Raw genomic sequence first — 144179 nt, forward strand, 5'->3', positions numbered from 1 at the left:
TCATCAAAAGGAATCAAATGGAATCATCATCAAATGGAACCAAATGGAATCAACAAATGGAATTGAATGGAATCATCATCGAATGGATTCGAATGGAATCAACAAGTGGAATCGAATTTAACAATTATCAAATGGAATCATCGAATGGAATCGTATGGAATCATCGAATGGTATCGAATGGTGTCTTCATCGAATGGAATCATCCGATGGAATCAAATGGAATCATCGAATGGAACTGAATGGAATCACTGAATGGATTCGAATGGAATAATCATCAAATGGAATCAAATGGAGTCATCCAATGGAATTGAATTCAGTCATCATCACATGCAATTGAATGGAATTATCAAATGGACTTGAATGGAATCATCATCACATGGAATTGTATGGAATCATCATCACATGGAATCGAATGGAATCATCATTGAATGTTATCAAAAGGAATCATAGAATGGAATTGAAAGGAATAACTCGAATGGAATAGAATGGAATCATATTCGAATGGAATCATATTCGAATGGAATTGAATGGAGTCATCGAATGGAATCATCATTGAATGAAATCAAAAAGAATCATTGAATTGAATTGAATGCAATCATCATAGAATGGAATCGAATGGAATCATCATCAAGAGGAATCGAATGGAAACTTCAAAAGGAATCGAATGGAATAATCATCAAATGAGATCGAATGAAATCCTAGAATGGAATCGAAAGGAATCATCGCACGGAATCGAATGGAATCATCATTGCATGGAATCAAATGGAATAATTGAATGGAATCAAATGGAATCACCATCACATGGAATCGAATGAAATCCTAGAATGGAATAGAAAGGAATCATCGCACGGAATCGAATGGAATCATCATTGCATGGAATCAAATGGAATAATTGAATGGAATCGAATGGAATCATCATCACATGGAATCAAATGGAATCATCATCGAGTGGTATTGAAATGAACCATCGAATGGAATCGAATGGAATAAATCAAATGGAACCAAATGGAATCATCATCGAATGGAATCAAATGGAATCATCAAATGGAATCATCATTGAATGAAATCGAAAAAAATCATCGAATGGAATCGAATGGAATCATCATTGCATGGAATCAAATGGAATCATTGAAAGGAATCTAATTGAAAAAACATCCAATGGAATCGAATGAAATCCTCGAATGGAATCATTGAAAGGAATCAAATGGAATCATCTTCGAATGGAATCAAATAGATTCATGCAATGGAATCAAATGGAAACATCATCACATGGAAGCAAATGGAATCACCATATGGAATAGAATGGAATAATCATTGAATGCAATTATCAAATGGAATAAAATGGAATCACCGAATGGAATCAAATGGTGTCATCATCAAATGGAATCATCCCATGGAATTGAATGGAATCATCAAATGGAATCGAATGGAATCATAGACTGCAATCAAATGAAATCATCGAATGGAATTGAATGGAATCATCATCGAATGGAATTTAATGGAGTCATCCAATGGAATCGAATGGAATCATCATCACATGGAATTGAATGAAATCAACTTCCAATGGAATCGAATGAAATCATCGAATGGAATCAAATGGAATCATCATGGAATGGAATCGAAAGGATTTATTGAATGGAATCGAATGAAATCATCATCGAATGGAATCAAATGGAATCATTGAGTGGAATTGATTGGAATCCTCATCGAATGGAATTGAACGGAATCCTCCAATTTAATCAAATAGATTAATAGAATGGAATCAAATGAATCATCATTGAATGCAATCGACAGGAATCATCGAATGGAATCCACAGGAATCATCATCGAATGGAATTGAATGGAATCATCATCGCATGGAATCAAAAAGAATCATCAAATGGAATTAATGCAATTATCATCGAATGCAATTGAATGGAATCATCGAATGGAATCGAGTAGAATCAACATCACATGGAATCGAATGGAATAAATGAATGGAATCAAATGGAATCATCATCACATGGAATCGAATGGAATCATCATCGAATGGTATTGAAAGGAATCATCGAATGGAATCGAATGGAATAAATCGAATGGAATAGAATGGAATCATCATCGAATGTAATCAAATGGAATCATCGACTGGAATCATCATCGAATGATATCGAAAAAACCATCAAATGGAATCGAATGCAATCATCATCGAATGGAATTGAATGGAATCATCATCGAATGGAATCAAATGGAATCATCAAAAAGAATCGAATGGAATAAACATCAAATGCAATGGAATGAAATCCTCAAATGGAATCGAATGGAGTCATCGAATGGAATCGAATGGAATCATCATCAAATGGAATCAAATGGAATCATTGAATGAAATCGAATGGAATCATCATCAGATGGAATCAAATGGAAGGATCGAATGGAATCGCATGGAATCGTCATTGAATGGAAGTGAATGGAATCATCGAATGGAATCGAATGGAATCATAGAATGGAATCGATTGGAATCATAATCGAATGGAATCGACTGGAATCATCATTGAATGGAATCAAATGGAATCATCATTGAATGGCATCAAATGCAATCATGAAATGGTATCACATGGAATCATATTCGCATGGAATCAAATGGAATCATCATCACATGGAATCTAATGGAATCATCATCGAATGTTATCAAAATGAAACATCAAATGGAATCGAATGGAATAAATCAAATGGAAGTGAATGGAATCATCACGGAATGGAATCGAATGGAATCATTGAATGGAATCATCATCGAATGAAATCGAAAAGAAACATCGAATGGAATCAAATGCAATCATAATCGAATGGAATCGAATGGAATCATCATCGAATGGAATTGAACGGAATCATTGAAAGGAATCGATTGGAGTAATCATCGAATGGAATCGAATGAAATCCTAGAATGGAATCGAATGGAATCATCAAAGGGAATCGAATGGAATCATCATAGAAAGGAATCGAAAGGAATCATGGAATGGAATTGAATGGCATCATAATTGCATGGAATCAAATGGAATCATCGAATGGAATCAAATGGAATCATCGAATGGAATCGAGTGGAATCACTGAATGGAATTGAATGGAATCATCATCGAATGGAATCGAATGGAATCATGGAATGGAATCAAATGGAATCAAATGGAATCGAATGGAATCATAAAATGGAATCAAATGGAATCATAATTGAATGGAATAGACTGGAATCATCATCGAATGGAATCGAATGGAATCATCAAATGGAATCGAATGGAATCATCTAATGGAATCGAATGGAGTCATCAAATGGAATCAAAAGGAGTCATCCGATGGAATCCAATGGAATCATCATCGAATGGAATCGAATGCAATCATGAAATGGTATCAAATGGAATCATCTTCTTATGGAATCGAATGGAATCATCATCACATGGAATCTAATGGAATCATCATCGAATGGTATCAAAACAAAACATCGAATGGAATTGAGTGGAATAAATCAAATGGAACCGAATGGAATCATCATCGCATTGAATCAAATGGAATCATCGAATGGAATCAAATGGAAACATAATCGAATGGAATCGAGTGGAAACATCGAATGGGCTCTAAGGGAATCATCATAGAATGGAATCGAATGGAATCATCATCGAATGGAATCGAATGGAATCATTGAATGGAATCTAATGGAATCATCATCGAATGGAATGGAATAGAATCATCATCGAATGGACACGAATGGAATCATCATTGAATGGAATAGAATGGAAATATCATCGAATGTACTGGAATGGAATCATCATCAAATGGACTCGAAAGGAATAATCACCAAATGTAATCAAATGGAATCATCATTGAAAGGAATCAAATGGAATCATCATCAAATGGAATCTAATGGAATCATCATTGAATGGAATCGAATTGAATCATCATCGAATGGAAACGAAAAGGAAAATCATTGAATGGAATCGAATAGAATCATCGAATGGACTCGAATGGAATCATCATCAAATGGAATCGAATGGAATCATCGAATGGACTCAAATGGAATCATCATCTAATGGAATTGAGTGGAATCATTGAATGGACTCGAGTGTCTGTTCTGATAGGTCTGGGGATATCTAAAGGACTCATGAAAGGCTTTTTTTCTGTGTTGCTAGAATACAGAACAGATAAGGAATGGACATTTGTAAGAAAATGCAAGGAGACCTAACAAACCACAGATGCTTAGGGCAAAAATTAGAGTTTACACATATAGTAGATCACCTTCAGCACAGCAAGAAAAGTTGGAGAAGAGTATTTCAAAAACTAAGACATACAAAATCATTCACATACATGGGAGAGTCTAGAAAGTCACTTGTATTCATAGGTTAAGCCACATGCTGACAAATGTCATAAACAGACCCTACACTTTTACCTTGGCCAATCCCTCCCCTCCGTGCAAGCTCTGTGCATAAGTGAACTTGAACTTTACTCAGTGAAAGAGTGAACACACACTTTGTGCAGCTTTAAAGAACCCAGCACAAAGCCAGTCTGCATGGCCTAGAGACATATTTTGCTGGACAACGATTCCTTGTTTTTCTTTTTGTTTATCTTGTATTTGCCTGTTTGATTGGTTCCTGACATACAAGAAAATCACTGTCAAAACATTAGCTTAACATTTGTTATGGAAACAAAAAGACTTTGGTGACCACACCTTATAAAGCAAACAGTTTTGTAAATCACTTTGGAAAATTTCACTAAAAAAAAATCCTTAACAATATAATAAGTAAAGAAAATTTAAAACCACAAAACATTACTGTGTTTGTAGGGGGGGCCTGATTTACAGAGTAACCACATAGTAATTATAATTATTATAATGTACAGTTTTCAAAAAAAGTTACAAGGCATACAAAGAATGGGAAAGTATGGCTCATTGAAAGGAACAAAACAAATTGACAGAGAATATCTCTAAGGGAATCCAGACATCAAACTTACTAGACAAAGACTTTAAAACAACTCTCTTCATTATACTCAAATGTCAAAAGGAAAACATAAACAAAGAAATCAAGGAATCAGAACAAATATTAAAAAGTAGGAATATCAACAGAGATAGCAGAAATTCTGGAGTGGAAAACTACAACGATAAAAATTTAAAAATCACCAGAGGGATTTAAGAGTATATTTGCACACACAGAAGAAGTCATGAGCTTGAAGATAAGAAAATGGAAAACATTGACTCAGAAACAGATAAAAAATGAGCAGAGACTAAGGAATCTGTGGGACATCATCAAATAGACCAACATTCATATTCTAGAAGGATAAATTATGTTGTTGAAAACTTTAGCATTCCTTCTTTTCACCTTTCTTTCTTCCTCCCTCCCTTTCCTCCTCCTTTTTACTTTTCTTCCTCTTCCTTTCTCTTCTTCTGTCTCTCCTTCATTATCCCTTTCACTCTTTTTCTCTTTCTCCCTTTCTCTTTTTTCTTTTCTTTCAATTATCTCAATTACTAAGAGATGTTTAAATACCCTTGCCATGTGAGTTGATATGGTTATTTCTCCCTTTAGTTCTCTTTTGAGATTTATAGTCACTCTAAGTAAAGAGATAACCCAAACATAAGCCTCACAAACAGGCTTCCATACCATTCTTAATTTGGTCCTGTAATTCTTCATTGCTGTATTAACTTTCTGATGCTTTTAAGGATGTTTTATAACAAATTGTTTAGTTTTTTCCACTGGAATGTTTATACTGAATTATCTAATTCATATTGTAAGTATATAGGGAGTTTAATATAAAATTATTAAACTGATATTTGTGAAAGAATATTTTTCATAAATTTGAAAGTGAGAAGTTTTAAGCTTGTCATTCCCAAGTAACCCTCTTAATGAGAGGCATCAGCATGCTTCAGTGACAGCTGTCATCTTCCAGTGCTGAGAGTCATCTTTGAGTTCTCCATTTCACTCCCTACACTCCAATTTAGCTGCAGTTCTCTTGGCCAGTCCTATGAAATACATCCATGACCTAACGACTTCTCACCACTACTACCACTCATACTGACAGCATTCTCACCTAAGTCACTACCTTTTTTCTCTGGATTACAGTAGCCTCCCAATTTATTTGCTCACATAACCTATTTATTCTACACAGTGCACCAGATACACCCCTTTGAAATGCAAACACAATCATGTTATTCTCTGGTGAAATTATCTCATATATTCCTATCGCATTTAAAATTAATTCAGAATAATCCCATGATTATCAAAACCCTACATGCTCTTCCACAACATGGTTTACTTCCAAGATATCTCTTCAACTTTTTTTTCACTGTACTGAATTTGTGACTAATAGTCATATTTTTGTTTTTGTTTTTGCTCAAAAGAATTTCAGAACGAATGACTTTGGGATCAGAAAGCCACCATTCTAATTGATGGTTCCACGACTACACGGGCTCACACTCCTAAGAGCAAAAGTAAATCATCACAAAGGTGCTTTCTGATAGTTCTAGAGAATGGAGAATTACTGTAACATCTTTCTGATTTTAGGAGAGGTAGCAGTTCCCTTTTTAGTCTAAACGCTATTTTTTTTAAAGCTCAGCCAAGAGAATCCATTATAATTTTCAAATGTGTGTAACTTAAATTCTCATATGAAATACCACTATGCTTAAATTAGTCAAAACATTTTCCCCATCTACAACTCTATCTTGTCATTGCAATCATTTTCACAAAACTGACTGCAGCTCACAGACCCTAAAAGGAGAAAATCCAGGGCAGGTTATCTGATCTAGTTAGTTTCGAAGACAGGATCCAGAGATTATTTAATATGTAATAGGTCACCTGAAATGTTTACTGAAAACAGCTTGGATCAGCCCAGTTTTCTACCACTGAACTATGCATTTGCTTTAAAAAACACAACTCTGGGGAATATTGGCTGCTTCCAACTGTGTTGAAGGTGTTAAAGAAAAGAGCATAAAATTAAAAATGATCATCTGAGGCCTTTATAGTCTCTGCTCAAGAGACTAGAGTCTTCCATTCTTAACAAAACACCCAAATATCTTCATAATTGGGCAAAATTTAAATATCAGAGATAATTTTATCTTGAAGATTGTTAAATTATAATGGTGAGTCACTACCTTGCCACGTCTCTAAGTCAAAAATTAGGTCTTTGTTTAGGAATCAATGGTACTCTGCAACTTGGAAATAGGAAGATTTTAGAGGACTCAAACACTGACTTTCTTGTGTGCAAAAAAAAGACAAGTCTTTCCTTGCAAGGATACCTCTAATGCTCATACACCACCTCCCCTAACGTTAATATAGCTTCCAGGTCACTAACCAGTGTCAGAGAGCAGCCCATGCAACTAGAAATTCAAAAGATGTCGAACACAGGGTCAAGCCTAGAATAAGAAGTCTTAGCTAATTAAGTATGCTTTTTTCCCCAAATTCATATTAACAAAAACTTGGATGTCAGAGAATGCATTCTAAGTTCACTCAATGTAGGAGGGAGAAACATAATTTTAAATTAAGAGCTGAAGCATTCTTGTCCTATCAGAAAGCAAGGAAAACAAAATATCACACCACAGGAGGGATTTCACAAATTAGTGTCAACATCAAAACCTTAAAATAGTCAAGGAGAATGCAGATTCACAATGAACTCTTGTACTTGTTTTGTTCAGAGAAGAGATGGTTCTGAGAGAATGACAGTGAACTAACCCCAGCTGGTTTAGTTGGTGCTTTCAACTGCTGCTTCTGATAAACTCCTTTAGCTAGAATAAATTGACGAGGATTTTGGCATGTGGTATTAGAGATGGTTATTAATTTTTTTCCTCTTATTTGCATTGTTCAATATAGTAAATACTAGCTGTATATGGCTACTTCAATTCAGATTAATTACAATGAAATATACTTAAATATTGAATTTTTTAGTCACTGTTGGTTCATTATTGAATATCTTCAGCTAAGATTTCCCATCTAAATACACTAAGAGGTGGCTTAGTTAACTGGTCGTCCACAAATATTAAAGCTGTTGTTAACTCCTGATATATTCTCTGCAAAGAGAATATTCATGAGCCTCCTCCTGAAATCAGCAGCCTAGAGATAGTTTTATAAATTTGATACAAGTTAGAAATCTATACTCTTTAAGTTTTTGAAATATTAGCTTCCCAGGGAAGAAAATCAAATTCATAAGATATGTTAGGACAATTTAACTCAAGATGTTCAAAACTGAAATGACATATTCTACAATATGTGATAAAACCACCCCCTAACAACTTAAAGCAAAATAGGGATTGACCTTAAAGACCTGCCTTTTCCTCATCCTCCAGCCAATCAGTTTTCAAATCTTGCATTTTATTTTGAAAGGTCCTTATCCCCCTGGTCTCTTGTTTCTAGACTTGGCACATATTTAAGTTTGTTACCGCTATCTACTGACTTTTCTCTCTTCAAACAGTATCTATGCCTGCCAAATGTGAACACACAAAAAACAAATCAGAATGTGCCATTCTGATTTAAACTGCTTATTAGTTAATACCCTCAAGATAACATCTGGGTTCTTAGCTGCAATGAGTCAAGCCTACTTACATCTTTTTTTGTGTTTGGCTGCACATTTCCTATCACATCACACTCCAGCAATGCCAAGCTGTGCCAGCCTTCTACCCCATCTCCACTATTTTGTCCTCCGCCGCCGCAGCTTTTTGCCTGCCCCGGCTTTTTGCCCCCTCGCCGCCGCGGCTTTTTACCTGCCGCGGCTTTTCGCCCCCCGCCGCCGCGGCATTTTGCCCCTGCCGCCGCAGGTTTTTGCCCCCCCCGCCGCCGTGGCTTTTTCCCCCCACCCCGCCTCGGCTTTTTGCCCGCCCTGGGTTTTTGCCCCCCTGCCGCCGCAGCTTTTTGCCCCACAGCCGCCGCGGCATTTTCCCCGCCGTGGCTTTTTCCCCCCTGCCTCCGTGGCTTTTTACCCGCTGCGGCTTTTTGCCCCCACCCTGCCTTGGCTTTTTGTCCGCCACGGCTTTTTGCTCCCCGTCGCCGCGGCTTTTTCCTCACCCGGCTTTTTAGCCCCCGCCACGGTGTCTTTTTGCCCCCACCCCGCCTCGGCTTTGTGCCCCCCTCCCGGCCGCGGCTTTTTGCCCGCCGTGGCTTTTTGCCCCCCGCCGACGCGGCTTTTTGTCCTCCGTTGACGCGGCTTTTTGCCCCCCGCCGCGGCTTTTTGCCCCCTGCCGCCGCGACTTTTTACCCGTCGCGGCTTTTGCCCCTGCCTGCTGCGGCATTTTGTCCCCCGCCCCCGCAGCTTTTTGCCCCCCGCCGCCGCGGCTTTTTGCAGCCCCCCGGTGCTGCCATGGCTTTTTGTCCGCCGCGGCTTTTTGCCCCTCCGCCGCCGTGGCTTTTTGTCGCCGCTGCTTTTTGCCCGCTCCAGCTTTTTGCACAACCGCCGCCGTGGCTTTTTGGCCGACCCGGGTTTTTGCCCCCCCGCCGCCGTGGCTTTTTCCCTGCCGTGGCTTTTTACCCCCTGCCCCCGCGGCTTTTTACTCTCCGTGGCTTTTTGCCCCCACCCCGCCTCGGCTTTTTGCCCCCCCGCCTACGCGGCTTTTTGCTGCCGTGGCTTTTTGCCCGCCGTGGCTTTTTGCCCCCGCCACCTTTGCAACCTTAATTTCACTTGAAATCTAATTTCCCACTGCCAAGCCACCTAACATATTTATATGTTAGACTCTGGGAATTAGGACATGAACGTTTTTGGGGGGCCATTATTTTGTCTACAGCAGACAGAATCTACACTGCCTGGGAGGCGCAGAGTATCTTGGGGGAGGCAGGGCCGGCCCTTCCCTCCGTGGACACCCAGGTTTCCCACAGGCCCTACATGTCTGTGGGATCCCTGCGTGACCAGGTGATCTACCCGGACTCAGTGGAGGACATGCGAAGGAAGGGCTACTCGGAGCAGGACCTGGAAGCCATCCTGGATATCGTGCACCCACACCACATCCTGCAGTGGGAGGGAGGTAGGAGGCCTGGGGCTGGCAGCCGCCCTTTGTCCCACCCTGGCCTCTCCCTTGGCCTCCAGGGAGGGAAGATTATCTCAACATCCAGGAGTCTAAAGTGCCAGGTGCCACAGGGGCAGGGCAGAGGGTGCTACCTCTGAGGCCCGCCTACCAGGGAGGACCAACACCACACAGATGGTCCCAGGTGGCATGGGTGCTCTAGGGAAGGGGGCACCTAGCAGGGATGCGCACCTCATTGGGGGACCCAGGATACCCTCTCCCAGAAAAAAGGGGTCTGAGCTGAGCCCTGCAGAATGCTAAGTGGTTACCCCATCCAGGAGCCAGGGGCAGCAGGGCAGAGTGTGGCCCGAAGGCTTGGTGGTGTGAGAGGCTGGCTCACAGAGGGCCCTCCGGACCAGGCGGGAGCCTAGGCATTCCCTGAGCAGGATCAGACGCTCTTCGAAGGACCATGGGGCGGTGGGCAGGGGCAGCCTGGGAGGGGCAGGCACATGTGTGCAGTGATAGCTACTGTCAGGAGGTCTGTGCAGATGCTTGGAGGGGGCTGGGGTCAGCAGAGTCGGGTGGATTCAGAGATGAGTTCACTGAAAAGGAGGCCAGACTGAGCTGTTTTCTTGTCCTGGGCTTATCAAGGAATACTGCTTGTCCACAGTGTCTGTCGGGCCGGGAGAGCGGAGGAGGAGAGGGGGGTGCAGCTACAGGGACACAGTAGATGGAAAGTTCAGTTCTGTCTTTGAATTCTGAGCCTCTGGGTTCTGCTTCCAGCCCCCACTGCTGGGTGCGAGATGGCCCTGGGCAAGGACCTCGCCTTGCTGGAGCTCCCCTTCATGGTTCAAGGGCACAGGCACCAAGCCCTCCCTCGGTGGCAACATGAGAAAAAGTGGCTCCTGCAGGAAATGACCAGGGTGTTGTCACCTGCCTGTGGAGGAAGCGGGAACACAGGTGGCGATGGTGGTGGAGCAGCCCCTGGCCAGGCCCTGCCTCTTGCTCCTGCTGCCCTTGGCCTGGGAGCATATGGCCTCTCCCACCTCTGTGGCAGCCTGAATGCCCAGGGCCTGTGGCCGGCCAGCATGAGCCGTTAGGATGGAGTTGAGCTGCAAGGAACAGAACCAGCCTCCCCACAGTAGTGGCTAAGATCATCTGTGAGTTTATCCTACTGAGCTGTTAGGTCCCAAGAGAGCCAGGCCACGGTTGCCAGGGCAGGCCCTGCTCTGTGAAGACCCCAAGGCTCTAGGATTTTCGACCATGTCGCTCTGCTGTGTGTGGCCTCCATTCCCAAAGTCACCTCATGATCCAGGAGGGCTGCTGCAGCCCTCACATCATGTCCCAGGCTGTAGGATGGAGGAAGTAGAAGGGAAGGGGCAAAAGGTATGTGCCTTCTGTCTTTTAAGGAAGGTTCCAGAAACCGCCATATTGAATACTTACAGTTATATCTTATTGACCACAACTTAGTCTCATGCTCACACCTCACCACAAGGCCACCTGGGAAGCGTAATCTCTACTCTGGGTGGCCATATACCATGTCGCCACTTCTAGCCCTGGGCCGCTGGGGAAGGCAGCATGGGCGAGAAGACAGGAGGGGCCACTTCTGCCACAGTCCCCCGGCTAATGGAGCAGCCGGCTCACCTGCTTGTTCAAGCAGCCCACTCGAGCCTTGCCAAAGTGCTGGCACGGGGCAGTGACAGGAGGCCCAACCCCTGTGGGTGACAAGCCCCCGGTCTGGGGAGAGCACTCAGGCCGCTCTGGAGCTCTGTGCCAAGGAACTGTATGGTTGTCCTGGGGCTGCCATAAACCACAGGGGTGGATCATCTCCTAGCTCCAGCAGTCCGAGATCCTGGTACCAGCAGGGTGGGTTCCTTCCGGGTGCCATGACAGAAGGATGTGTTCCAGGCCTCTGTCCTCGGCTCGCAGATGGTCCACTTCTCCCTGTATATCTTCACCTCGTGTTCCCCTGTGCACGTCCTCTGCTCGCACACCCCCTTTTTATGAGGACACAGTCATATTGAATTAGGGTCCACTCTGATGACCTCATCTTAGTGTGATCACCTCTGCAAAGGACCTATCTCCAAATAAGGTCACACTAAAGTGTTGGGGCTTGGACTCCACCATATCTCTTCTGGGGGAAGGCATGATTCCAGTCCCCACTCCTCCATGATTAATGCCTGTCAGACAGATAAGGACGCAGAGGCACAGGGGCCCTGTCGTCACAGCTAGCCCATTCCCGCAGCTCCCCAGCTCCCCGGCTGGCCCCCAGGTCTGGGTACTGGTGGAACTGAGCCAAGACCATTGCCCCTTCCTAGGTTGGGAGGCTATGTGTGACTGGAAGGACATCCTGCCAGGTGGTGAGAAGCAGAGAATCGGCATGGCCCGCATGTTCTACCACAGGTGAGCACTCCAGGCTGGCAGCCTCCCTGGGGTCCCCTGGAAGGAGAAGTAGCAGCTGTGGGGAGGCCTGGGCTCAGTGGAGCCTGAGCCGGGCTGGGGTGTTGGGCCCTGGAGGGTGCACAGACTCTTCTCTCGGACCGGACCCACAGGCCCAAGTACGCCCTCCTGGATGAAGGCACCAGTGCCGTGAGCATCGACGTGGAAGGCAAGATCTTCCAGGTGGCCAAGGACGCAGGCATTGCCCTGCTCTCCATCACCCTCCAGCCCTCCCTGTGGTAGGTGCCCTGTCTCCCTGCCTGGGGTCAGTGGGAGTGGCTGCCTGAGGGGAGGAGGTGGCCTGTTGGGCCAGGCGGCAGCAGCAGGCGGCTGTCATCATCAGCCCTCGTGCCGTGCCCCTGACCCTGTCCCTCTCCTGGCCAGGGAGTACCACACACACTTGCTACAGTTCGATGGGGAGGGTGGCTGGAAGTTCGAGAAGCTGGACTCAGCTGCCCACCTGAGCCTGACAGAGGAGAAGCAGCGGCTGGAGCAGCAGCTGGCGGGCATTCCCAAGATGCAGCGGCACCTCCAGGAGCTCTGCCAAATCCTGGGCGAGGCCGTGGCCCCAGCGCACGTGCCGGCACCTAGCCTGCAAGGCCCTGGTGGACTCCAGGGTGCCTCCACCTGACCCCACCCTCTCCAGCCCCTTCCCCGCCCCCAAGCTCGAATCACATGAAGGAGACAGCAGCACCCACCTGCGCACGCACCCCGCCCCTGCATGCCTGGCCCCTCCTCTTAGAAGACCCTTCCCGACCTCGGGAAAGTAGATGTGGAGGGTGGCACCCTGCGTAACCCTAGCCCTGTCCCTCCCACTCCCTGGGGGGGCTATTCCACAGTGGCTGGGCCCTGTCCAAGGCAGTGAGTCCTCTACTTTGCTCCGTAGAGGAAGCTGGGGTACAAGGGGCCCAGTGCTGGCCACACAGCAGCGCAGCCGAGTCCCAGGAGCCCCTCAGGCCACAGCCCCTGGTGCTGCAGGTGGCCTCCCTCCTCGTCAGTCTCTCAAAGACCCCATGGTCCATCCCCTGAGGGTGGCCAGCCAAGGCTCCCATCCCGTGCGATGCCATAAAAGCCGCCCAGTGGTACCCACGGTCACACGGAGCGCCTCACCTGCATCCTCTCCCCCACAAGAGCCCCGAAGATCCCATGGGAGAGGGACACACAGCACTGCCTGCCAAGAGAGAATGTAGGCCCCGCCCCCTCGGCCCCTCACCTCCTCTTTCTACAGTCTAATTTATTGGATTACCTATTCATAGCCATCTCTGTGGCCAATGTGACTACCCTGCCAGCAGCGGGGACGGCCCAGCCTCTGAGTACCCTGGGGCCCCGGCTCCCACTGGTGCCAAACCCAGCCCCTGTGGCCGTCACCCCGCCAGCCTACACTGCCAGCCACCACCTGGCCACACGGACCTTTGCTTGCTAGCGGAGAGTGCGGACACCATGTTCCCAGCTCAGTACCAAAGAGGGGTCACCAGGGGGAGCTGTCTGCAGAGCCAGCACCTGCCCGAGAGAGACCCCACCGCCACCTTGTGCCTTTCCCGGGCCCTCAGCCTTCAGGCTGGGCGCCATCCCGAGTCCCCCCCCCGTAAAAGCCTCCATTGGCAAATGCAGTCCTTCCCCCCTGCCTCAGAGTCTGGTGGTGTCTGCTGCGGGTCTTGGGGAGAGATGGAGGAGAGAGAGTGGGTTGCCTGTGGGGGAAAGAGTGAGTTTGGGAAAGGAGTGGGCCTGACCCCCAAGCCCCTCCGTGGGGGAAAGTCACCAGAAGACATGGTCCAACGTGCCCTCCATCGAGCCTCACGCCAATGCTCTTAGGATTCCTGTGACGGTGGCAGGGCAGAACCTGCAACAACATTGCACAGAAATACTGGCTGAGCCCAAATAGGACTAGGGGAGGGGATCATGCTGGTCCCTGTGGGAAGAGCACGAAGGCAAGAGAAGGGATGTCTAAGCTGCCACACAGGGTGCTGCTGGCCCTTCTAGGGAGAGGAGGCCACTTGTGCAGGGGCCTTGGGGGAACTGGGAGCACAGTGCAGGGTGTTCCTGCTGCATGCAGGGGAAGGGAGGGCAAGGGAATGGAGGGCTGTGGCCGGCGGGCCTTGGAGGCCACACTACAGAGACAGGACTTAGCCCAGAGGCCACTGAGGAGCTTTCAGTAACAGGGAAGCAGTGTCGAGTACTGCAGGCCACGTGGCTGCATTTGAGGGTGGCTGGTGGGAATAGGGTGCGGCAGCCCATCTGGCCTCGGAGGCATGAGAACTGAGAACAGCTGTACGGCCATACCTTTATGCATGGATGGCCATAGCCTCCCAAAGGTGGGACAGCCTGAGTGTTCATCAACAGACAAATGGAGAAACAGCCTGTCCATAAGGCGCGGTGCCATTCCACCATAACACGACGGATAGACCTCAAAGAGTTCATGCTGGGTGAAAGAAGCCAGACACAAATGTCCAGAATAGGCTCATCGGGACAGAAAGCAGATGAGTGGGTTTCAGGGGCTGGGGCAGGGGAAGGAAAATGGGGCAGGGGCAGTCCTTTTTAAGAAATTTTGTATTTATATTTTATTTTTTAATGAGACAGACAGGGTCTCACCCTGTCACCCAGGCTGGAGTGCAGTGGCGCAGTCATAACTCACGGCAGCCTTGATCTCCCGGGCTCAAGCAATCCTGCCCCAGCCTCCTGAGTAGCTGGAACCACAGGCGTGTGCCACCATACCCTGCTAATTTTGTGATTTTTTTTTTTTTGTAGACAGGATCTCACTATGTTGCCCAGGCTGGTCTCAAACTGCTGAGCTCAAGCGATCGCCCTGCCTCAACCTCCCACAGTGCTGGATTATAGGTATGAGCCACCACACCCAGCCTCAGGTTTCTTTTTATTTTGAAGAAAATGTTCTGGAACTATAGAGCATACTAAATGCCACTGAATTGTGCACTTTAAAGGGATTGATTGTATATTTTGTAAATATCGCCTCAAAAACAGACAGATAGATGACTGATGGATAAATAGATACATAGATATATAGATATACAGACATGATATAGACAATTGATCAATAGATGATGGGTGATTCATAGGTGCTAACTGATAGATAAAATACACGATAGATACATGGATAGATGAATAGAGAGAGATGATAGATGATTTAAAAAAATTTTTTAGAGATGAGATCTCGCTATCTTGCCCAGTCTGGACTTGATCTGCTAGCATCAAGCAGTCCTCCTGCTTCAGCCTCCTGAGTTACTGGGACTACAGACACATGCTACTGTGCCTGGTGATAGATAAATTATTGAAAGATAGACATGATAGAGGCATAAATGATAGATAGATGGATAGACATGATAAAGGGTGGATAGGAAGATACATGGGATAGATCAATGATTGATTATAGAAGTAAATGATATAGATTAATAGATTATTGATTATAGATTAATAGGTGGATACCTGATTGATAGATGATTGATCGATTGTTTGGTTGACTGATGGAGAGAGACAGAGAAGCAAGCATAGCCATTGCAGCCACCCAGACAAGACTTGCTGAGGACTGGAGTTCCAGAAGTTTCGAGCAGTTGGAAGAACTTGACAGGCATGGGGGCAGCTTCTTCAGGGAGTAGAGGGGGCAGCAAGATACCACTGGGTTCTGGTTGGAAGGTTAGGTGAGCGACAGCACCCTTGGTGGACAGAGGCAGCTCCAAAGGAGGGGAAGGCCTGGGGAGCAGGTGCAGCCCGAGGGGATGGTGCGTAGGCAGTTGGTTCAGAGCCTGGGGCTCCTCAGTGGGACATGGGTCAGCAGGGAGGCCAGTGGTCATTAAAGTTTGGATGGAGACAGCATGGCTGAGGGGAGGGGCATGCTTGGCATCTCATTTAGGGGACAGGAGGTAGACTGTTTACCTGTATTTTGAGATTAGGATTTATTCCTGATCCCAGGAGGTGGCCTATTCGGAGGGCTGGGAGTTGTTCCTCCATTTCTTTTGATGATTGTGTAAGTCGCCCATGCTTGATCATAAACCCTTTTTGTTTATTTTTGACACATAGCTGGAATAGCTCTAATTACTAGAGACAGAAGGAGACACATCTGGCAAAGACCATCCAAAAGGAAGCTAGTGGAGAGAAGCTCATATCTCACAAAGTAGGCTCCAGGGCAAAATCATTATTAGGATTAAAAGTGATTGCAGCATACGGATGTATTCATTCCAAAGCATTCACTGGTGGGGGAGGGGTGGGGGAAAAAGAATAAATACATAAATAATTTAATTATTTTAAAAGAAGTATTAGTGGCCAGGCATGGTGGCTCACGCCTGTAATCCCAGCATTTTGGGAGGCCAAGGTAGGCAGATCACCTGAGTTCAGGAGTTCGAGACCAGCCTAAACAACATGGTGAAACCCTGTCCCTACTGCAGTACAAAATTAGCCAGGCGTGGTGGCTCATGCCTGTAGTCCCAGCTACTAGAGAGGCTGAGGCAGAACTGCTTGAACCTGGGAGGCGAAGGTTGCAGTGAGCCAAGATCAAGCCATTGCACTCCAGCCTGGTTGACAGGAAAAAAAAAAAAAAAAAAAGAAGAAGCATTAGCCATTCTGATCTTGTGTGCACCTGCATAATGATAGAGCCTCAGATGACTACAAAACAAAAAAGTGACAAGAAAAGGAAAAATTAATAAATGAGCACCTTCTCCACACAGGAAATTATACCACTTCTCACTGGAACTGCTGGTTTAAGCAAACTCAATTAGGAAGAATATAGAAAAATTGGGCCAGGCATAGTGTTTCATGCTTGTAATCCCAACACTTTGGGAGGCGAAGGCAGGCAGATTACTTGAGGTCTGGAGTTTGAGACCAGCTTGGCCAACATGATGAAACTAAAATAAAAAATACAAAAATGAGCCAGATGTGGTGGCTCATGCCTGTAATCCCAGCTACTCGGGTGGCTAAGGCAGGAGATTCACTTGAACTTGAGGTTTCAGTGAGCTGAGATCATGCCCCTGCACTCCAGCCTGGGCAACAGAGTGAGACTCTGTCAAAAAATAAAAATAAAAAGAATATGGAAAAGTTGAACAAACTTGATTTAGTGGACACCCAAAAACTACAGACCACACATTGTTTTCAAGTTCACCTTGGACATTTACCAACACTCACCATGTCCTAGGCTGCAAAACAAGACTCAACAAATAGCAAAAGAACTTGCATCACACCAGCCATGTTCTTGATGTAACAGAATAAAGGCATAAATTGGCAACCAAACTAAAATTAAGGGTTCCCCTATGTTTGGAAATTTAAAGATACACTACTGGCCAGGCACGGTGGCTCACACCTATAATCCCAGAGCTTCGGGAGGCCAAGGCAGGAGGATCCCTTGAGCCCAGGAGTTCAAGACCAGCCTGGGCAACATAGTGAGACCCCCCATCTCTATAAAACTAAATTAAATTATTTTTTAAATTAAAAAAATAAAAAATAATGCACTGGTCCGAGAAGAATTAGAATGAAAATCTAAAAGCATTTAGAACCGAACAATGAAAACTATGTACAAAAGCTTAAGCCATGTAGCCCAAGCAGTACTACAAGGAAATTTGAAAAAAAAAAGTGTGGCCAGGCGCGGTGGCTCATGCCTGTAATCCCAGCACCTCGGGAGGCCAAGGCGAGCAGATCACCTGAGGTCAGGAGTTAGAGACCATCCTGGCCAACGTGACGAAACCCCATCTTTACTAAAAATACAAAAATTAGCTGGGCGTGGTGGTGAGCACCTGTAATCCCAGCTACCTGGGAGGCTGAGGCAGGAGAATTGCTTGAAACTGGAAGGTGGAGGTCGCATTGAGCTGAGATCGTACTGCTGCACTCCAGCCTGGGCAAGAAGAGTGAAACTCCATCTCAAAAAAAAAAATTGTAAAAAATAGAAATAATATTATGAAGTACAGAGGGATCTCCCTGCAGGCACCACTGGGAGCTGAAACATCAGGGGCACCTGGGGGGTGAAAGACATGAGTGGGAACAACTTCAGCCCTTGCTTCTCCTCCAAACACCACTAAAAGGAATGCAAAGGGATTGCAGATGTAAAAGGGAAGAGTTCACAGCAGAGAGTGAGAGGAGCGCCTGCCAGGAACATCACAGAAGCTGGAAAACAAGTTAGGGAGTGATAACTGATTCAAAGGATCAGCGTGAACTTGGAAAAAAGTGGTGGGAAGCACCAAGGGCACAGGCCCACAGAGGAAAGGCCACGTGAGGCCACCACCCAGAAGATAGGACTTGGAAGAAACCAACCCTGCTGGCACCGTGATCCTGGGCTTCCAGCCTGCAGGACTGTCAGACCATTACGGTGTTGGACTGACACTGTAAAGAAAGAAGTAGTGATAGCACACATGGTTGTCTCACTCCAGTTCTAAAAGGGGGAAGGATGCCGGGTGTGGTGGTCTCCAGAAGGCCCTTCCATGTTTCTCTGTGGCACCCACAGTGCCTGGATGTCAGCACTGGGAGAAACCGCCTCCAAATTCATCTGTAAAATCCGAGCATCAGTGAGCTCAACTCTCCCGCTTTCTCAGCTCTCTGTTTCCATTAGGTTTGGTTGATCTGGGTCAGGGCCAGCATCAGAGGTAAATCCAAAGCTGTTCTCTGTGCACTGACCTCTTGTCCCTTCTCTTACATGTCTGCCATGTCCACTAGCCTGTGAGCTTCAGGAGACAAAGGAGCATGTTTCTTCTTCCTGATACCCCTGAAACTTGCACAGTACATGCTATAAAATGCAGATTCAATGAGGGATCTTTGCAATACAATTTTGAGAAAGAATCATGAACCAGGATTTAGCGTCTCTTCCCATCAAACCCCAGGCCCATAGAGCAATTGCCTTTACCTGTGATGCACACCTCCTACCTGTCCTCCCCGCAGCCCGGCATCTCTGTCCTGCAGACCAAACACAAAACTCATTGCCATCCCTCTTCAACCTGGCTTCCTTTCTGACTTCCCTTCAGGTGCCCCAGGCAGAACCATGGGGATCATCTGACCCTCTGTCTGCCTCATCCTTCCCTATCCCACCAGTCCATGTCCTACTGACTCAGTCCTTAAAGTCCCTCTCGCTCCCCACCGGATCCTCAGTGTCTGGTAGTACGGCGCCTGACATGGGAGGTACACAGCGACCACTAGGTGAATACAAGAATGATGTGATTGGCCAGGCGCAGTGGCTCATGCCTGTAATCCCAGCACTTTGGGAGGCCGAGGCAGGCGGATCACGAGGTGAGGAGATCGAGACCATCCTGGCTAACAGGGTGAAACCCGGTATCTACTAAAAATACAATTCTGGTCATGCGCAGGTACTATTCATCAAGAAAGGTATTACAACATCAGAAATGTGTTCAAAATGTATCCGTACTTTGACATATTAATGAAGTAATCACATTCTACACAAAACTACTCCATATGGAATATTGGGGAGGGGGTGTTCCAAATAAAGAGACTGAGGATTTCTCATGAGAACTCAGTGTCTGCTAGAAAATATCTAAGTAAAATATTTTACTTATGCAGAAAGTGTGGATGTTTGTGCATCAAAAGTTTCAAGAATCCCTAAAATGTACAATGGAGATGAGGAGAAAATATCAGAATTTCCCAGCACCAGAAATGAGGCAAGAAAAAATTCAGAGGAGTTGTAAATGTGAAAAGCCAATGGCTGGTCACACAGCAACATTGAAAACCTTGTGCCAGGACAACTAGAATAAATACATAAACATACAGATTGAAAATATTTCCAAATATTAGATCTCCCTCATGTGAGAATTAAATTATAAAGATTGAAGCATATAATAAGCTACCAGAATTTAGGCTACCAGAATAAATTCGATTACACATAAATTTCTGACATTGAAATTGTCACAAATGTTTAAGTTGGTAATGGAAGACAAAGGACATATAATCTTGGGAGTCCTAGGGCCCTGCCCACTGGCAGTGCCTCCACACTACTACAGCTGATGCTTTCTGGAAAACACCACCTCCTGGCAGTAGGCCAACCAGCACAAATATAGAGCATTAAACCACTAAAGCTAAGGACCCTCACAGAGTCTACTGCACCCTTCATCACATCCACTGGAACAGGCGCTGGTATCCATGGCTGAGAGACCCCTAGATGGTTCACATCACAGGGCTGTATGCAGACAACCTCTAGTACCAGCCCAAAGCCAGGTAGACCTGCTGGGTGGCTAGACCCAGAAGAGAGACAACAATCAATGCACTTCGGCTCACAGGAAGCCATGCCCATAGGAAAAGGGGGAGAGTACTATGTCAAGGGAACACTCCGTGTGACAAAAGAGTCTGAACAACAGTCTTCAGCCCTAGACCTTTCCTCTGACAGAGTCTACCAAAATGAGAAGGAACCAGAAAACCAACCCTGGTAATCTGACAAAACAAGACTCTTCAACACCCCCCAAAGAATCACACCAGTTCATCACCAATGGATCCAAACAAAGAAGAAATCACTGATTTATCTGAAAAAGAATTCAGGTTAGTTATTAAACTAATCAGGGAGGGGCCAGAGATAGGTGAAGCTCAATGCAAGAAAATCCAAAAAATGATACAATAAGTGAAGGGAGAAACATTCAAGGAAATAGATAGCTTAAATAAAAAAAAAATCAGGAAACTTTGGATGCACTTTTAGAAACGTGAAATGCTCTGGAAAGTCTCAGCAATAGAATTGAACAAGTAGAAGAAAGAAATTCAGAATTTGAAGACAAGGTCTTTGATTTAACCCAATCCAATAAAGACAAAGAAAAAAGAATAAGAAAATATGAGCAAAGCCTCCAAGGAGTCTGGCATTCTGTTAAACGATGAAACCTAAGACTAATTGGTGTACCTGAGGAAGAAGTGAATTCTAAAAGCCGGGAAAACATATTTGGGGGAATAATCAATGAAAATTTCCATGGCCTTGTGAGAAACCTAGACATCCAAATACAAGAAGCACAAATAACACCTGGGAAATTCATCACAAAAAGATCTTAGCCTAGGCACATTGTCATTAGGTTATCCAAAGTTAAGACAAAGGAAAGAGTCTTAAGAGCTGTGAGACACAAGCACTAGGTAACCTATAAAGGAAGACCTATCAAACTAACAGCAGATTTTGCAGCAGAAACCTTACAAGCTAGATGGAATTGGGGTCTTTTCTTCAGCCTCCTCGAACAAAACAATTATCAGCCAAGAATTTTGTATCCAGCAAAACTAAACATCATATATGAAGGAAGGATACAGTCATTTTCAGACAAACAAATGCTGACAGAATTTGCCATTACCAAACCAGCACTGTAAAAACTGCTGAAAGCTCTAAATCATGAAACAAATCCTGGAAACACATCAAAACAGAACTTCATTAAAGCATAAATCACACAAGACCTATAAAACAAAAACACAAGTCAAAAAGCAAAAACAGAAAACAAAAACAATGTACAGAGGCAACAAAGAGCATGATGAAAACAATGGTACCTCACTTTTTGATAGTAATGTTGGTTGTAAATGGCTTAAATGCTCCACTTACAAGATACAGAACCACAGAATGGATAAGAACTCACCAACTAACTATCTGCTGCCTTCAGGAGACTCACCTAACACATAACAACTTACATAAACTTAAGGAAAGTGGTAGAAAAAGGCATTTCATGCAAATGGACACCAAAAGCGAGCAGCGATAGCTATTCTCATATGAGGAAAAACAAACTTCAAAGCAACAGTAGCTAAAAGAGACAAAGACAGACAGTATATAACGGTAAAGGCCTCATCCAACAGAAAAATATGACAATCCTAAACATACATGAACCTAATACTGGAGCTCCCAAATTTATAAAACAATTACTAGTAGACATAACAAATGAGATAGACAGCAACACAATAATAGTGGGGGCCTTCAATATTCCACTGACAGCACTAGACAGGTCATCAAGACAGAAAGTCAACAAAGAAACACTGGATTTAAACTATACTTTGGAACAAATGGACTTAACAGATATATACAGAACATTTCATCCAACAACCACAGAATACACATTCTATTCCACAGCACATAGAATTTTCTCCAAGATAGACCATATGATAGGCCATAAAAAGAGTCTCAATAAATTTAAGAAAATTGAAATTGTATCACACACTCTCTCAGATCACAGTGGAATAAAAGTGAAAATCCACTCCAAAAGGAATCTTCAAAACCATGCAAATACATGGAAATTAAATAACCTGCTCCTGAATGGGCATTGGGTGAAAAATGAAACCAAGATGGAAATGTAAAAAATTTCTTCGAACTGGATGACACAACCTATCAAGACCTCTGGGATACAGCAAAGGCAGTGCTAAGAGGAAAGTTTGTAGCCCTAAACACCTATGTCAAAAAGTCTGAAAGAGCACAAACAGACAATCTAAGTTCACATCTCAGGGAACTAGAGAAGCAGGAACAAGCCAAACCCAATCCCAGCAAACAAAGGAAATAACCAAGATCAGAGCAGAACTAAATGAAATTGACACAACAATAACAACAACAAAAAATACAAAACATAAATAAAACAAAAAGTTGGTTATTTGAAAAGATAAATAAAATTGATAGACCGTTAGCAAGATTAACCAAGAAAAGAAGAGAGAAAATCCAAATAACCTCACTAAGAAATGAAACAGGGGATATTACAGCTGACACCACTGAAATATTAAAGATTATTCAAGGGTACTATGAACACCTTTTGGCACATAAACTAGAAAACCTAGGAGAGTTGGACAAATTCCTGGAAAAATACAACCCTCCTAGCTTAAATCAGGAAGAATTAGATACCCCAAGCAGACCAATAAAGCAAGCAGCAAGATCGAAATTGTAATATTAAAATTACCAACAAAAAAGCCAGATTCACAGCAGAATTCTACCAGACATTCAAAGAATGTTTTCTTTCATTCAAAGAAGAAATGATACCAATCCTTTCAGACTATTCCACAAGACAGAGAAAGAAACCCTCCCTGATCCATTCTATGAAGCCAGCATCACCCTAATACCAAAACCATGAAAGGACATAACCAAAAAAGAAAACTACAGACCAACATCCTTGATGAACGCAGATGTCAAAATCCTTAACAAAATACTATCTAACTGAATCCAACAACATATCAAAAAGATAATCCACCATGATCAAGTGGGCTTCATACCAGTGATACAGGAATGGTTTAACATATGCAAGTCAATAAATGTGATATACCAAATAAACAGAATTAAGAAAAAAAAACTCACATGATTATATCAACAGATGCAGAAAAAGCATTCGACAAAATCTAGCATTGCTTTATGATTAAAGCTCTCAGCAAAATAGGCATACAAGGGACATACCTTAATGTAATAAAAACCATCTGTGACAAACCCACAGTCACCATAATACTGAATGGGGAAAAGGTGAAAGCATTCCATTTGAGAACTGGAACAAGACGAGGAGCCTACTCTCACTACTCCTCTTCAACATAGTACTGGAAGTCCTAGCCAGAGCAATCAGACAAAAGATCTTCCGAGACTGCGGTGTGGATCTCGCACTGCGGCCACCTCGCCTTCGCAGGGGAGAACCTCAGTGGGCAGGATTCAGAGGGGCTTTTGATTTCCCGTTTTCCACACTGAACCCTTTTAACTGGTCTCTGACCCTGATTATTCAGGGCTGCAAACAGGAAGGATTTTATTCACCGTCGATGCGGCCCCGAGTTGTCCCAAAGCGAGGCAGTGCCCCCAAGGTCTGTGCTGAGGAGTATGCTGCTCTGCCTTCGCGGTGGCCCCCGGGGTCTGTGCTGAGCAGAACACACCTCATCCTGTGCTGAGGAGAATGCAGCTCCGCCCTCCCAAAGGCACACAGCGCCAGCGCAGGGCGCCGAGAAGCGCACCCGAACCTGAATCCTAACCCTAACGCCTTCCTAAGAGCCCTGGGGAGACCTTAGGGAACAAGCATTAAACTGACGCTCGAGTCTGTAGCCGGCTCTGCCAAAAGACTTGGGGTTCGGGTGATATGAGGGCAGGGGTCAGGGAAGAAAGCTTTCTGATTTTAGACCCACAGGAAGATCTGTGAAGTGCACTTGGGTAGAGCACATGTTGCCTGGTGTGTGCTTGAAAAGAGCCTAAGAAGAGGGGGCGTCTGGAAGGAACCGCAACGCCAAGGGAGGGTGTCCAGACTTCCCGCTTCAACACCTGGACACATTCCGGAAAGTTTCCTCAGAAAGCCAGAAAAATAATAATAAATAAAAATCCAGGAGGCGGGGGGTGGGGGGGCCTAATGGGGCTTTACTGGGACTATCTGTCTCAATCCTCCAAACAACCCTGCCATAGCAGCCCAGCCGTCCTCTGAGACAGGTGAGGAACCTGAGGTTACAGGAGGACACCCAGAAGGTCCAAGCAGATCCCCCTAGGCCCCCACACCTCCCCCCGTGGCAGCTTCAACCCCAGCTTTTTCACTAGTAAGGCACGCCGGCTGCTGGACCACTCCCACTCCCCCAAGCAGGAGTTTGATAAACAAACTGTTAATTATTATTACCTATATCTGGATGGGTTATGAGTGAATTTTTTTAAATTTATTTTTATTTATTCTTTATTTATTTTTGCGGGGACAGAGTCTTGCTCTGTCACTCAGGCTGGAGTGCGATGGCATGATCTCAGCTTACTGCAACCTCCACCTCCTGGGTTCAAGGAATTCTCCCACCTCAGCCTCCCAAGTACCCGAGACACAGGCGTATGCCACCACGCCCAGCTAACTTTTGTATTTTTAGTTAGAGATGGGGTTTTGCCACGTTGGCCAGACTAGTCTTGAACTCCCGATGTCAAGTGATTTGTCCATCTCTGCCTCCGAAAGTGTTGGGATTACAGGCGTAAGCTACCACACCCAGCTTAAAATATATTTTTGTTTTCAAAAATTGTGTGGTATGCATGAGTTTTATAGCAAGAAAAAATTATGAACTTATTTTGAATTAAATTCCATTGTTTTAAAATTAAGCAATAGGTGAGCTCGAATTTTAAGCTCCACAAATGACCAAGAACTTCTTTGATTCCCTTTTAAACCTGTTGTCTGTTTTAATCACTCATATGGAATCATTCATAGGTTTTTACTTAAAATCTAAACCAAATAATGAAGTAACTGTTTAAATTGTTAGATTTTGAATATGGTTCAGTTGGATGTAAAATGTAACTATTACTCAGGAAAACGATCTGATTTTTTTTAGCAAGCGATATTCTTTCTTTCGGAGAGCATTTCACAAATGTTTCTACCTAATGAATCATATTTTAAAAATAACACTTGTAATTCTTTTTTCTTTTTAGTTTCCTGCCTGCGATGGTTCACATAATAAACACAATGAATTGACAGGAGATAATGTGGGTCCACTGATACCAAAAAAGAAAGAAGTATAATAATAATATTATAACAATATTTTCTCATTCTTTGTGTATAGAAAATTTTAAAATGTTGGTCTTAATTATTACTACTGGTTGAACAATTATTTCTTCCAATTTATTTTCTTCCTGCACTACTGTTTGTATTTGATCCTTTGTCTATTCAGTCACTTAATTAGAAATTAAATTGTCAAGCCTCTTATTCTGACTTCAAAGAATTAATGTATCTTCCAACAATAAAATCACTTCTGATTTTAATCTAGGAAAACCTAAATTGTGGTTATGGATCCAAAGCTATTTGTTTCTTTGAATATCAATATTTTCAACAGGATCTTGTATTTAAAATTCCCGCCTACATTGTTAAATATGTTATTTTTTCATATCTCTTTTCGTTTTGATAATCTGAAGTGTTTTTTTCTCCTTTTGGCCTTCCAAACTGCATTTGTTTAGGTGAATTAAGAAAAATATTGCCATCAAGAATTACTTGTGTTTTCACAGAGATAGACTCGTTGCTTTATAGAGATTGTTGGGTATTTAATATGAATATCCCATCTTTAGAAAAGAAGTAAACTGGATACAAAAAGTTCCATTGAGGAACAGTTATTTACAGTATAAAAGATTTGTTTACTTTACAAAAGGCTTGTGTCTGTTTGTGTGTGTATATTTTAAACTGTTTGACTCAGTGACAGCTGGGGTGGAATGGCAAGAACACTTACAACCAAACTCATGGGCTGCTGCAATTTGAAGATCAGTTGGTAATAAATATAAGACATATTAATTCATATTAAAATAGTTCAGTGTTCAAAATTGTGGTTACGTGGACATTTTTCTCTTTTTAACACTATAAACCATTAAAATACAGTCATCCCTTGTATACACTGGGGACTAGTTCCAGGGCCACACATATACCAAAATCTGCCCATACTCAAGTCTCACAGAAAGTCTTGCAGAACCCATATGTAGAAAAGTTGGCCCTCCAATTGACCCTCCATACACATGAGTTTCACATCCCATGCACAAATGCTGATCTGTGTGACCTCACCTGCATTTGATTGAAAAAAGTATGCGCATAAGTGTAACCACCCATTTCAAACCCATGTGTAAGGGTCAACTGTACAAAAAAGTTTGTGAAATAAACGTACTGGAGAATCTTTAAAATTTTTGTGCTTTTTAATCCTACTATTATCAGTCTTTTTAGTTTCATCTTACATTACTACTCTCATAATAGCTATCCTTAGCCAGGTGCCATGGCACAGGCCTGTAGTCCCAACTGCTGGGAAGATTGAGGTGGGAGGATGGCTGCAGTGCTGGAGCCCAGGAGTTCAAGGCCAGGCTGGGCAAAATAGTGCTCTGCCTCTGCTGGGCTCTTTAGGGAATCCTTTCTGTTCTGAAAGAGTTACCATTTAACCCTCTTCATTGAGTGCATTTCTGATACCTTGCTAGGCACTATGGAAACTGCTTAGTTGAGAAAAGACAAATACAAAAGCTTTTCTTTAGTCTATTTAAGATACAATTTATTCAGTTCACTTTGCTTTCTTTTTATAAGAAGGTACAAGGGACAGAGGTAATCCTAGAAACAAAACTAATTGTCATTGAGAACTTGTATGTACCAGACACTACACTAAGCATGGTACTTGGGTTTTTAATTTATTACATGTAATGTCAGTAGGTTAAATTATATGATCAGAACATCTTCATGACCAGCAGCATGTATTTTAGAGTTAGAAATGTAGTCTGGTTTTCGAGAAGTTTTACAAGGTGTATGTCCAAAATTATTTTTCTTTCCTCACATGTCAGTGGGGGATAAATACAGCATTGCTCTCACTTCTTTGACTCTCTGTACTTTTTTGGATACATTTTCTTCAACACTGTTAAAGGGCCTCACTGTCAGATTAACCAATTATTTTTCCACAGTTGGTCACCAGACTTTGGAAAAAATCCACCTCACCAAAATTTTGGATATCCTGGTCTGTGGTCATGAAATGCTTTTCTTTTTGTAAAATCTGTCACTGCGTCTCACAGCAACTTGTTTTCACACATGTTCTAGTGGTTCCCATAACTTAGATTTTACAGGAGGAAAATTTACTAAAAATGAGGAGACTAAAATGAATGACCAACTTTGAATTTTGTCAAATAACATTGAAAATGAATTATCTCATAAAAGGTAATATTAATACCCCAAAAGTAAGATGGTTATACTCTCAGAATAAAGACTTTTTCCCTGCCACATTTTCAGTTGTTAAAATATGCTAAGAGCTATGCCCATATATTTTCCCACCTGTGCAAATTTTTCAGAAGCCTAGGGTTGGTAGTAAGCTCTTGCTTTAATAACTCTTTTAAATAAGCATTATTAGCAGTTTCCATTACTTCTTGTAAATTTACACAATTTTATCTTGTCCATCTTTAAAAAATAGACATCTAATAACCAAATGTATTTGAATTGATACAGTATAAGTAACTCGTAGAACTTGAGGATAAGTGGTAAACGAAAAAAAAAGTAACTTGGCTCTTGAAATACGTCTTGGGTTTCTAGAGCCTTCAAAATACAGCCCTGTTGTTATTGTTTCACATTATGATTGTTTTGAGGGCTACTTCTGCTTACCTAGGAAACTACTCATGCCTTACTCAGCAAATGAGCACCACCATTACATAAACATAAGGTATCCAAAAGTGTTAGTAGGCTTGAGGTATGAATGATTCATTCTTATGGGTAATTAAGCAAGTTGAATTATGGAAAGCACCTCACAATTCACACAATTCAGCTTTGAGTTCAATGCCAAATATGATGATTCATTAAGATGCCTTTGTATTTTGTAACCTAATTTGTTAATAAGTTACAGGAAGCCAATTAAGCTAGCTGCTGATCTATATAGTACTACCTTCCTCATTGTGATTCCATAGTCTTCCAATAGAAATGTGCTGTCAGAATCTGTATAAAGAATTTGTAAATTCCACTATTTAACAAGGTTCTTAAGAATTTAGGTGGATGTTTTATTTGATACCTACTAAAGAAACTTAACTAATTGTATAGCACTTAACCCATTTAGAATTCAGTTGTGGCAGCATAACCAATCTGGAGAGACCAGGGGAGATGTTACTAATGCTTGTACTTTATTCAGAAGTGAGTGCCTCATTGGCTTGGTGCAGTGACTACACACCTGTAATCTCAGCACTTTGGGAGGCTGAGGTGGGTGGAGTACTTGATCTCAGGAGTTCCATACCAGCCTGGGCAACATGGTGAGATCTCACCTCTACAAAAAAATACAAAAATTAACCGGGCACCAGTGGTGCACCCATAGTCCCAGTTACTCAGGAGGCTGAGGCACAAGAATCTCTTGAGTTGAGGAGGCCAAGGTTGCAATGAGCCAAGATTGTGCCACTGCACTCCAGCCTGGGCAACAGGAGTGAGACTCTATCTTAAAAAAAAAAACTCTTTTTTCTTCATCTAATCAAATTTATTGGGGCAGAAATCAGTACGAAGTTCATAGGACAGGAGGAAACCAATATAAACATCTCAGCATTGTAGGAAATTCAACCCATGGAAAGCAGGGCTGAATTAAAGACCACTTTGAAGGCCAGGAAAAGCAGATAATTTAGATATAGTCAAAGTATGAAATCATTGATAGATCCAGAACAAGGGAATGATGTATGTGTTTACATATTAGATCTACTTTATTAACAATTTTCCCTCTGTTAAACTAATATCGACTAATAGTAGTCTAGGTAAGTCAAGTTCAAATTAAATGGCAATTGAAAAGTCTTCTTTTTAAAAAAATTTTAATGGTAGAGGCAGCAGCTACCCAGAGTCTACTTATTCTTACTTCACATTGAATTCTAACAAGTTAGGTTATCTGATTTCTGCTTCCTAACAAATCACAAGTATCGAAAGGGTCTTGCAGAAGGGGTGAACTATAAAATGTGACAACTGACAGCAAGGCAGGGGAACAAAAATAAATTTAAGGTGAACATTAAAAGCATAGCACCTTGAGACAATTTATAGGATTCCGCATACAACTGTCTCTGAGGACATCACTGCGATCAAATTATACAAGTGATGTTTAGGGATGAATTGAAATCAAGATAAGTAGTATGTGTTATTTAAAAAGGCAGGATATGTGTTGCATTCAATGGCAACAATTTCCCCTTAGCTATTTAGTTAAAAGCTTAGTGCTTAACATGTTGGAAAATTTATGCGTAAAATATATTGACTTATTCCTTGATGATTCGAGGCTTTATCACAGGAAGTTTTCCCATTCAATTGAAACATTTTTCAAGCTTAATGACTATAACTTACTACATAATTTATTTTGTTAAAGTTTGAGGAAAACTAAATAAAGAAGTAGCAATTTAAGTCATAATAAATTTTGTTAGATGACTTCTTCCACTTTAGGGGGAATTAAAAATCTTGTTTAAAAACCACATGTGCAGCAGTTCTGTGACTGCCTCAACACCTAGTTGGCCATATAGTCCCTTTGCACCACAGAGGTTGGAGTATAGAACATGCCCAAAGCTGTTTTGTTTTGTTTTAACTATGCTGCATCATCTGAGGTTGTGTTAACATAGTTTGTCCTAATAGTCTTTTACTGGAAAGTTGCTATATTTGATTATGTTCAGCAAGTAAACTAATTTTATCTACTTTCATATATTTTGAGACAAAGTCTGGCCCTGTCACCCAGGCTGGAGTGCGGGGGCTTGATCGTACCTCACCGCAGCCTCAGCCTCTTGTGCTCAAGCGATCCTCCCACCTCAGCCTCCCAAGTAGCTGAGACTACAGTCATGCTTCATCATGCCTGGCTAATTTTTTACTTTTCTAAGAGACAGAGTCTCACTATGTTACCCAGGCTGCTCTCGAAGTCCTGGACTCAAGTGATCCTCCCTGCCTCAGCACTCCCAAAGTGCTGGGATTGCAGGTGTGAGCAACCATGCCTGGTGTTTTATCTTTTGCAGAAATCCAATTTAGTAAAGTCATGTTGTAGCAAGCATCATTTTCATATAAAAAGTGTACAGTTCACATTATTAGCAAATGTATTGTGTAATTTTATATTAGTTATGGTCTTCAAGGACATTGAAAATCTATTCAGAAAGACTGTGTTTTTCAACCAGAGATGACATCACTCTAACTTTCCTTTGGTTTAAACGCTTGATTCTTTGCTTACAAAATTTCTGTTTTGAAAAATTATGGTGAGGAAGTATATTTGTGATACTGTTTTCTTAGAACACTGTTGTCAGATAGATCAGCCATAATGTTAACACATTTCTGATCTCTATTATAAGGCTGTAATTTTCCAAAATAACATAGAAAAGGAGAAAAGGGTAGTACATTTCATAATTACTGAGATGAACCTTGTACTAGTGAGAAAATAAAAATGCCAACAATTTATTAAATTTTCAGATTTCCTGTAATTTTCCATCACTATCCCTCATACATTTCTCTGCATGATCACACTAAAGATATAAATTAATCACATCCATTCATCAAATAAAGAAACTCAAAACTCACAAGTACAATCTTCAACTTTGTAGAATGCTACCAAGAAGTAAAATAAGATGAAGGTAGAAAGATTCTCTTTGAGGGCCAGGTGCGGTGGCTCACACCTGTAACTAATTCCAGCACTTTGAGAGGCCAAAGTGGACAGATTGCTTAAGGTCAGGAGTTCAAGACCAGCCTGGTCAACATTGTGAAAACTCGTCTCTACCAAAATACAAAAATTAACTGGGCATGATGGCGGATGTCTGTAATCCCAGCTACTCGGGAGGCTGAGGTGGAAGAATCACTTGAATCCAGGAGGCAGAGGTTGCAGTGTGCCAAGGTCATGCCATTGCATTCCAGCCTGGGCCACAGAGCAAGACTCCATCTCAAAAAAAAAAATAAAATAAAATGAAAAAGAAACATTCACTTTGAAATGCTGCATGCAACTATATGGCCACACATTGGAAAATCTAGAGAAAATGGGTAATTTTCTGGAAAAATATAAATGACCAAAACTAATCCAAGAAGAAATTTAAAATGTTAATAGACCAGTTACAAAGAAAGAATGTACAGTGATTTTTTAAATCCATAATTTAAAAAAGTACTAGGGTTGCAAGAAGGATAATTCCAATGTTATTTAAAGTATCCCAAATATTTTTAAAAAAGAGAAACCAATTCATTTCACATAGGCAGTGCAGCATTAATATGAAAACCTGATAAACATAAGACAAAACTATAGGCCAGGTGCCATGGCTTACACCTGTAATCCCAGCACTTTGGGAAGCCAAGGCAGGTGGATCACTTAAGGTCAGGAGTTCAAGACCAGCCTGGACAATATGGTGAAAACCAGTCTCTACTAAAAATACAAAAATTAGCCCGGCATGGTGGTGCATGTCTGTAATCCCAGCTTGAACCCAGGAGGCAGAGGTTGCAGTGAGCCAAGATCACGCCACTGCACTCCAGCCTGGGTGACAGAGCAAGTCTCCATCTCAAAACAAAAAACAAACAAAAAAGCCAAAACTATAGACCAATCTGACTTATACATATGAATGAATATTCTAAATAAAAACCCAGCACTTTTATCAATAATTGCAACAACAAAAAAGAGTAATACAGTATGCAAAGAGCATTGTATTTCAGGAATTCACGGGTATTTCAATATCAGTTAAGTATATTAACACAATTACATAATTGACATCAAAGAAGAGGAAAATGTGATTATATCAGTAGATGCTGAGAGGGCTATTGTTAAGATTAAACATCCACTGCTAATGAAGATTCTCGAGTAAAATAGAAATTGAAGGAAAGTGTCTAAACATAACCGTTATTTATGAAATGCCTACAAAACAAGTATTTTAAATCATAAAGGAACATTTCAATTAAAACAAGGAACCAGTAGGAATAGCTGCTGTCAGTATTTGTTATTAAAGATTATCTTGGAGGATCCATGAATGTAACAAGATTTTTAAATGAAATAATCAGTATAAATATACAGAAAACTTTTTGTGGATATGATTATATGCCTAGGAAATCATAGAGATTAGGAAAAACAGAACTTTCAAATATTTTAAAGAGGAATATTGGTAAGGTATTTGGAAATAAGATCATAATACAAAATAGATTAGCAATAAGCACCTTGAAATGCTAATGGTAAAAATATTCACAATAACAAAAATAATAAAGGTAAAATAAATTTACCAAGAAAGACGATCTATAAGAAAAAAACTATAAAAATGTTACCAAAAGCTGTTGAATAAGAAACACATGAGGCTAGGTGCAGTGGCTCATACCTGTAATCCCAGCACTTTGGGAGGCTGAGGCAGGAGGACAGCTTGAGCCCAGAAGTTCAAGACCAGCTTTGGCAAATTGTGAAACCCTGTCTCTAAACAAAACAAAACAAAACAAAAAACTAGTTGGGCTTGGCGCATGCTTATAGAACCAGGTACTTGGGAGGCTGAGGTGGGAGGTTGGGGCTTCAGTGAGCTGAGATCCCACAACTGCACTCCTGCCTGGGTGACACAGTGAGACCCTGTCTCAAAAAAACAAACAAAACTCTTGTAAAAGCATAAATCTCCTAAAATTATATATAAATTCAATTAAATTCACATTAGAATCACAAAAACATTTTAAAATTTGATTAAATTATCTTAAAGTTCATGTAGAAGAATAGTCAGAAAATTGTACCAAAAAAAAAAAGACTATTGAGAGGAACTTTTCTCACCAGATATCAGCACCTACTATAGAACTATTGGAATTGATCAATTAAGAAAAACAATTGTATTAATTAAGAATAAGCAAGAGTGGTAAAAAATTGAGAATCTACAAGTAGATGAAAAATTAATATATGAAAATAAACAATTCAAAGAAAACAAAATTGGACCCTCAATTTACACTGAAGGCTTTGAAGTGATACATAAAATGATTTTTAAAATGATTTAAATACTTACATAAATGGAGAGAGGAAGGGTGGGAGAGAAGCGGGAGAGAGAGAAAATAGAAGACTAAAGACAGGAACACCTATGTGGAAAAAGATAACACTTAATGACAAAATATGTTTTATGTGATTATCAGTTATACATAATAAATATTGGGGACATTGCGTTGTGGATTACAGTAAAGCATTAAGAAACAGAGTAAGTGAATAAAAAAAGGAAAGAAAACTACCAAATTCCATGTGTGATACCCCGTTTTGAAATTACATAAATTAAACATGTGTACACATAAGAAAATTTTAAACATTAAAATTTTGTTTACAAAATGGATTTGATGACACGAAGGCCATTGATGACCTTACCCACAGCAGCTTTGTTTAAATGGGGATTAAGGATGGAACAAAATTTTTATTAGAACACTTTGAATAATGAATTAGCAAACTACAATAAACTGAAATCTTACCTACCAAATAATCTCAGTAAAGTAAACAAATCTAAAAGAAATGAATAAAACAATTGTGAGCAAAAAAGGATAGAGTCACTGCATATAATGTAAATGAGACAAGGATGGTCTCTGTGTATTGGCACCTAGGTTATTTCTTCACAGCAAGCTGAAACCCATTAGCTCAAAAACGAACTGGCACCAAACTCAAATTTTTAAATATCCAATTGTGTTAAACATAGCCCAGACATGCAGATTTGTAGGCATTTAGAGCCTGCCTGATTTACATGCCCTGGGAAACTACATCCAAAATCTGCTTGCCACAGATAAACTCTAGGCTGTAAAGACTCCAAACTGCTTCTGCTCTTTGGAACTCTGTGAACTACAGACTCCATGCCATGCTGCTGAGTGATATCACTGAGACATGAAAGCCTCCTCTCTGATCCTTTCCTCCCTCAGGAGTTCCTTTGCCCTCCTCCCTTTCTGAATGGTGGCCCCCTTGTCTCAATCCTCTGGTCCATCTCTTGCTGTGAAGGCCTTCCCCAGGATACAAACCTGATAAGAGATCATCCAGATAAAGCCCATGTGTGCTTCTTTCACATCTTTTTCTATATTTTTCTAATTTTTTTCTAAACTTTTCTAATTTTTTCTTAATTTTTATAAAATTGTGGATACCTAATAATGTAGTCTCAAAATAAATAAAACCAAAATTAGAATTGGAAATAGCAATAAAAAAATCTACACAGTGAGAGATTTTAACATTTCATTTTTAGTAATTGAATAAATAAACATAAAATTAGTAAGGCTAATCAACAGTTAAAGAATTTCGATTCTTTTCAAGCACACTTGGAGTATTTACAAAAATTGACCAGATATTAGGCCTAAAGGTAGTATCAAATGTTTACATTGGTATAACAAATGTGTCATAGCACTATTAGAAATCAATAACAAAATCTTATCCAAAAGTAATCCATGAATTTTAGAAACTACAAACAGCTTCCAAATGATTCATGGAAGCAAGAAGAAATTATAATAAAAATTAGAACATGCTTAAAATTGAATTAAAATGAAAAGATTACCAATCAATATATATGTAAAATAACTGAAGCAGTACTTAGAGTGAAATTTACCAGAAGCAATTCACATTCTTGGGAAGGACAACAGCATGCATTTAGAGACTTATCCAAGATGTATATTAGTTCTTTGACTCTCTGTCCTAATGTAGTCCAGAGACCTGAGCTGTCTGGACATTCTGTAGCATGTTACATTTTTCCATTTTATTTACCAGTTAAAATAGACTGGGTAAGAAATAACATGCTGGATGGCCTAGAGAGACACAAGCATCCCTGAGAGAGAAAATCATCTGAAGATTTAAGGATCTGTGACATCAGTCACAGAAGATTTTAGAGGGCCCATTTTTCCCCCCCTATACTAAGGAATACTGTTCTGACACATTTGCTGAGTGACACAGAAGGCTTCCACCTTTGACAAAAGCTTAGGGCAGAAAAGGCCTCTGCAGCAGGTCCAGGATCCAGGGCAAGCAGCCCTACTGTTTGAGCCATACAATCTAGTAGGCTCTATGGTATTAGAAATATATGTAGTTGGAAAAAGCACCATGTAGAGTTTATAGCAAACCCTAATAGACGATTCACACATAGTCTTGTGGGGTTCACTAGCATGGTCATGCTATCTGCCAGTAATTGTATATTGTGTAAATATATAGCATAATTGTGTACTTTAATAGCTCCTAGCATGCTACTGCACCTAGGTAGAGATGGACTATCTGACAACAAATATTAAGTGACCATGTAGCTAAAAGTTCCCACAGTGAGTTTGGTTTTGTTAGATCTACCAGATCATAAGGACAGGCTGGCCCAGCAACAAATCATAATAAAATAGAAGTAGCACATTGAATTAGTCCATTTTCACATTGCTATAAAGAACTACCCAAGACTGGGTAATTAATAAACAAAAGAGGTTTATTGACTCACAGTTCCTTATGGCTGGAGAGGTCTCAGGAAACTTACACTTATGACTAAAGGCAAAGGTGAAGCAGGCACCTTCTTCACAAGGCAGCAGGAGAGACAGAGAGCAAGGGGGGATGTGCCAAACACTTTTAAACCATCCGCTCTCATGAGAACTCACTCAATATCATGAGAACAGCATGAGGGAAACTGCCCCCATGATCCAGTCACCTCCCACCAGGTCCCTCTATCTACATGTGGGGATTATAATTTGAGATGAGATTTTGTGGGGACACAGAGCCAAACCATATCACATCAAGGATTGGGCATGAGAAAGACTAGAGGTCACAAGTAAGCAGTATGATCAGGTGATCCAGGTCCCCACATTATCCAGATTGTGACACTAGATTCTCTCCCTCAGCTGGCAACTCTGCCTATGTGGGAGTTCCAATATTGCTAAAGGAGGAAAAAAGCTAAGCTTGTTCATTGGAAGATCAACTCAGGATGTGGATGTAAGTAAAAAATGATAGCAGCCTACTTCAGCTATGGAAAGATAACAGTAGATTAAATCCTCCCATTGACAGTTCAGCATATACGAATCAATAAATATGATATACACATTAACAGAATGAAGGACAACAACTATATGAATATCTCCATGGATGCAGAGAAAGCATTTGACAAAATTCAACATCTTTCTGTAATAAAAACTTTCAACAAATTAGGTATCAATGTCCACATAACACAATAAAGGCATATATGATAGGCCCACAGCTAACATCATACTCAATGGTAAAAAGTTGAAAGCTTTTTCTCTAAGATCAGAAACAAGATGGATGCCCATTTTCACCACTTCTATTCAAGTTCTAGCAATTAGTCAAGAAGAAGAAATAAAGGCATTAAAGTCAGAAAGGAAGAAGAGAAATTGTCTCTGCAGACAACATGATCTTAAATGTAGAAAACCCTAAAGAGTCCACCAAAAAAAACTGTTGGAACTAGTAAATTAATTCAGTAAAGTTGCAGGATGCAAAATCAACATAAAAAAACGAGTAGCATCTGTATACACTAACAATGAACTATCTGAAAAAGAAATTAAGAAAACAATTTCATTTATAATGGCTACACAAATACTTAGGAATTAATTTAACCAAGGAGGTGAAAGACCTGTACACTGAAAACTATAAAACATTGGTGAAAGAAATTGAAGAAGACACAAATAAATGGAAATATATCCCATCTTCATGGATTAGAAGAATTCATACTGTTAAAATGTTCTTAGTACCCAAAGTGATCTACAGATTCAATGTAATCTCTATCAAAATTCCAATGATATTTTTTACGTAAACAGAAAAAAGTCCCAAATTCATGTGAAACCACAAAAAACTCCAAATAGCAAATTGTGAGCAAAAAGAACAAAGTAGAAGGTATCATATTATCCAGGTTCAAAACATACTATGATGATATAGTAATCAAAAATATAACATGATACTGGCATACAAACAGACTGGTAGACCAATGGAATAGAATAGAGAGCCTCAAAATACATCCACGTTTATGGCCAATTGATTTTCAGTAAATATGCCAAGAATACACAATGAGAAAAGGACAATCTTTTCAATAAATGGTGTTGGGAGAACTCCACATGCAGAGAAATGAAATTAGACCCTTATCTCACTCCATATACAAAAAAAAAAACCACAAATGGACTAAAGACTTAAATATAAAACCTGAAACCATAAAACTACTAGTAGAAAATATACAGGAAAAGCTCCATGAGACTGGTCTGGGCAATGATTTTCTGGATATGACCCCCAAAGCACAGGCAACAAAAGCAAAAATAGACAAACGGGATTATATCAAACTAATAAGCTGTGCAAGCAAAGGGAGCAATCAATAGAGTAAATAGATAGCCTACAAAAAGGGAGAAAATATTTGCAAACCATACATCTGATAAAGGATTAATATCCAGAATATATAAAGTATTCATACAATTCAATAGCATGAAAACATATATCCTGATTAATGAAAGGGAGGCAAAGTACCTGAATAAACATTTTTCCAAAGAAGACATACAAATGGCCAACAGGAATATGAAAAAATAACCAATATCACCAGTCATCAGGGAAATGCAAATCAAAACCACAATGAGACATCCCTTTTAGAATGGCTACCATGAAAAAGACAAAAGATAGCATGTGTTGGTGAGGATGTGGAGAAAAGGGAGCCTTTGTATACTGTTGGCGGGAATGTAAATTAGTACAGCCATTATGAAAAATAATATAGAGGTTTCTCAGAAAGTTAAAAATAAAATTACCATATGATCCAGCAATCCTAGTACTATTTATATACCCAAAGAAAATGATTCAATATGTCAAAGAAAAATCTGTACCTCATGTTCATTGCAACATTATTCACAATAGACAAGATATGAAAAAAACCTAAGTATCCTTAAACAGATGAATGATTAAAGAAAATGTGGTGTATATATACATAATGAAATATTGTTCAGCCTTAAAGAAGGAAATCATGTCCTTTATAATAACATGGATGAAACTGGAGGACATTATATTAAGTGAAATAAGCCAGGCACAGAGAGATAAATGCCATGTAATCTCACTTATATGTGGAAACTAAAAAAGTCAAACACATAGAAGCAGAAAATAGAATAATGGTTATTAGGGGCGGGGGGAGGAGGGTAGAACTGGGGAGATGTCGGTCAAAGGATACAAAAATTAAGATAAGCAGGAAGAACAAGTTCAAGAGACCTATTGTACAACATGGTGACTACAGTTAATAACAATGTATTGCATACTTGAAAATTGCTAGGACAGTAGATTTTAAGTGTTCTCACCACAAAAGAAATGATAAGTATGTGAGGTAACACATGTATTAATTAGCTTGAGTTAGCCATTTCACAATGTATCCATATTTCAAAACATCAGGTTGTACACTCCAAATATATACAGTTTTTGTTTGTATATTTAAAAAGTTTTAATATTTAAAAATTCAACTCAAAAATAAATTCTTGGCCAGGCACAGTGGCTCACACCTGTAATCTCAGCACTTTGGGAGGCCAAGGCAGTGGATCATGAGGTCAGGAGATCGAGACCATTCTGGCTAACATGGTGAAACCCCATCTCTACTAAAAAAATACAAAAAAAATTAGCTGGGTGTGGTGGCGGACACCTGTAGTGTCAGCTACTCGGGAGGCTGAGGCAGGAGAATGGTGTGAACCCAGGAGGCAGAGCTTATAGTGAGCTGAGATCACGCCACTGTACTCCAACCTGGTGACAGAGCAAGACTCTGTCTCAAAAAATAAAAAAATTAAAAAAAAAATTTCAGTTGGCAGAACTTTGCACTATGCACCTTGTCATTCACTTTGCATGGAAAGAGAAGAGACTCATAGTAAGAATGTACTGACTCATGGTCAAATGGCTTGGCTACAGTTCAGGGGGATGGAAGGAGAAAATTTGGAAGACTGGAGAAAAAGACATCTGAGAAAAGGACATATGGGTGGACTTATGGGGATGTACAAAAAGTATGAAGATCTTTGTTTCACATGTTAACACCTACAAGAGGTATCTATCAACAACCAAGGAGAAAAGTGACTCAGCCAGATGATGTTAGCCAACCTCTTCCATTGGCCAGCTCAGTACTGGTGAATAAATATAGTGACAAGGATGGAGGCTATGCAGAGGCCCAAACAGCAGAAGTCTCCACTGACTAAGTCTTATCTAGCTACTGCTGCTTCCGAATGTCAAAGTTGTCATCAAGACAGAGCAACACTGAGGCCTCAAGATAGCATCATCGCTCAAGGACACCAAGTTGCCACCTGGTGGCAAGCTGAATGCACTGGATTCTTTCCATCACAGGAAGGGTAATGATTCTTCTTGGCTGGAACTGATACTTATTCTGAGTATGGATTTATCTTTCCTACTTACATGGCCTCAACCAGCACCACTATCCAAGGGTTGACAGAATGTTTAATCCTCCAATATGGAATCCTACACATCCTTGCATTGTACTTTATAGCACTGTATAAAGGGAATGTACTTTGTAGCACTGTAGTTGCAGTGATGGACACACGAAAATGCAATTCAGTGATCCTACTACAAATCACGAAATCACAACAGCTAGAAGCTGTCAAACTGATGGAGTGATGGAACAGCCTCCAGTAGCCCTTTGAAGCTGCAGGGATGGGATACAAGCATATATCCTAGATCAGTAACCATTATGTGGTCCCATGTTGCTAATAGAAAGAGGACCATGGATTGAAGAAAGAGTAGCACTATTTACCGTCACCGCCAGGGATTCACTTAGGAAATTTCTGCTTCTTATCTCTGCAATTCAATGCTGTTACACAACGGAAGTAGACAGGAATGTGTTTGGCAGCCAAGGGATGTTTAAGTAGTCCCTTACTAAATTTTGATTGCTCAATTTAAAAGGACAAGTCTAGTAGCCATGGCTACTACACCCTCCTCTCCTATCTCCAGGTAAGTGACCTAGACCAGTGGAGGTGCTAGCTGAGGGTGAGAATGTAAACCTGATAGTACCTGTATCGTAGGAAAGGCAGATGATCACTTTTATCACTGATAAAAGACCAGTTGAAGAGCCAAGGAGCTATTGTTCCCTCCATGAATGTTACTTTCACGTTTCCCCGCAAAAAAAACCAACCAAAATCCTGGAGGAGCTAATCCTAGATGAAGAGAGGTTATATGAAGTCATGGATCCAAATGACACGAGGGATGGACAGAGTAGTGTATTCTGTGCTGTGTAGTCCAGGCCTCCCTGCAGAATGGAGACCCTCATTCCCCAGCTTCCTTAGAGTGCTGTCTGTTGAGGGCACACGACTAAGTTCATGCCCTAGGAATTGCCCTCAGGCCAAAAGGAACTGTGTAGTAGAAGTCACATCCTTGGGGCAAGAAATTAGTTTGAATTCATATTGATTGTTGTCAACAAAATTTTAAGTACTGTATGGTATGTGCGTGAAAGGAAAAGAACATTTGAAATGAGCTAATGTAGAGCGGATCTGTTGGAGAACTATTGGTGAATAATGATGATGTGGTCACTGAGGGTCACTGAAGTTCACAGGGTTATTTGAACAGAAAACATCTGGGAGAGGTGGATTTGACACTCAGATTGGGGGACTGCACAAATAATAAGGTATCTGGGCTTCAGTTTTCTCATCTAGAACATGAGGGACTAAAAGACTGCCAAGTATCTTCCAGCTTCTATATTCTGTAATGCTTAAGTACTCTGCAGAATATTAAAACGAACAGCACTGGGAGATAGTCCGTGGGCTTGAAAAGTGAGGAAAAACAGAAACTGCCAGGGAGAGTTTGTTAAAACCTTAAAAACCTGTGCACGGCTGTTTATAACAGTTGTATTCATAACTGCCAAAACTTGGAAGCAACCAAGATATCCTTCAGTAGGTTAATGGCTATGCAAACTGTGGTACATCCAGACAAGGGAATATTATACAGCACTAAAAAGAAATCAGATATTAAGCTAAGAAAAGACATGGAGAAGACTTAAATGTATATTGCTAAGTAAAAGAAGCCAGCATGAGAAGGCTATATATTGTATGGTTCTAAGTGTATGACAATCTGGAAAAGGCAATACTATCATGTAGAAACATCAGTGGTTTTCAGCAATTTGCAGAAAGTAAGAGAGGGATACATAGGTGGAACACAGAGGATTTTTATGGTGATGAAACTATTCTATATGATACTGGTGGATATCTGTCATTATACAGTTGTCAAAATTCACAGAACTTTACAACACAAAGTGTGAACGCTAATGTAAACTATGGACTTCAGTTATAGTAATGTATCAATATGTATCAATTGTAACCAATATACCACATTAATACATGGTGTTAATAATAGGGGAAATTGTGTACAGAGGTAGGGATTGGGTGGAGAGTGGGATAGGAAGGTAGTGTTACATGGGAATTCTGTGTACTTTCTGCTCATTGGTTTCTGTAAACCTAAAATTGCTCTAAAAAACAAAGTCTACTAATTTTGAGAAATTTGATGAAGAATAAATATTCATGTAGTACCAAGGTATAATCTCAGAGATCACTGGCTAATTACAGAGGAAAATATACCATTACGATATAGACATCTGGCAATCACCTACTTAATTTAGGAATGAAAATTAACATCACTGGCAGTGGGACAACCAGACATAAACTTCGTAATGTGCCACTATTGGAAGTATACAACATCACCTTTGAATGATTCTGGCCAAAAAAGTTTAACCTGAATGTAACCAAGTCTTTAAATTTAACTTCAAATTTCAGAAAATTGAGGGGATAGACAAACAAACTAAATGAAACCATGAACAGTCCCACAATTCCAGAATGTGAGATATTCTACGTGACAACTAGCATGGTTCCTTTAAAATGTCAATACCGGCTGGGCACGGTGGCTCGCACCTGTAATCCCAGCACTTTGGGAGGCTGAGGAGGGTGGATCATGAGGTCAGGAGATCAAGACCATCCTGGCTAACGTGGTGAAACCCTGTCTCTAGTAAAAATACAAAAAATTATCTGGCCGTGGTGGCAGGCGCCTGTAATCCCAGCTACTAAGGAGGGTGAGGCAAGAGTATCTCTTGAACCCAGGAGGCAGAGGTTGCAGTGAGCCAAGATCACGCCACTGCACTCTAGCCCGGTGACAAAGCAAGACTCCGTCTCAAAAAAAAAAAAAAAAAAAGTCTATGCCATTTAGCAAGGGATTAAGTATGGAGAAATGTACTGGATTACAAAATAAGAGACAAAAACAAAATGTAGTGTCCAGTTCTCGATTGGATCCTGGCTTTTAAAAATTGCTATAATTGGGAAACAATTAAGAAAATGTGAATCATAGGGTGTAATTATGCAAACCTAGATGGTATATATACGTATATTTTTGAGACAGAGTCTCACTGTGTCACCCAGGCTGGAGTGCTGGTGCGATCTCAGCTCACTGCAACCTCAGCCTCCCAGGTTCAAGCAATTCTCGTGCCTCAGCCTCCTGAGTAGCTGGGATTACAGGCACCTGCCACTGCACACGGCTAATTATATTTTCAGTAGAGATGGGGTTTCACCATGTTGGCCAGGCTGGTCTCAGACTCCTGACCTCAGATGATCTGCCCACCTTGGCCTCCCAAAGCGCTGGGATTACAGGCATGAACCACTACATCCGGCCCTATATATTTTCACTTATTTATTTTTTATAAGGAAAATCAAATGTTCCAGCACCACTACTGAGCATCAGTCATTTCCTCTACTTGAGCTGCAATGCCAATATCAAGGGCCATATACTGTTTATCAAGTTTCTATATATGTTCCAGTTTAATCTTATGAGACCACCACAGTGTAGATGGTCGACTAGTTGACTGAAATGTGTTACATGGGGCATGACTGTTTATATTTGAAAATATTTGGGAGTTGAATAATTGTAAGGAATTACTGATAACTTGGTGTGAAAGGATAAGGGAATTGTGGTTATGTAAGAAAATGGCTTTAGTTTTTGAATATGCAGGCTTAAGTATACACAGGCAAATTAGCATGATGCCTATAATTTACTTTTAATTCAAATCGAAAAATTACATAAAGAAAACTTGACAAAATATTAACAATTAATTGGATTTAGGTGGTGGTTATGTGGGTGCCCATTTTTTCTACCTTTCTGTAGGCTCCAATGTTTCATAATTAAAAGGGAAAAAACGGGGCCACAAGAGAAGGTACAATTAAACATTAATGGGTCCCTTCTCCCAAGCGGTTAGTGCCGAGAGTGTGGAGTGTGTTCTCCAGGATCAGCACATATTTATTATCTTGAAAAATCCATTCCCCCAAAAAAAATCCCATGAAAAAAACTTAAAAAAAAAAGGTTTCTGTTTTAACACCCGTCACCCCTGCAAAACACTTTACAAAAAAATCCTTGTCTTCACTGCCAGAGACATTTTCCTTTTCTTCTTGTATAAGATCGCCCGTGAGGCAGCCGAGAGCGACCCACCCGCCCACTCGCAGCTCCGAAGCAGCTTCAAGAAGGAACAGGATCCCGAGGCCTGGACGCTGGACCCTACACCGCCACCCTCGTCCCAGCCCGCTGCAGGCCGCAGTTCCTCGGGAATGGAGTAGTTTTAGATTCCAGGTGATTTTGTCTCTCTGCGCTGGCCCAGGCTTCCGCCCCAGCCCTTACTCTCCTTTCACGGAAAGGTCGCAGCCGGTGGCCCTACCGGCAGACAGGTGCAGAGGTGAGCCCAGCATCCCAGCCATCCCCTGTCCTCGCACCGCACGTGACCAGGCCTGCTGGCTGGTCCTCTCTATCACGGGCTACAGGAACCAGATCACCGGCGCTCCTTGGGAAACGCAGGATGTGGAATGTCCTTAAGACCCCATGAATTTTGATATTATAAAAGACTAGCTAATACACACTAAGTAGTCTCGGTGTGATCCATCACTCCGCAAAAATGGAGTGGGCAACATGTTCATAAAAAAATTGGACAAATCTATTGATTATAAAGCATTGCATGATACATCTGCTTTTGGTAACATCTTTTTGTTGCAGAAAAAACCAGGTTCTTGTCATACTACCAGGAAAAGGCACGCAAACACTTGAAGGGTGAGGGGGAACGGAGTTTATTGGGTGGAAAGGAAAAAGGAAAAATAACTCTTAGCAAAGAGAGAAAGAGTCCTGCTAGCGGGTTTCCCGCCTCATAGATTAAATCCTAGGTCACTACATGGGAAAAGGCCAGACTCCTCTCCACTGCACACTGCACAAACTTCCCGAGGCTCCACCCCGTAATCCCAGTGCGCAGGTGGGCATTATTCAGAATCAGTGAGGAAAGGGCGGCTTCAACCAGGACCTGCAGTCCAGTTTATCAGCCTTCAGGCTGTTTTTGTCTTGAAGGTAAGGTTTTACCAGGGGACCCTTGGCTGCCTCCTGTCTTCATCACTTTCACATTAGGTGCTTTGTGGTGAAAACGGTTTCAAGGGTGATGGCACTGTACATTTTGAGACACAGAAGCAGCTGAAAGATCTATTCAAAAATGAAATGGATGCTTCTAAATGATAGCAAAGTCTTTGTTGGATTAAGTCTTGTAAACAATGAGAAGCAGAACTCAGAGTTAAAAAGTTCACCAATGTTTACAGGAAGATTTTTGGAGAAGACATGGATGGTAGGTGCCTTAAAGATCTCTTTGGCAAGTTGGGATCTGTCTTAAGTGTGATAGTAGTGGTTAATGAAAGTGGAAAACCCAAAGGTTTTGGATTTGTCAGCTTTGAAAGGCATAAAGATGCGCAGATGAGATGAACAGAAAGAAGCTCAATGGAAAACAAATTGATGTTGGTCAAGCTCAGAAAGAAGGAGAATTGCAGATGGAACTTGTGTGCAAATTTGAAAAGATCAAGCAGTATAGGATCACCAGATAACAAAGTGTTAACATTTATGCAAAAAATCTTGATAGTATTGATGAATGTCTCTGGAAAGAACTTTCTCCACTTGGTACAATCACCAATGCAAAGGTTATGAAGGATGGTTGTCACAACAAAGGGTTTGATTTGTGTATGTTTCTCCTCTCCAGAGGAAGCAACTAAAACACTTTCAGAAATGAATGGTAGAATTGTGGGCACTGAGCCATTGTATATAGTGTTAACTCCATGGGAAGAAAAGCAATGAAGAGCACCAGGCTCAGCTCATTAACCAGTACACTATGTGCAAAGAATGGCAAGTGTAAAAACTATGCTCAACCTGGGAATCAGTCCCTATCAGCCAGCACCTTCTTCAATTGACTTCATGGCAGTTATCCCACAGACTGAGAGCCATGCTGCAAAGTATTCTCCTAGCCAAACTGCTCAACTAAGTTCAAATCCTCCCTAAATTGCTCAGGGTGCCAGACCTCATCCATTGAAAAATATGCCCAAGCCACTCCTAGCTCACTACATTTAGTAGTAAGAGACCAGCTTCTTCACAGCTTCCACGAGTCATGTCAACACAGCTGTTGTAACACATCGACACAGACAATAGGAGCACATCCTGCAGTTGCCGCTACTGCTACTACAGATACTCCTGCTGTTTGTACCATTTCACAGTATAAATATGCTATGGAAGCTCACAATCCTCAATGATATTTTCATGCACAGCCCCAGGTTACCATGCAGCAGCCTGCTGTTCATGTAGAAGGTCAAGAACCTTTGACTTCCATGATGGCATCTTCTCCTCCTCAAAAGCAAAAGGAAACGAGTGAATGGCTGTTTCCTCTTCTTCAAGCCACGCCCTAGTCGTGCTGGTAAAATCATTGGCATGTTGGTGGAGATTGGTAATTTAGAACTCCTTCATATGCTTGAATCTCCAGATCCTCTCTATACTAAGGTTGACAAAGGTATAGCTGTACTACAAGAGCACCAAGCTAAAGAGGCTGCCCAGAAAGCAGTTAATGGTGCCACTGGTGTTCCAATTGTTTAAAACTGATCAGGGACCACAGAAAGAAACTTGAGCATCACTGAAGAAAAATATCTCAATATCGAAAACCTTAAATATTATGGAAAAAAATTGTAAAGTATAAAATAAATTTAAAAAGGAAACTTTGAACTTTACATACCAAGCAAATGTCAGATCTAACAAATGCAATGATAGTCTTAGATTACTTATTGATTTGAAAAGAAAAATTCCTCCCAAAATAATAAAATATAAAAACACTGTAATGCTTTTCAGACTCTGTGATAAATAATTTTCAGAAAAGTATAAAAATTTAAAACATTCCTTTAATTTTGTAATTCATTAGTGTGGAATAGCTAAGAATGTCACTTCTGTTTTAAGTAACAGAATTGATAACTGAGCAAGGAAAGGTAATTTGGATTATAAAATTTTGCTTTAATAAAAATTCCTTAAACAGTGAAAAAAAATAGGCAAAGATACAAAAAAAAGTTTATAAGAAACAACAATCTTGTATTTGTTTGTTATTTTATTTTATTTTATTTTATTTAATTTTTTGAGATGGAGTCTCGCTCTGTCACCCAGGCTGGAGTGCAGTGGCGTGATCTTGGCTCACTGCAACCTCTGCCTCCCAGGTTCAAGTGATTCTCCTGCCTCAGCCTCCTGAGTAGCCGGGACTACAGGCACCTGCCACCATGCCTGGCTAGTTTTTTGTATTTTTAGTAAAGACAGGGTTTCACCATGTTAGCCAGGATGCTCTCCTTCTCCTGACCTCCTGATCCACCCGCCTTATCCTCCCAAAGTGCTGGGATGGTGTGAGCCACTGTGCCCAGCCTTATTTGTTTAAATACTATAAACACTAATATCATACACATGGTTAACTGGTTGTAATTTTTAAATTATATTAATAAATTTTTATGAAAACATTTTATAAATAAACTTAAAATTTCAAATAAATAACAACATCTGCCACACTACCTTAAAATGGCGACTATTTCAGTATAATAAACGTATATCACATACACTTAGAGAAAGTTCAATAAATAAAGAATAAAAAGAATAGGTACAACAATTTTCCTCCTAATCAAAAGCACAATTCCTCATTTTGAAAATTATTTCTTATCTCTCTTTTATTAAAATAAACTTTCTACTTTGAAATCTAATCCTCTTGTGAATGTAAAATACTATCTTGTAAATATATATATATATACATATATTTTATTATTATTTTTTTTTGAGACAGAGTCTTGCTCTGTCTCCCAGGCTGGAGTGCAGTGGTGCGATCTCAGCTCACTGCAACCTCTGCCTCCTGGGTTCAAGCGATTCTCCTGCCTCAGCCTTCTAAGTAGCTGGGATTACAGGTGCGTGCTACCACACCTGACAAATTTTTGTATTTTTAGTAGAGACGGGGTTTCACTATGTTGGTCAGGTTGGTCTCGAACTCCTGACCTCGTGATCTGCCCGCATTGGCCTCCCAAAGTGCTGGGATTACAGGCATGAGCCACAACAGCCTGCCCATATTTTTATTTTTTTATAAGTGACAATGAGATGTCCTCATGATTTAAATAGTAGTCAAAACACTGGCACAGTTTAAATTTTTAGAATTTGAGTACTAGAATTACAATATTTGAAAATGGAGTCTGTACTTTGTTGTAAAACTATAAAGAGAAAATGTCACTAAAACAGTAGCTATTTTATCTTTTCCCAGAGTTATTCTCCCAGAGTGTATTTTCTAAGAGTTATTTCCCAGACGGTTTTAGAACTTTTGGCAGTTTCGGTGATATATTCTATAAAAGCCCTTAGTCTTAATAGGAATAACACATAGTTTTGATTGCCTTAAATTTTAATTGCTTCACTTGGCAAATTTATGTGTAAATTTCATATTCTGTGGTATTTTAATATCTTGCTTGTGGAGAAGAGGAAAAAGAGGAATGAAAGTAATATTCAGTCCTTGCATTGAGCTTTTCCCAAAGAAGTCCAAACAATTTCTAAAATGCCTTTCAATAAGGCCATTTTAGAAGTGTTTATATGACTCTTATAACTTTAAAATAAAGAGTCTTGAAGTTAATTAAAACTCACTTTGCTTATGATGGGTTCTACATTAACATGGCAGATTTAATCAGCCAGAATTAAAAGGTAATTCTGTATTACTAAGGAGAAGAAACTGCCACATGACAGTAGTCTCCAAATCTTTCATTTTTGGAGGCTGCCTTTTATGCCTAGATTTTAAAACACTAATTGAAAAAAATATAGTTTACTTCCATTTGTGATTTAATTTTATTTCTATAAATAAATATATAGATAGTGTTTCATCTAAAAACTGCTAAACCAGACTTTCATTTTAAGGGCATGGCAGAAATAAGGAAAGACTAACTTGGTTCTATTACTTAACATATTATTTATTCAGGTAGTCACCAAAACCAGAATTTAAAATCTATTCAGTTAACCCATTTAAAGTTGATGTGTTTTACTCCTTTTTTTGGTAGTGATCTTTTTAACTGAATTACTGGACATCATGGGGAGTTCTACTCCTCCTATTTGGAAACTTAGGCTATCTTACCAAGTTCAATATTCAAAGTTTTTCTTTCTGCCATTAAGTTTGTTTAATTTTATATTAAGCTCAGTTTGTATTATGATATCAAATTCAGCCTGAGGGATTACTTAAACTTTCCTAAGGTATTTACAGATTTAATTTGTTCTTACAGTATGTAAATACCAAGAGAGCATTCCATTTAATATTATTTTTATTAAATTAACTTTGGAGTAAAAAGTCCAAGAAAAGCCCTGTACTGAAATCACATGTTTACTAAATCCTGGATTTTCTGTACAGTCCCTACATATTTCTACTTTAAAATTCTTCTGTCATGTGAAATAATTCATTAAAAGAAGCAGGCAGATGATGACAGGTAAACTTTTTAATGATGTTCTAATGTTGACAATTGCAGTTTTATTTTGCTTGGATCATAATGGCGTGTAAGCATTTTAGGCCCCAGAATGCCCATAAGTAGAGCTCCATTTGGAGCTGTGATCGAGATGGCTAAAAATGCTACTGACATCACATCCTTCGCATATGGTTCCAAGTGGGGTGCAGAGACTCTTGCTGTTTCTAGAGCCAGAGGACCTAACACAGCCTACATTTAGGGGTAAAAATGGGGGATAAAGAAAAATATTAAACTGAGTTAATATATAATGTAAATGGCTCTGTTAAAATAAACAAGATCTAGTACTAGACTATTAGAAAAAAAAAGTACTCAGTAATTATCATAAGTTACTCATCAGTTCCATGTTCTTCCTAGCAAATATATGTGGAGGAAGAGTACAATAGTGACAAATCAACATGCAAACATTTTTGGGCTGATTTTGCACTCTTGTCCTCTCAGTGTTCCTCTATTCAAATATCTCTTTTGAGTGTTGCCCTCATAACACCAGGAGTTCTAACGAAACCAGTTTTGCTTAGTTGCCTTTATCGTGTACCAGTAGTTTTTGACTACAAGAAGACAAAATAAAATATTAAGTTTTCTTATGGTTCTCTAGGATTTGTTGCCCTTCTTCTCATTGTTCTCCTTATTCAGGGGGCACTGGGTTATAGCAGAACTGACAGCAGGCTTGGAATCTAGCAAACTGGGTTTGAATTCTATTTTTGCTGCAACCAGGCTAGTGACCTTGTACAAATGACTCACACTCTCTAAACTTCTACTTACTTACGTGTAAAACGAAGAACAAAATACTTATCTTACTGGACGGTTGTGAAAATTAAATATGAGAATGTGAAGAATACCTGGCACAGATTAGGTATTCAGATAGTAGTAAGTTTCTTTCTCCTTCACTCCTCATCCCCTGCCAGGTCAGAGAATGAGTTCCTTGAAGTTTTTGTTTTAGAATGACTACTGGGTCACAAGATTTTTCCCTAGTTACCTTCTACCACATTATTTTTAATAACATAAAGCAAATTTCTTGTAAGTCTCTTTCCTTGTGTTTAATAACAAGGCATGAAATTGCCTTAAAATTTGGGGGAATTAAATACCAATATATAACATATTTTCTATGGAGTTGCAAAGTAACAACATAATGGTAGAAACATTACCTCTGATATGGAACATTATGGCAAAAGAACCCCTCAATTTAAGATCAATTTCTACATCCTAAATCAATAATTTAAAATGGTATTATTTTTATATCATAACTTTTAATGTACTGAACATGATCCATTGTGCTGGAGGATGCTAGGGAGAAAAAAAAATCATGCAGGAAACCACCTTGAAAGAATCTCACAGTTTAGAAGAGGATTTGAACATAAAAGAACTGCCAACAGAAAAAACAAAAACAAAAACCAAACCCACTGACTTTTAAGAGATGATGACGATAATGGTGAAACTAGAAATAATATTTTTATAGTTTTATGGCATTCATCATATGTCAGGTATCATTCTTAAAGCTTTCCATTTATCAATTCATTTAATCCTTATGACAACCTTATTATGTGAGGACTTTTATTAGATGATAAATGATTTCCTCCTAGTGACTGAGATTTAATACTCTTTCTTTAAAAACATCCAATTGCCAAGCTGATCTCACATTTGTAAACTAAATTATTTATTTACTCTCCTAATAGCTTCTATTTTTCCAGTCTAACTTTTATCAGTAACTCGAAACTAAAGAACAAGAGAAAGCTGAACCTTAGCCAATTTTATTTTAGCAGCAGAGAATGGCGGAAGAGGATAAAGGTGAAAATAATTTAAAATTGAAATTTAAATATTTGTTGATCGTATTTACTTGTGACATTATTGTTATCTATTATTGTTGTTGTGACTCTACTTGTATAAATAATTAATTTTTTATGTCTTGCCAGTTCCTGGGACCGGCTTGATATTCTTTGTGTAGAAGCCAGCCTGGAGCCAGCAGACAGGAATAGGCAGAAGCAGAATAATACTGCAGGACTAGAGTGAGTGGTCTCTTTCCTCATACCTGCTTTTCTTTTTTCCCTGCTTTATGAAAATTATGAAATAATGAAATAAAATTGCAAGAGTATTGTTGGAAGGAGAGAGAACAGATACTCCTTTTGTAGATTTATTATTCCCTACAGTAGACATTAAAAATAAAAAGTTATTATTTATATTACTTGAAGGTAAGATAAAATAACAACATTGTTTGTTAACTGAGCACCACCATATGCCAGAGAGAGTGCTAAGCACTTTACGTGGATTATCTCATTGAATCCTGACAACACTGCTAAGAAACAGATACATTCATAGACTTCATTGCAAGATGAGAACACTGAAGGACTGAGAGACTAGAAAATAATTTTCCTGAGGTTATAGGCAAGTAACATGGTATTCAAAACAGGTAGTCTGGCCCTATGAGCCTGCTTTTCTAACAACTAAGAAAGAGCCACAGGAAATTAAGGTATATTATGCTGCCAAGTTAAACAGTCTAACAAGAAGTAGCAATATATTTTAGTAGGAGGAGAATCTCCTTGAATAACAGGGCAAAATTACAAGGTTTCCCTTTCTGTTCATTCATCCTTGCAGGCATGCAATACGTATTTGTCTCCTGCATGTCAGGCACTGTGTTAAGTGCCAGGGAGAAATAATGAAAAACAACTGCAACAACTAGACACTGTCCCTGTCCTTACGTAGTTTATCAAGGGGGCAGGGGCAGGGATTTAGCCATTAACCAAATAGTATACAAATAAATGTGTAATTAAAAAAATATATGCACATTTGTGTGATGGAGTGAGTGGCAAGGTAGGAAAAGTATTTTTTAAAAAATCAATGTGTCTCTATTCTACTTTACTTTTTTTTGTGACAGGGTCTCACTTTGTCACCCAAGCTGCAGTGAAGTGGCATGACCTCAGCTCACTGCAGCCCCAAACTCCCGAGTTCAAGCAATCCTCCTGCCTCAGCCCCCAAGTAGCTGTGACTACAGGTGTGTGCCACCACACCTGACTAATTTTTTTGTATTTTTTGTAGAGACAGGGGTTTTACCATGTTTCCCAGGCTGCTCTTGAACTCCTGAGGTCAAGTGATCTGCCTGCCTCAGCCTCCTGAAGTGCTAGGATTACAGGCATGAGCCTCCATGCCTGGCCTTTGTCTCTACTTTTTAAAATCATAACATTTAGCTTTGTTATATTAAGCAAAATATAAAAACTCCAATTTTCAGATATATTCTTATTATATATTTTAGGAAAAAAACATATTTTCATAAACTTAGAAAGTACTTATTGAAAGAATACTTTTTGATTTCAAAATAATTGCTTTTAAAACTGAGATTTCAAAAGGTTACGTTGGCTGTGCCCAGTGGGTTATGCCTGTAATCCCAGAACTTTAGGAGGCTAAGGCAGGAAGATCACTTGAACCTAGGAGTTCAAGATCAGCCTGGGCAACATAGCAAGACCTCCTCTTTACAAAAAAATCAGAAAGAAAAGGCCAGGCACAGTGGCTCATGCCTGTAATCCCAGCACTTTGGGAGGCTGAGGCAGGCAGATCACTTGAGGTCAGGAGTTTGAGACTAGCCTGGCCAACATGGTGAGACCCCATATCTCCTAAAAATACAAAAATTAGCTAGGTGTGGTGGTGTGCACCTGTAATCCCAGCTACTGAGGAGGCTGAGGCAGGAGAATCGCTTGAACCTGGGAGGTGGAGGTTACATTGAGCTGAGATCATGCCACTGCACTCCAGCCTGGGCAACAGAGTAAGACTGTCTCAAAAAAAAAAAAAAAAAAAAAAACTGAAAAAAAGCAGTTGGGTGTGGTGGCAGGTGACTGTGATCCTAGCTACTCAGGTTTATGTGAGAGGATTGTTTCAGCCCAGGTGGTTAAGGCTGCAGTGAGCCGTGATCATGCCACTGCACTCCAGTTTGGGTGACAGAGTGAGACCTGGTCTCAAAATGAAAATAAAAATGAAAATAGAAAAATGTTACATTGTTTCTTTGTTTGTTTTTATTTATTTATTTATTTTTTTTTTGAGATTGAGTCTTGCTCTGTCACCCAGACTGGAGTACAGTGGTGCCATCCCAGCTTACTGCAACCTCCACCTCCTAGGTTCAAGCAATTCTCCCATCTCAGCCTCCTGAGTAGCTGGGACTGGTTACGTTAATTTTAATGAATAGTTATGATCAATCAAACATTTAAAAAGTAAGGATAATAGCTCATATTTTGTGATTGGAGTAACATTTTTCATTTTAAATTTTAAAAGCATCAAAACGAAAGCATTAAGCAATAGGCTTAATATGTTCTTACCTGTACTGTAGCTTTGGGCATCCATGCTAAAGCAATAAATATTTTCTCCTTAAAACTAAAACCAGCAAAGCACATCAATAGATATGTGGTTAAAATTCGAACACATAATGCCAAACTCAGAGTGGCAACAGATATGCTTACAGCAGATGAAAACATAAATAACAAAATATTTGTGAAGAAGTGTTCTTTATGCCCAGGAATATGATTTTTAAAACTTTTGAAAGCATTTTAAGGCTACTGTCTCTTCATGTGTTTAATTTTTACATAAAACAATCATAATAAAAAATGAATATGATGGAGGATTCTCTGTAAAGTGCAAGACAGTATCTGATGGTGGAGATACCATGAAAAATAAGACACATGACATTTATACAATTCTGAACTAATAGACTTTTTTTGAATACTTTTATTATTATTAATAATAGTTTACTTTTTGAGAAGGATTCTTGCTCTGTCGCCCAGGCTGGAGTGCAGTGGTACAATCTCAGCTCACTGCAACTTCCGACTCCCGGGTTCACGTGATTCTCCTGCCTCAGCCTCCTGAGTAGCTGGGGTTACAGGCACGCACTACCACACCTGGCTAATTTTTGTATTTCTAGGAGAGATGGGTTTCCCCATGTTAGCCAGGCAGGTCTTGAACTCCTAACTTCAAGAAATCTGCCCGCTTCGGCCTCCCAAAGTGCTAAAATTACAGGCATGAGCCACAACACCCAGCCAATAGTTTTAATGAAAGTACTCAAACAGTGCTGATCGTATCAAATACGTTCCCTCAGGAAAGAAATCTTATATTTATTTCCTTAGATAACTCAGGGAAGATATTCAGGGCTGTCCTTGGTTTAAAAAAAAAGAGCACACAGTGTAAAGGAAGAGCAATATGAAAATATGACACTGTATCAACATGTGTTTCTGAAGAAGGTCCTTGTAGCCATTCAAAGATATATTGTAAATAAAAATAAATGTATTTATAATTTTCTTAAATATTTTTGAATTTCATATTTTTTGTGCTCTAATTATTCTTACCAACAATATTTGATTCAAGCGATGAAACAGATACTTCTGCTCCAACTAAACCAAAAAGAAGTGGTTGAAAAATATCCCATACATTTGTAATAATCTTTTGGACTTTCATCTATAGAAAAGAGAAATACATTTATAATTATTTTGGCACATAAATATATTTCAGAAAGTTAAAGTCTCCCTCACCTTTTTTTTTCACTTTTTAAGTATTTTAGAGATGGGGTCTTGCTCTGTTGCCCAGGCTGGGGTGTAGTGGCATAATCTTAGCTCACTGTAGCCTTGAACTCCTGGGCTCAAGTGATCCTCTCGCAGTCTCCCAAGTAGAACGACAGGTGTGTACCACCATGGTGGGCTAATTTTTAAATTGTTTATAGAGATGGGGTCTCGCTATATTGCCCAGGATGGTCTAGAACTCCTGTCTTCAAGTGGTCTCTGGCTGTGGCCTCCCAAAGCACTGGCATTATAGACATGAGCCACCATGCCTGGCCTAAAGTCACTTAACATTTAATAAATTTAAGACACTTTATTTTAATAAAAATATTAAACTTAATAAAAACTGAGCACTTCAATAGTTTTACTCAAACACTTAGGTAGAATTTGATTAAAAGAAACTCACAAAGCAATAAAATAATACTATTTGGCCATTTTGTCACAGAATAAGTGATGTCTTTAGGGTTCTAGCCATGTTTCATATGAGTTCCAGATTTTGTCTCTAAGTTAACTGAATAGAGATAGAACTACATCATGCCTGATGAGAACATACCCAGTTCATGCAAACATTTGGGTTCTCAGAAGGGGGTTGGGAAGCCTTCCACTAACAACCATCCTGGAACTCAATGCCATTAAAGTGAATCCTGATATATATAGCATATACTACTAGGAAAAACAATTTGGAAGTCTGCTAGGCCTGCTTCCAAAGAACCCATGTTGAATACTTTAAAGTTACTTTTTCCTTAAAACAAAACCAAAACATATATTAGATTCTCATTTAGCTGCCTACCCAGCTTCCCCTTCTGGAAACGAATGCCTCCCAGTGCTACTTCCCCAATTAAAAGGTTACAGGAAAGGCCCCTATTGGCCTACATTACTCTGGCTCTTCTCCAGGAATTTGGATGAAGAGATTTCAGTCTCAGTCTGGGTTTAATTTTTTTCTTTAAACAGAAGATACATAAGTACTTTGATGTCTCTTCCTTGAGGCAAAAACTATCTTCACAACTATTTCCCTTATGACTGTGTTTTCTGATCCCCACTTTTTATAGTTTAAAAAAAGAAAAACAAAGAAAAAAGATGTTACCACTCTTTACAGCATAATTATCCTGTTCGTTACTTTAAATCTTTAAAACTTGTTTTGGTTCTGTTTCTTTTACCATTTAAAAAAATTCTAGCAGTTTCAATTTTATTTATTGATTTGCATTTCATTCATTTCATTTCTTTTATAATTATGATTATACAAGAATACTAAGCAAAATGCCACTATGATTTTTGATTAGGGAACTTCTCAAGTTGATTCTAAAATTTATCTAAGGAAGAATATGTGTAGGAGCAGCCAAAAAATACTTTAAAAAGAAGTATAATCTATATTAGATTTTGACACATAAAACTGCAGTGATTTAAAACAGAGGTGTTGGCATAGAAATAGAGAAGTAGGATTAAACAGACCACAATTAATATATATGGGAGAATTTAGTTCATGTTAAAAAACTGAATTATTAATGAATTGGTCAATAAATAAACAATTTGGCAAAAAATGACTGTCTAGTTTATGTGCATATATCTGTATGTACATATTCATCACATGCAATTATATATGTGTGTCTGAATATATATATATGTGTGTGTGTATATATATATACATATATATATATACACACACACATCAGCCATGATGTAGTTCTATCTCTGTTCAGTTAACTTACAAACTGTATATGTGTGTGTGTATATATACATAGTTTGTAAGATACACATATATATATATATATAACCTTACCTCACAGCATTCACAAAGATAAATTCCAGATAGATTAAAAGCCTAAATGAAAAAACAAATTAAACAAAAACTACCAAAATATTAAATGATAATACACAAAATAGTATATCTTTGTAATGTTTATATGTTATAATCTTCAGTGAGAAAGTCCTTCTTAAATGAGATGCAGAATCCAAAACCAAAAAAGGAAAACCCAATAGGTTTGGTCATAGGAAATTTTACTTTCATACACCAGACACCGTAAACAAAGTTGAAGATAAGCAAAAATTATATGCAATATATACATAACAAAGGATCAGTAGCCCTAACACTAAGAGAAACTATAAATTAGAAACAAGAAATAAATAACCCAATAAAAATGGTCAAAGAAGATCATAGGTATTTTAAAAAGAATATATGAAGAGAAGCTTACTATACTACTAATCGGAGAAATGTAAATAAAGAATAACAACATCACATAATTGTAAGAAACTATAAGAATTGGATGATGAGGTCATTTAATAGTAAAAAGAATAGAACTAGTGATAATATCAAGTGCTGTTGATGAGTTAAGGTATTAGATATTTTTGTGCACTGTTGGCAGAGTGTAAATAACCAAAATTTTTGAAGGGATAATTTAGCAGTGTCCATCAAAATAAAACACAGATCATTTCCAGCGAGGTGTGGTAGCTCATGCTTGTAATCCTAGCACTTTGCAATGTCAATTTGGGAGCATCCCTTGAGCTCAGGATTTTGAGACCAGCCTGGGCAACATAGACAGAGACTCTGTCTCAAAAAAAAAATCATTTCTAGAACTCTATTCCTACAGATGTACCTGTAATCCCAAAACTTTGGGAGGCCGAGGCAGGAGTATCACCTGAGGTCAGGAGTTCAAGACCTGCCTGGCCAAAATGGTGAAACCCCGTCTCTACTAAAAATACAAAAATTTGCTGGGCATGGTGGTGCGTGCCTGTAATCCCAGCTACTAGGGAGGCTGAAATAGAAAAATCACTTGAATCCAGGAGGTGGAGGTTGCAGTGAGCCAAGATTATGCTACTGAACTCCAGCCTGGGTGACAAGAGTGAAACTGTGTCTCAAAAAAAAAAAAAAAAAAAGACATGAACAACACTGTTTATGACAGCACTGTTTGTAAATAACAAAAAGTGGAAACTATCTTAATGTCTATAAATAGGACACTGGTTACTTAAAAAAATGTAAGGCGGTTAGATATTTGACAGTGGTGGGGAATAAAGAAATCTTTTACATTTTTTCTATGTTTTATTATTTTACAAGCATTTCTCTTTTTATTATTTATTTGTTTGTTTATTATTATTTTTTGTGTGTGTGATGGAGTTTTGCACTTGTTGCCCAGGCTGGAGTGCAATGGCATGATCTCGGCTCACTGCAGCCTCCACCTCCTGGGTTCAAGCAATTCTCCTGCCTCAGCCTCCTCAGTAGCTGGAATTACAGGTGCCCACCACCAAGCCACCATGCCCAGCTAATTTTTGTATTTTTAGTAGAGATGGGGTTTCACCATGTTGGCCACGCTGGTCTCAAACTCCTGACCCCAGGTGATCTGTCCACCTCAACCTCCCAAATTTCTGGGATTACAGGCATGAGCCACCGTGCCTGGCCTTTTACAAACATTCTTCATGGATTAATTGCATAATTAAAATTTCAATGAATAAAATAATTAAATTGATATAAGTAATATAATAATATTATATAAAACTTGGGAAAAAGAGAAGCCTGATGTGATTAACTCAACTTCTGATTCCATATTAGTATATTTCCAGCTGCTTTTATTAAATATTTTATTTCCTCGATTGATTCGTACTCTTTCTTGAGGATAGAAAACCTTTTGGAATATTTTCCAACCAGAATGAGGGGATTTCCTAAATATATGTAAAAAATTCGGTTGTCTTAGCTTTTAAAATATAGCATATTAAAAATATTCACCTTTTCTTGGGACCATTTTGTCCCTGCAATGAAACTCAACACTAATGTGCATAATCCTCCAGATCCATGTAAACCAATACGTTGGCTGCCTAAGACAGCAGAAACACACGTAGTCAAAACAAGGAATCCTCTCTTCAATGTAAGTTTTTTCTAGAATTAGATAGATATTTAGAAATTAGTTTATATTAAATATATAATACAAGATTTGACATTATCTATTACATATGTTTGACCCTTTGATATTATGTCTTTAAATGTTATATTAAATGTCTAAAATTTTGATTTTCTTTCTCACCATACATTTTAGCAGACTTACTACCAAGTAACAAAATTTCCAATTAGTAACGTTTCTTCTTCTGCCACATCTCTGATACTAGTATCAGTAAAATAGTTAAAGTATTACTTTAAGTGAAGAAGAAAAGAGACCCATAAAATCTCCAGTTTCATATAACATGTCCAATGAATTCTTAAAAAATATTTGAATATCTCTTTGGTCAATATGTTACAGCTAAATTTGGATGGAAATTACAGAAATACAAAAGTAATGGCATGTTTTCCTTTAAGGCAGGAAATGGCTAAGTTTGAGTGTTGCCTTTGTCAAAGGATAGCAGGAGTGAATTTCAGTCAGAAAATATGCAGAAATGAATGGGAACCTATCTCCCCCTAAAATGTTTAAGGGAAAATTTGGGGAAAATTATCAAACATCAATAGGCAATTTAGTAGAGAAAGGGAAAGTATAATTCAGAGGGATACTCTGCATTAAGTATAGTTTTTGACATTCCTTATTTGCAAAATCAGGAAGCAGAGACTTTAATCAAAGCCATTGACCTGTATCAATCACCGCTGTGCTCAGTTTTAAATACAGAGTAGGCATTGGAGGCTAGTTTTAGAAAAATAGAGTTAAGTATTAAATTTCATGGATCTTACCAAAGTTTAATATTTTGAAAAAAATGTCTAATACTATACTTCTATAAAATAGATTTTGTATTTAACTGGTCTTCACTTGGAAAATATCAAACAAAAAATCCCAAAACAATTCCTGCCAGCCGACTAATACATACGTTCCTTATAGAGGCTATGGCGTTATTAAGCTTACCACCTGTAGGGGCACACAATAAAGAAAAATTCACAAAGAAATATTTTCACATACACTACACATCAGAAAAGCAAATCTAGGTGGCTCATGAAGAAAAGTAAGCATTTTATAGAACAAATATATGCAAATGGTCTTTTTATAGTGACATGTATGAAAACACGTAGATCTATTTAGTACATTAAATATATACTCTCAAATAATTTAATATATACACACAACTCAGAAATGTCCATTATATAAATAGGCCAGAAAACAAAGACTTAACAAGCACAAGATGCTCCCCTTACATAGCCAATTTAAAAGACAGAGTGGGGTAGTCCAGGCGCAGTGGCTCATGTCTGTAATCCCAGCACTTTGGGAGGTTGAGGAGGGTGGATTACTTGAGGTCAGGAGTTCAAGACCAGCATGGCCAACATAATGAAGCCCCATCCCTAATAAAAATACAAAAATTTTGTGGGCATGGTGGCACACAACTGTAGTCCCAGGTACTCAGGAGGCTGAGGGAGGAGAATCACTTGAACCTGGGAGGCAGAGGTTGCAGTGAGCTGAGATCATGCCACCACACTCCAGCCTGGGTGAAAGATGGAGGCTACACCTCCAAAAGAAAAAAAAAGACCAAGTGAGGTACAAGAATGGAGAGAGACCAAAACACTTGTGGCACTTAGCATATGGCTGGTAAGGGCTATATTAACAATTCTTCTTTGATGTACTATATGAAAAAGAAACAAATGATTTTAACATGAAAAGAACAATGTAATAACAACATAAAAAATTTTGTTCCAGGGTCAGTCCCAGAAACATTCAAGGGTCATTTAAGATTTCAGTGTATTTAAGTTTCTGCTTTTGGTGAAGAAAAAAGGAAAAAAAAATACAAAAGATTCCAGTATATTTTATATTAATTAATATTAATATATCCATACTTGTAGTTCATTGTAATAAGTAAAAAGCAAAAAATAAAAAAAAACAGAATGAGTCACAAAAATAGTTCAGTTAAGCTCTGGGTAGTGGATTCAATATAGTACATAAGTATATTTTTAGATATATTTTCTACTAAATATAACAGGCAGCGCATGGTGGGCTCACACCTTTAATCCTAGCACTTTGGGAGGCCAAGGCAGAAGGATTGCTTGAGCCCAAGATTTGAGAGTAACTTGGGCAACAGAGTGAAACCCCATCTTCACAAGAAAATAAGAAATTAGCCGGGTATGTGTTGTGTACCTATAGTCCAAGTACTCAGTAGCCTGAGAGAGGAGGTCCCTTGAGCTCAGGAGTTCCAGGCTGCACTCTAGCCTGGCTGACAGAGCAAGATCCTGTCTCAAGGAAATAAAATATAATAAAAATAAAAAATAATATAAACAGAGTGATGTCAGCCAGATGGTGGAATGGCTCCAAACCTTGATTCTCCATAAAGATAGCAACTGAAAAACAATATATGGTCTAAAAGCCTTTATGGAGTTCCATAAACCATTAAGAAGTTGTAGTAGCACAGACAAGTGCAAAATCAAGAATAGTGGCATTGAACAAATAAGAAAAGCTGTTGCATTATACTCATGATACCCCTTCCCCAAGCTCGAACAGGTTGGTTTGGCTGGGAAGCACTCAACTTGCAGCTTCTCCGTTAGCAGGGAAAGAGAAGACTGGAACGGAATAGTTTTATGAGGTTACCTGAAGCTCTCTCTCTCTCTCTAACTTGACGCCCAACTGGCATACTTTGGATGCATGGGAACCACTGGGAATAAAGGAGAGGTCAGAGATGATGCAGCACCAGGGAACCTGCAGTACCACAGACAGATACCAGAGGGAACAACAGCTCCAGAAAAAGAAACTGGCAAACCTCTACTTGGGATGTTGCAATGTATAAACCCAAAGAAGATGCATTCCCAGAAAAAGTTTGAGAGGCTGCTGGAACCTATAGCCATGCTGATTCAGGTATGAAGGTCTTCCGTATGAAGCCAGCTGATAAAAACTGGGAGAAGTGGCAGTTTTTTCAAACACCCAAATCTTGGCAAAAATAAATAAAAAATAAAAAATAACAAGACATAAGAAGAAACAGAGAAACCTGATGACTAAATTAAAGGAGCAAAATAAATCTCCAGAAACCAACCCTAAAGAAATAGATAAATGAGTTACCTGACAAAGAATCCAAATTAACTCTCTTAATGAAGCCCAGTGACAACAGAAATAGACAACTAAGTGAAAGCAGGAAATAATTCATGAATAAAATGAATATATTAATGGAGATAGAAACTAAAAAAAAAAGGAACCATACAGAAACTCTGGAGCTAAGGAATACAGTAGCTCAATTGAAAAATTCCCTATCGGAAATCACCAATAGACTGTGTAACTGCCCAATGGGTTCACCTCGTGCCCTGCTTAGACAGAGCTGATTTATCAAGATAGGGGAATTGCAATGGAGAAAGAGTAATTCAGGCAGAGCTGGCTGTGCGGGAGATCAGAGTTTTATTATTACTCAAATCAGTCTCCCTGAGCATTCGGGGTTCAGAACTTTTAAAGATAATTTGGCATGTAGGGACTTGGGAAGTGGGGACTGCTTATTCATCAGGTTGGAGATGAAATCATACAGGGTTGAAGAGATGTTTTCTTGCTGTCTTCTGTTTGTGGCTGGGGTGGCAGAACTAGTTGAGCCATATTACCAGTCTGGGTGGTGTCAGCTGATTCATCCAGTGCAGGGTCTGCAAAATATCTCAAGCACTGATTTTAGGTTTTACAATAGTGATGTTATCCCCAGGAGCAATTTGGAGAGGTTCAGACTCTTGGAGCCAGAGGCTGCATAACCCCTCAACTGTAATTTCTGATGTTATAGCTAATTTGTTTATCCTGCAAAGGCAGACTGGTTCCAGGCAAGAAGGGGATCTTTTTGGGAAATGGCTATTATCAACTTTGTTTCAGAGTCAAACCATGAACTGAATACCTTCCCGAAATTAGTTCATCCTACTGCCGGGAATGAACAAGGACAGTTTAAATGCTAGAAGCAAGATGGAGTTGATTAAGTCTGATGTCTTTTGCTGTCATAATTTCTTCAGTTATAATTTTTGCAAAGGCAGTTTCAATAACATCAAGCAGAAGAAAGAATCAGTGAAACGGAAGACTAGTCATTTGAAATTATGGAGTCAGAGGAGCAAAAGGGAAAAGGAGTGAAGAGTGAAGACAGCCTAAGAGACTTACAGGATGCCATCAAGCAGACCAATGTATGCATTATGAAAGTGCCAGAAGGAGAAGAGAAAAATAAAGGGGCAGAGAGCCAGTTAAAAAAATAATAACCAAAAACTTCTCAAACTTAAAGAAGGAAATGGACATACAAATCCAAGAGGCTCAAAGAACTCCAAGTTGGATAATTTGCAAAAGACCTACAATGAGACACATTACAATCAAACTGTCAAAAGTTAAAGACAAAGAGAGAATTTTGAAAGGAACAGGATCAAAGCAACTTGTCACATACAAGGGAGATGCTATATGGTTATCAATGGAATTATCAGCAAAAACTCTACAGGTCAGAAGAGAATGGGATGATATATTAAAAGGGCTGAAAGAAAAAAAAAACTGTCAACCAAGAACTGTATAGCCAGTAAAACTCTACTTCAAAAATGAAGGACAAACAAAGAGTTCCCCAGAGAAGTAAAAGGTGAGGGAGTTGATCACCACTAGACCTACCTTACAAAAAATGTTAAAGGGAGTCCTCCAAGTGGAAATGAAAAGGCATTGGATAGAAATACAAAAGCATACAAAATATAAACTTCTTTGGTAAAGGTAAATATATGAGTGAACATAGAATCCTTTAATACTCTAATGGTGGTAAGCAAAACACTTTTTGTCCTTTACTTTTTTTTTTTTTTTTGAGACGAAGTCTTGCTCTGTTGCCCAGGCTGGAGTGCAGTGGTTTGATCATGGCTCACTGCAGCCTTGCAGTCCTGGGCTAAAGCAATCCTCCCACCTCAGCCTCCCGAGTGGCTGGGACTACAGACATGCACCACCACACTCAGATAATATTTTTAAATTTTTAGCAGAGATAAGGCCTTGCTGGTCTCAAACTCCTAGGCTCAAGTGATCCTCCCATTTTGGCCTCTCAAAGTGCTGGGACTACAGGTGTGAGACACCACACCCAGCCTGTAATTCACTTTTAATTGAAGCTTAGAATTTAAAAGGTAAAAGCATAATATTACTGTATTAAATTATGTGAATAAACAATATAAGATATATATTGTGTGACATTGATAACAAGTGAGAAGGAGGTGTAAAGAAGTAGAGTTTTTGTATGTGATTAAAGTTAAGTTGTTGTCAATTTAAAATAGATTATTATAACTATAAGATGTTTTCATGTAATTCTACAGTAACCACAAAGAAAAGACCTACAGAAGATACAAAAATAAAAATGAGAAAGGAACCAAAGCACGTCCCTACCAAAAAAAGAAATCAGTGAAACATAAAGGGAGGCAGAAAGAGAGGAAAAGTGGAAAAAATACCTGGAAGACATGTATAAAACAATGAACAAAATGACAATAGTAAGCCCCTCCCTATCAGTAACTACTTTAAATGCAAATAGGCTAATTTTCCAATCAAAAGACAGAGAATTGGCTGAATGGATTAAAAAATCTAAATATATACTATATGCAAGAGACTTATGTTAGATCTAAACACACACAAAGGTTGAAAGTGAAAGGATGGAAAAAGATATTCAATGCATTTGGTAACCAAAAGAGAACAAGGATGGCCATACTTAGACAAAATAGAGTTTAAGTCAAATAATAGCACAAGAGACAAGGATATTACATAATAATAAAAGGGCCAATTGACCAAGAAGATATAGCAAATATAAATGTATGTGCAACTAACAGTACAGCATCTAAATATATGAAGCTAACATAGACAGAATTGAGGGGTAACATAGATAACAACATCATAATAACAGAAAACTTCAATATTCCACTTTCAATTATGGATACAATAACCAGACAGAAGATCAACTGGAAAACACAGAACTTGAACAACATTGTAGACCAATTGGACCTGTCTGACATATACAGAACACTTCACCCAATAATAGCAAAATATACTTTCTTCTCAAGTACATATCAAGACGTTTCCAGGATAGATGGCATGCTGGTCCACAAGCAAGTTTTTAAAACTTTAAGAAAACTGAACTCATACCAAATATCTTTTCTGACCACATTAAATGAAATTACAAATTCATAGCAGAAGGAAAAAGGAAAAGTAATAAATATGTGGAAATTACAAAAATATACTCTCTTAACCAATTGGCCTGTGTGGTTAATATTAATTGTCAGTTTGATTGAGGGATGCTTAGATGCCTGATGAAGCACTGTGTGTGTGTATATCTGTGAGGGTGCGGCCACAGGAGAATGATGGATGAGTTACTGGACTGAGAGAGAAAAACCCATCCTCACTGTGGGTAGGCATCATGCAATTGGTTACAAGTGTGACTAGAACAAAAAGGCAGAAGAATGGGAACATTCAGCTTGCTTGGATTTCTTTTTTATGCACTTTCTCTCTCTTCCAGAGCAGTATGCCTTTTTCTCCTCTTGCCCTTGCACATCAAACTCTAGGTTCTTTGGCCTTTGGACCCTGGGACTTGCATCAGCAGCCTTTTGGGAGCTCTCAAGCCTTGGGCCTCAGACTAGTGGCTGCACTGTCAGCTTCCCTGGTTTTGAGACTTTCAGATTTGGACTGAGCCATGTCACTGGCTTCCTTGGGAGCCATGCTGTAGGCTTCTCTCATTTTCCAGCTTATAGATGGCCTACTGTGGGACTTTGCCTTTGTAATTATGTGGGCCAATTCTCCTTAATAAATTATATTTCATATATATGTAAATATATTCTCTTTTAGATGCATGTATATGTATCTATATCTATATCTATTATCTATATCTATATCTATATCTATATTTCCTATTGGATCTGACCCTCTGGAGAACTCTGATTAATACATAGTCAAAGAATAAGTCACAAGGAAAGTTAGAAAATGTCTTGAGACAAATAAAAATGGAAACACAACATTCCAAAGCTTGTGGGATGCAGCAAAATGAATATGAAGAGGACAGTTTATATATCTAACTACCTACCTTAAAAAAGAAGAAAGATCTAAAATCAGTAACTTAGCTTTACACCTCAAGAAACTGGAAAAAGAAGAACTCAACCCAATGTTAGCAAAAGTAAGGAAATAATAAAGTCTAGAGCAGAAGGCCGGGAGCAGTGGCTCACGACTGTAATCCCAGCACTTTGGGAGGCCAAGGCAAGTGGATCACCTGAGGTCGGGAGTTCGAGACCAGCCTCAGCAACAGGGAGAAACGTGTCTCTACTGAAAAATACAAAATTAGCCAGGCATGGTGGTGCATGCCTGTAATCCCAGCTACTCTGGAGGCTGAGGCAGGAGAGTCACTTGAACTGGGAAGCGGAGGTTGCAGCTAGCGGAGATCACGCCATTGCACTACAGCCTGGGCAATAAGAGCAAAACTCCATCTCAAAAAAAAAAAAAAAAAAAAAAAGGCTAGAGAATAGAAAAAATCCAGTGAAACTAGTAGTTGTTTCAAAGTTCAACAAAATTGACAAATCATTAGCTAGAATATTTAAGAAAAAAAAGAAGACTCAACTTCTTTTAGGAACAAAAGAGAAGACACTGCAACAGATATTACAGAAATAAAAAGGATTCTAAGAGTCTACTATGAATGATTATATACTGACAAGTTGGATAACCTAGGAGAAATGAAGAGATTCCTTGTAACATGCAAGTTACCAAGACTAAGTCACAAAATAAAAAATCTTAATAAACCTATAACTAGTAACTGAATCAGGAATCAAAAACCTCCCAGCAAACCAAATACCTGACAAGGGGTTAATATCTAAAATATATACAGAACAACAACTCAATAACAAAACAACCTAAATGAGAAATGGTCAGTTGACTTTGCTATGGTCCAAGTGTTCTCCCAATATTCATATGCTGGAGCCTAATATTCAATGTGATAATATTAAGAGGTGGGGCATTTTGGAGATGATTAGTTCATGAAGTCATAGCTCTCAGAAATGGGACTAGGGCCTTTATAAAAGAGGCTTAAGGGAGTTTTTTTTCCCTTTTGAACATGTGAGGACACAGAGAAGGTGCTATGTATAGTGAATATAGTGACCTCACCAGTCACTGAGTCTGTTGTAGCCTAAATCTTGGACTTCTCACACTCCAGAATGCAAGAAATAAATTTTTGTTGTTTATAAATTACCAGCCTAAGATATTTTGTTATAGCAGCAGGAATGGACTAAGATAGACTTGAATCGACATTTTTTCCAAAAAAAATACAAGTGGCCAACTAGCATATCAACCCAAAACTACATGGAAACTGCCAAGGCTTGGGGATTGAACTCTGAAGCAATAACCTGAGCTGTACATTGGCTCCTTTTAGCCATGGCTGGGACACAGGGCACCAAGTCCCAAGACTGCACAGAGCAGCAAAGTTCTGGGCCTGGCCCACAAAACCATTTTTTCCCTCCTAGGCCTCCAACCCTGTCACGGGAGGGGCTGTTGTGAACAACTCTGACATGCCCTGGAGACAATTTCCCCATTATCTTGTCAATTATCATTTGGCTCCTTGTTACTTCTGCAAATTTCTGCAGTCAGCTTGAATTTCTCCCCAGAAAATGGGTTTTCTTTTCTATCACATCATCAGGCTGCAAATCTTCCAAACTTTCATGCTCTGCTCCCTTTTAAACATAAGTTCTAATTCCAAACCATATTTTTGTGAATGCATAAAACTGAACACTTTTAAGAGCACTCAGGTCATAAATTGAACACTTTGCTGCTTACAAATTTCTTCTACCAGATGTCTTGGATGGGTTCCAAGATAGCCAAATAGGAACAGTTCCGGTCTGCAGCTCCCAGCATGATTGACACAGAAGACAGGTGATTTCTGCACTTCCAACTGAGGTACCTGGTTCATCTCATTGGGACTTGTTGGAGAGTGGGTGCAGGCCCACGGAGGGTGAGCTGAAGCAGGGTGGGGCATCGCCTCCCCGGGAAAGCACAAGGGGTTGGGGGATTTCCCTTTCCTAGCCAAGGGAAGCTGTGACAGACTACCTGGAAAAACAGGGCACTCCCGCCCAAATACTGCACTTTTCCCAAGGTCTTAGCAACTAGCAGACAAGGTGATTCTCTCCTGTGCCTGGCTCAGTAAGTCCCACACCCATGGAGCCTTGCTCACTGCTAGCGCAACAGTCTGAAATCCATCTGCAAGGTGGCAGCCTGGCTGCGGGAGGGGGGTCCACCATTGCTGAGGCTTAAGTAGGTAAACAAAGTGGCCAGGGAAGCTTGAACTCGGTGGAGCCCACTACAGCTCAACAAGGCCCATAGCCTCTAGACTCCACGTCTGTGGGCAGGGATAGCTGAACAAAAGGCAGCAACTTCTGCAGACTGAAACGTCCCTGTCTGACAGCTCTGAAGAGAGCAGTGGTTTTCCCAGCATGGTGTTTGAGTTCTGAGAATGGACAGACTGCCTCCTCAAGTGGGTCCCTGACCCCTGTGTAGCCTAACTGGGACACACCTCCCAGTAGGGGCTGACAGACACCTCATATAGGCGGCTGCCTCTCTTGGACGAAGCTTCCAGAGGAAGGATCAGGCAGAAATATTTGCTGTTCTGCAATATTTGCTGTTCTGCAGCCTCCACTGGTGGTACCCAGGCAAACAGTGTCTGGAGTGGAACTCCAGCAAACTCCAACAGATCTGCAGCTGAGGGTCCTGACAGTTAGAAGGAAAACTAAAAAACAGAAAGGAATAGTGTCAACATTAACAAAAGATCATCTAACCCAAAACCCCATCTGTAGATCAACAATATCAAAGACCAAAGGTAGATAAAACCAAAAGGATGGGGATAAACCAGAGCAGAAAAGCTGAAAATTCTAAAAATCAGAGCACCTCTTCTCCTCCAAAGGATCACAGCTCCTTGTCAGCAATGGAACAAAGCTGGACAGAGAATGACTTTGACGAGTTGACAGAAGTAGGCTTCAGAAGGTTGGTAATAAGAAACTTCTCCGAGCTAAAGGAGGACGTTGGAACCCATTGCAAGGAAGCTAAAAACCTTGAAAAAAGATTAGACGAAAGGCTTACAAGAATAAACAGTGTAGAGAAGACCTTAAGTGACCCAATGGAGCTGAAAACCATGGCATGAGAACTTTGTGACGCATGCACAAGCTTCAATAGCCGATTCAATCAAGTGGAAGAAAGGGTATCAGTGATTGAAGATCAAATAAATGAAATAAAGTGAGAAGACAAGGTTGAGAAACAAGAGTAAAAAGAAATGAAGAAAGCCTCCAAGAAATATGAGACCATGTAAAAAGACCAAATCTACATTTGATTGGTGTACCGGAAAGTGATGAGGAGAATGGAACCAAGTTGGAAAACACTCTGTAGGATATTATCCAGGAGAACTTCCCCAATCTAGCAAGGCAGGCCAACATTCAACTTCAGGAAATACAGAGAACAACACAAAGATACTCTTTGAGAAGAGCAATTCCAAGACACATAATTGTCAGATTCACCAAGGTTGAAGTGTAGGAAAAAGTGTTAAGGGCAGCCAGAGAGAAAGGTCAGGTTAGCCACAAAGAGAAGCCCATCAGACTAACAGCTGATCTCTTGGCAGAAACCCTACAATCCAGAAGAGAGTGGGGGCCAATATTCAACATTCTTAAAGAAAATAATTTTCAAACCAGAGTTTCATATCCAGCCAAACTAAGCGTCATAAGTGAAGGAGAAAATAAAATTCTTTACTGACAAGCAAATGCTGAGAGATTTTGTCACCACCAGGCCTGCCTTACAAGAGCTCCTGAAGGAAGCACTAAACATGGAAAGAAACACCCGGTACCAGCCAGTGCAAAAACATGCCAAGTTGTAAAGAACATCAATGCTAGGAAGAAACTACATCAATTAACGGGCAAATAACCAGCGAATATCATAATGACAGGATCAAATTCACACATAACAATATTAACTGTAAACATAAATGGGCTAAATGCCCCAATTAAAGGACACAGACTGGCAAATTGGATAAAGAGTCAAGACCCATCAGTGTGCTGTATTCAGGAGACCAATCTCATGCGCAAATTCACACATAGGTTCAACATAAAGGGATGGAGGAAGATCTACCAAGAAAATGGAAAACAAAAAAAGGCAGGGGTTGCAATCCTTGTCTCTGATAAAACAGACTTTAAACCAACAAAGATCAAAAGAGACAAAGAAGGCCATTACATAATGGTAAAGGGATCAATGCAACAAGAAGAGCTAACTATCCTAAATATATATGCACCTAATACAAGAGCACCCAGATTCATAAAGCAAGTCCTTAGAGACCTACAAAGAGACTTAGATTCCCACACAATAATAATGGGAGACTTTAACACCCAACTGTCAATATTAGAAAGATCAACAAGGCAGAAGGTTAACAAAGATATCCAGGACCTGAACTCAGCTCTGCAACAAACAGACCCAATAGACATCCACAGAACTCTCCACCCCAAATCAACAGAGTGTACATTCTTCTCAGCACCACATCTCACTTATTCTAAATTTGACCACATAATTGGAAGTAAAGCACTCCTCACCAAATGTAAAAGAACAGAAATCACAACAGACTGTCTCTCAGACCACAGTGCGATCAAATTCGAACTTAGGATTAAGAAGCTCACTCAAAACTGAACAACTACATGGAAACTGAACAATTTGCTCCTGAATGACTACTGGGTAAATAACAAAATGAAGGCAGAAATAAAGATGTTCTTTGAAACCAATGAGAACAAAGACACAATGTACCAGAATCTCTGGGACACATTTAAAGCAGTGTGTAGGGGGAAATTGATAGCACTAAATGCCCAGAAGAGAAAGCAGGAAAGATCTAAAATTGACCCCCTAACATCACAATTAAAAGTACTAGAGAAGAAAAAGCAAACACATTCAAAAGCTGGCAGAAGGAAAAAATAAGATCAGAGCAGAGCTGAAGGAGACAGAGACACAAAAAACCCTTCAAAAAAGCAATGAATCCAGGAGCTTGTTTTTTGAAAAGATCAACAAAATTGATAGACTGCTAGCAAGACTAATAAAGAGAAAAGAGAGAGGAATCAAATAGATGCAATAAAATGATAAAGGGGATATCACCACTGAGCCCAGGGAAATAAAAACTACCATCAGAGAATACTATAAACGCCTATACACAAATAAACTTGAACATCTGGAAGAAATGGATAAATTCTGGGACACATACACCCTTGCAAGACTAAACCAGGAAGAAGTTGAATCTCTGAATAGACCAATAACAGGCTCTGAAATTGAGGCAATAATTAATAGCCCACCAACCAAAAAAAAGTCCAGGACCAGATGCATTCACAGCTGAGTTCTACCAGAGGTACAAAGAGGAGCTGGTATCATTCTTTCTGAAACTTTTCCAATCAATAGAAAAAGATAGAATCCTCCCTAATTCATTTTATGAGACCAACATCATCCTGATACCAAAGCCTGACAGACACAACAACAAAAAAAGAGAATTTTAGACCAATATCCCGGATGAACATTGATGCAAATATCCTCAATAAGATACTAACAAACTGAATCCAGCAGCACATCAAAAAGCTTATCCACCACGATCAACTTGGCATCCCTAGGATGCAAGACTGGTTCAACATACGCAAATCAATAAGCGTAATACATCATATAAACAGAACCAAAGACAAAAACCACATGATTATCTTAATAGATGCAGAAAAGACCTTTGACAAAATTCAACAGCCCTTCATGCTAAGAACTCTCAATAAACTAGGTATTGATGGGATGTATCTCAAAATAATAAGAGCTATTTATGACAAAAACACAGCCAATATCATATTGAATGGACAATAACTGGAAGCATTCCCTTTGAAACCTGGCACAAGACAACGATTCCCTCTCTCACCACTCCTATTCAACATAGTCTTGGAAGTTCTGGCCAGGTCAATCAGGCAAGAGAATGAAATAAAGGGTATTCAATTAGGAAAAGAGGAAGTCAAATTGTTCCTGTCTGAAGATGACATGACTGTATATTCACAAAACCCCATCATCTCAGCCCAATATCTCCTTAAGCTGATAAGCAACTTCAGCAAACTCTCAGGATACAAAATCAATGTGCAAAAATCACAAGCATTCCTATACACCAATAACACAAAAACGGAGAGCCAAATCATGAGTGAACTCCCATTCACAATTGCTTCAAAGAGAATAAAATACCTTGGAATCCAACTTACAAGGGATGTGAAGGGCCTCTTCAAGGAGAACTACAAACCACTGCTCAACAAAATAAAAGAGGACACAAACAAATGGAAGAACATTCCATGCTCATGGATAGGAAGAATCAATATCGTGAAAATGGCCATACAGACAAAGATAATTTATAGATTCAATGCCGTCCCAATCAAGCTACCAATGACTTTCTTCACAGAATTGGAAAAAACAACTTTAAAGTTCATATGGAACCAAAAAAGAACCTGCATTGCCAAGTCAATCCTAAGCAAAAAGAACAAAGCAGGAGGAATCACACTACCTGACTTCAAACTACACTACAAGGCTACAGTAACCAAAACAGCATGGTACTAGTGCCAAAACAGAGATACAGACCAATGGAACAGAATAGAGCCCTCGGAAATAATACCACACATCTACAACCATCTGATCTTTGACAAACCTGACATAAACAAGAAATGGGGAAAGGATTCCCTATTTAATAAATGGTGCTGGGAGAACTGGCTAGCCATATGTGGAAAGCTGAAACTGGATCCCTTCCTTACACCTTATATAAAATTTAATTCAAGATGGATTAAATACTTAAATGTTAGACCTAAAACCATAAAAACCCTAGAAGAATACCTAGGCAATACCATTCAGGACATAGGCATGGGCAAGGAATTCATGACTAAAACACCAATAGCAATGGCAACAAAAGCCAACATTGACAAATCAGATCTAATTAAATTCAAGAGCTTCTGCATAGCAAAAGAAACTACCATCAGAGTGAACAGACAACCTACAGAATGGGAGAAAATTTTTACAATCTACCCATCTGACAAAGGGCTAATATCCAGAATCTACAAAGAACTTAAACAAATTTATATGAAAAAATCAAACTACCCCATCAAAAAGTGGGCAAAGGGTATGAACAGACACTTCTCAAAAGAAGACATCTATGCAGCCAACAGACACATGGAAAAATGCTCATCACCACTGGCCATCAGAGAAATGCAAATCAAAACCACAATGAGATACCATCTCACACCAATTAGAATGGCGATCATTAAAAAGTCAGGAAGCAACATGTGCTGGAGAGGATATGGAGAAATAGGAACACTTTTACAGTGTTGGTTGGAGTGTAAACTAGTTCAATCATTGTAGAAGACAGTGTGGCAATTCCTCAAGGATCTAGAACTAGAAATACCATTTCACCCAGCCATCCCATTACTGGGCATATACCCAAAGGATTGTGAATCATGCTGCTATAAAGACACATGCACACGTATGTTTATTGCGGCACTATTCACAATAGCAAAGACTTGGAACCTACCTAAATGTCCATCAATGATAGACTGGATTAAGAAAATGTGGCACATATACACCATGGAATACTATGCAGCCATAAGAAGGATGAGTTCATGTCCTTTGTAAGGACACGGATGAAGCTAGAAACCATCATTCTGAGAAAACTATCGCAAGGACAGAAAACTAAACACCACATGTTCTCACTCATAGGTGGGAATTGAACAATGAGAACACTTGGACACAGGGTGGGGTACATCACACACTGGGGCCTGTCATGGAGTGGGGGGAGGGGGAATAGCATTAGGAGATATATCTAATGTAAATGATGAGTTAATGGGTGCAGCACACCAACATGACACATGTATACATATGTAACAAACCAGCACATTGTGCACATGTACCCTAGAACTTAAAGTATAATAATAGAAAAACTATGACACTCTCCTACTTACCATATCTGTAGAAAAATTATAAATTTTAGATAACCATCCAGAGATATTTCTCTAATTCTTGGAAAAAATATCAACATTGAAAACATCAAAAAAAATTAAACAGCTCTTTTTTCATCCAAAAAAAAAGAACAATAGAGAATCCTCCCTAAGTCATTTTATGAGGCCAACATCATCCTGGTACCAAACCCTGGCATTGACACAACAAAAAAAGAGAATTTTAGACCAATATCCTTGATGAACATCGATGCAAAAATCCTCAATAAAATACTGGCAAACCAAATCCAGCAGCACATCAAAAAGCTTATCCACCACGATCAAGTGGGCTTCATCCCTGGGATGCAAGGCTGGTTCAACATAGGCAAATCAATAAACGTAATCCATTACATAAACAGAACCAAAGACAAAAACCACATGATTATCTCAATAGATGCAGAAAAGGCCTTTGACAAAATTCAACACTCCTTCATGCTAACAACTCTCAATAAACTAGATATTGATGGGACGTATCTCAAAATATTAAGAGCTATTTATGACAAACCCACAGCCAATATCATACTGAATGGGCAAAAACTGGAAGCATTCCTTTTGAAAACCGGCACAAGACAAGGATGCCCTCTCTCACCACTCTTATTCAACATGGTGTTGGAAGTTCTGACCAGTGGAATCAGGCAGGAGAAAGAAATAAATGGTATTCAGTTAGGAAAAGATGAAGTCAAATTGTCCCTGTTTGCAGATGACGTGATTGTATATTTAGAAAACCCCACCGTCTCAGCCCAAAATCTCCTTAAGCTGATAAGCAAATTCAGCAAACTCTCAGGATACAAAATTAATGTACAAAAATCACAAGCATTCCTATACACCATTAATAGACAAACAGAGAGCCAAATCATGAGTGAACTCCCATTCACAATTGCTACAAAGAGAATAAAATACCTAGGAATCCAACTTACAAGGGTTGTGAAGGACCTCTTCAAGGAGAACTACAAACCACTGCTCAACGAATTAAAAGAGGACACAAACAAATGGAAGAATATTCCACGCTCATGGATAGGAAGAATCAATATCCTGAAAATGGCCATACTGCACAAAGTAATTTATAGATTCAATACCATCCCCATCAAGCTACTAATAACTTTCTTCACAGAATTGGAAAAAAACTACTTTAAAGTTCATATGGAACCAAAAAAGAGCCTGCATTGCCAAGACAATCCTAAGCAAAAAGAACAAAGCTGGAGGCATCACACTACCTGACTTCAAACTACACTACAAGGCTACAGTAACCAAAACAGCATGGTACTAGTGCCAAAACAGAGATACAGACCAATGGAACAGAATAGAGCCCTCGGAAATAAGACCACACATCTACAGCCATCTGATCTTTGACAAACCTGACAAAAACAAGAAATGGGGAAAGGATTACCTATTTAATAAATGACGCTGGGAAAACTGGCTAGCTATATGTAGAAAGCTGAAACTGGATCCCTTCCTTACATCTTATACAAAAATTAATTCAAGATGGATTAAAGACTTAAATGTTAGACCTAAAACCATAAAAACCCTAGAAGAAAACATAGGCAATACCATTCAGGCCATAGGCATGAGCAAGGACTTCATGACTAAAACACCAAAAGCAATGGCAACAAAAGCCAAAATTGACAAATGGGATCTAATTAAACTAAAGAGCTTCTGCATGGCAAAAGAAACTGCCATCAGAGTGAACCAGGCAACATACAGAATGGGAGATAAATTGCAATCTACCCATTTGACAAAGAAAGAATTCAAACAAATTTACAAGAAAAAAACAACCCCATCAAAAAGTGGGCAAAGATATGAATAGACACTTCTCCAAAGAAGACATCTATGCAGCTAACAGACACAAGAAAAAAAGCTCACCATCACTGGTCATCAGAGAAATGCAAATCAAAACCACAATGAGATACCATCTCACCCCAGTTAGAATGGTATTCATTAAAAAGTCAGGAAACAACAGGTGCTGGAGAGGATATGGAGAAATAGGAACGCTTTTACACTGTTGGTGGGAGTGTAAACTAGTTCAACCATTGTGAAAGACATTGTGGTGATTCCTCGAGGATCTAGAACTAGAATTACCATTTGACCCAGCAATCCTATTACTGGGTATATACCCAAAGGATTATAAATCATGCTACTATAAAGACACATGCACATGTATGTTTATTGCGGCACTATTAACAATAGCAAAGACTTGGAATCAACCCAAATGTCCATTAATGATGGACTGGATTAAGACATGTGACACATATACACCATGGAATACTATGCAGCCATAAAAAAGGATGAGTTCATGTCCTTTGCAGGGAGATAGAAGAAGCTGGAAACCATCATTCTCAGCAAAACTATCACAAGGACAGAAAACCAAACACCGCATGTTCTCACTCATAGATGGGAATTGAACAATGAGATCACTTGGACACAGGGCTGAGAACATCACACACTGGGGCTTGTTGAGGGGTGGAGGGCTGGGGGAGGGAGAGCATTAGGAGAAATACCTAATGTAAATGATGAGTTGATGGGTGCAGCAAACCAACATGGCACATGTATACCTATGTATCAAACCTGCACGTTGTGCACATGTACCCTAGAACTTAAGGTATAACAACAACAACAACAACAACAAACGTTTCTTCTACCAGATGTCCTCAGTCATCTCTCTCAATTTCAAAGTTCCATAAATCTGTAGGGCAGGGGCAAAATGCCACCAGTCTCTTTGCTAAAGCATAACAAGAGTGACCTTTACTTCAGTTCCCAACAAGTTGTTCATCTCCATCTCGGACCTCCTCAGCCTGGACTTCACTGTCCACGTCACTATCAGCAGTTTGGTCAAAACCATTCAACAAGTCTCTAGGCAGTTACAAACTTTCCCACATCTTCTGGTCTACTTCTGAGTCCTGCCAACTGTTCCAAACTCTGCACATTACACAGTTCCAAAGTCACTTCCACATTCTCAGGTATCTTATAGCAATACTCCATTACCTCAGTATCAAAATCTGTATTAGTCATGGTTCTCTAGAGGGATAGAACTAATAGGATATATATATATATATGAAAGGGAGTTTATTAGGGAGAATTGAATCACACCATCACAATCGAAGTCCTACAACAGGCTGTCTGCAAGTTGAGGAACAAGGAATCTAGTATTGGCTCAGTCCGAGTCCCAACACCTCAAAAGTAGGGAAACCTACAGGCCAGCTTTGAGTCTCTGGATGAAGGCCTGAGAGCCCCTGGAAAACAACTGGAGTAAGTCCAAGAGTCCAAAAGCCAAAGAACCTGGAGTCTGATATTTGAGTGCAGGAAGCATCCAGCATGGGAGAAAGATGAGGGCAGAAGGCTCAGCAAGTCAGCTTCTTCTAACCTTCTTCTGCCTGCTTTATTCTAGCCATGCTGGCAGCTGATTGTATGGTGCCCACCCACACTGAGGGTGGATCTGCCTTTCCCAGTCCACTAAATAAATGTTAATCTCCTTTGGCAACACCCTCACAGACACAACCGGGAACAATACTTTGGATCCTTCAATCTAATCAAGTTGACACTTACTGAATATTAACCTTCACAATGTAATATTCATCCAATTTGTAACTTTTCTTTAATATACAAGCTCCTTGAGAACATGCACCATTTGATCTTGTCTCTCTGTTGTGTTGGGAGGCAGTGGAGAAGAGAAGAGTTAAATGTGTGGGTGTGGAGTGAAAGACTGTCAGATTTGCATCTTGGCTCCCCTACTTATTGGATCTCTGTCCTTGAGAAAATTACTTAACATTTTTCTCAGTTTCCTTACCTGTAAATGAGTGGTGACATATATGGAACTTAGAACAAGAGCCAAGCAAGTATTCAATAAAAGCTAATGTTGTTGCCTACTGTTTATTCTCAGTGTTTGGCATAGTAGCCGGCAAAAGGAAGAGGAATTTTTTTTTCTTTTTTTCAGACAGTCTCCCTCTGTCACCCAGGCTGGAGTGCAGTGGTGTGATCTTGGCTCACTGCAACCTCTGCCTCTTGGTTTCAAGCGATTCTTGTGCCTCAGCCCCCTGAGTAGCTGGGATTACAGGCCTGTGCCACCACACCCAGCTAACGTTTTGTATTTTTAGTAGAGATGGAGCTTTGCTATTTTGGCCAGGCTGGTCTTGAACTCATGTCCTCAAGTGATCCCCCCGCTTTGGCCTCCCAAAGTGTTGGGATTATAGGCATGAGCCATTGGGCCCAGCCTGGAAATATTTTTTTGAAACATGACTGATAACAATATTTTTTGAAAGAAAGACAGATACCAATCATGAAGGAAAACATTTTCACAATTGACAATAAAAAAACTTTAACTTCTGAATGGTAAAAAGAGTGAGAAAATTAAAAGCCAAATCACAAATTGAAAAAACTAAAGTATATAAAACAAAGGTTTTCATTCTCAATTTAATGCAGAATCTTGACAAATCAAAAAGAACAAAAGGTGAACCCACCAAAAGAAATAGGCAAAAAACTTTCAAGAAAAGCAATTTACAAAATGCCAATGACGAATAAACATGGATATTTAACAACACTAGTATTCAAAGTACTTCATTTATAGAGATCCCTCCTTCACCTATCAAATTAGCAAAGATGAAAAAGGCTAGTAATACCAAGTTTTGAAGAGAGGTGAGAGGAAATGACAAGTTTATGTACCCTGGTAGGATTTGATATTGTGGCAATATGTTTCAGAACACTCATAAATGTATATACCTTTTAGATCAACAATTACACTTTTAAGCTTAAGAAAATATGAAGATTAGGTACAAATATTTCCCTATATGTTCTTCTAAGTATTATTTTTTTAATTAAAAAAATTTTTTTGAGACAGAGTCTCGCTCTGTTGCCCAGGCTGGATAGCTCACTACAGCCTCCGCCTCCTGGGTTCAAGTGATTCTTCTGCTTCAGCCTCCTGAGTAGCTGGGATTACAGATGCCCACAACCGTGCCTGGCTAAGTTTTGTATTTTTAGTGGAGACGGGGTTTCACCATGTTCGTTGGCCAGGCTGGTCTTGAACTCCTGACCTCATGTGATCCACCCTTCTTGGCCTCCCAAAGTGCTGGGATTATATGTGTGAGCCACCATGCCCGGCCAATTTTTTAATTTAAAAAAATATTTTTATAGCAGCACAACTAAGTATTATTTTAATAGTAAATATTGGAGTTAACTTTAATTTTGAACAGGATAAGTAATCATGATGCAGCACATTGAATACTCTTTCATTAAGCTAAACAACTATTAAAAATGATATACAAATACATTTACTGAAAAGAAACATGTTTGTGATATACAGTTAAGTGTAAAACAATTCAGGTTATAAGAACATATTAGGCCGGGTGCGATGGCTCATGCCTGTAATCCCAGCACTTTGGGAGGCCAAGGCAGGAGGATCACGATGTCAGGAGATCAAGACCATCCTGGCTAACACGGTGAAACCCTGGCTCTACTAAAAATACAAAAAAAAATTAGCCAGGTGCGGTGGCGGGCGCCTGTAGTCCCAACTACTTGGGAGGTTGAGGCAGGAGAATGACATGAACCCAGGAGGCAGAGCATGCAGTGAGCCGAGATTGTGCCACTGCACTCCAACCTTGGTGACAGAGCAAGACTCCGCCTCAAAAAAAAAAATAAAAGAACATATTGGTCAATATTCACTAATTTTTATAAGAATATTTGACAGAGAGAGAGGGGTAACGGAAGGGAAGGGGGAGGGGAGGGGAAGGGAAGGGAAGGGAAGAAGGGAAAAAGGGAAGGGAAGGGAATATGGGTGGATTTATATCAAAAGGTTCAGAAGGAAATGATTCTTTTCTTCTGGATGTGACTATTGCAGATTTTTTTAACTTTTCCTCTTTTTCTTATTTATTTATATTTTCTTATTTTAAGAGAAACTATAAAACTATATATATTACTTTTCAACTTAAAAATAGTTTAGTGCTTCAATAATACAGAAGACTCAAACATTGCAGATAATTAAAGCATTACTAAATGTGGAAATGTTTAGTTTCACAATTTCTGTAGTGATATTCAAGACCAGATATCACCTTGGGAATCAGAACTGGTGCAGGATCTTGTCCTAACACTACCAAAAAGGCATATGGCTGTCCCAGCTCTGTATGTTTATATTGTCTTATAATAGAGCAACCAGTTGTTTATTAGGATGGCCAAAAAGGCACATTTCAAAAATGCCTATTAAAATATTAGTAGTACAAATAATACTGCTGCTTAATTTTTTCTAATGAGAACTGATAAAATTCAAAAGCAACATAAGCATATAAATAGTAATAATATGGTGTATCAAATTAATTGTCACATGATTATTAAAGTGAGATCATGTGTGTTAAGTAGTGGTATCTTAAGCCACTGAAATATCTTCCTTGGTCTGGAATGAGCTTTCTATGGAGATTAAAAAGATGTTAAATTGAACAGTCTTGGTTAATAAATGAAGAAGCAAAGCCAGAAACCCTGTTTAAAGAACTAACAAAAAAGGTCATGAATGATCTGGTGGTTGTTATATTTTCTTGTTTACCCGAGAAGAAGACTATGCTCAAGCATGTATTGAATCCAGTGATAGCCAGAATGTCATCCATACTGCTAGCAGCCATTAGTAGGTTGGAATGTCTTCCTCAACACCATATCCATTTTCTTGCAACACCATCATGTAAAGGACAACAACAACAGGAGAGACAGCACCTAAAACAAAACTGAGAGAATGAAAATTAATTTAAAAGCATCTTTTTAATCAAGTAGTGTTTATAAGTACAAGTAGTTTATAATAAATTTATAACAAACATTGTTTAGAAGAATTTCAAATTTGAGTGAATGCAATTTAATGGTGATAAAACTTTTCATGCATGGTTTAGTGTTAGCTAAAATTTTATACAGACGTGGTTTAAAATGTTGGCCTGAGCACAGGTTGCAGCCTTTCCCTCTATTCCTAAATCCTTTGAAATGAAGATGTAAAGGTAATAGAAAAATTCATAACCTAACAAGAAAGCAAAAGGTGAATCATCAATGGACAAGAAACTAAGCATATGCCAGAAAGATAAGAGACAGACAATTTAGGATTGAAAAAAGGAAACCATAAACCAAAATGTGTGTAAATAAGATTGCCTCAAAAGATACATGTGCTTCTAAAAGTGGTCCAAGCCCTGAAATGACAGGTGCTGGGAGCAGGAGAGACCTCTGGGGAAACCAAATAGTTGATTATTTGGAGTACCACTGTAAGAATGGTCAGACAAATCTACCTTCCACACATTTCCTACCTCTCGAGTAAATAAGTAAGTAAGGAAGGAAGGAACAGAGTTGTCTGCCCAAAAAAACAAGTGTGGCCACCTAAGTTACAAAGGCAAATGAGAACATTTCTGGAGTGGTTGATGACACCCATGAGGAATGGGGAGGCTCCTGCTCAGAATACCTTCTATTGGCATATCTTATCCAGAATTTCACCCCATCTCTTCTACATTTACTTTATAAAGCGTGAAGTATATCCTGTGTAGAAATGCCTTTGGTGCTCCTGCCAGAATCCATTTACCAGGTCAATGAACACATCTCCCAGTGCTTCTTGTTGGCTGCTATTACCTGCAGGTTTCTAGAACCCTTGTCCTGCTGACAAGCACCTACTTGGGAATACTAGGGAGGTTGTGCACCCCTCTATTTTCCCTCCAGACAGCATCTGCCAATGACGGACTGATGTGAGATTTGCTTCTGGCTGTACAACTCTATGGTGCAGTTTATGCTACAGATTTCCCTGTGGGCTCAAGAAGAGACTAGACTTCTCTAAGACCACATACTGGTCTAGTTCAGTGGTTCCTGAGCTCTGCTGCACATTGTAATCACTTGTTGTATTATTTTTCTCATTTTGCTTAACAAGTCATCCCCAAACATAGCAGCTTAAAACAACAAATATTTATTGTCTTATGACTTCTGTGGGTCAGGAATCTGGGCATGGCTTAGCTGTATGCCTTGACTTAAGATTTCCCATGAGGTAGGGTGGGGTGGAGAAGATCTGCTTCCAAGTTTACTCATGTAGCCATTGCAGGCTTCAGTTTTTTCCAACGGGGTTTTCTCCACAGGGCTGCCTCAGGACATGGCAGCTGGCTTCCCCAGGAATAAGTGATCAAAGAGAATTTAATCCACAACATCAATTACAAACACAAAGTGTCTAAGAACAAAACTGTGAAGACAGTCTATACTTTTATAAAAATTGTGAATCTAATAATATAGTAATTAAGATAATACCTGAATACTTAGAGAGACATTTCACAAGTGTGAACTAAAAAGCCCCAATTTTACCATCACCCAACACCACGCCTGGCTAGTTTTTGTGTTTTTAGTAGATACAGTGTTTCACCATTTTGGCCAGGCTGGTCTTGAACTCCTGACCTCAAGTGATATGCCTGCCTTGGCCTCCCAAACTGCTGGGATTATAGGTGTGAGCCACCACGCCTGGCCAAAGCCTCAATAATATAAAGATGTAATCTCTCCCCCAAATGAATTAATCAGAGATACACCAATCAAAATCTTTGCAGGGATTTTTACTGAGCTTGACAAGCTGATTATAAAATTCATTTGGAAGAATAAGATCTTAGAATGAAAGATCAAGTAAACTTAAGAAAACAAGATACTGTTTTTGTAAAGGTAAAATAGTTAAAACTGAATAATAGTGACATATAAATAGACAAAATAAATTGGAAGAAAAGAGAATACAAAGTGTGGAAACAAATCTATGGGATTTGTTACATCATACAATTTGTATTTTAAATCGGTGGGAGAAAGAAAGAAATCTTTCACAAACGGTGCTGAGATAACTATTTATGTGGAAAGGAATATAGATCGATCCTTAAACATAATAAATGTTAAAAGCTCAAAAGGAAAAGTAGTAATAAGAAAATGTAGTGGGCTAGGCATGATGGCTCACACCTGTAATCCCAGCACTTTGGGAGGCTGAGGTGGACAGATCAGGAATCTGAGACCAGCCTGGCCAACATGGTGAAACCAATAGCTGGGTGCAGTGGTGCATGCTTGTAGTCCCAGCTACTTGGGAGGTTGAGGCAGGAGAATGACTTGAACCTGGGAGGTGGAGGTTGCAGTAAGCTGAGGTCATGCCACTGCACTACAGCCTGGGTGACAGCAAGACTCTGAACAACAACAAAAAAAGATGTAGAATAATATATTTGTGATCATGAGGTAAAAAGGACCTTTTGAATGATACATACAAAGGCATTAGACATAAAAAGAGATTTTGATACATTCAATTATATTAAAGTAGTACTTCAAAAGTACTATAATAAAGTACTACTTCAAAAGCAATTCTGCTCTTTCTTCCCCTTTTACTCTTTTTCATTTTCAAAGTCAAGTGAACAGTGCTGTGTATTGGCAATTCTGTCTGTTGAAAATAACAAAATACACTTCTTAGAGTGAAAAAAAATCATCACAAACAAAATTAAATATCTACTGATATTTGCAATACATATAATTTACAAATGCATATAACAGATATAATTAATAAAGAAGATCAACTCAACAAAAAAATGGACAAAGGATATGAACAGGCTAGTTACAGATAAGGAAAAGCTGAAGGACAACACATATATAAAAGATATTCAAGCTTGTGAATAATCACAGAAATGCAAATTAAAATAACAAAAATATGCCATTTTTTCAATTATCAGACTGGAAAACATTATAAAATTTAATAATATCAAAGATTTGCAAGGATTTTCAAGAACATCAGGTAGGCTCATAAGCTATTGGTATTGGGGCAAATTAAAGTGGCCATACTGAAAGGATTTTGGCAGTATACATCAAACTAAAAATGCATGTAACCCAGGTAACTATTCTAGACAAACTTATATTTATGTAAAATGAGACAAATAAAATGCTATTTTTGTTATAACATTGTAAATAAAATCTGCTGTTGACATACAATGTAATCTTATACAATTAAAAGGAATAAACTACATATGTATCTATCTTGAGATGGATAAACTTCAAGACTATTGTTGAATGAAAAGAACAAATTGTAAAGTAAAATTTTCTTGGGTATGATTAAGTAAAAGTGCACAAAATAATACTCTTTTTTTCTCTGGGTTCACAAATACATTTGTTAGAAGTCCAGAACATTATTTTTAAAGATCTAGAATGATAACATAAAACTCATGAAGATGCTGCCACTCTGTCTCCAGCAGCACATGAGTGCTCCCCACAGCACCATTGCCCCGGCTGGCACGTGTAAGTATGCAGAACACCCCATCCCACTCCTGCCGGCACTGCACCCCTGCCAACACAAGCATACCTGCTCTGTGCTGCTGCTGCTGGCACATATGTGTGAGTGGGGACCTTGCTACAATCACTACAATGAAGCACTTTGGCTGACACACCCCATCAGAGTGTTGTTGCCAGTGGACTGGGAACACCTCAGTGCTTAACACTGAAGGGCCAGACAACAAAACTGTGGGTATGGTACCAGCCTTGCAAAGTTAGAGCATGCAGTTCAGGAGTGCTGAGCTGAGCCTTTGTCCCCTGAAATCTTCCAGAAATGAATCCATTTGACTGAAACTACCTTGTGCCACAGTCAAACCCTCAAGGGCATTAAAGAATATAAAAAAGGAAAAAACTCCATCCAAAGGACAGTGATTCAAAACATTAAAGGAACTTTAGCCCACACAGATGTGAAAGAACCAGTGCAAGAACTCTGGCAATGTAAAAAGCCAGAATGTCTTCCTGTCTTCAAGCAATCATACTAACTCTCCAACAATGGTTGTTAACCAGGATTAAATGACAGAATCTGGATAGAAACAAAGATCATTGAGATTCAGAAGAAAGTCAAAATCCAATCCAAATAATGTAAGGAATCCAATAAGATGACATAAGAGCTGAAAGATGAAATAGGCATTTTAAGAAAGAACCAAACTAAACTGATAGAGCTGAAAAATGCACCTCAAGAATTTCATAATACAATAACAAGTACTAACAGCAGAACGGACCAAGCTGAGGAAAGAATCTCAGATCTCAAAGACCACTTCTTTGAATCAACTCAGTCAGATGAAAATAAAGAACAAAAAAGAATGAACAAAACCTCTGAGAAATCTGAGATTATGTAAAGAGACCAAACATATGACTCAAGACATCACTCAAAGAAAGGGAGAAAGAACAAGCAAGTTGGAAAACGTATTTGAGGATACTGCCCAAAAAATTTCCCAAATCTTGCTAGAGAAGTCACCATTTGAATCCAGGAAATGCAGAGAATCCTGTGAGATACTATACAAGATGACCATCCTCAAGACAGAGAGTCATCAGATTCTCCAAGGTCAACATGAAATAAAAAAATATGAAAGACAGCTAAAGTGAAGGGTCAGGTCACATACAAAGGGAATCCCATCAAGCTAACAGTGGAACTATAAGATACTCTACAATCCAAAAGAAATTGGGGGCCTATATTCAACACTCTTTTTTTTTTTTCGAGACAGAGTCTCACTCTGTTGCCCAGGCTGGAGTGCACTGGTGCTATCTCGGCTCACTGCAACTTCCAATTCCCGGGTTCAAGCAATTCTTCTCCCTCAGCCTCCCAAGTAGCTGGGACTACAGGTGCGCACCACAACACCCGACAATTTTTTATAATTTTAGTAGAGACAGGATTTCACCATATTGGCCAGGGTGATCTCAAATTCTTGACCTTGTGATCTGCCCACCTTGGCCTCTCAAAGTTCTGGGATTACAGGTGTGAGCCACCATGCCCGGCCTTCAGCATTCTTAAAAAAAAAATACTTGGCCAGGTGTGGTGGCTCATGCCTGTAATCCCAGCACTTTGGGAGGCTGAGGGGGACGGAACACAAGGTCAAGAGATCAAGACCATCCTGGCCAACATGGTGAAACCTCATCTGTAATAAAAATACAAAAATTAGCTGGGCATGGTGGTGCGTGTCTGTAGTCCCAGCTACTCGGGAGGCTGAGGCAAGAGAATCACTTAACCCAGGAGGTGGAGGTTGCAGTGAGCCAAGATAGCACCACTGCACTCCAGCCTGGGGAGAGAGCAAGACTCTGTCGCAAAAAAAAAAAAAAAAAAAAAAAATCAACCAAGAACTTAATATCCAGCCAAACTAAACTTCATATGTGAAGGAGAAGTAAGGTCCTTTTCAGACAAACAAATGCTAACGGAATCTGTTACCACCAGACATGCCTTACAAGAGGTACTTAAGCGAGTGCTAAGCACGGAAGTGAAAGACTGTTAATGGCCACCAAAAAATACATTTAAGTACATAGACCATTGACGTGTAAAGTAACTACACAATCAAGTCTGCATAATAACCAGCTAACAACATAATGGCAGGACCAAAGCTATAAATACCAATATTAACTGTGAATGTAAACAGTATAAATGACCTGCTTAAAACTCACAGAATGGCAAGTTGGATAAAGAAGCAAAGCCCAACTGTATCTGTTGTCAAGAGATCCAGCTCATATGCAACAATACTCATTGGCTTGAAGTAAAGGGATGGAAAAAAATCTACCAAGCAAATGCAAAACAAAAAAGGGTAAGCATTGTTATTCTAATTCAGACAAAATAGACTTTAAACCAACAACAATCAAAAACACAAAGAAGGGCACTACGTAATGATAAAGGGTTCAATTCAACAAGAAGACTTACTGTCTGATAGATAAATGTGCTCAAAACTGGAGCATTCACATTCATAAAACAAGTTCATAGAGACCTATAGAGAGACTTAGATAACCACAGAATAATAGTGGGAGAATTCAACATCTCACTGACGGTACTAGACAGATCATAGAGACAGAAAATGAACAAAGATATTCAGGACTTGAAGTCAACACTTGGCTAAATGGACCTAACAGCCATCTACAGAACACTCCACCCAACAACAACAGAATATATCTTCCTCTCATCTGTACATGGCATATATTGTAAAATTGATCACACTATCAGTCTAAAATTATTTTCAATAAATTAAAAGAAACCCCAGAAATCATGCCAACCACACTCTTGGACTGCTCAGTGTAACAAAAATAGAAGTCAACACTAAGAAGAACTCTCAAAACCATACAATTACATGGAAATTAAACAACCTGTGCCTGAATGACTTTTGGGTAAACAATGAAATTAAGGCAGAAACCAATAAATTCTTTGAAACTAATTAAAACAAAGATACAACATTCTAGGCTCTCTAAGACACAGGCAAAGCAGTGTTGAGGGAAAAATTTATCGTGCTAAAGGCCCATATTGAAAAGTTAGAAAGATCTTAAATTAACAACCTAATATCATACCTAAAGGAAATAGAAAAACAAGAATAAACCAACCCAAAGCTAGCAGAAGAAAATAAATAACCAAAATCAGGGCAGAATGGAATGAAATTGAGTCATGAAAAGCCATACAAAAGATAAATGAAACTAAAAGCTGTTTCTTCGAAAGAATAAATAAATTTGATAGGTCACTAGCTAGACCAATAAGAAAAAAAAAAAAGAGAAGATACAAAAAACACAATCAGAAATGGTAAAGTGGACATTACCGCCAACCACACAAAAATACAAAAAACTCTCAGAGACTATGATGAACATATTTATGCAAACAAAGTAGAACACCTACAAGAAATGGGTAAATTTCTGGAAACATACAACCTCCCAAGATTGAACTAGGAAGAAATTGAAATCCTGAACAAACCAAAAATGAGTTCTGAAACTGAATGTGTAATAAAAAGTCTTTGAGCCAAAAAAAAAAAAAAAAGCAAGCCCAGGACCCAACAGATTCACAGACAAATTCTACCGGAAGTGTAAAGAAGAGCTGGTACCAATGCTACTGAAATTATTCCGAAAAAATGAGGAGGAAGGATCCCTCCCTAACTCATTTTATGAGGTCAGCATCATTCAGATATGAAAACCTGGCAGAGACACAACAAAAAAGAAAACTTCAGGACAGTTATCACTGATGATCATAGATGCAAAAATCCTCAATAAAATACAAGCAGACTGAATCCAGCAGCATATCAAAAAGCTAGTCCACTATGATCAAGTAAGCTTTATCCCTGGGATGCAAGTTTGGTTCAAGATATACAAACCAATAAATGTGATTCATCATAAAATAGAACTAAAAGTAAAAACATCCGTTCATGATATAAACCCTCAACAAATGAGTTACTGAAGGAGCATACCTCAAAATATTTATGACATTTATGACATTTATGACATTTATGACAAACCCACAGCCAACTTCATACTGAATGGGAAAAAGCTGGAATATTCCCTTTGAGAACTGGAACAAGACAAGGATGCCCACTCCCACTACTCCTATTCATCATAGTGCTGGATGTCCTAGCCAGTGCAATTAGGCAAGAGAAAGAAACACAGACACCTAAATAGGAAGAATGGAAGTCAAACTATGCCTCTTCATAGGTGAAACACTTTTATACCAAGAAAACCCCATAGTAGCCTATCGAGAGCTCTCAGATCTGACAAAAGACTTCAGCAAAGTTTCAGGATACAAAAATCAATGTACAAAAATCTGTAGCATTTCTATACACCAACAACATCCAAGCTGACAGCCAAATCAAGAATGCAATCCCATTCACAGTAGCCACAAAAAAACTACAAAATACCTTGGAATACAGCTAAGCAGGGAGGTGAAAAATCTCTAAAATGAAAATTACAAGCGAGTGCTCAAAGAATCAGAGACAACAGAAACAAAAGGAAAACATTCCATGATCACAGATAGGAAGAAGCAATATTGTTAAAATGGCCATACTGTCTAAGGCTATTTACAGAGTCAATGCTATTCCTATCATACCACCAATGACATTTTTCACAGGATTAAAAAAAAGCATTCTAAAATTCATTTGGAGCCAAAAAAAAGAAAAAAAAAAGCCCAAATAGCCAAAGCAATCCTAAGCAAAAAGAACAAAGTCGAAAGCGTCACACTACCTGACTTCGAACTGTACTACAATGCTGCAGTAAGCAAAACAGCACGTTTATGCTCAGGAAAAGAAATAATCAGCAGAGTAAAAAGACAACCTATAGAGTGGGAGAAAATCTTTACAAACTATGCATCCAGCAAAGTACTAATATCCAGAATCTATAAGGAACTCAAAAACAGACATAGACCAGTGGAACAGGTTACAGAATGCAGAAATAAAGCCGCACACCTATAGCCATCTACTCTTCAACAAACTTGACAAAAACAAGCAATGGGGAAGGGAATCCCTACTTGGAAATTGTGCTGGGATAACTGGCTAGCCGTATGCAGAAAATTGAAACTGGACTCCCTATGTTTCACCGTTTACAAAAATCAACTCAAGGTAGATTAAAGACTTAAATGTAAAACCCAAAACTATAAAAACCCTGGAAGATAGCCTAAGAAATACCATTCTGGATACAGGCCATTCTGGACATATCCTAGGAAATTTCAATTCTGGAAAACACTTTATGACAAAGATGCCAAAAGCAATTGCAACAAAACAAAAATTGACAAATGGGACCTAATTAAACTAAAGGGCTTCTGCACAGCAAAAGAAATCATCAACAAACAACCTATGGAATGGGAGGAAATATTTGCAAACCATGCATTCGACAAAAGTCTAATATCCAGAATCCAAAAAGAACTTAGAAAAATCAACAAGCAAAAATCTAACAACCCCATTAAATGGGCAAAGGACAGGACAAGACAATTCTCAAAAGAAGACAAACATGTAGTCAACAAGTATACGGAAAAATATTCAACATCACTAATCATTAGAGAAATGCAAAACAAAAGTGCAATGAGATACAACCTCACAGGAGGCAGAATGGCTATTATTAAAAAGTCAAAAAGTAATAGATGCTGGCGAGCTTGGGGAGCTACTCCCAGGTCTTTGGAAGGCTGAGGCATGAGAATTGCTTGAACCTGGGAGACAGAGGTTGCAGTGAGCTGAGATTGGGCCATTGCACTCTAGCCTGGGCAACACAGCAAGACTCCATCTCAAAAAAAAAATACAGAAAGAGAAAGAAAGAAAAACCCACAGCCAACATTATACTGAATGGGGAAAAGTTGAAAGCATTCCCCCGAGAACTGGAACAAAACAAGGTTGCCCACTTTCACCACTTCTATTCAACATAGTACTGGAAGTCCTAGCCAGAGCAATAAGAAAAGAGAAAGAAATAAAGGGCATCTAAATCAGTAAAGAGGAAGTCAAACTGTTGCTGTTCCTGATGATATGATCATATAATGAGAAAACCCTAAAGACTCATCCAAAAAGCTCCTAGATCTGATAAATGAATTCAGTAATGTTTCAGGATACAACATCAATGTACACAAATCAGCAGCACTGGTATACACCGACGGTGACTGAGCTGAGAATTAAATCAAGATCTCAATCCCTTTTACAACAGCTACAAAAAAACCAAAACAAACAAACAAACAAAACCAAAGAAAAAACCCCAAGCAAACTAACTTAGGAATATACCTAACCAAGGAGGTGAAAGAGCTCTACAGTGAAAACTACAAAACACTGCAGAAAGAAATCATAGATGACACCAAACAAATAGAAACACATCACATGCTCATGGATAGGTAGAATCAATATTGTGAAAATGACCATACTGCCAAAAGCAATCTACGTCATCATTCTTCCCTGAACTAGAAAAAGCAATCCTAAAATTCATGTGGAACCCAAAAATAGCCCGCATAACGAAAGCAAGACTAAGCAAAAACAACAAATGTGGATGCATCACATTTCTTGACTTCAAGCTATACTATAAGGCTATAGTCACCAAAGCAGCATAATACTGGTATAAAAATAGGCACACAGACTAATGGAACTGAATAGAGAACCGAGAAATAAAGCCAAATACTTAAGCCAACTGATCTTTAACAAAGGAAACAAAAACATAAAGTTGGGAAAGGACACCGTATTCAACAAATGGTGCTGGGATAATTGGCAAGCCATATGTAGAAGAATGAAACTGCATCCTCATCTCTCACCTTATACAAAAATCAACTCAAGATGGATCAAAGACTTAAATCTAACACCTAAAACTATAAAAATTCTAGAAGGTAACATTGGAAATACCCTTCTAGACATTTGCTTAGGCAAAGACTTCATGACCAAGAACCCAAAAGCAAAGGCAACAAAAACAAAGATAAATAGATGGGACTTAATTAAACTAAGAAGCTTCTACACAGCAAAAGACATAATCAGCAGAGTAAAAAGACAACCTATAGGGTGGGAGAAAATCTTTACAAAACTATGCATCCAACAAAGTACTAATATCCAGAATCTATAAGGAACTCACACAAATCAGCAAGAAAAAATCAAATTATCCTATCAAAAAGTGTGCTAAGGACATGAATAGACACTTCCCAAAAGAAGATATAAATGGCCAAGAAACATGAAAAAATCCTCAATATCACTAATTATCAGGGAAATGCAAACAAAACCACAATGCGATACCATCTCACTCCTCCAAGAATAGCCATAATCAAAAAATTAAAAAAAATAGATGTTGCCATGGGTGTGGTAAAAAGGGAACACTTTTACACTGCTGGGGGGAATGTAAACTAGTACAACCACTATGGAAAAGAGTATGAAGATTTCTTAAATAATTAAAAGTAGATCTACCATTTGATCTAGCAATCCCACTACTGGGTATCTACCCAGAGGAAAAGAAGTCATTATATGAAAAAAACACTTGCACATACGTTTATTGCAGCACAATTTGCAATTGTGAAGGATATGGAACTAGCTCAAATGCCCATCAATCAAAGAATGCATAGAGAAAATGTGGTGTATATATATATATGTGTATATGCACACATATATGTGTATATATGTATATATATATATATGTATGTGTGTATATATATACACACACAGACCATGGACGGAATACTACTCAGCTATAAAAAGGAATGAAATAATGGCATTCACAGCAGCCTGGAAGGAGTCGGACACCATTATTCTAAGTGAAGTAATTCAGGAATGAAAAAACCAAACATTGTATGTTCTGACTTATAAGTGAGAGTTATGCTATGAGGATGCAAAAGCATAAGAATGATACAATGGACTTTGGGGACTTAGGGGGAAGAGTAGGAGGAGGGTGAGGGATAAAAGACTACACCTTGGGTGCAGTGTACACTGCTCTGGTGATGGGTGCACCAAAATCTCAGAAATTGCCACTAAAAATATTTTCCATGTAAACAAACACCACCTGTTCCTTAAAAACTAATGAAAAAAATAAAAAAGACATGAGATCAACCTAAATGCCCATCAATGGTGAACTGGATAAAGAAAACGTGGCACATATACACCATAGAATAATACACAGCCATAAGAAAGAACGAGATCATGTCCTTTGGAGCAACGTGGATGGAGTTGCGGCCATTATGCAAAGTGAATTAATGCAGGAACAGGAAACCAAATATCCCATATTCTCACTTATAAGTGGGAGCTAAACACTGAGTACACATGGACAGAAAGAAGGGAACAATCGTCACTAGGTGAATTTGAGGGTGGAGGGTGGAAGGAGGGGGAGAATAGAAAAACTACCTATTGGGTATTATACTTACAACCTGGGTGACAAAGTAATCTGCATACCAAACCCCTGTGACATGCAATTTATCCATATAACAAGCCTGCTGATGTACCCCTTGAGCCAAAATAAAAATTGGAAAAGAAAAAAACTCCTAAGAGTTGTCACTTTGGGTGGAGTTATGGGCATTATGATTTGAAGGCATAGTTTAAGGTCATTCCTCCTTTATTTATAAAGTTCTAATTTTTAAAATAAAAGTACATTTGAGTATTTTATTATAAACATTAATTTAAAAATTCACTGGATTTTGTAGTAACTATGTAATGGATGAACTTTGCTATGAGTGTCATTGGAATGGATAAGCAGAGACAAAATTTGCTGAATTAAGAAATGAAAAGGAGTTAGGATCTAGAGACAGTAGTTAGAGACTTATTTTGAGGAATTCAAACATAAGACAAATGGATGGTAGATAAAGATGGATGGGGCATTGGATATACGGCAAGAGTTTTTGTTTGCTTGCTTTCTTTAAAATGGGAGAGTTTATATTTATACACCTATGTCTATATAAAATGTTTTTCAAATATATATATACACATACATATATATGAAATGTGCAACTGTATTTACATATAGTTATGAGGAATAGGCCATTAGATAGATTAAAACATACAGATATAATACAGATGAAAAGGAATAAATTGATCACGTGAATTTTCTTGATGATAAACATTTAGGGGCTATGAATGTTTGTTAAAAAAATTTCGTGCAATTTGGGACATGCTCTGCTTTTAATCAACTGCTTTCCAAGGATTTTAACACTGTGAAATGAATTTTAATAGAGCTTTTCTATACAATATTCTGAATATTTTAACAGTTTTAACCAAGCATCCTTAATTGAATATTTTCATAAGAAAAAATGAGAAATAAATTACCCTAATAGAATTGCCCATTGCCAGGGAAATTTCATAATGAAGTGGGAAAAAACAGCAGCTGCACTTGCCTCCATAAGGCATGGACCTACAGCCAATCTGAAACAAACCACCTTCAAATGCCTCCAAGCCTGAAACACAAAACAGTCATATTTGATACATTTACAATGGCCAAAAAGAAAATTATTTTAACAAATGTTGGACTATAAAGTCTTTTTTCATAAGAAGTTTCACTAAACAAAATCTCATTTCAACAGATTGTCCCACTGGACTTTGAACTCTATTATATTTTATATGTCATCATAGGTTGGATTATAAACAATTTCATCTTTCATAAAATATTATTGTATTTTAATTATTAAAAGACCAATTTTACTGTGATTAAATAGCTAATGCTACCTTCCTGAACTTTCCTAATACATAGTATAATAATAGTGTCCTATTAGTGTTTTCCCATTGACTTTTTGATATGAACTGTTTGATTAACGTGATAAGTATAAATACAATACTAACATGCCAAAGAAAATAACTTAAAAACTGCATAATTCATTTTAAAAGAGAGAACTTTTCAATTTTCTCCTTGGTTCATACTTTCTACTGGAGAATATAATCTCATTGGCTATAATTATTTATGCTCTTGAGCTATTTCTATTAAACCACATTTGCCACATTTATTTGAGTGGCTGTCATATTCATGAATAGTCATCTTCTTATAGATGGGATTTATGATCCCTAGAATGTAATATTTTAAGAAATGCTTTAAAAGATTAGATTTTACAATAATGCAAAGATAATCAGGAACATAATCCTGTAGAGAAAACATAATAAAAAATTACTGAAATCCTTAATCTCCCTAAAAAAATAAAAAGAATTGTATAAGTTTTTTTTTTTTTTTCTGTATGTGACATTTTTTCTTTTTTTTTAATTATACTTTAAGTTTTAGGGTACATGTGCACATTGTGCAGGTTAGTTACATATGTATACATGTGCCATGCTGGTGTGCTGCACCCACTAACTCGTCATCTAGCATTAGGTATATCTCCCAATGCTATCCCTCCCCCCTCCCCACACCCCACCACAGGTTTTTCTTATAAAACATTTGTTTGTTTGTTTTGTTCTGTTTTTTGAGACAGAGTCTCACTCTGTCCCCCAGGCTGGATTGCAGTGGCACTATCTCAGCTCACTGCAACCTCTATCACTCAGGTTCAAGCGATTCTCTTGCCTCAGCCTCCAGAGTAGCTGGGATTACCAGGTAAATGCCACCATGCCCGGCTAATTTTTGTAGATTACAGGCATGAGCCATCATGCTCGGCCTATTTTTCTTTATCTTAGGTTTGTTTACAGACTCCACTTGGAACAGGTAAATAAAATTTTTGCTTATTTTTCTTTCTCACCATCCTCTAATATTTGAAATAACCTTACTCGATTTGTAATTGTAAATCTACCTGTGGATCGAGTCCAAGCCCAGCTCGTATTAGAATAATGTTAAGGGCAATGCTTCTTAAAATTGAAGACCATGCGTTAGGAACATGGACATGTTCATTGATGAATGGAACATTCCTAATTGTAAAACCAGCCAGTAACATCCCTTAAAAGAAAGAAAATAAACATACTTGACAGTTCATTTTTCTGAGAAAGAAAACAGAAATGTTTACTTTATTTTCTAATGCACTATGTCTCTCATTATTTTGGTAAAGGGCAGGTTACAAGCAAGTAGAGAAGGCAGCATGAATAAAGGAATGGCGATAAGAAACAATACACCTAAATGGGGTTCAACAAGTAATTTAGTGTTGCTGGAATATACAGGGCAAGGAAAGGAGGGAGGAGAATGAGCTTGGTGGGCCAGATCATAGAAAGGTCTCCCCCGACTTTGGCAAAGTAAGGCACCATGGGAAGGTTTTAGGCAGGAAGTAACATAATGAGTCTTGCGATTTTTATATGAGGGTCTTGGTGAATTAGTTAGGGATAAAACTGGAGACAGAGACCAAATTGAAGGCTCTGCCACAGTCCACGCAAAAGTTGGAAACAAATAGCCCAAGCTAGAGCAAAAGAGAAAGTTTGGAGAGGAGGAAAGTGATTCAATAAATACTTGGAAGGTGCTGCAAGAAAACTGTGGATACAGAAGGGACAGCAGAGATAAGATGTAGAGATTATCTCTACTGACAGTGTACTGAATATATATTTATTTTTGGGGACAGGGTCTCATTCTGTTGCCCAAGGTGAGTGCAGTGATGCAAACATGGCTCACTGTAGGCTTAAACTCTTGAGCTCAAGTGATCCTCTTGCCTTAGCCTCCTGAGTAGCTGAGACCCAGAAAAATTTTTAATATTTTGTAAAGAGAAGGTCTGCTATGTTGCCCAGGCTGGTTTTGAACTCCTGGGCTCAGGTGATCCTCCTGCCTTGGCCTCCCAAAGTACTGGGATTATGGGCATGAGCCACCATGCCTGGCCCACTGTACTGAATATTTAGACATATTTGAATACAGTAAGTTCTCACTTAACATCATCGATAGGTGATTGGAAATGGCAACTTTGAGTAAAATGGTATATAACAAAACCAATTTAACATAGGCTAAGTGATATAAAGAAGAGTGAATTTCCTACAGCATATTTCTGGTCACAAAACATCACCAAACTTCTAAATAAAGATCCAAAACACTTCTAGTATTAAACAATGAAATAAATGTGAGCTCTACATACATTTTACAAAGTTTTATAAAAACAAATAAGATAATTCTTTACTTAATTTTTGGTGAATCCACGAGTGATGGTGGTTATAGCAGTGATGGTTAAAATCAAAGAATAAATGTTTACAAAGTGAAAATTGTAAGGAGCACCTCCTCCCACTATGCAGCTCAAAAACAAACACAAATATGGTAGGTGGCTGAGAGTTTTCATATCACATTGTTTATTGTTTTGCATTTGTATGGTTATCATATACTTAACAAAATTTTATTTTACAATAATTTATATTCATTCATTTTTTCATTGTACAATCCACTAGTTCAGGGTCATTGTACAATCCACTAGAACAGTAGTTCAGGGTCAAAGGTGATTGAAACTTAATCCAAAAAAATCAAAGAGGGACTACCTTCCTAACACATTCTATGAATCTAGTATCACAATTATACCCAAATCAGGCAAAGCCATACACACACACAAACACACACACACACACACACACTCCACCGGTCAGTATCCCTGATGAACATAGATGCAAAAATTCTCAACTAGCAAAATGAATTCTATAGTACATCAAAAAGATAATATAGTTAAGTGTGTTTTACTCCAGAAATACAAGGATGGTTAAACATGTGAATCATTCTTCCATAAAGAGATGCACACACATATGTTCATTGTGGCACTATTCACAATAAAAAGACATGCAATCAACCTAAATGACTAAATAAAGAAAATGTGGTACATATACACCATGGAATACTATGCAGTCATAAAAAAGAATGGCATCATGTCCTTTGTAGCAACATGGATAGAGCTGAACACCATTATCCTAAGTGAAATAACTCAGAAACAGAAAACTCAAATACCACATGTTCTCACTTATATGTGGGAGCTAAACAATGGGTACATATGGACATAAAGATGGAAATAATAGACACTGGGGAGTCCAAAAGGAGAGAGGGTTGGAGGGTTAAGGTTGAAAAATTACCTATTGGGTATAGTATTCACTGTTTGGTGATGGGTTCACTAGAGCCCAAATCTCACCATTATGCAATATATCCATGTACCAAACCTGCACATGTACTCCGTGAATCTAAAATTTTTAAAGGTTCTATTAAACAAAAAAGCAACAGGAATAATGTGCTAAGGATATTAAATTTATTTCAAAAATAAATTTTGGGTAAAACTTGTGTGTGTATATATGTAGACAGAGAGAGAAATAAATGCCCATATAAAGGATCTGTACACACACACACACACGCAGTAAATACACACATGAAGAAACTATATAAAACATACTACATTGAAATATTGCTGAATTATAACTAATTCAACAAGAAAATGTTCAAAATTTGCATATAGTCAATAATAAAGAAAAGAGAGCTAATTATATGCTTACCAAGAAGAGGTGGAAATGGCGGCACTAAAGGTATTCTAATGAGTTGTAAATTTTTTCCCCCAATAATGGCACTATAAAAAATAATTAACAATCCAAATAAATTTCCACCAGGGAGAGCTTCAGAGCCTAAGATTGACCAGGTCATGTACCATATCACAAACAGTGTAACTCCTGAAATACGAAAAAGTGAACAGCTATATATCTACATACACATAGATGTATACAAACAAAGGATCAATTCTCTTTTATCATATATACTAATAGCCAGTTCTATAAAATGATACATGGTATAGATCAACATTGCTTACTAGTTTGGTGAAAGAGATATCTGCTTAACATATATTCCAAATAACCTGTCAATTTATGAAGTAGGTTTTAAACAAAGTGTTTTCACTTTAAAAATATTTAAAAACTGTATGTGGGCCAGGTGCAGTGGCTCACGCCTTAATCCCAGCACTTTGGGAGGCTGAGGCGGGCTGGATCACATGAGGTCAGGAGTTTGAGACCAGCCTGGCCAACACAGTGAAATCCCGTCTCTACTAAAAATGCAAAAATTAGCCAGGCGTGGTGGTTCGTGCCTGTAATCCCAGCTACATGGGAGGCTGAGTCAGGAGAATTGCTTGAACCCAGGAGGTGGAGGTTGCAGTGAGCCAAGATTGTGCCGCTGCACTCCAGTCTGGGTGACAGAGTGAGACTCAGTCTCAATAAAAAAATTAAAAAAAATAAAAAAAACCTATATGTGAACTCTTGAAAATGCTAACTTATAATACATGATAGTTAAAAACATCATGGCAATATGATGAGATTTACTTCATTTTATATTTTAAAATAGCTTTTTTATCAGGATGGAAAATAAGAGGATGATTGGCTGTGATAAGAATTCACAACCTTATTGAAGATCACAGTGTCAAGGTGCCAAATCTTTTAACAGGAACCTGCTAAATCTTTTTATTGAAAGGATAATTCAACTGATTTTTGGCATAAATGTATTATAGGAGGTAATGGCTGGAAGAAATGAACCTAGATTTTGTGGGAATAAATATAAAGTATCTTAGATTATGTGTAGGAGGTAGAGGGAGATTAAGATGAGTAGGTATAAATTACTAGACATCTTGTTTCTGGCAACTAGGTGCTACTCACTGAGGAATCCATAGGTTTCTGTAAAGAACAGACAATAACATGGTAAATTTCCATTTGCTAATTAAATGGCTACCTTTATTTGCTATGAATCATAATTGATAATGCTTTTAATATTCTTAAAACTGCTTACATGAATTTTTTAGCTATGACCCCTTTCTGGCTGTATAGAATTTGCCAGGGTAGAAGAGGAGGATTTTGACTCACTCCAGGCAGAGAGTTAGAAGAAAGTTTCTTTCCTCGTCCCCTCTGATTATTGTCATCCTGCAAAACTGGAAGCCTTGGAGGGCTAAACATTTACTAAAATAATGGACCAGGCTGGGCATGGTGGCTCGCGCCTGTAATCCCAGCACTTTGGGAGGCCGAGGTGGGTGGATCACCTGAGGTCAGGAGTTCAAGATGAGCCTGACCAACACGGTGAAACGCCATCTCTATTAAAAATACAGACAATTAGTCTGGCCTGGTGGTGCATGCCTGTAATCCCAGCTACTTGGGAGGCTGAGGTAGGAGAATTGCTTGAACCCAGGAGGCGGACATTGCAGTGAGCTGAGATGGCGCCACTTCACTCCAGCCTGGGTAACAAGAGCAAAACTCCATCTCAAGAAAACAAAACAAAACAAAACAAAAAACAAAAAGATAAATAAAAAACACAGACCAGAAAATGTCATCTTACTGACAAATTGAGAAGACAAGGCAGTTTTTCTTAGCTGGTCTCTGGGTGGCAAAGTCTTTTTTGAGAATTCATATGTAAAACTGGCCTCATCCAACTTATGTGTAGGGCTCAAATTACATTACGTGCACAGGTTAGGGATCCCAAAGTTCTAAACCTACCATAAAAGTGTCCCTGCATAGAAGTATCCCTAGAACATTTACTAGATGCTAATTCAAAAAATCTCTAATAGACACTCCTGATCCCAGACTGCATAAAGTCAATAGAACCACTAGATAGACACTATAAAATATGTATTTTCAAAGGGACTAGATAAAATTTTTAAAAATTGCAGACATGAGAAGAAGAAATTACTTGAAAGTATTGTAAAATAATTAAATAGAACATCTAGAAAAAACTTTAAAATTTACTCAACTGAAAAAAACCCACTAAGTACTGAAATAGCAATCTAGACAAAGCTGAAGAGAGAACACAGCAAAGTAGTAGATATGAGGAAATTATTTAAGAGCATAGCACACACACAAAAAAATGAGGTGGAAAATGAGAGATTTAGATTATGGAAAAGATCTAAAACACAATTATTGGTAGTTTCAGAAACATAATTGAAAGAATGAAGAAGACATAATATTTGAGAAGAAAACTGGCTTCAAATTTTACAGAATTGATTAGGGTTTTTATTGATTTGGACACAGGAAGTCAAATGAGTTCTAATCAGGATTAAGTAAAAATAGATACTTAGATAAAATGTTGAGAAACTATAGACTACCAAAGGCAAAAATAAAATCTTAAATAATCTAGACAGAGAAAGAGAGATTAATCATAATTGAATAAACAATAGAGCAGATTCTCAATTCTTATCAGCAACAATAGAAGATGGAAGATAATTAAATAAAGTCTTCAAAGTACAGAGATAAACACAACATTCAATGTTGAATTCTGTAGCAAGTTAACTGTCACTCGAACAAAAGACAAATGAAAGATATTGTCAAACAAATACATTTAAGAACATATGCCATTTTTTACCAGGGAAAAATCTACTGAAAGATATGCTTTAGAAATATGACATAGAACCAAAAAAGACGGAACAATGTGCAAAGAAATTGGTAAAATGTAGGTTAGTCTAAACAAGTATTTGTTGTGTAACACATTACTAATGAAAATTGTTAATCAGAGGATATAAAGATAAGGTTGGGAGGTGACATGAAAAGGTTGGCAATTTATTTCCACACAAAAAGTCCCCCCAGAAATTGCAGAAATACCAAAAACAGTCATTTCAGGACCCTGAAAACTCATCAAAGGCAGTTATCAAATTTAAGAAGCATTTATTCTTGAAAAAAGTGTTAGGGTTTTGGGTAGGATTGGTAAAAGTCTGAGCCCTTCCTGACTGGGGTTGCTCCCTGATATGGTTTGGCTTTGTGTCCCCAACCAAATCTCATCTTGAATTGTACTCCCATAATTCCTATGTGTTGTGGGAGGGACCTGGTGGGAGATAATTGAATCATGGGGGTGGCTCCCCCCCATACTGTTCTCGTGGTAGTGGATAAGTCTCACAAGATCTGATGGCTTTATCAGAGTTTTCCGCTTTTGCATCTTCCTCATTTTCTCTTGCAGCCACCATGTAACAAGTGCCTTTCACCTCCCGCCATGATTCTGAGGTCTCCTCAGCCACCTGGAACTATAAGTCCAATTAAACCTCTTTTTCTTCCCAGTCTTGGGTATGACTTTATCAGCAGAATGAAAACGGACTAATACACTCCCATCTCTCTTCTCACCCCCAAGCTCAGTTGGGAAAAACTGTAGCTTTACAAGTTTGAAGCTGGATGTAAAACCCAGCAGCTTTCCTGTTAGGGCTGCGGGCAAGGGGGGATTTGGTATGGAGTGGAGGGAAGAAATCAATGGTTTTGCCAGTTAAATATAGCAGAGTGGTTTGGGAATGAACAGAGAGAATTGCAGATTTGCTAGTCTGAGGTTGCAGTTTCAATTGGGGAAGTGGAAGACAAGACAAAAATTTAAATGAGAGATCCTGAGGGTCAATAGGTGCAGCAAACCACCATGGCACATGTATACCTGTGTAACAAACCTGAATGTTCTGCACATGTATCCTGGAACTCAAAGTAAAATTAAAAAAGAAAGAAAGAGAAAGAAGGAAAGAAGGAAAGAAAGAAAGAAAGAAAGAAAGAAAGAAAGAAAGAAAGAAAGAAAGAGAGAAAGAAACAAAGAAAGAAAGAAAGAGGAAGAAAGAAAGAGAGAGAAAGAAAGAAGAAAGAAAGAAAGAAAGAAAGAAAGAAAGAAAGAAAAAGAAAGAAAGAAGAAAGAAAGAAAGAAAGAAAGAAAGAAAGAAAGAAAGAAAGAAAGAAAAGAAAGACCCACATGCAAGGTTAGAGTTTTCCAGTTCCAAGTTCCAATTCTCTCACTAAGAAGAGTGGCTCACTGTGCCTAAACTGTTTATACAAACAATGTGGTTTACTCTGAACAGCTGCTTTTCCTCTGGGAGTCTAGAATTCTGGTACATGTGAAGGAGAGTAACCTCCGTAAAATCCTGAGTACTGAGTCTCTAATGAGACTCTGGTCCTGGTAGATGACATTACACATGTGCTGTCAAAATTTCATGCTGGGAAAGAGAAACACATCCTTGTAACTCCACAGGAGATGATTCCAGGAAGCTTGTGCCTGGTATCCTCCAGACTTTACCACATACAACTTTTTCCCTTTGCTAATTTTGCTTTGTATCCATTCACTATAATAAATTAAAAATCTGAGTATTACTAAAAAAAAAAAGAGAGAGAGAGAAATCCTGGAAAGGAGAGAATCATAGAAAGTTTGAGAAAACTTCTCCACACATATGGCCAATTGGAAAAGTATGGAAGTGCAGGAAAGACTCAAGAGAGTATGACAAAAAGCAAAAATGAAGTAAGAATTGAGTATTAATTGCAACTTTGAATACATTCACCCACCCACCCACAGATTATTTGGCAGAGAGTGGAAGCCTTACTAGCTTTAATATAATGTCTCTCCAAAATCAAGCTATGCAACAGACACAGAGGAAATCCCTAGAAAGACAGGCTAAAACAACAATAACAGCAACAACACAATATAAAAGACATCAATGCTGAAAACCACTGGGCAGAAGGATTACACAGCACAAGTATAGGCCAATTACCAAAACATAACAACAACAAAGACAATAACAAATAAAAACCAGATCCAGATTTGCTATAATGTGTAATTAAAGTGTTTAGTTTTCAATTAAAAATTATCAGACATGTAAGGAAACAGGAAAATGTGGCTCATACTCTGGAAAAAAAGCAGTGAATAGAAACTGTCTCAATTCAGATATTGGATTTAGAAAGAAAGTTTTCAAAGTATATATTATAAATATGTTCAAATTAAAAGTATGATAATGTGCTGTCCAATAGAAAATATGAATAAGGGGACAGAATATGTTTAAAAATAGAATCTAGAATTGAAAAGTACAACAGTTAAAGTGAAAAAATCACTAGCGAGGTTCAATAGCATATTTGACCTTGTGAAAGAAAGTATCAGTGAACTTGAAGGTAGACCAATAGAGGTTAATCAATCTGAAGAACAAAAAGAAAAAAGAATGAAGGATAATAAACAGATCCTCAGAAATTTATGGGATACCATCAAGAGCACTAACATATGCATAATGGGAATTCCAGGAGAAGAGAGAGATAAGAGGGCAGAAAAATATTTGAAAACATGTCTGAAAACTTCAAAAATGCTATGAAAAACATTAATCTTCAGATATAAGAAGTCCAACAAATCTCTAGTAGGATAAACACAAAGAGATTCACACCTAGAGCCATCCTTGTCAAATTGGTGAAAACCAAGGATAATAAGAAAATCATGAAAGTAGCAAGAGACGACTTATCACATACAGGGGAACAGTAATATTATCAATACTGGCATTTTTATCTGAAAAAAATGGAGGTCTTATGAAGCGACATTTCAAAAGTGGAGGGAAAAATAACTGTCAATTAAGAATTCTGTATCCAGTTAAATGATCCTTCAAAAATGGAGCTGAAATAAAGACATTTCCAGATAAATAAAAATAAAAAGAACTTATCCTTGCTAAAGAAACACTAAAGAAAATGCTTTTAAGATAAAAGGATATGACACCAGATGGCAACTTGAACCTATAAGGAATAAACAGCATGGGAAATGGTAAATAAATTTGTAAGTATAAAAGATTGTATGTGTGTATGTGTGTGTGTGTGTGTATGTGTGTGTGTGTGTGTGTGTATTCTGATTTCATCTCTTTTTTTAAAAAAGCATCTGATTATTATAGGCAATAACTACAACAATACTGCTGAGTTCATAGCATATAAGAGATACATTGGATCAAAGTTGCTATATAACACTGGAATTAAGTAAAAATTATTAAACCAAAGTAGATTGTAAAAAGTGAAGATGATTGATTATTATAATCCCCAAAGGTACTTGGGAGGCTGAGATAGAAGTATTGCTTGAGGCTAGGAGTTTGAGACTAGCCCGATCAACACAATGAAACTCTGTTGATATAGTTTGGATATGTGTCCCTGCCCAAATCTCATGTTGAATTTTAATCCCCAAAGTTGGAGATAGGTCCTGCTGGGAGGTGAATGGATCATGGGGCAGATTTCTCATGAATCGTTAGTGCCGGTTAATTTGGTATTTTTAGTAGAGACAGGGTTTCTCCATGTTGGTCAGGCTGGTCTTGAACTCCTGACCTCAGGTGATCCACCCGCCTCAGCCTCCCAAAGTGCTGGGATTACAGGCATGAGCCATCGTGACTAGCCTAAGCTTTACTTTCTAAAAATTATATTAAAGTTGATAATTCTCTATTATCTAATCATAAATTATATCAAATATGCTGTTTTGAATTTTATTTTTCCCTTTAAACATAAAGACACACATTCAGTTCATTGTGCTAGATAAATTACCAGTGCGATCACAAATTAAGAAATGCAATTCAAAGAATTTTGCATACAAGGAGTCCTGAAAGTGTTAATAACTTTTGATGCAAAGATAATTTTATGAAAGTAATAGAAGACTAAAAAAAGGTACAAAACAGTTATTATGTAAGTATCTTGCTTTTTCTGAATCACCCATGATTACTTTTTCCACCAAGCAAAAACTGACTACATACTTCAGACCTGTCTCAAATCTCTCCAGCCTCTTTTCCTAAACCTCCCCAGCCTCTCAGGACAGACAGGCTGCTCCTGTACTTTGTGCATTCTGCTATTTTTAGCAAGAGGCCTATTTTGTCAGTGTTATCTGAATAGTATTTGCCAACTCTCAGACTTTCAGTCACTTATTTGTTTATGTATTTATTTGTCTCCTTTTCTTGTATTTCCCTTTTCCTTTTCTTTCCTTTCTTTTCCCCTTTCCTCCTCCCTTCCTTTGCTTACTTATTTTTTCCCTTTAATTCCCATTCACTATTTCCATGACTGTCAAATAGTAGGTTGATCCTTTAAAATATTCCTTTTTTAAAATTTATTGTACTTTAAGTTCTGGGATACATGTGCAGAACATGCAGGTTTGTTACATAGGTATACACGTGCCATGTGGTTTGCTGCACCCATCTACAATATATCTTAAGATGAATAAAAGTGGAAACACACAGGAGACAGGGTGTATGGGGTGAGTGGGTTGCCAAGTGGATGGTGGCAGGGTGCTCCAGGGTGGCCAGTGGGGCTAAGTGTTGTGTATTCCAAGCATGGCGGGCTTCCTGCCTTCCTGTGTGGCAGACTGTGGCATCAGGTAAGAGCCACTCAGTGCCCACCCTGGCTCCTCCATTGCCTTGCTCTCAGCCCCTGACATCCAGCCCACACTTGGAGATTGAGCTGCCCCCATTGCTCTGGGTCTCAGCCCTGTGATCACCTCAGTAGATATTCCGAGCTTGGCTATGCAGGCAACACTGAGCCTGCATAGTTTACTATTCTTTCATGCATTTCTGTCAGAGAGTCAGCAAAGGTAGTTGACAAAGCCCAAGGGAGAATGTTGAGGGGAGTTGATGAGCTTGACTTTTTCATACAGGATGAAGCCATTGATAAATCTACGTATGCTACAAAGTGGTCAATATGACATGGAGTCACTGAAGACTGGGATATTATGGAAAGGTTCATGGAGCAAGTGGTTTTTAAATATTTTGAGCAGAATCTGAGGACCATTATTTTGCAATGACAGAACTTCCACTGAATACACTAGAAAATACAGAACATTTTTGCAGAAATTATGTTTGAATTATTTAATGTACCAGGATTCTACATTGCAGTTCAGGAGGTACTAGCCTTGGAAGTATCTTGGACATCTCAACAAGTGGGTGAATATATGTTAATGAGTATAGTCATTGACAAAGGAGATGGAGTCACCCTTGTTCTCCCAGTTGTAGAAGGTTATGTAATTGGGAGCTGCATCAATCACATCCTGATTGTAGGTGATACTGTGTATTTCATTCAACAACTACTAAGGGAGAGGGAGGTAGGAATCCCTCTTGAGCAGTCACTGGAGACCACAAAAGCCATTAAGGAGAAATACTGTTACATTTGCCCTGATATAGTCAAGGAATTTGCTAAGTATGATGTGGATCCCTGGAAGTGGATCAAACAGTACACAGGTATCAATGTGATCAACCAGGAGAAGTTCATAATAGATGTTGGTTACAAAAGGTTCCTGCAACCTGAAATATTTTTTTACCCAGAGTTTGCCAACCCAGACTTTATGGAATCCGTCTTGAATGTTGTTGATGAATACAAAACTGTCCCATTGATGTGCATTGTCCACTGTATAAGAATGTTGTTCTTTCAAGGGGTTTGACCATATTCAGGGATTTGAATCTCAACTACAGAGAGATTTGAAGAGTGGTACATGCCAGATTAAAACTCAGTAAGGAGCTCAGTGGCAGGAGAATCAAACCTAAGCTTACAGAGTTTCGGGTGGTAATCCATCACATGCAGCACTATGCCTTATGGTTTGGAAGCTTAATGCTAGCCTCAACTCTGGAGTTATTTCAGGTCTGTCACACCAAGAAGGACTATAAAGAATATGGCCCCAGCATCTGCCACCAGAGCCTTCTCTTTGGAGTAATGTCTTAGTGTCTGCCTTGAAAGCATCATTTAATAGTGTCATGTTGGGGAACAAGTGTCCTTCAGAACCCAGAGAAGACTACCATTTCTAAATGACATTTGGTGTTGACGTCTGAGCAGTATGCTTGCATCACCTAGTGCATGAGGCACAGGGCAGAGTCATTTCAGTAAAAGCCTGTCTTTATGTGTTGACTGCTGTATGCCCACTCCTCCTTCTCTCACTCCCTTTCTTCATGCTTCCCCGGTTTCCCTCCTCCTTTTAACTTCAACTTTTTTGTTGACAAATACCATTCTGAAGGAATTCAAATGTGACTCTGAAAATTGTTAAGAGGAAAAAAAATTACAAAAATGGCCCAAAATAGTTCTCCCCCAGGAAAGAATGCAGTGGTATAAATCCTTTTCCCCCAGCCTATTTTTATAAATAAAACGTTATAAACTTAAAATACAAAAAACCAATAACATAGCAATATTTACAGGATGCAATTAAAGCAGTGTAAAGAGGAAAATGTATAGCTTTAAAAACAGAAAGAAAAAATAATCTAAAATTGATAATTAAAACTTCCATCTTAAGACTCTAGAAAAAGATGAGTAAACCAGGCCGAAATTAAGTAGGATGTATGAAATAAAAATGTCACAGTGGAAAACGATAAATACAGAACAGGATAACATTAAAAACAACCAAAGAAACCCAAAATTGCTTATTTCAGAAAGTCAAGAAGATAAATAATATTTAGTTAAATTGACCAAGAAAAAAGAAAGAAGACACTAATTCCCAAAATCAAGAATCAATGAGAAATATCACCACAGACCCTACCCTTAAAAGGATGTTAAGAAAATAGCATAATAACTTTAAGGCAAAAAATTTGACAACTTAGATAAAACAGAACAATTCCTAGAAAGACACAAATTACCAAAACTGACTCAAGGAAAAAGAAAAAAAACAAATACCAATATCAAGTAAAGAAATTGCATCAGTAATTTCAAATCTTCCTATAGAGAAAAAATATACTTCACTGGTGAATTCTATGAAGCTATTAAGGGAGGAAATAATACCAATGTTACAAAAGCTTTATTCAGCAAATAGAGGATGAAGGAAACTTCCCAACTAACTTTATTTCATTTGATATCAATATTACCCTGATATCAAAACAAGACAAAGACATTACAAGAAAACACAGCTATATACCAATATCCCTTGTGAACCTAGACATAAAAATTCTTAACCAAATATTAGCAAATGTAATTGAGCAACATATGAAAAGGATTTTATACCATAATCAAATGAAGTTTATCTCAGGAATGTGAGGTTGACTTAACATCCAAAAATCAATGTAATAAACTATATTAACAGAATAAAGGACAAAACCATATGATCACCTCAATAGATGCAGAAAAGCATTTGACAGAATTCAACACTCATATATTAAAAAAAATCCCATCAACTTATGAATAGAAGGGAACTTCTTCAAATGATCAAGGCATCTACCAGAAGCCTATAGCCAACATACTTAATGGTAAGAATGTGCTTCCCTCTAGATTAGGAAACATGCAAAGATATCTGTGTTTACCACTTCTATTTAACAATGCACCACAGGTCTTAGTTTGTGCAATAGTCAAGGAAAAAAGGTATGGACAAAAGACAACTCTTTTTATTGTTAGCCTTGTATGCAGAAAATCCTAAGGAACACACCCACACACACACACCCACATACCACACCCCCTCCCAGACTTACTAGAACTAAGAGGGGGGCTTAGTGAGTTTGTAGAGTATATGATCAATATACAAAAATTGGTTATATATATAGTAGCAACAAACAATACAAAGATGAAATAAAGAAAACAATTCCAATCACAATAACATCAAAAATAAATGTCTTAGTTTGTTTTATGTTGTTATAATAGAACACCTGAGACTGTATAAAGAGGTTTATTTAGCTCATGTTTCTCCAGACTGGGAAGTTCAAGAAGCATGGCACCAGTATCTGCTTAGCTTCTGGTGAGGGCTTTAGCAGTGCATCACAACATGGCAGAAGACCAAAGAGGAAGTGGGAATGTGCCAAGAGGCCAAACACAAGGTACAACCATGTACGATGGGTTGCTTTATAACAATCCATTCTCAGGGCAACTAATCTATTCCCACAGGAACCAATCCAGTTTCATGAGAGCAAGAACTCACTCACTATATGAGGACTGCACCAAGCTGCTCAAAATGGCAGAGCCCCCATGACCCAAGCGTCTCCCATTAGGCCTTACCTCTTAAAGGTTCCAACATGATTTTTGACAGAAAGACGGAAACTATGGCATTCCACCCTTGGAACCCCAAACTCATGTCCCTCTTACACTACAAAATGTAATTATTCAATCTCAATGGTCCCCAAAGTCTTAATGTATTCCAGTAACAATTCAAAGGTCAAAGTCCAAAGTCTCATATAAGACTCAAGGCAAGTTCCTTCTAGCTATGAGCCTGTAAAATTAAAAAAAAAAACAAGTTATTTACTTCAAGATACAATGGTGGAATAGTCATATGGCAGACAGTTCCATTCCAAAAGGGAGAAATAGGCCAAAAGAAGAAAGAGGTGACAGGCCTCAAGCAAGTTCAAAACTCAGCAGGGCAGACACTAAATCTTAAAGCTCCAGAATAATTCTCCACTCCATGTGCTACCTCCTGGGCATAATGGGGAGTTTTTATCACTAAAGCCTTGGGCAGCCCCACCTCCATTGCTTTGTTGGGCATAGCCACATGGCTACTCTCACTGGTTGGAGTTGGATACCTGTGGCCTTTCCAGGCTGAGGTTGCATGGTGGCAATGGCTCTATAGTTCTGGAGTCCCAGTGGTGGTCCACTTCATGGATTCACTAGGCATTGCCCTGGTACAGACTCTTTGTGGCAGCTCCAACCCTACATTTCTGCTCAGCATTGCCCTGGGGGAGGTACACTGCAGTGGCTCTGGCCCTGCAACAAGTCTCCACCTGAGCTCCAAGTCTTTTCAGTACATTCCTTAAAATCTAGGTGGCATCCACCATGCCTCCACTTCTCTTGTATTCTGCACATCTGCAAAACTAGTACCACATGGTTGTAAAAACCATCAAGGCTTACCGCTTGCACCCTCCAGAGTGCTGTCATGAGCTGTATCTGAGGCTGCTTGATCCATGACTGCATGTCACCAAGGTTTATGGTTTGTATCCTGTGGAATGGCAGCCTGAGCCACACCTGAGTATGATTGTGCCATGGCTGGGGTGGCTGCTGAGGGCTGTGCCAGAATTTGGGTAGCAGGATCTCAAAACAGCACAGGGCAGTGATGCATGGGTTCTGTCTCTTAAAACCATTCTGTCCTCCTAGACCTCTGGAGAGGCAACCTCAAAAATTTCTGAAATGTCTTCAGGGCCTTTAAAAAAATTGTCTCAATAACTGTCAACTGGCTTTCTTCTCTCAGTGCTAATCTCTTTAGTATTGGTTGTTCTGCTGCACCCTTGGATTCCTCACCTTAAAATGTTCTTTCATTCTCTTCCACATGGCTAGGCTATTAATTTTCAAATTTTTGTGTTTGCTTCCCTTGTCATTTTGCATTTCACTGAATGTAGTAAGGAGTAACTACATAGCTGCTCTATATTTTGCTTAGAAATTTCTTCTGCCAGGTACCCTAGTTCATCACTCTTAAGTTTGGCCTTCCACAAAACCTTAGGGCACAAAGTCTTAGAAACAACACAGCCAAATGTTTGCTATGGTCTAACAAGGATGACTTGGTCTCCAGTTCCTAATACCTTGTTCCTCATTTCTATCTGAGATCTCATTAGAATGGCCTTTGCTGTCCATATTTTTATCAGCATTGTGGTAATGACTACTTAACCAGTCTCTAAGAAATTCTAAACTTTCTCTCATCTTTTTGTTTTCTTTTGAGCCCTCACTGAAATTATCCTTAATGCTCTGTTTATGGCAATACAGTCTTTTTCTAGTCTGCTCCTTCAAACTTTTCCAACTTCTGCCCATTACCCAGTTCCAATGATGCTTCTGCATTTTTGAGAATCTAAATAGCAACATCCCACTCTCAGTACCAATTTTCTGTCTTAGCCCGTTTTGTGTTGCTATAACAGAATACCAGAGACTGAGTAATTTATAAAGAGGTATATTTAGCTTGCAGTTCTGCAGGCTGCAAAGAATGACACTGGCATCTGCTTGGGTTCTGGTGAAAGCTTCAGTGTTGTGTCACAACATGGTAGAAGAAGGTCAAAGGGGAGTAGACATGTACCAGGAGGCCAAGCATGAAGCGTGACCTCACCATATAGCAACTCATTCTCATGGTAACTAATCCATTCCTGAGAGAACTAATCTCACAAGAGTGAGAACTCACTCACCAATGTAAGAATAGTACCAAGCTGCCCACAAAGGAAGAGCTCCCAAGACACAAACACTTTCCATTAGGCCCCACCTCTTAAGCGTTCCAACATGAGTTTTGGTAGAGACACTCAAACTATAGCAATAATAATTAGGAATAAATTTAACAAAATAAGTGTGAAACGTTTGCACTGAAAACTAAAAAACATCACTCAGATAAATGTCTAAATAAATGGAGAGATATATCATGTTAATGGATTAGATTACTCAATATTGTTAGATGTCAATTGATCTACAAATTAACGGCAATTCCTGCCAAAAGTCTAGAAAGATTATTGGAAAAATTGACAAGCTGATTCTAAAATTATATAGAAATACAAAAATACCTAGAATAGCCAAAACAATCTTGCTAAGTAAGAATGAAGTTAAAGTACTTAATACTGCCTTATTTTAAAATTCAGTGTAAAGCAACAGTAGTCAAGACAGTGTAGAATCCACATTAAGAGAGATAGATAGATCAATGGAACTAAGTGGAGTTCAGAATCCAATCACATAAATAGTCAATTAATTTTCATCAAAGATGCTAAGACAATTCAATAGGAAAAAGATGTTCTTTCAACAAATGATTCTATAAGAACTGGTTATTCATTTACAAAAACTAAACCTAGATCCTTAGGTCACATACGAAAATTAACTAAAATGGATCATAGACCTAATTGTATGAGCTAAAACTGTAAAACTTCTAGGAAAAAAAATATAGGAGAAAATATTTATGACCTTGGACTAAGAAAAGTTTTCTTAGATATAATATCAAAAACATGTTCTATAAAAGAAAAACAGATAAATTGGACTTCACCAAAATGATGAAATCTTTGCTTTTCAAATATTTCTTAAATAAATGAAAAGAGAGGATCGTTCCAAGATGGCCGAATAGGAACAGTTCCTGTCTGCAGCTCTCAGCATAATTGATGTAGAAGACAGGTGATTTCTGTATTTCCAACTGAGGTACCTGGTTCATCGCACTGAGACGGGTCGGACAGTGGGTGCAGCCCACAGAGGGTGATCCGAAGCAGGGCAGGGCGTCGCCTCATCTGGGAAGCAGCACAAGTGGTCGGGGGATTTCCCCTTCCTAGCCAAGGGAAGCCGTGACAGACGGTACCTGGAAAATCCGGACACTCCCACCCTAATACTGTGCTTTTCCAATGGTCGTAGCAAATGGCACACCAGGAGATTATATCCCATGCCTGGCTCAGCGTGTCCCATGCCCACACAGCCTTGCTTACTGCTAGTGCAGCAGTCCGAGATCGAACTGGAAGGTGGCAGCCTGGGCTGGGAGAGGGGCATCCACCATTGCTGAGGCTTGAGTAGGTAAACAAAGCAGCTGGGAAGCCTGAACTGTGTGGAGCTCCCTGCAGCTCAACGAGGCCTGGCAGCCTCTGTAGACTCCACCTCTGGGGGCAGGGTATAGCTGAATAAAAGGCAGCAGAAACTTCTGCAGACTTAAACATCCCTGTCTGACAGCTCTGAAGAGAGCAGTGGTTCTCCAGCATGAAGTTTGAACTCTGAGAATGGACAGAGCTGCCAGTAGGGATTTACTGACACCTCATACAGCCAAGTGTCCCTCTGAGATGAAGCTTCCAGAAGAAGGATCAGGCAGCAATATTTGCTGTTCTGCAGCCTCCACTGGTGACACTCAGGCAAACAGGGTCTGGAGTGGAACCCCAGCAAACTCCAACAGACCTGCAGCTGAGGGTCCTGATTGTTAGAAGGAAAACTAGCAAACAGAAAGGAACAGCATCAACAAAAAGGACATCCACACCAAAACCACATCTGTAGGTCACCATCATTAAAGACCAAAGGTAGATAAAACCACAAAGATGGGGGGAAACCAGAGCAGACAAGCTGAAAATTCAAAAAATCAGAGCGCCGCTTCTCCTCCAAAGGATTGCAGCTCCTTGCCAGCAATGGAACACAGCTGGATGGAGAATGACTTTGATGAGTTGACAGAAGTAGGCTTTAGAAGGTCAGTAATAACAAACTTCTCTGGGCTAAAGGAGGATGTTCGAACTCATTGCAAGGAAGCTAAAAACCTTGAACAAAGATTAGATGAATGGCTAACTAGAATAAACAGCATAGAGAAGACCTTAAATGACCTGACGGAGCTGAAAACCATGGCACAAGAACTACATGATGCATGCACAAGCTTCTGTAGCCGATTCAATCAAGTGGAAGAAAGGGTATCAGTGATGGAAGATCAAATGAATGAAATGAAGTGAGAAGTGAAGTTTAGAGAAAAAGAGTAAAAAGAAATGAACAAAGCCTCCAAGAAATATGGGACTATGTGAAAAGACCAAATCTAAGTTTGATTGGTGTACTTGAAAGTGATGGGGAGAATGGTTTAGACATGAAATCCTTGCACATGCCTATGTCCTGAATGGTATTGCCTAGGTTTTCTTCTAGGGTTTTTATGATTTTAGGTCTAACATGTAAGTCTTTAATCCATCTTGAATTAATTTTTGTATAAGGTGTAAGGAAGGGATCCAGTTTCAGCTTTCTACATATGACTAGCCAGTTTTCCCAGCACCATTTATTAAATAGGGAATCCTTTCCCCATTGCTTGTTTTTCTCAGGTTTGTCAAAGATCAGATAGTTGTAAATATGCGGCATTATTTCTGAGGGCTCTGTTCTGTTCCATTGATCTATATCTCTGTTTTGTTACCAGTACCATGCTGTTTTGGTTACTGTAGCATTGTAGCATAGTTTGAAGTCAGGTAGCCTAATGCCACCAGCTTTGTTCTTTTGGCTTAGGATTGACTTGGCGATGTGGGCTCTTTTTTGGTTCCATATGAACTTTAAAGTAGTTTTTTTCCAATATTGATTCTTCCAACCCATGAGCATGGAATGTTCTTCCATTTGTTTGTATCCTCTTTTATTTCATTGAGCAGTGGTTTGTAGTTTTCCTTGAAGAGGTCCTTCACGTCCCTTGTAAGTTGGATTCCTAGGTATTGTATTCTCTTTGAAGCAATTGTGAATGGGGGTTCACCCATGATTTGTCTCTCTGTTGGTCTGTTATTGGTGTACAAGAATGCTTCTGATTTTTGTACGTTGATTTTGTATCCTGAGACTTTGCTGAAGTTGCTTATCAGCTTAAGGAGATTTTGGGCTGAGATGATGGGGTTTTCTAGATATATAATCATGTCATCTGCAAACAGGGATAATTTGACTTCCTCTTTTCCTAATCGAATACCTTTTATTTCCTTCTCCTGTCTAATTGCCCTGGCCAGAACTTTCAACACTATGTTGAATAGGAGTGGTGAGAGAGGGCATCCCTGTCTTGTGCCAGTTTTCAAAGGCAATGCTTCCAGTTTTTGCCCATTCAGTATGATATTGGCTGTGGGTTTGTCATAGATAGCTCTTACTATTTTCAGATATGTCCCATCAATACCTAATTTATTGAGAGTTTTTAGCATGAAGGGTTGCTGAATTTTGTCAAAGACCTTTTCTGCATCTATTGAGATAATCATGTGGTTTTTGTCTTTGGTTCTTTTTGTAAGCTGGATTACGTTTATTGATTTGCATATGTTGAACAAGCCTTGCATCCTAGGGATGAAGCCTACTTGATCATGGAGGATAAGCTTTTTGATGTGCTGCTGGATTCGGTTTGCCAGTATTTTATTGAGGATTTTGCATCAATGTTCATCAAGGATATTGGTCTAAAATTCTCTTTTTTTGCTGTGTCTCTGCCTGGCTTTGGTATCAGAATGTTGCTGGCCTCATAAGATGAGTTAGGGACGATTCTCTCTTTTTCTATTGATTGGAATAGTTTCAGAAGGAATGGTACCAGTTCCTCCTTGTACTTCTGGTAGAATTCGGCTGTGAATCCATCTGGTCCTGGACTGTTTTTGGTTGATAAGCTATTGATTATTGCCACAATTTCAGAGCCTGATATTGGTCTATTCAGAGATTCAACTTCTTCCTGGTTTAGTCTTGGGAGGGTGTATGTGTCGAGGAATTTATCCATTTCTTCTAGATTTTCTAGTTTATTTGTGTAGAGGTGTTTGTAGTGTTCTCTGATTGTAGATTGTATTTCTGTGGCATCAGTGGTGATATCCCCTTTGTCATTTTTTATTGCATCTATTTGATTCTTCTCTCTTTTCTTCTTTATTAGTCTTGCTAGTGGTTTATCAATTTTGTTGATCTTTTCAAAAAACCAGCTCCTGGATTCATTAATTTTTTGAAGGGTTTTTTGTGTCTCTATTTCCTTCAGTTCTGCTCTGATCTTAGTTATTTGTTGCCTTCTGCTAGCTTTTGAATGTGTTTGCTCTTGGTTTTCTGGTTCTTTTAATTGTGATGTTAGGGTCAGAAAACACCAAAAAGATACTCTTCGAGAAGAGCAACACCAAGACACATAATTGTCACACTCACCAAGGTTGAAATGAAAGGAAAAATGTTAAGGGCAGCCAGAGAGAAAGGTCGGGTTAGCCACAAAGGGAAGTGCATCAGACTAACAGCAGATCTCTTGGCAGAAACCCTACAAACCAGAAGAGAGTGGGGGCCAATATTCAACATTCTTAAAAAAAGAATTTTCAACTCAGAATTTCATATCCAGCCAAACTAAGATTCATAAGTGAAGGAGAAATAAACTCCTTTATAGACAAGCAAATGCTGAGAGATTTTGTCACCACCAGGCCTGCCTTACAAGAGATCCTGAAGGAAGCACTAAACATGCAAAGGAACAACTGGTACCAGCCACTGCAAAAACATGCCAAATTGTAAAGACCATTGATCCTAGGAAGAAACTGCATCAACTAATGAGCAAAATAACCAGCTAACATCATAATGACAGGATCAAATTCACACATAACAATATTAACCTTAAATATAAATGGGCTAAATGCCCCAATTAAAAGACACAGACTGGCAAACTGGATAAAGAGTCAAGACCCATCAGTGTGCTGTATTCAGGAGACCCATCTAACATGCAGAGACACACATAGGCTCAAAATAAACGGATGGAAGAAGATCTACCAAGCAAATGGAAAGCAAAAAATAGCAGGGGTTGCAATCCTAGTCTCTGATAAAACAGACTTTAAAACAACAGAGATCAAAGAGACAAAGATGGCCTTTATATAATGGTAAAGGGATCAATGCAACAAGAAGATCTAACTATACTAACTATACATGCACCCAATACAGGAGCACCCAGATTCTTAAAGCAAGTCCTTAGAGACCTACAAAGAGACTTAGACATCCACTCAGTAATAGTGAGAGACTTTAACACCCCACTGTCAATATTAGACAGATCAATGAGACAGAAGGTTAACAAGGATTTCCAGGACTTGAACTCAGCTCTGCAACAAGCAGACCTAATAGACATCTACAGAAGCCTCCACCCCAAATCAACACAATGTACATTCTTCTCAGCACCACGTCTCACTTATTCCAAAATTGACCACATAGTTAGAAGTAAAGCATTCCTCAGCAAATGTAAAAGAACAGAAATCACAACAAACTGTCTCCCAGACCACAGTGCCATCAAATTGGAACTCAGGATTAAGAAATTCACTCAAAACCACACAAATACATGGAAACTGAACAACCTGCTCCTGAATGACTATTGGGTAAATAAGGAAATGAAGGCAGAAGTAAAGATGTTCTTTGAAACCAACGAGAACAAAGACACAACATATCAGAATCTCTGGGACACATTTAAAGCAGTGTGTAGAGGGAAATTTATGGCACTAAATAACCACAAGAGAAAACAGGAAAGATCAAAAATCGACACCCTAACATCACAATTAAAAGAACTAGAGAAGCAGGAGCACACAAATTCAAAATCTAGCAGAAGGCAAGAAATAACTAAGATCAGAGCAGAACTGAAGGAGATAGAGACACAAAAAACCCTTCAAAAATCAATGAACCCAGGAGCTGGTTTTTTGAAGAGATCAACAAAATTGATAGACCACTAGCAAGACTAATAAAGAAGAAAAGAGAGAAGAATCAAATAGATGCAATAAAAAATGATAAAGGGGATTTCACCACTGATCCCATGGAAATACAAACTACTGTCAGAGAATACTACAAACCCCTCTACACAAATAAACTAGAAAATCTAGAAGAAATGGATAAATTCCTGGACAAATACACCATCCCAAGACTAAACCAGGAAGAAGTCGAATCCCTGAATAGACCAATAACAGGCTCTGAAATTGAGGTAATAATTAATTAGCCTACCAACCAAAAAAAGTCCAGGACCAGATGGATTCACAGCTGAATTCTACCAGAGGTACAAAGAGGAGCTGGTACCATTCCTTCTGAAACTATTCCAATGAATTGAAAAAGAGGGAATCCTCCCTAACACATTTTATGAGGCCAGCATCATCCTGATATCAAAGCCTGGCAGAGACACAACAAAAAAAGAGAATTTTAGACCAATATCCCTGATGACCAATATCAATATCAATGCAAAAATCCTCAATAAAATACTGGCAAACCGAATCCAGCAGCATATCAAAAAGCTTATCCACCACTATGAAGTCAGCTTCATCCCTGGGATGAAAGCCTGGCTCAATATACGCAAATCAATAAACGTAATCCGTCACACTTCAGCCTTCGAGTAGCTATCAGGTGCGCCACCATGCCCAGCTAATTTTTGTGTTTTTAGTAGAGATGGGGTTTCACCATGTTGCCTAGGTTAGTCTTGAACTCCTGGGCTCAGGTGATCTGCTCGCCTTGGCCTCCCAAAATGCTAGGATTACAGGCGTGAGCCACTGTGCCCAGTCAATCTATGTAGCTTTTCATGGAAGACAAATCTATAAAGAAAGCAGATCATTTGTTTCTTGGGACTTGGGTAGGTGGGAGTGAGGATTTAATGAAAGTAAGCATGAGGAAACTTTTTGAGATTATGTAAGTATTCAAAAACTGAATTTTTGTAATTGTTGCACAACTCTATAAATTTGTCAAAACTCATCGAAATGTGCATTTAAAATAAATAAATTTTGTGCTCTGTATATTATACCTCAAAAAAGCTGATAAAATATAAATTGGAAGAAAAGTACTGGAAAACAGTAAGTTAGGAGTCAATGAGGGTGATCCAAATTAATTCATCCTTCAAGATGAAACTAGTGATTTTAATTTTACAATTGGTTTTTTAAATTACTTGTTAATTCAAGTACACATATTACATTTCAAGGGTAATTGTGAATAGAATAGAACTAGAATATACAACTTTTAAACAAATAGAGGGGAAAAACTTTGATCAATCTAATAGAATGCATTGGGGAAAAGAATTGGAGAAATAATATGGTTAACATAAAGCACAAAATATGGTGACAGAAGTAAATATAAATTTATCCATAACCACAATAAACTTAAATGGTCTAAATTAGTTAAAGACAGACACTTGAAGACTGGATAAAAATGTGAAAAGCCAGGTATAACCCGTAATAGTTAAAAATATGAAGACACAAAATTCTGAAGTTATGAGATGAGTAAATGATAAATAAAACAAATATTAACCAATATATGGCTGATATAGTTATTTTCATATCAAAAACTATAATTTAAGACAAAAAACATTCTGAGGAATAAAAGTCATTGTGTAAAGACATGTATGCATGTAACAATTCAACCATAAAATATATGAAGCACAAATTGCAGGATTACAAAGAAAAATGTCTAAATCCTCAACCTTGAAGAAACTTAAACCTCTGAGTCAATGATAATCAAAATGTAGTAAGATTACCTCAGATTTTAACCACTTTATTAAAAAAGCTTAATTTAAAGGAAATATATAGACTTCTGTATGCTCAAATTAGAGAATATATATACTTTGAAGCCTGATAAAGTCTTAGGAGAACTGAACCTATGCTAGCCTATGAATCAAATCACAACAAATAAACATTATAACATGCAGCTTATACTCTGTAACCAAAATGCAATTTATAAGAGAAAAAAATGTAAATTTCTTTCATCTTCAAACTAAAGGCACACCTTAAATAATTTTTCAGTCAAAGAAGACATGAAAACAAAAATCAGAAGATATTTGGAAGTGAGATACTACATAAAAAAACTTGTGAGATAGAGCTGAGGCAGTACTGAAAGGGTAATTTATATCTTTAAATGTTTATATTGAAAAATAGGCTGAAAATTAGTTAAATGTCCACTTTAGGAAGTTTGGAAAGAGAAAAAGAGATTGGGCATGGTGGCTCAGGCCTGTAATCCCAGCATTTTTAGAGGTCAAGGAGGGCAGATTACCTGAGGTCGGGAGTTCAAGACCAGCTTGGCCAACATGGTGAAACTCCTGTCTCTACTGAAAATACAAAAATTAGCTGGGTGTGGTGGTGGGTGCCTATAATCCCAGCTACTTGGGAGGCTGAAACAGAAGAATTGCTTGAGCCAGGGAGGCAGAGGTTGCAGTGAGCCGAGATTGGGCCACTGCATTGCAGCCTGGGCAACAGAGCAAGACTCTGTCTAAAAAAAAAAAAAAAAAAAAAAAAATTGGAGTAAACCTAAATAAAATAAATTAAAGGAAATAAGGCTAAAAGTAGAAATAGACATTAATAAACTATAAACAAAGAAACAATAGGCAAGATTCCCAAAACCAAATGCTGATTCTTTGAAAAGAATAATAAAATAGGCACTCTTCTGGTAACATTGATTAATTAAAAAGAGAAGGCATAAATAAGCAATATTAGGAATAAAAAATGAAGTGTAACATAAAATATGAGTGAAAAAATAATAAAGTGAATACTATAAATGACTATATGACAACAGTCTAAAAACATAAGTGAAATGAACAACTTCGTTGGCTACTATAACTTATAAACACTTAGTCAAAAAGAAATGGGACACCCGAATATTCACGTATCTATTTTTAAAAATTCAATCAGTAAATACTTTTTCATAGAAAACACCCACTAGTATGAGATACTTTAATATGAAAGTTCTACCAAACATTCAAAGAACATATAAATAAGCACTATCATATCAAAATAATTTCAGAGAATGGAAAAAGAGGGAACACCTTCAATTCATTTTGTGAGGCTAACATAAATGCAATATAAATATTTAAGATCATTATAATCCAAGAAAATTGGAGGCCAAACTAAGCTTAGATACAAACATCTAAAATAAAATAATAGTAAATCTAGTAATGTATTCTAAAAAAAATTCTGGAGCAGTTGGGTATCTCAGGAATAGAAGCAAACGTTTAACAGTTTGCCCAAGCAGCTTTTATTTTATTTTATTATTTTTAAAGAGACAGGGTCTTGCCCTGTTGCCTGGGTTGGAATAGTGGCACGATCATATATCTCACAGCATCCTTGAACTCCTGGGTTCTAGGGACCCTCTGCCTTAGCCTCCTGAGTAGCTGGGACTACAGGCACACACCACAATGCCTAGCTAATTTTAAAAAAGTTTTTGTTTTGTAGAGATGCAGTCTCACTATGTTGCCCAAGCTAGCCTCAAACCCTTGGCTTCAAATGATTCTTCAACCTTGGTGCCCCAAAGTGTTGGGATTACAGGCGTCAGTCATGGCACCTGGCCTGAGCATATTTTAATAAGTCGCCCCATGTTTGGAGAATTTCTAACATTATTAATATTACTTTCCCAATGCAGAAACCAGGAACACAAGTTTTTAAACTTCCTTTGTCATGAAGGCATAGACACATGATGAACACACTGCTACTGACATTAATTTCTGCTTTTATCTGCATAGCTGGTACCTCCAGGAAAAGGAGAGGAATGAGTTTGGAAAATAGTACACAGGAAGCTTCAACTATATCTATAATGATTATATATATATATATATATATATATATATATATATATATATATATATTTTGAGTCTGGAGTGCAGTGACGCAATCTTGGCTCACTGCGACCTCTGCCTCTGCCTCCTGGGTTCAAGCGATTCTCCTGCCTCAGCCTCTTGAGTAGCTGGGACTACAGGTGCATGCCATGATGTCTGGTTAATTTTGTATTTTTTAGTAGAGATGGGGTTTCACCATGTTGGCCAGGCTGGTTTGAACACCCAACCTCAGGTGATCTGCCCGCCTCAGCCCCCAAAGTGCTGGGATTACAGGCGTGAACTACCGTGCCTGGCCAGATAATGCTTAAATTAGAAGGTTGCATGCATAAATATGATATCTTGGACATTGATGAGACCACATAGACAAACTATATAAAGGGAAAAGAGGAAAAGGCCCAGGTCTAAGTCCTGAGTGATATTTCATATTTAGAAGTTAGGAAAAGAAGAATGGAATATGGAAGACAAGAAAGGAAGAAGCAGTGAGGGAAGAAGAAATCCAGTAAGTGGTGCCTCAGAATTAGAAAAAAAAAAAAAGACAAGTGTTTCAATAAGAGAGTGATCATTGGCGTCAAAAGCTGCAAAGTTCTTGAATACGATGCAGACAGAAACGTTCACTGGATTTGGTTAATACACTTAGTCAGATAACAAAAAACCAGCAATTTCACCAGTTACGCTCCTTTTCATACTTCAGAGATGAAGGATAATATTCACTAGCCTATATAATATTCTAGGTTTTGAATGTCAAATAACATAACATAGGTGATTGTGTTAAATGTCAGAATATTTAAGGAATAATTATGTTGTAATATACAGGCCAGCGTGCATTTGTTGCTTGCTGGAGTAGTCAAGTTTTATTTCTGACAAGTCTGCAGTTCCAGTGAGCCTCTCCCTGGCTGAGTAACTCTCACCCATCCATCTGTCAGGGAGAGTTCGCTGTGCATCCCAAGTATCTTAGAATTGGGTAGAAGTTTAGCTTTAATTAGTTTGACCTTGAGTCTAGCAACAGGAGAGGGAACAGGCAGCGAAGAGGTCGTGAATGATGTCCCAGCAGCAGGAGACAGGGAGTGTCATTATCATTCCTGGTCTTCTCACAGGACTCTGAATACAGAGAGTGAGGAAGATTAGGGGGTCCTGTCTGCTGACTCCCTGATGATCTCAGACCCTCTCTGCTCTTTCTGGATGGTGACTTGTTAATTCTGGCATACTATTACTGATAATATATTTATCCTTTTCACTGTGATTTGCCCAATTGTTGCTTTAGCACTGGACCTTGTCAAGAAGTTGTTGGTAGTGGATCCAAAGGCACGTTTTATGAGAGAAGAAGCCTTAAGACACCGTGGCTTCAGGTGGGTGTGGGACAGTGCCTGCTAGCATAAAATACATGGGAAGCCCTGCTGCCTGAGAGACATGAGACAGAGGATAGAAACATGTTTAGTCTGTTTAATCTAATTGTTTTAGATGTATGGGGGGTATCTTGGAGGATGGGTTGCAACCTGTCTTTTTTTTTCTTTTTTGAGACAGGTTCTCCTTCTGTCACCCTGGCTGGAGTGCAGTGGCACGATCTCAGCTCACTGCAACCTCTGACCCCTGGGTTCAAGTGATTCTCCTGCCTCAACCTCCCAAGTAGCTGGGATTAAAGGTGCATGCTACCAAGCCCAACTACTTTTTGTATTTTTTGTAGAGATGGGGTTTCACCGTGTTGGCCAGGCTACAACCTTTTTGATGTTACTCATGGCTGTTGGATGTACAAGCTCACTTTATGTCCTGTTCTGGTTCCACTTGGCTTCCCTAAGTCTCCAGTCTGGCCTGTGTTCTTTTGAGGGCTTGTTCTGGCTCTACCCCCAGCCATGTCCACTGCTCTTCATAGGTGGGCTGCATTCCAGCCATCTTCAACCTTAAATAAGGGAAGTGGGGGAGGGGGAGGAGGGCAGCCTCCCTGGGGAGAATCCAGCTATTTCTCAAGCCCAAGTGACTGGTATAAAGGGTCCCACTGCTTGTTCATTCAGGTGAGTAAATGTGTCCTTAGTGAAGGCCGTCACCTGCACCTTTCATCTGTGTTAGTGCTGTGCTCCTGCTAGGTGTTGGGGCTGCCATTATTAAATCCTGACCTCATTTAGAACTGCCAAGAGTTGGAAGTACGTTTTGGCTTTGCTGGATTAATCTTTAGTTTTGGAATTAGCTATGCCATTGGGCAGGTTTTCTGATAGATGTCTGGTCTTCTCTAATGAGCAGTTCCATTCAACACAGCCATGTCCCTTTCTATTAATTTTCTTTTGGTCTGGGGATTAGTCTGTTCTCACACTGCTATAAAGAACTGCCCAAGACTGGGTAATTTATAAAGAAAGGAGGTTTAATTGACTCACAGCTCCACATGGCTGGGGAGGCCTCAGGAAACTTACAATCATGGTGGAAGGGGAAGAAGGTATGTCTTAATGGCAGCAGGTGAGAGAGCTTGTGAAGGAAGTGAAGGGCGAAGAGCCTTTTATGAAACTGTCAGATCTTGTGAGAACTCACTATCACGAGAATAGCCTGGGGGAAACTGCCCCCATGAGCCAATCACTTCTCAACAGGTCCCTTTCTCAACTCCTGGGGATTACAATTTGAGATGAGATTTGGGTAGGGACATAAAGCCAAACTGTATCAATCCGTTTTCTGTGGAGATGGGGGACAGAACTGGTAGCTTGAGCGAGAGGCTGTTACTTGAGCTAAATGCTGTTTCTCTGGGGATTACTGGTCCAGGAACTCCTTGGTCAATCCAGCCTCAGCCCCGTACTTCTGGGACTCTAGGAAGACTCTCCCCATTCTCTCTTCTAATACTCTACACCCAACAGTTTTGCTCAGGCCAGCTCAGGTTGAGAACAACAAAAACTTAAAAAAAAAAAGAAAAGACAGATATATGTGTTTTGGATGTTGCCCTGGAAACGACAGTCTCCCCAGAAGAAATCTGTCAGATGATTTAGCATTTAATAGACCACACAGATTTGAAACAGCGGGACCCTGGAGGAAAGGGCTTTGGAAACAAAGGGTGCCTTTGCATGTGAGGATTTTAATTTTGATGAAAAAGAGAAACATGTCTTTTGGCTCTTTTCATGTGTCCTATTAGGGAAACTCTTGGGTCTAAATGTAGAGGTACAGGAGCTGTGTTCATCTCTAGCAAAAAAGCAGAGCTGGCCTGTTGAGCCTGGGAACAGGGTTTGCATCTGCCTGAAATTTATGAGCAAGTGTAGCCCATTTTTCTTGTACTTCTTCGTCTCAAAGAAAACTTATTAACATCCAAGGAGAAGATGAAGTTCAACTCTGTGGCAGGATCTCCCTGGAATACTCTTTTAGCCACCTTTTGTTTTTGCAGTAAAAGGAGGAATGAGCATTGAATGAAGACAAGGATGAAGACTGACCATCTAAAATATCTGTTAGTGATAGTTTGGGTTTTATTTTGGGAAAATTCAGTGTTTTCACAAAAACCAAATGGTTTTGTGGGTCTGGCGCTGGATTGAGTGTTGGGAATGTGGATTCTGGTCTCTGTTTTGTCATTAACAGAGTGCCCAGTTTGGGGAGCATCCCTTACATCTACTGTCTGCCTCATATTTACTGCCTGAAATAGAGGATTTCTTCTGTTTGCTTTCAAGGGATATTATAATTTAGTTTTTATTTTATTTATTGGTGGAGACAAGGTCTTCTTCTGTTGCCTAAACTGGAGTGCACTGGTGCAATTATAGCTCACTGCAGCCTCGATCTCCTGGCCTTAAGGGATCCTCCTGCCTCAGCCTCACAAAGTGCTTGGATAATAGGCACAAGCCACTGTTCCTGGCTAATTTAATATTTTGGAATAATTGTAGACATCATGAAGAAAATCAATGTTTATTTATTTATTTCCTTTTTTGAGATGGAGTCTCGCTTTTGTCTACCAGGCTGGAGTGCAATGGTGTGATCTCAACTCACTGCAACCTCCACCTCTGGGTTCAAGTGATTCTCCTGCATCAGCCTCCCAAGTGGCTGGGATTACAGATGCCTGCCACCATGCCCAGCTCATTTTTGTATTTTTAGTAGAGATGGGGTTTCACCGTGTTGGTCAGACTAGTCTCAAACTCCTAACCTCTGGTGATCCACCCACCTTGGCCTCCCAAAGTGCTGGGATTCCAGGCATGAGCCACTGTGCCTGACCTGATTATTTGTTTTAAATATAGGCCTGATTAGGCTTGTGACCACTCTGTTTGGCCTCACTGAATGGCTGCCAAGAGATGGACTTTTGAGAGTGACACTGCAAGATAATTGAGATCCTAAGTAAGGCTGTGAGAGGGTGCAGAGAGGAATCCAGATGAGCTTGCTGCTGTCAAATGGCAATGGGGAGCTACACTGAGAAACTCAAAACAGAGTGATGTGTCCTGCCTTGGCCTCCCAAAGTGCTGGGATTACAGGCGTGAACCACTGTGCCTGGTCCTCCTTTCCTTCTTTCTTTCTTCCTCCTTCCTTCCCCCTCCCCTCTCCTCCATTTCTTTCCCCTCCCCTCTTTCATCCCCCCTCCCTTTTTCCTTCCTTGCTTCTTTCTTTCCTTCCTTCCTCAGGGTCTTGCTCTCTCACCTAGGCTGGAGTACAGTGGCATGATCACTGCACCATGACTTTCAGGCTCAAGCGATCTTCCTGCCCCAGCCTCCCAAGTAGCTGAGACTGCAGGTGCATGCCATCATGTCTGGCTAATTTAAATTTTTTTTTTTTTTTTTTTTTTGGAGACAGAGTCGTACTCTTTTGCCCAGGCTGGAGTGCAGTGGTGTGATCCTGGCTTACTGCAACCTCCGCCTCTCGAGTTCAAGCGATTCTCCTGCCTCAGCCTCCTGAGTAGCTGGGATTACAGGCATGCACTATCACGCCTGGCTAATTTTGTATTTTTAGTAGAGACGGGGTTTCACCATGTTAGCCAGGCTGATCTCAAACTTCTGACCTCAGGTGATTTTCCCGCCTTGGCCTCCCAAAGTGCTGGGATTACCGGCGTGAGCCTCCGTGCCTGGCCTAATTTTTAAATTTTTTTTGTAGTGACAAAGTCCCACTATATTGCCCAGGCTGGTCTCAAATTCCTGGCCTCAAGCAATTCTCCCACCTTGGCCTCCCAAAGTGCTGGGATTATAGGCATGAGCCACCATGCCCAACCTAGTGTTGTAAAATTTCCATATCCATCAAATTGCCAAATGGTGGAGGACTTTGCTGTATCCTCTCCCTTTCCCCACTGTGGTATGCTTGGCTCAGTGGGAAGAGGGGCTGGAGTTGGGTGGGAAAGTAAATGAGGCATTGGAATCAGATAACTCTGGGTCTGTATTGTGCACATGCCACCTGTGAGTGGCTGAGCTGGGCTTCTGGCCAACACGCAAAGGCCACATTCCTAGTTATAGTTGTTCCTTTCACCTTGCTGAAGATGGGGAGAGCTGCACCAGACCACCTCTCAGGGTTTCCTAATGTAAATCCTTGAACCCTGCAGAAGTAAGAATCCAGAGAGGTGGGAGCTACTCGTATACACACTGTTTGTGCCCTCCTCATCTCCCGCTCCTGCAGCATGAAACACCTGTAATGCTTTGTCCTGTTTATTGTCTCCCTTTCTCATTAGACCTGAGCTCTGGGATATTGTGGGCTTAAGTACTTCTGAAAATTTGTATGGCATCTGCTGGGTGAATTTTCCTAGGGTGCTGGGCTGGTTGTTAGGACAGCCTGGGTGACTGGCCTCATTCATGGCAGAGGCAGCAGGTGGAGAGTGGTCCCGGAAGGATTTGAGGATCTGCACGGAGTCAGGCCCGGCCCCTGGCCCCCTGATTGTCACCTTTCTCAGGATCTGGGATGCTAATTCAGAAACTCTTGACTGCTGGAGGCTGTGATTGACCCACTGAGAGCTTTTAGGCATGTGGATGTGAGTCAGCCAGGATTGATGGAACATTGACTGCTAATTGGACTCCTCTGGGAAGGTAGAGGGGGGCAACACATAATGCCTTCGCTGTGGGAGCTTCATCAAGGGCGTGATTCTTGGACGGACATCTTTTCCTCCCTCTTTCCACAGGGGCATGCTACCCCTGTCATTCTAGGAGTTTGCTGTCCTTCAGACACAGCTACTTATGTTTTTAATTCCCTCACAGGATGAAGACATGAAGAGAAAGTTTCAAGATCTTCTGTCTGAGGAAAATGAGTCCACAGCTCTATCTCAGGTTCTAGCCCAGGTATTCGTATTCCTGATGATCACTAAATGTAGTCTGGGCTTAAGGAGCTGATAAGCAAAGATGATGAAATTCAAGATTTTCCTGAGTAGCAATTGCTTAACATTGTTTCAGTTATAATGTAGTAGAAACTCTGTTTGAACTTGATTCACTCCAGCACCCTTAGATTTAAAAATGCAGGATATGTTTAATGTCTAACACATAATAGACAGATAAACACAGCTAGGGATTGTCATCCAAAAGGTCACCTGTAAGGCAATTTCGAAAGACTCTATTAGAGGCTCAAATATAAATTTGTTGGAAAAATTAAAATTTGGGTCAGTAGTTGATTCCTTGATTACAATTTTATTCTTTAAAGTTCTTTGTGAATATAGGTTAATTCCAGTCCTGCTTTTTTTGTTGTTGTTGTTGTTGAATGGTAGCTGTCCTTTTTCCCCACTGTTTCCTCCCCCCCGATTTTTTTTTCTTGAGACAGAGTCTTAGTCTGTCACTCAGGCCAGAGTGCAGTGGTGCAATCTCAGCTCACTGCAACCTCTGCCTCCTGGGTTCAAGCAGTTCTCCTGCCTCAGTCTCCCGAGTATCTGGGACTACAGGTGTCTGCCACTGTGCCAAGCTAATTTTTGTATTTTTAGGTGAGATGGGGTTTTGCCATGTAGGTCAGGCTTGTCTCGAACTTTTGACCTGAAGCGACCTGCCCACCTCGGCTTCCCAAAGTGCTGGGATTACAGGTGTGAGTCACCACACCCAGCCTTCCTCCCAATTTTGTATATGGGAAAACAACTAAGGCACAAAGGTTGTCTTCCCGCAAAAGACCAAGAGTTGGGGCTTCAACTGAGAGGTATTATAGTCCTTTTAAAGTTGATATTTAGAAGAAGATGATCAAGAGGAAGTTGGTTATGCTACTTGCTTTCAGTATACATCATTCAGAGGTCAGAAGCCATAAGGGAGAGAAATATCTATTAGATAAGCATGTCTGAGTTGTGGGCTGTGGTGAGGACTCAGTTGTCATTTTCCTTTATTTTCAGCCTTCTACTAGTCGAAAGCGGCCTCATGAAGGGGAAGCCGAGGGTGCCGAGACCACAAAGCGCCCGGCTGTGTTGTGAACTCCGTGGTTTGAACATGAAAGAAATGTACCTTCTTTCATTCTGTCATTTTTCTTTTCTTTGAGTCTGTTTTTTATAGTTTGTATTTTAATTATGGGAATAATTGCTTTTTCACAGTCACTGATGTACAATTAAAAACCTAATGGAACCTGGGCTTTGTGCTTCTGCTTGATAATCAGTTCTTTAGTTGAATGGCTTTATTATTTATTTATTTGGGACGGAGTCTCACTCTGTTGCCCAGCCTGAAGTGTAGTGGTGCAAGCTTGGAAGCTTGGCTCACTGCAACCTCTGCTTCCCAGGTTCAAGTGATTCTCGGGCCTCAGCCTCCTGAGTAGCTGGGATTACAGGTATGCACCACCATGCCAAGCTAATTTTTATATTTTTTTGTAGAGACAGGGTTTTGCCATGTTGGCCAGCCTGGTCTTGAACTTCTGACCTCAGGTGATCCGCCTGCCTCGGTCTCTTAAAGTGCTGGGATTACACACGTGAGCCACTGTGCCTAGCCTGAATGGCTTTTTTATATTTAAAGTTGTTGTGTGCCTTTCATCTGGAGCTACACCTTGGCTATCACTAGGCAGGTTTTCCAGGATGTCACCCTGGTCTCAGCCTGTGAGAGCTGAATACAAATTCTAAGGGCCCCTTGGAAAGTTCCAGGGAAAGGAGCATAGTGAGGTTGGGGGTGGAGTTTGTAGAGACTGGCTGGCTGGCTGCTGACATCTTCATGAGAACAGCAGGTACCTTGGTGCATAAAAACAGGCCAGGTTATATTCTCATCCTTGCCCTCATAAAGATACAGGTCTACAGTCTCTGAAACCTTTGGGGGTAGATAAGTTGTGAAATTTAATTACCCAATTTTAGGAAGGTGGTAAGGCATATCTACTATTTGTATGTGTAGCACCCCAGTGGAGTCCTACACATGTGGAGTCCTACCCCAGTGGAGACCAAACATGTTAATATTTCCACAGCAAATATTCACAGTAAGAGGGATAGAGAAAGATTATAGGCAGTTGCATATTGATTCATATCAGTCTTTTCTTCCAAATGAGCTACAGTGACTCATTTTTGAGAACTGTTTGGGTTTTGGAAGTGGAGATAAGGCATGGTTATGTCTTGTTGACCCAATAATGACCGGGGAGGCCCTGTGCAAAGACTTACCCTTGGCTGCTCTTGTCCAGGATGAAAATAACTTTTCTGATGTCGTGCAGCTGGTAAATGGCAGAGCTGGGACCCAACCCAGGTCTTTTTGACTCTAAAACTAATGTTCCTTCTTGTCTACTGAATCTGCTTTTATAACTTTGCTTGGTTGATGCTAGGACACTTTGTAGCTTGCTGGCCATGCCATGAATTGAGTGCCAAGGTTCAAAGGCCACTGGCGATTCAGTCAAGGCAGGGTCAAGGGCACACAGCCATTTCCTTAGGAAATGGGGATGGTGGTTGGAAATTTCTATTAAAGGGTATATATAAGCATTCTGAGACTTGGCTGGCCTGGTGTAGGGGGTTTGTTGGGAATTTAGGTGGTTTGCATGTTTAAAGGAATAAGGCTGAGATTGCCAATTAGATAGGTTTTAGCTCATTTGAATATTTAATGTGGAGGCTGTGGTTTCCTGGGACATTTTTCCCATTGTGGAGAGTTAGCCAGCTTTTCTCTGTTTCTTTTTCTTTTTCTTTTTTTTTTAATCGAGATGAAGTCTCATGCTTGTCACCCAGGCTGGAGTGCAATGGTGCGATCTCAGCTCACTGCAACCTCCGTCTACTGGGTTCAAGCGATTCTCCTGACTCAGCCTCCCGAGTAGCTGGGATTACAGGCACCTGCCACCATGCCCAGCTAATTTTTGTATTTTTAGTAGAGATGGGGTTTCACCATGTTGGTCAGTCTGGTCTTGAACCCCTGACCTCAGGCAATCCCCCCGCCTCCCTTCCAAGGTACTGGGATTAGAGGCATGAGCTACCATGCCCGGCCACCCTTCTCTGTTTCCAGAGCATTTTGTATTAACTCCTTCTCATGATATATTCCATGGCAGGCTGAATAATGGCCCCTCCAAAGTGTCCTCAACTTAATCCCTGGAATCTGTGACTATGTTCCTTTCCATGACAAAAGGGACTTTGCAGATGTGATTAAGCATCTTGAGATGGGAACTTATCCTATGTTGCCTGTGGGCCCAGTGTCCCATCACACTGCTTTTTTTTTTTTTTTTTGAGATGGAGTTTTTTGCTCTTGGTGCCCAGGCTGGAGTGCAATGGCACAATCTTGGCTCGCTGCAACTCCACCTCCCAAGGTTCAAGTGATTCTCTTGCCTCAGCCTTCCGAGTAGCTGGATTACAGGCGCTCGCCAACATGTCCAACTAATTTTTGTTTTTCCAGTAGAGATGGGGTTTCACCATTTTGGCCAGGCTAGTCTCGAACTCCTGACCTCGTGATCTGCCCACCTTGGCCTCCCAAAGTGCTGGGATTACAGGCTTGAGCCACCACATCCAGCCTACTGTGCTCTTTTAAGAGGGACTCAGCAGTCAGGGGAGATGGCAATGCGATGATGACTGAGTGTCTTCGTCTTTTTTGTATTGCTATGCAATATCTGAGACTGGGTAATTTATAAAGAACAGGTTTATTTCTTACAGTTCTGGAGGCTGGGAATGTCAAGATCAAGGGGCCTGCTTCTGGTGAGGGTCTTCTTGCTGTGTCATCCCATGATGGAAGGTATCACATCAAGAGAGAAAAGGGGGCTGAACTCAATCCATTTATTAGCAACCCATCCCCATGATAATTAACCCTCTGCTGAGATAACATCATTACTCTATTAATGAGGGCAGATCTTTCATGACCTAATCTCTTCTTAAAGGTCCCACCTCTCAACACTGTTGCATTGGAGATTAAATTTCCAACACATGAACTTTGGGGGACACATTCAAACCATAGCACTGTGCAGAGATTGGAGTGGTGTGCTTTAAAAATGGAGGAAAGGGCCACAATTCAGGGTATATAGGTAACCACTAAAAGCAGAAAAGGCAAGAAAACGGGTTTTCCCTTCAGAACCTCCTGAAGGAATCAGTCCTTTACAACTTGACTTTAGCCAAGGGAAACTGATTTGAGACTTCTGACCTATAGACAATAAGATATTAAGTCTGTGTTGATGTAAGCCAATCAGTTCGTGGTAATTTGTTACAGCAGCCATAGAAAACTAATTGACTCACAAATGGGAGAAATCAGCTGCTGGTTGAAGGCTACCAAACACCTACTTCCTTTCCTAACGTCACTTTAGTTTTATCTTGGAGGAATTATTTTCCCTATCCCATTAAGTCATGGGAGATGGGGCCAGGCATGGTGGCTTAGCAATCCCAGCACATTGGGAGGCTGAGGCGGGTGGATCACTTGAGGTTTGGAGTTTGAGACTAGCCTGGCCAACATAGTGAAACCCCATCTTTACTAAAAATACAAAAATTAACCAGGTGTGGTGGTTGTCACCTGTAATCCCAGCTACTCCAAAGGCTGTGGCATGAGAATTGCTTGAACCCAGGAGGCAGAGGTTGCAGTGAGCTGAGATCACACCACTGCACTCCAGCCTGGGTGACAGAGTGAGAATCCATCTCAAAAAAAAAAAATTATGGGAGAGGGTGGTAAAGCTAAGTATCTTTTGCACCTACTCCCCAGCCCCACCACTGCAGAAGCTGAAGGGGTTCCTAGAGGCGTCTTCTGCCATGCAGCTGTTCCCACTGACCCCTAGCTAGAGGTGGGTGTAGGACTTTGAAACATGAACAAATGGAGCTTGGATGGCAATGGCGGGAACAATATTGTGCTAATCTGAACTCTGCACTTCCTAACTTTGGTTCTGGGTAAATTACCTCAAATTGCTGAGCCTTTGTTTCCATATTTATAAAATGGGTGCGGTAAGAGTACCAACCTCTTTTATGCTGTCTGGAGGAGGCAGGTCCATAAGGTAACTGGCATGTGGTAAGGGATTCATGAATGTTGGCTTCTATCATTAAGGGTGTGGGAGCCACATAAGTAGCCAGAGGGAGTCATAGAAAGTTCTTGAGCCAGAGAAGTAAGATAATCTTTTCAGCTTTTTGTGCAGCATAAAAGGTGGGTAATTTGCTTGCCTTTGACCAAGCAAATTTGGGATGTGCCAGGCCTGGGGTGAATGGTGGGAACCCAAGTAGAGGGATATTTCTCTTTGACTGAATTAACTGTGACTCCGTTTTGCGGAGCAGCCAGGTTGCTTCATGGTGGACCTGCTGCATGCCTACATGATGGTGCTGTGGATAGCTCTTGTTTGTGCCAGCCCTGTACCTGATACCTCTTGTGGTAATTGCATCCCTATTTTTCAGAAGGAAGCATCCCTCCTCCCACTTTCTGGTTTTCCCCATGTCCTTCTGGAAGGGATATCCCCAACCGCTTCCTGAAGGGGCTTCATGAAAGCCAGGTCTGGCCAGGCTGGATGTGGTGATTGGCTCCGGCATGGGCATGTGGCCCAAACGGTTCCAGTGAAAGTCATTCCTGGGACTTTGGCTGGAACTATTGGGGAACAGCCTCTGCTTTCTTGGGCAGATGTGAGTTAGGAGCTGCTCAGGCCACTATGTGGAAAGAACTGCATGAGAATGAAGTAATCAAAGGGAAGCAAGCACTGAGAGATTAGAGAGACTTATCTTGTATAAATGCCTGTATCCAACTATGCCTGAAGTGAGGTACCACCCCAGGCCTTTTCAGTCATGCTATCAGTTTTGTTCCTTTTTTCTGTTTTACTCTTGGTGGAGTTATTTTTTTTTCCTTTTTACTTGAATAAGAAAAATACCAAACTAGAAGGCTGGGTGCGGTGGCTCATGCCTGTAATCCCAGTACTTTGGGAGGCCAGGGCAGGTGGATCACGAGGTCAGGAGTTTGAGATCAGCCTGACCAACATGGTGAAATCCCATCTCTATTAAAAATACAAAAAAATTAGCCGGGCATAGTGGTGTGTGCCTTTAATCCCAGCTACTCAGGAGGCTGAGACAGGAGAATCGCTTGCATCTGGGAGGCGGAGGTTGCAGTGAGCCGAGACCCTGCCACTGCACTCCAGCCTAGGTGACAGAGCAAGACTCCATCTCAAAAAAAACAAAACATCCAAAATTGACACCCTAACATCACAATTAAAAGAACTAGAAAAGCAAGAGCAAACACATTCAAAAGCTAGCAGAAGGCAAGAAATAACTAAAATCAGAGCAGAACTGAAGGAAATAGAGACATAAAAAAACCCTTCAAAAAATTAATGAATCCAGGAGCTGGTTTTTTGAAAGGATCAACAAAATAGATAGACCGCTAGCAAGACTAATAAAGAAAAAAGAGAGAAGAATCAAATAGATGCAATAAAAAATGATAAAGGGGATATCATCACCGATCCCACAGAAATACAAACTATCATCAGAGAATACTACAAACACCTCTATGCAAATAAACTAGAAAATCTAGAAGAAATGGATAAATTCCTCGACACATACACTCTCCCAAGACTAAACCAGAATGAAGTTGAATCTCTGAATAGACCAATAACAGGAGCTGAAATTGTGGCAATAATCAATAGCTTACCAACCAAAAAGAGTCCAGGACCAGATGGATTCACAGCCGAATTCTACTAGAGGTATAAGGAGGAACTGGTACCATTCCTTCTGAAACTATTCCAATCAATAGAAAAAGAGGGAGTCTTCCCTAACTCATTTTATGAGGCCAGTGTCATTCTCATACCAAAGCTGGGCAGAGACACAACCAAAAAAGATAATTTTAGACCAACATCCTTGATGAACATTGATGCAAAAATCCTCAATAAAATACTGGCAAACCGAATCCAGCAGCACATCAAAAAGCTTATCCACCATGATCAGGTGGGCTTCATCCCTGGGATGCAAGCCTGGTTCAACATATGCGAATCAATAAATGTAATCCAGCTTATAAACAGAACCAAAGACGAAAACCACATGATTATCTCAATAGATGCAGAAAAGGCATTTGACAAAATTCAACAACACTTCATGCTAAAAAGTCTCAATAAATTATGTATTGATGGGAAGTATTTCAAAATAATAAGAGCTATCTATGACAAACCCACAGCCAATATCATACTGAATGGGCAAAACTGGAAGCATTCCCTTTGAAAACTGGCACAAGACAGGGATGCCTTCTCTCACCACTCCTATTCAACATAGTGTTGGAAGTTCTGGCCAGGGCAATTAGGCAGGAGAAGGAAATAAAGGGTATTCAATTAGGAAAAGAGGAAGTCAAATTATCCCTGTTTGCAGATGACATGATTGTATATCTAGAAAACCCCATCATCTCAGCCCAAAATCTCCTTAAGCTGATAAGCAACTTCAGCAAAGTCTCAGGATACAAAATCAATGTACAAAAATTTCAAGCATTCTTATACACCAACAACAGACAAACAGAGAGCCAAATCATGAGGGAACTCCCATTCACAATTGCTTCAAAGAGAATAAAATACCTAGGAATCCAACTCACAAGGGATGTGAAGGACCTCTTCAAGGAGAACTACAATCCACTGCTCAAGGAAATAAAAGAGGATACAAACAAATGGAAGAACATTCCATGCTCATGGGTAAGAAGAATCAATATCATGAAAATGGCCATACTGCCCAAGGTAATTTATAGATTCAATGCCATCCCCATCAAGCTACCAATGACTTTCTTCATAGAATTGGAAAAACTACTTTAAAGTTCTTATGGAACCAAAAAAGAGCCCGCATCGCCAAGTCAATCCTAAGCCAAAAGAACAAAGCCGGAGGCATAACACTACCTGACTTGAAACTATACTACAAGAATACAGTAACCAAAACAGCATGGCACTGGTACCAAAACAGAGATATAGATCAATGGAACAGAACAGAGCCCTCAGAAATAATGCCACATATCTACAACTATCTGATCTTTGACAAACCTGAGAAAAACAAGCAATGGGGAAAGGACTCCCTATTTAATAAATGGTGCTGGGAAAACTGGCTGGCCATACGTAGAAAGCTGAAACTGGATCCCTTCCTTACACCTTATACAAAAATCAATTCAAGATGGATTAAAGACTTAAACGTTAGACCTAAAACCATAAAAACCCTAGAAGAAAACCTAGGCATTACCATTCAGGACATAGGCATGGGCAAGGACTTCATGTCTAAAACACCAAAAGCAATGGCAACAAAAGCCAAAATTGACAAATGGGATCTAATTAAACTAAAGAGCTTCTGCACAGCAAAAGAAACTACCATCAGAGTGAACAGGCAACCTACAAAATGGGAGAAAATTTTCACAATCTACTCATCTGACAAAGGGCTAATATCCAGAATCTACAATGAACTCCAATAAATTTACAAGAAAAAAACAAACAAACCCATCAAAAAGTGGGCGAAGGACATGAACAGACACTTCTCAAAAGAAGACATTTATGCAGCCAAAAAACACATGAAAAAATGTTCATCATCACTGGCCATCAGAGAAATCAAATCAAAACCACAATGAGATACCATCTCACACCAGTTAGAATGGCGATCATTAAAAAGTCAGGAAACAACAGGTGCTGGAGAGGATGTGGAGAAATAGGAACACTTTTACACTGTTGGTGGGACTGTAAACTAGTTCAACCATTGTGGAAGTCAGTGTGGCAATTCCTCAGGGATCTAGAAGTAGAAATACCATTTGACCGAGCCATCCCATTACTGGGTATATACCCAAAGGATTATAAATCATGCTGCTATAAAGACACATGCACACGTATGTTTATTGTGGCATTATTCACAATAGCAAAGACTTGGAACCAACCGAAAAGTCCAACAATGATAGACTGGATTAAGAAAATGTGGCACATATACACCATGAAATACTATGCAGCCATAAAAAATGATGAGTTCACGTCCTTTGTAGGGACATGGATGAAATTGGAAATCATCATTCTCAGTAAACCATGGCAAGAACAAAAAACCAAACACCGCACATTCTCACTCATAGGTGGGAATTGAACAATGAGATCACGTGGACACAGGAAGGGGAACATCACACTCTGGGGACTGTTGTGGGGTGGGGGGAGGGGTGAGGGATAGTACTGGGAGATATACCTAATGCTAGATGACGAGTTAGTGGGTGCAGCGCACCAGCATGGCACATATATACATATGTAACTAACCTGCACAATGTGCATATGTACCCCAAAACTTAAAGTATAATAGTAATAAAAAATTAAATTAAATTAAATTAAAAAAACATAAAAAAAGACTAGTAAATGCACCCATTTACAAATTCCAAGAGACTCTTGAAGATTCTTTTTGTTAGTAGGGAAAACATTCTCCATTTTTCTGCCAACTTTAGGGTTTTCAGAGAAGGTTGGCAGAGAGAAAGGAAAGTAAAGATGTGGGAAGAAAGAGTCCTTGCAGCCCCAAGTTGGGCGAACTCCTCCCACCTACTTATACCACAGGGTTTTGGGAGCAGAGCCCCTTTTATTAAACTTTTTAGGAGTCTTGGATGGATAGGGTGGGAATTACACCAGTGAAACTCATCTTTGTGTGTGCCAGGCATTGTGCCCTGGGATATGCAGTCATGTGTTGTATAATGACATTTTAGTCAATGACAAACCACATGTAAGTCAGTGGACCATAAGACGATTATGGAGCTGAAAAATTCCTATTGCTTAGTGACATAGCCATTGTATGTTAGGGTAATGCATTTGTGTGTTTCTGGTGATGCTGGTGTAAACAAATCTGTGCTGCCAGTTCTATAAAAGCCTAGCATGTACAATTACATACAATATGTAATACTTGATAATGAACAACTATGTTACTGGTTTATTTTTTTGAGACAGAGTCTTGTTCTGTCGCACAGCCTGGAGTGCAGTGGCGCGATCTTGGCTCACTGCAACTTCTGCCTCACAGGTTGAAGCGATTCTTCTGCCTCAGCCTCCTGAGTAGCAGGGAATACAGGCACCCACGACCACAGCCAGCTAATCTTTGTATTTTTAGCAGAGATGGGGTTTCACCACACTGCCCAGGCTGGTCTCAAACTCCTGACCTCAAATGATCTGCCCTCCTCAGCCTCCTGAAGTGCTGGGATTACCCACATGAGACACTGTGCCCAGCCCTGGTGTATTTAGTGTTTTTCATAATTTTAGAATGTATGTTTTCTACTTACATTAAAAAATAGTTAACTATAAAACAGCCTCAGGCAGGTCCTTCAGGAAGTGTTCTGGAAGAAGAAGGCATTGTTATCACAGGAGATGACAGCTCCATGCGTGTAATTGCCCAGGCTGGAGTGCAGTGGCACGATCTCGGCTCACTGCAAACTCCGCCTCCTGGGTTCAAGCGATTCTCCTCCGTCAGTCTCCTGAGTAGCTGGGATTACAGGTGCACACCACCATGCCTGGCTAAGTTTTGTATTTTTAGTAGAGATGAGGGTTTCACCACATTGGCGAGGATGGTCTCGAACTCCTGACCTCAAATGATCTGCCTGCCTTGGCCTCCCAAAGTGCTGGGATTACAGGTGTGAGACAACACGACTGGCAAAATATTTTAAGATACATTTCAGTAAGCTAAGGTTAATTTATTGAAGAAAAGCCTTAAAAAATTTTGGTGTAGCCTAAGCATATGGTGTTTATAAAGTCTACAGTAGTGTACAGTAAGGTCCTATGCCTTCACACTCACTGACTCACCACAGCATCTTCCAGTCCTGCAAGCTCCTTTCATGGTAAGTGCCCTATACAGGAGTACCATTTTAAAATATCTTATACTCTATTCTTACTGTACCTTCTCTATGTTCAGGTACACAAGTACTTACATTGTGTTACAACTGCTTATGGTATATTCAGTAAAGTATCAGGCTGTACAGGTATGTAGCCTAGGAGCAATAGGCTACGCCATACAGCCTAGGTGTTTATAGGCTATACAAGGCTATACAAGGTTTGTGTAAATGCACTTTGCTGTTTGCACAATGCTGCAATCACCTAAGGAGGCATTTCTCAGAACCATCCCGTGATTAAGAGAGGCATGATCGTACAGTCATCATCTCCCTGAAAGCTCAGTCAACCCTGTGCAGTGCTACTGCCACACTCCCCTTTTGCACATGTAGAAATGAAGGATCTTTGGCTCCTCTGAGTGACTTGTTCAAGGTTTCTCAGTTTCCAAGAGATGGAGGCAGGACTTGAATTGAGATTTCCCTATCTTGAGAACCTGTGGTCCTTAACCATTAAAACCACTTAAGAGGTCTTCTCTCTTGATCACTACCTACTAAGTGCTAGGCGCGGTGCTGAGGCGTTCTCTTGATTATCATATTGAGTCTTTAGATTTAGGAGAAACAGGCCGAGTGCACTGGCTCATGCCTGTAATCTCAGCACTTTGGGAAGCCGAGGCAGGAGGATCACGAGGTCAGGAGATGGAGACCATCCTGGCTAACACGGTGAAGCCCCACCTCTACTAAAAATACAAAAATTAGCAGGCGGTGGCGGGCACCTGTAGTCTCAGCTGCTCGGGAGGCTGAGGCAGAAGAATGGCATGAACCCGGGAGGCGGAGCTTGCAGTGAGCCGAGATCGCGCCACAGCACTCCAGCCTGGGTGACAGAGCGAGACTGTCTCAAAAAAAAAAAAAAAAAAAGATTTAGGAGAAACAAGTCCCGAAGCCCTGACCATAACACGCAAGGGTTAGTGGAGTTGTGGGACTTGAACTCAGCTTCTCCGTTGAGTCTGTCTGTCTCTGGGATGCAGGCACGTGCTTGCACACTTCCACGGTGGCGATCCCGCCCCCTTAGTAGCGTCCTTAGCTCGGCACTTCTTGCAGGGAAGTTCCTGTTGGCCCAGACCCTCGTCCTAGGCTCCGCGTTGTGGGGGAAGCGAAAGGGGCAGTGTGGGGAAGTGGCCGAGGGGTCCGGTCCGGGGTGGTCTGCAGAGATGCAGGCGGCAGTTCGGAGCCGGGAACCACGCGTTCACCCGCCAAGTCGGACAGGCCTGGCGGGGTGGGCGAGACACTGGGAACAGCAGCCAGCTCCAGAGGGCGCGAGGCGGGGTGCGCGGGGAGCGGGGGGGCGCACGCGGTTGGGGGGCAGTGAGGGTCGCCGCGGCGGCACGCAGCACGGCGGGAACATGGCGCATGGAACTGGTGCACGCGCCTAGTTGGCGGGACCATTAGCTCGAGGCGGACGCGGCCCGGACCCCGTGGATATGGGGCAGTCGCCGCCTCCGGCGCCCGAGCCGACCCAAGGGCCGACCCCCGCAAGGAGCTGAAGGCAGCGGGAGCCCGAGTCGCCGCCGACGTCGGCGCCGGTGAGTGCTTGAGGGGCTCGGGCCAGGAGACTTTCTTTGTGAAACTCCGGCGGTGGGAGCCGGGCCAGGCCTCAGCGGCTGAGGAGTGCCTGTGAGGCAGAAGGCGTCTCGCAGTCCGGGTTCGATCCCAGCTGCGAGCCGTCAGGCGGCAGGACCTGGTCTGCTGCCTGCCTGCCTCAGTTTCCACGGGAGTGTGTGTGGGTGTGTGTGGGTGTGTGAGGGTGTGTATGGGTGTTGGCCTGCGCACACCGGAGGGGGGGTCGGTATACAGTCGGCGCCTAATGCGCGCAGCGCCTCCCCCCTCCCCCCAGTCCCCGTGGGGCAGAACCTGGGGACTGGAGTCCACCAGAGCAGTAGGCGGCACCTGCGGGGAGACAGGTGTCGGCGCAGCCTCGGAGGCTCAGGTGCTACTTTTCCCGGGTGGGGTTTGTGAGGGGTGAGCTCTTCGTCCCCGGAGGCGAGCAAGTCTGTCAGTGGCTCATCACAGAGAGCTGTTTTGGAAAGCGTTCCACCCACCTCAGCTTCGTGCTGTGTTTGGGCCACTAGTCAGGGGGAAGGATGCTGAGCGACATGGACTTTAGAGGTGGGGCTCCCGCTGGACAGAATGGCTCTGGGCTCTCCAGCTTACCCCTACCCTTGCCTCCCAAACCCGTTAGAGTGTAGGAATCATTGGGAGCACCTGATAAAAATGCCACGGATTGTGGCTCACCAAAGCAGGGAAGCCGATTTGGAACTTAAGCTCCCAAGTTGTGATCAGTCGAGCTTGGCAAGCACTGTTTTAGAGAGTAGGCTTCCTGCATGCAAGAGCCGGTTTTGTGTATACCTCACCATGGCATCTTGGTACCTGGCATGGTGCCTGGCACACGGTAGATGATCATAAAATATCTGTAGAAAGTCTAAATTATTAGGGAGAGTGCAGCATAGGAGTTCTTGAGACATTTTCAGGAGCTTCTTGAGACTAATATCTGTCAGGTTTGTTTTACAGTATATGATTTTTCTCAGCTCCCAACTTTTGTGATTGTTTTTAATGCCATGTTTTCAGTATGTTCTAGGCAAAAGCAGGGTATATGTTGCTTAGTATACACTATCCACTAGGCCGGTTGAGGTGGCTCACTCCTGTAATCTCAGCACTTTGGGAGGCAGATTGCTTGAGGCCAGGGGCTTGAGGCTGTAGTGAGCCAAGGAGTTAGAGGCCAGTGTGGGAAATATAGCGAGGCTCGTCTCCGCAAAAATTAGCTGAGTGTGGTAGCGTGCATTTGCAGTCCCAGCTACTCTGGAGGCTGTGGTGGGAGGATCGCTTGAGCTCAGGAAGTACAAGTTGCAGTGAGCCAAAGTTGTGCCACTGCATTCCAGCCTGGATAACACAGCGAAACCCAGTCTCTTAAATAAGTAAATAAATACATAAATGATTATGTATACTCCAGCTAGGTTAAAATTAATTCTGAATCAAAATTCTAAATTAAAATATGCATGTTTCTTTCTCTTCATCATTTGAGAACACTAGGCTTTTAGGATTTCATTCCGTTGGGGCACGTAAATATCTACATTTTTGACAAAGCAAATATGAATTACTGTTAATTCAAGAAAGGTGGGAATTTGCTTAAACCTGAGTATTTGTAGTCTTTGTGATTTTTTTAAACTTTAAATATAAGTTTTCTTTTTTTTTCTTTTTTTTTTTGAGATGGAGTCTCACTCTGTCATCCAGGCTGTAGTGCAGTAGCACAATCTCAGGTCACTACAACCTCCACCTCCCGAATTCAAGCAATTCCCCAGCCTCAGCCACTGGTGTAGCTGGCATTACAAGTGTGTGCCACCACGCCCAGCTAATTTATGTATTTTTAGTAGAGAGGAGGTTTCTCTGTGTTGCCCAGGCTGGTCCCAAACTCCTTGACCTCAAGTGATCTGCCCACCTTGGCCTCCCAAAGTGCTGGGATTACAGGCGTGAGCCACGGCACCTGGCCTTATTTTTATTTTTTTGAGACAGAGTCTCAGTCTGTCGCCCAGGTTGGAGTGCTGTGGCATGATCTCCACTCACTGCAACCTCCACCTCCCAGATTCCAGCGATTCTAATGCCTCAGCCTCCTGAGTAGCTGGGGTTACTAGACCCGGCTAATTTTTGTTGTATTTTTTTAGTAGAGACTGGGTTTCCCTATGTTGGCCAGGCTGCTCTGGAACTCCTGGCCTCTAGTGATCCACCTGCCTTGTCCTCCCAAAGTGCTGGAATTACAGGCATGAGCCACTGCCCCTAGCCAATCTTTGTGATATTTTGAAATTGAGGTTTATATTTTGTTCAGAGTCAAAGCTAAAATAGAATTGTTTGAAAATTAATATTTCAGGAACTATTTTTTAATTAAGTTGAATTTTATTTTATTAGTTTCATTTCAGTAGGGTTTTAACTTAAAAAAATATATGTGTATATATATACATATATGTGTATATATATATATGTATATATATACACATATATATATATACACATATATATATACGTATATATATATATATACGTATATATATATATATATATTTTTTTTTTCCTGAGATGGAGTCTTGCTCTGTCACCCAGGCTGGAGTGCAATGGCATGATCTTGGCCTCACTGCAGCCTCCACCCTCCCGGCTCAAGCAATTCTCCTGCCTTAGCCTCCCAAGTAGCTGTGACTACAGGTGCCCACCACCACACCTGGCTAATTTTTATATTTTTAGTAGAGATGGGGTTTCACCATGTTATCCAGGCTGGTTTTGAACTCCTGATCTCAAATGATCTGCCCTCCTTGGCCTCCCAAAGTGCTGGGATTACAGGCATGAGCCACAGTGCCTGGCCTAAAAAATATTTTTAAAGACAGGATCTAGCTATGTTGCCTCAGCTTGTCTTGAACTCCCAGTCTTGGCCTCAAGTGATCCTTCTGCCTCGGCATTCAGAGTAGCTGGAAGCACAGCTGTGAGCCAGCACACCTGGTTTTTTTTTATTTCTAATAAAAAATTAATAGAGTTTCTTGTTTCACTGGACAAAATATGCATATATAGGAAGGAAAGACTTTTGGACTTGAGATTGTGCTGAAGAAGAAAAATGGAAAAATTAAGCATTTTAGTCTCTCAGTGTGTTATTTTTGTAGCTTATACAGATATGTCTTTTTAAAGTGTCTTTAAAAGCTTTATTGAGATAAAGATAAATGAGCTAAATTCACCTACCATGAAATCAACCCCTTGAGTGCAGAATTTTGTGGTTTATAATATGTTCACAGAATCACACAAACAAGACAGGTATCTAGATACTTTCAGACCATTTTCATCAGTCCACAAGAAACCTCATACCCATTAGCAGTCATCCTTGTTCCCTTTTCCCCTAGTCCCTGGCAATAACTAGCCTACTTTCTGTCTCTGAGTTTAGCTCTTCTGGAGGTTTCACAGAATGAAATCTTACTACATATGGTCTTTTGTGATTGACTTATTTCACTTGGCACAGTGTTTTCAAGGTTTATCCATGCTGTAGCGTATATCAGCACTTCATTTTTTTAATGCTGAGTAATCTTTTGAATGGATGTACCATATTTTATCAGTTCCTCTGTTGATAAGCACTTGAGCTTTTTTTCCAATTTTTGGCTATTATGCACAATGCTGCTGTGAACATTTGTGTACAAATTTTAGTGTGGATGTATATTTTCATTTCCCTTGGTTGTATCACTAAGGAATACACTATCTGGGTCATATGATAATTGTTTAAAACTACAGGCACGTGCCACCACACCTGGCAAATATTTAAAATTTTTTTTGTAGATAAAGGGTCTCACTATGTTGCCCAGGCTGACCTTGAACTCCTGGCCTCAAAAGATCCTCTCACCTCAGCCTCCCAGAAAGTGTTGGGATTACAGTTGTGAGTCACTGCACCTATAAAAGAGGCTCATACCTCTTTTTACGTATTTTTTTTTTTTGAGACAGTGTTTCACTCTGTTGCCCAGGCTGGAGTGCAGTGGTGGGATCACAACTCAATGCAGCCTGGACCTCACTCCATATGATTCTAGTTGTGGGTGTCTTTCCTGTAGTTTTTATTATGTTGTGGTATGTTTCTTCTGTACCTGTTTCTTTAAGGATTAATAGCATGAAGGGATGTTGAATTTTATCAAATACTTTTTCAGTTTCAGTTGACATGATCATACTGTTTTTGTCATTTATTTGGTTGATATGATGTATCACATTGTATGTTAAGTGACCCATGCATCCCAGGGATACATCCCATTTGATCATGATGAATTATCTTTTTAATGTATTACTGAATTTGATTCACTGGTATTTTGTTGAGGATTTTTGCATCAATATTAGAGATACTGGCCTGTAGTTTCCTTCTTTGATGCCTTTGTCTGATTTTGGTATCAAAGTAATAATGGTCTCATAGAATAAGTTTGGAAGTATTCCCTCCTGTTTTTCAAAATAGTTGCAGTAGGATTCGTACTAGGTCTTTAAACTGTTTGGTGTGAAGCCATCAGCAGTGAAGACATCAGTTCCTGGGCTTTTCTTTACTGGGAGACTTTTTCTGATGGCTTCAATCTCATTACTTGTTACCGATCTGTTCTGGTCTTGGATGTTTTCATTGTTCAACCTAAGTAGGTTGTATGCATCTAGGAATTTGCCAATTTCTACTAGGCTTTCCAATTTATTGGCATATAATAGCCAGTTATGATCCTTTGAATTTCTGAACTATTAGTTGTAATGTCTCTTTTTTATCTGTTGATTTTATTTATTTGAATCTTGTCTCTTTTTTCTTAGTTAGCCTGGTTAAAAGTTTGTCAATTTTGTTTTGCTTTCCAGAAAACCAACTTTTCATTTAATCTTGTGTGTTTTTTCTTTCAATTTTATTTCTGCTACGATCTTATTTATTTTCTTATTTTCGGTTTAGTTTGTTCTTATTTTACTAGTTCTTTAAGATGTATTGTTTACTTGAAGTTTTTCTTTTGTTTGGATGGTATGCACTTATAGCTGTAAATCTCCGCCTTTGTACTGCTTTCTGCGTAACAAGTTTTGGTATACTGTGTTTTCTTTACCCTTTGTTTCATGAAATTTTTGAATTTCTGTCTTAATATCTTCATTGACCCGCTAGTCATTTATTCAGGAGGGTAGTGTTTAACTTCCATGTGATTGTATTGTTTCCAAAATTACTCTTCTTATTGATACCTAGTTTTATTCCTTTGTAGTCAAAGAAGATGGCCACAGAGACAGCAGCGTGGTCAGAGTGGTAGGAGCCAGCCATCGGCGAGAGCTGCTTCGTGCCTGGCCTGCTGGGTGCTAGAGCCTGTGGCCCAC

At 39.7% G+C, this 144179-nt stretch overlaps 5 pseudogenes across 1 annotated transcript, besides 1 other annotated feature; 4 read left to right on the forward strand and 1 right to left on the reverse strand.

Annotated features, from left to right (window-relative positions):
• Window positions 3675-4176: an enhancer, noted in NCBI's record as "NANOG hESC enhancer chr10:38888420-38888921 (GRCh37/hg19 assembly coordinates)". NCBI's record gives its function as "activates a minimal SCP1, AML or CMV promoter by ChIP-STARR-seq in primed H9 embryonic stem cells {active_cell/tissue: H9 hESC(primed)}" and the evidence as "EXISTENCE:reporter gene assay evidence [ECO:0000049][PMID:30033119]".
• On the forward strand, window positions 9802-13988 carry ABCD1P2 (ATP binding cassette subfamily D member 1 pseudogene 2; annotated as a pseudogene).
• Window positions 44958-46668, forward strand: PABPC1P12 (poly(A) binding protein cytoplasmic 1 pseudogene 12; annotated as a pseudogene).
• Window positions 49168-97462, reverse strand: SLC9B1P3 (solute carrier family 9 member B1 pseudogene 3; annotated as a pseudogene).
• ACTR3BP5 (ACTR3B pseudogene 5) lies at window positions 104982-106627 on the forward strand (annotated as a pseudogene). Its single transcript, NR_045000.1, has one exon. The product of NR_045000.1 is annotated as an ACTR3B pseudogene 5 (transcript).
• CHEK2P5 (CHEK2 pseudogene 5) lies at window positions 121581-127768 on the forward strand (annotated as a pseudogene).

Source organism: Homo sapiens, chromosome 10 (genome assembly GCF_000001405.40).
Source record: "Homo sapiens chromosome 10, GRCh38.p14 Primary Assembly".
Classification (NCBI taxonomy): Eukaryota; Metazoa; Chordata; class Mammalia; order Primates; family Hominidae; genus Homo; species Homo sapiens.